At 34.0% G+C, this 121,896-nt stretch overlaps 13 protein-coding genes, 2 non-coding genes and 1 pseudogene across 33 annotated transcripts; 10 read left to right on the top strand and 6 right to left on the bottom strand.

Moving 5' to 3' along the window:
* The first annotated feature begins 225 nt into the window (after positions 1-225).
* LOC146959260 (Ribosomal L18p/L5e family protein) lies at positions 226-2,204 on the top strand. The gene is made up of 2 exons (XM_085740794.1): positions 226-358; positions 1,633-2,204. The coding sequence occupies exon 2, from the start codon at positions 1,635-1,637 to the stop codon at positions 1,977-1,979; it is 345 nt and encodes a 114-aa protein (XP_085596920.1). The 5' UTR covers positions 226-358; positions 1,633-1,634; the 3' UTR covers positions 1,980-2,204.
* Positions 2,205-3,993: 1,789 nt separating this feature from the next.
* LOC146959259 (putative pentatricopeptide repeat-containing protein At5g08310, mitochondrial) lies at positions 3,994-6,748 on the top strand. Its single transcript, XM_085740793.1, has one exon. It carries the CDS (start codon positions 4,135-4,137, stop codon positions 6,610-6,612), a length of 2,478 nt encoding a protein of 825 aa, XP_085596919.1. The 5' UTR covers positions 3,994-4,134; the 3' UTR covers positions 6,613-6,748.
* Positions 6,749-6,934: 186 nt separating this feature from the next.
* LOC146959257 (protein unc-13 homolog) lies at positions 6,935-9,774 on the top strand. The gene is made up of 5 exons (XM_085753346.1): positions 6,935-7,273; positions 7,552-7,811; positions 8,026-8,202; positions 8,295-9,015; positions 9,135-9,774. Exons 1-3 carry the CDS (start codon positions 6,935-6,937, stop codon positions 8,129-8,131), a joined length of 705 nt encoding a protein of 234 aa, XP_085609472.1. The 3' UTR covers positions 8,132-8,202; positions 8,295-9,015; positions 9,135-9,774.
* Positions 8,282-8,948, top strand: LOC146959258 (uncharacterized; annotated as a pseudogene).
* A 1,361-nt stretch (positions 9,775-11,135) lies between the features above and the next one.
* LOC146959256 (ABC transporter E family member 2) lies at positions 11,136-16,432 on the bottom strand. 6 transcript variants are annotated; one of them, XM_085740812.1, is made up of 13 exons: positions 16,334-16,432; positions 16,120-16,252; positions 15,950-16,035; positions 15,759-15,856; positions 15,552-15,669; positions 15,370-15,459; positions 14,447-14,751; positions 14,133-14,328; positions 13,317-13,502; positions 12,967-13,239; positions 12,051-12,296; positions 11,761-11,905; positions 11,136-11,673 (listed from the first exon to the last, which is right to left on the bottom strand). In XM_085740812.1, exons 2-12 carry the CDS (start codon positions 16,220-16,222, stop codon positions 11,786-11,788), a joined length of 1,821 nt encoding a protein of 606 aa, XP_085596938.1. In that variant the 5' UTR covers positions 16,223-16,252; positions 16,334-16,432; the 3' UTR covers positions 11,136-11,673; positions 11,761-11,785. The 6 variants fall into 6 exon arrangements, with proteins under 6 accessions (XP_085596938.1, XP_085596940.1, XP_085596943.1 ...); XM_085740814.1 differs by having other exon boundaries at positions 11,769-11,905; XM_085740817.1 differs by having other exon boundaries at positions 11,773-11,905.
* Positions 16,433-19,457: 3,025 nt separating this feature from the next.
* LOC146959255 (lysine-specific demethylase JMJ26-like) lies at positions 19,458-32,768 on the bottom strand. 4 transcript variants are annotated; one of them, XM_085740807.1, is made up of 13 exons: positions 31,699-32,768; positions 31,463-31,578; positions 31,173-31,272; positions 30,953-31,091; positions 30,598-30,661; positions 29,784-30,519; positions 28,492-28,821; positions 27,673-28,005; positions 22,127-22,199; positions 21,943-22,028; positions 20,893-21,012; positions 20,066-20,124; positions 19,458-19,878 (listed from the first exon to the last, which is right to left on the bottom strand). In XM_085740807.1, the coding sequence occupies exons 1-13, from the start codon at positions 32,656-32,658 to the stop codon at positions 19,851-19,853; spliced, it is 3,144 nt and encodes a 1,047-aa protein (XP_085596933.1). In that variant the 5' UTR covers positions 32,659-32,768; the 3' UTR covers positions 19,458-19,850. The 4 variants fall into 4 exon arrangements, 2 of the variants coding, with proteins under 2 accessions (XP_085596933.1, XP_085596934.1); XR_015024842.1 differs by lacking the exons at positions 19,458-19,878; positions 20,066-20,124; positions 20,893-21,012; positions 21,943-22,028; positions 22,127-22,199 and adding exons at positions 24,000-24,441; positions 24,789-25,940; XR_015024843.1 differs by lacking the exons at positions 19,458-19,878; positions 20,066-20,124; positions 20,893-21,012; positions 21,943-22,028; positions 22,127-22,199 and adding exons at positions 24,000-24,441; positions 24,789-25,929.
* Positions 32,769-45,575: 12,807 nt separating this feature from the next.
* Positions 45,576-55,017, bottom strand: LOC146959254 (lysine-specific demethylase JMJ26-like). Of its 4 annotated transcripts, none has more exons than XR_015024844.1 (13): positions 53,995-55,017; positions 53,752-53,867; positions 53,337-53,436; positions 53,117-53,255; positions 52,809-52,872; positions 51,982-52,717; positions 50,629-50,958; positions 49,874-50,209; positions 47,799-47,871; positions 47,596-47,681; positions 47,087-47,199; positions 46,121-46,179; positions 45,576-45,922 (listed from the first exon to the last, which is right to left on the bottom strand). XR_015024844.1 is itself a non-coding variant. In XM_085740810.1 (13 exons), exons 1-13 carry the CDS (start codon positions 54,931-54,933, stop codon positions 45,895-45,897), a joined length of 3,126 nt encoding a protein of 1,041 aa, XP_085596936.1. In that variant the 5' UTR covers positions 54,934-55,017; the 3' UTR covers positions 45,576-45,894. The 4 variants fall into 4 exon arrangements, 1 of the variants encoding a protein (XP_085596936.1); XM_085740810.1 differs by having other exon boundaries at positions 47,080-47,199; XR_015024845.1 differs by lacking the exon at positions 47,799-47,871 and having other exon boundaries at positions 47,080-47,199.
* A 3,633-nt stretch (positions 55,018-58,650) lies between these two features.
* Positions 58,651-60,397, bottom strand: LOC146959253 (uncharacterized). Its single transcript, XM_085740811.1, has 2 exons — positions 60,260-60,397; positions 58,651-59,262 (listed from the first exon to the last, which is right to left on the bottom strand). Exon 2 carries the CDS (start codon positions 59,218-59,220, stop codon positions 58,792-58,794), a length of 429 nt encoding a protein of 142 aa, XP_085596937.1. The 5' UTR covers positions 59,221-59,262; positions 60,260-60,397; the 3' UTR covers positions 58,651-58,791.
* A 2,504-nt stretch (positions 60,398-62,901) lies between these two features.
* Positions 62,902-72,506, bottom strand: LOC146959252 (lysine-specific demethylase JMJ25-like). Of its 6 annotated transcripts, none has more exons than XR_015024841.1 (13): positions 70,457-72,506; positions 70,244-70,359; positions 69,949-70,048; positions 69,724-69,862; positions 69,580-69,643; positions 68,758-69,496; positions 67,026-67,355; positions 66,241-66,540; positions 65,739-65,806; positions 65,549-65,634; positions 64,103-64,222; positions 63,448-63,506; positions 62,902-63,237 (listed from the first exon to the last, which is right to left on the bottom strand). XR_015024841.1 is itself a non-coding variant. In XM_085740798.1 (13 exons), exons 1-13 carry the CDS (start codon positions 71,099-71,101, stop codon positions 63,210-63,212), a joined length of 2,799 nt encoding a protein of 932 aa, XP_085596924.1. In that variant the 5' UTR covers positions 71,102-72,506; the 3' UTR covers positions 62,902-63,209. The 6 variants fall into 6 exon arrangements, 4 of the variants coding, with proteins under 4 accessions (XP_085596924.1, XP_085596926.1, XP_085596925.1 ...); XM_085740798.1 differs by having other exon boundaries at positions 65,734-65,806; XR_015024840.1 differs by lacking the exon at positions 65,739-65,806.
* Positions 72,507-72,646: 140 nt separating this feature from the next.
* On the bottom strand, positions 72,647-76,400 carry LOC146959251 (uncharacterized). 2 transcript variants are annotated; one of them, XM_085740805.1, is made up of 3 exons: positions 76,010-76,400; positions 74,083-74,677; positions 72,647-73,314 (listed from the first exon to the last, which is right to left on the bottom strand). In XM_085740805.1, exons 1-2 carry the CDS (start codon positions 76,327-76,329, stop codon positions 74,083-74,085), a joined length of 915 nt encoding a protein of 304 aa, XP_085596931.1. In that variant the 5' UTR covers positions 76,330-76,400; the 3' UTR covers positions 72,647-73,314. The 2 variants fall into 2 exon arrangements, with proteins under 2 accessions (XP_085596931.1, XP_085596932.1); XM_085740806.1 differs by having other exon boundaries at positions 72,647-73,212.
* Positions 76,401-78,911: 2,511 nt separating this feature from the next.
* LOC146959250 (F-box/RNI-like superfamily protein) lies at positions 78,912-81,958 on the top strand. The gene is made up of 4 exons (XM_085740802.1): positions 78,912-79,140; positions 79,236-79,441; positions 79,615-79,708; positions 80,325-81,958. The coding sequence occupies exons 1-4, from the start codon at positions 78,973-78,975 to the stop codon at positions 81,786-81,788; spliced, it is 1,932 nt and encodes a 643-aa protein (XP_085596928.1). The 5' UTR covers positions 78,912-78,972; the 3' UTR covers positions 81,789-81,958.
* Positions 81,959-84,967: 3,009 nt separating this feature from the next.
* Positions 84,968-88,098, top strand: LOC146959247 (rRNA 2'-O-methyltransferase fibrillarin 1-like). Its single transcript, XM_085740803.1, has 7 exons — positions 84,968-85,051; positions 85,228-85,559; positions 85,852-85,947; positions 86,029-86,106; positions 86,207-86,383; positions 87,361-87,429; positions 87,744-88,098. The coding sequence occupies exons 1-7, from the start codon at positions 85,033-85,035 to the stop codon at positions 87,918-87,920; spliced, it is 948 nt and encodes a 315-aa protein (XP_085596929.1). The 5' UTR covers positions 84,968-85,032; the 3' UTR covers positions 87,921-88,098.
* Positions 86,611-86,681, top strand: LOC146959249 (small nucleolar RNA snoR60). Its single transcript, XR_015025298.1, has one exon. It is a non-coding gene; the product is annotated as a small nucleolar RNA snoR60 (small nucleolar RNA).
* On the top strand, positions 86,823-86,893 carry LOC146959248 (small nucleolar RNA snoR60). Its single transcript, XR_015025297.1, has one exon. It is a non-coding gene; the product is annotated as a small nucleolar RNA snoR60 (small nucleolar RNA).
* A 13,020-nt stretch (positions 88,099-101,118) lies between the features above and the next one.
* Positions 101,119-108,889, top strand: LOC146959246 (serine/threonine-protein kinase STY46-like). Of its 2 annotated transcripts, none has more exons than XM_085740796.1 (16): positions 101,119-101,414; positions 101,798-101,912; positions 102,987-103,087; positions 103,266-103,385; positions 103,828-103,882; positions 104,213-104,323; positions 104,665-104,715; positions 104,808-104,983; positions 105,093-105,200; positions 105,575-105,648; positions 105,756-105,931; positions 106,153-106,248; positions 107,014-107,094; positions 107,183-107,236; positions 107,390-107,524; positions 108,572-108,889. In XM_085740796.1, the coding sequence occupies exons 1-16, from the start codon at positions 101,194-101,196 to the stop codon at positions 108,647-108,649; spliced, it is 1,752 nt and encodes a 583-aa protein (XP_085596922.1). In that variant the 5' UTR covers positions 101,119-101,193; the 3' UTR covers positions 108,650-108,889. The 2 variants fall into 2 exon arrangements, with proteins under 2 accessions (XP_085596922.1, XP_085596923.1); XM_085740797.1 differs by having other exon boundaries at positions 101,798-102,912.
* Positions 108,890-111,720: 2,831 nt separating this feature from the next.
* LOC146959245 (F-box/kelch-repeat protein At3g23880-like) lies at positions 111,721-113,274 on the top strand. Its single transcript, XM_085740791.1, has one exon. The coding sequence runs from the start codon at positions 111,849-111,851 to the stop codon at positions 112,950-112,952; it is 1,104 nt and encodes a 367-aa protein (XP_085596917.1). The 5' UTR covers positions 111,721-111,848; the 3' UTR covers positions 112,953-113,274.
* The last annotated feature ends 8,622 nt before the right edge of the window (positions 113,275-121,896 follow it).

Here is a 121,896-nt window from a genome sequence, read left to right as displayed (position 1 = left end):
AATAAAACCACATATCTAAATGCAAATTGATCAAATAGACAAAAATAATGCGAAAAAGATAAACGAATCTAAAAATAAGGTAAGACATGACAAATGTAATTTTCCCAATAACCATCAAAACCAAATTGAACCGATCTAAACCAGAGAAACATAGAACCGGTTCAGGTTTTGGAAAACCGTCCGGTCCAAAAAAATAAAATGTTTTTTTTTTTCATATGAGAAACCTTCTTTCTGCAAAACAGATTTCTCGGTAGCTCTTCCCTACTGCTCTTTCTCTCGTGCATTCTCCGCCGCCGTCACGTCCACTCCGGTCAGCCACTCCCTTCCCATCCCGTTCCTTTCTCGCCGTCACAAACAGGTTCGAACATTCCCTCTGCTCTGAGATTTGTATTTTTGTTAGAATTGTTATTTTAGCACTGTCACTGTTTTCGCTTCTGTGATTTACTTCTTTTCATTTTTCAATTACATCTTCTTCTTTATTATTTTTATTGCTGTGACTTGGTTTGAATTTCCCCCTTTTTTCAAAGATGCAGCAGGGTTTAACCAATACATAGCATCCCCTTTTTAAATCAATTCAATTAATTTTTTTCAATGCATTTCTTATGATTTATCATTCACCTCTCATATTTTACTGTGATATACAATGCCCACCCTTGCTGTATCCACTGATAGTTTCGGGGCATAGTTTCATACCGCCAACTGTTTGATCAAAGTAGTCAACGAAAAATTTATCTATATCAATTATTTTCTATTGAAAAAACCAGTTCAGTATATTTTTAACTGTTTTGGCTTCAAGTTCCTGGGGTGTTCCAAGTGTTATTAAATGTATATTTATGTTACGATATTCTGATACAGGCGAACCTGTGTACAATAATGAACAAGAAAAAACATGAATGTAGCAAATATGCCAATCTTTCTGCATATTAGAGATAGAAATTCCCTTGAACTAATCATGTTTAGAAAACCAGTGAGAAGCCAAAAATGAAAGTCAATCTCATGAAAATTTAGGGTCAAAGAAACATCTTTATAATTATTATCATTACGAGCATATGGCTCCAACCATAAAACTTATCTTTTGCTTCTAAATAATGTTGATAAGATTGTTCTGAGAAAGTAGACCCCTTAAAAAGAATAAAGAAGTGGTTCTATGTTTCTCTTATAGATCAGGACATAATGGACATACTGGTAGAAACGAGGTGTGAGGATGAGGTATGCAAATCTTGTAAGTATGCATTGCTAACAAAATGCTTGAGTTTAGAGGAAGCCTTGGATTACTAATATGTGATCTTACAATGGAAGAATATGCTTCAATTTGCTATGTGGTGATATAATATTCTGTGCAAGTTACAGTTTGTCCATTTTGGTATCACTATTTTATATATAGAATTTTGAAAGAGATGCCCTACATAGGCCATAATCTTAGGTGGTTTTGCATCATATTACCAGTCAAGGAATGTTGAAAGCGGAGAATGTATAATTGATCTTTTGAAATTTGCATATGACCTGTTGTTAAAACATTAAATGAACTTGTAATTTGTGGATACATTGCAATGCTTTGCGTCATATTTGATTTACAGAAAGTTGATAATTTTTTAAGATTGTTGTTCGTTTCTTGGTTATATTGCAAAACAGAAATGGTTATCCCACCTCCAGTCAGGCCTCCCAGACTTACACAATATCTGAAACCTTATGTTCTTAAGATGCATTTCACAAATAAGTATGTGAGTGCTCAAGTGATCCACACTCCAACTGCTACCGTTGCCTCTTCTGCAAGCTCACAGGAGAAAGCCTTGAGATCAAGCCTGGAAACTACTCGGGATGTTGCTGCAGCTGCAAAGATTGGGAAGCTACTAGCGGAACGCCTTTCGCTCAAGGACATTCCTGCTGTTTCTGTTCACTTGAAGAGAGAACAGAGGTACCATGGAAAGGTAAAAGCGGTTATTGATTCTCTCAGGGAAGCTGGTGTTAAGTTGCTTTGAATCATGATGTTTGTGTGTTCTGTTGTACATGAGAGATCATCCTTGTTGAACCTTGCCTCCTGCGAACGAGTGATCAAAGGTTTTGTATTATTTTTGTAAGAAATAAAAACACCAATTAAACCTGAGCTGCTCATGTAATTTTTTTTTTTTTTTTTTTATCATCAGACCATCAAGTTGCTCATCAAACATATTTCACTAAGATTCAATTTAATAACTTTAACTAGATATTAGATGATTGTTGTTTTGGTTTCATGGTGTCCCTCTACCTCTGATGCTAAAACATTGTTTCGTGGCAAGCGTAAGTGGTTTGCAGAGTTGCAAATTGGTAAGGTAATAATAGAGCTTGACTGCCACCGACTAGTGTATGGTGTTTTGGAGATAATGTTTATTTGAATGGATTTGGATCTATCATCCATAAGTGTGGATCTAATCTTACTGTTCAACAATAAATTTGGGTTAATTCAAAGTCAAGTATTTTTGTTTAGTTAGAGCATCACTTTTCCCCTGGTTATCATGTTTTTTATTTTAGGCTTAAATATGTTATTCGTCCCTGCAAATAGGGGTCGCTTAAAATTTCGTCCCTGCAATCGCTAATCCTTTTTTTTTGCCCCTGCAAAGTTTAATCAGTTAAAAATTCGTCCTTTGACCTAGTTAATCACTGCCACGTCAGCAATTTACCAAAAATGGCATGGGAATTGACGAAAATACCCCTGGCTTATTTTTTTTTTTTTTTTCCTTCAAAAATTTTTTTTTCCCAGATTTTTCCCGAATTTTTTTTTTACAATTTTTTCAGTTTTAATTTTAACATTTTTTTGTCCGAAATTTTTTATGATTTTTAATTATTTTTTCAGATTTTTTTTTAATTTAAAAAAAAAATTTTAATTTCAAAATTTTGAATTTTTTTTTAAGGAAAAAAATAAGCCAGGGGTATTTTCGTCAATTCCCATGACATTTTTGGTAAATTGCTGACGTGGCAGTGATTAACTGGGTCAAAGGACGAATTTTTAACTAATTAAACTTTGCAGGGGCAAAAAAAAAGGATTAGCGATCGCAGGGACGAAATTTTAAGCGACCCCTATTTGCAGGGACAAATCACATATTTAAGCCTTTATTTTATTGTATTCTACCTCGCATTGTGGAGATAATCATTAAGAAATTAGTGATGTGTTTTTGTATAAAAAAATCATTGGCAATACTCAACGTTAGTTTTTTTTTTTTTAACGAGAACAGAAGTAGTTGTTATCGATTGTGCCCAGTACCTTTCGCTTAATACAAACAAATTGCTTATAATAATTAAAATTTAGAACGTATCATGAAGATTACAAATTGTGATTAAAATTAGATACTACAAAGAGTTTATACGTGAAACATTTTTTTTAAGAAAATAATGTTTTAATTTGGCATTGGAGACGTTTTGTTGATTGAACATTTCTTTAAAAATTGTCTCTCTTTAATGTTGATTGAACATTTCTTTAAAAATTGTCTCTATTTAAAAGTGATAAGCTAAATGAATTTTTCTTTTTATTAAGTTTTAATATTTAAATATATCTTTGTATCAAAGTAGTTAATATAATGTTTTTTCTGTAGCAAAGAGTTTCTTATCCGCCATTAGACATAAATGGAGGAAAAATGTGAATGGATATCTATGTTATTCATAGTTTTATGAGTGGTAAATTTGAACATATCAACTTAATAGTTAACATTAAGGATAATACAATCACTTTTTATCTTAATTTGTTGAAAAGAGTACAATGGTACATAAATTTTATGATTTGATTGGTCAATTTGTTACATAAAAAAATGAAGTAATTTATTACAAACATCTAGCTTAAAATTCGACACATATTTGACCTTTTTATTATACATTCCCTACATTTACACATTCAAAATCAAGATTAAAATCATCTGAAAACACATTTTATTTTATTTTATAATTTAAAATGTTTTGATTGACTGTGTGTTTGCAAAGTTGTTTTGAACAAGCAATATACCATCAATGAGCAGGTTTGAAGAGCAGCTCTTCCATTACGTGTTTGTATAGAAAGTTTTCAATAACTATTACTATCAACTAAACAAAACTTTCATGTGATCGTTTTTCCTTCTTTTGTTCTCACTCCTCCTCTCTCCTCTGCTTGTTATACGAAAGGAGGAATCGATGAAATTCATTCCAAGGTCTCGTATCTCTTTCATGGTAGTCAAAATCAACGTATTCAAACTCCGTTCTTCTTCTTCTTCTTCTTCTTCTTCTCACACACTCACAGATACACTTGTCTCCATCTTCACTACCAAAGGACCCACCGCACCTGAACTCACCAACTTCGCACCTGAACTCACCCCTCATCTGGTCGAGTCCGTTCTCACGCGCCTCCGCAGTTGGCGCGTCGCTCAAACCTTCTTCTATTGGGCTTCCAATCAACACCATTATCACCACACTTCATTCACCTTCAACGCCATTGCTTCTATCTTCTCACGTTCCCACCAAACTCAATCTCTCATTCACCTCGCCAAACATCTCCCTAACTCCTCATGTTCATTCACACCTGGCGCTTTTTCCTTTTTCCTTAGATGCCTCGGTAATCTTCGCCTTGTTCATCAAGCAAACCAACTGTTTGATGAAATGTCGATGAAGGGACTTTTAGTTCCTGATCGTTATTGTTACAATGCTTTGTTGGAAGTTATTTCGAAACGGGGGTTGGTTGATTTGATGGAGATGAGGTTGAATGAGATGAAGGGTTTTGGTTGGGAGTTTGATAAGTATACGCTTACGCCAGTTGTTGTTACGTATTGCAATGCTAGGAGATTTGATCAGGCGTTGAGTGTTTATAACGAAATGGAGGAGAAAGGTTGGGTTGATGAACGTGTTTGTTCTATGATGGCATTATGTTTTTCTAAATCGGGTGAGGTTGATAAGGCTTTTGAGTTGGTGGAGAGGATGGGTGAATGTGGAATGAGACTTAGTGAGAAGACTTTTTGTGTTTTGATTCATGGGTTTGTCAAGGAATTGCGGGTTGATAAGGCACTTCAGCTGTTTGATAAAATGCGCCGGGAGGATAGTTTCACTCCTGATGTTTCTTTGTATGATGTTCTCATTGGAGGACTCTGCAAGAATAAGGATACTGACAGGGCTTTTAGCTTGTTTTCCGAGATGAAGGAATTTGGGGTTAGGCCGGATGTTGGAATCTTAACTAAATTGATATCATGTTTTTCAGATAGTAAAAGTATGGTTTCCAGGTTACTAGAAGAAATTCCTGAAGGGGAAGAGGATGAACAAACTCTTGTTTTGATTTACAATGCCCTTTTGACTTGTTATGTGAATGATGGGTTGATGGATGAAGCTTATCGCCTTATTCGAATGATGATTCAAAGCAAATCTAGTACTGATGATGGAGAAAACCGGATGGATGCTTTCTTCAAGGCCGTCAAGAGATTGGTTTTCCCAAATATCACTTCCTTTAGTATTGTGATCGATGGCTTACTAAAAAATGATCAGTTGGACCTTGCCTTGAGCCTCTTTAATGATATGCGCCGATTTGTTGATAAACCAACTATTTTGATTTACAACAATCTGATTGATAGTCTCTGCAAATCCAATAGATTGGAGGAGAGCTATGAGATTTTGAGAGAGATGAAAGAATTGGGAATTGAACCAACTCATTTCACTTACAACTCCATTTATGGATGTCTGTGTAAAAGAAAGGATGTCTCGGCAACGTACGTTATGTTAAAGGAGATGGGTGCATGTGGGCATGGACCATGGATAAAACATACCACCCTTCTTGTGAAAGAGCTATGTGATCACGGAAGGGTGATAGAAGCATGTGAGTTTCTCGATAACATGGTTCAGCAAGGCTTCCTTCCTGATATAGTTTCTTATTCCGCAGCAATAGGCGGCTTGGTTAACATTCAAGAAGTGGATCATGCAACGAAAATATTCAAAGACTTGTGGTCTCGTGGCCACTGTCCGGATGTGGTTTGTTTTAACGTGTTGATAAGAGGGCTATGCAAAGTCAACAGATTCACTGAGGCTGAAAATTTGTTTCATGAGCTTGTTGAGAGGGGTCTTTCTCCCTCAGTTGTTACCTACAATCTGTTTATTGATTGTTGGTGCAAAAATGGTAATGTCGATAAGGCTATGGCGCTTCTTTTCAGAATGACCGAAGAAGACAAGGTGCCTAATGTCGTTACATACACAACTTTGGTGGATGGGTTTTGCAAAGAAGAAAGGCCTGATGATGCTATCTTGCTCTTTAAGGAGATGGAGAAAAAAGGTTGCCCTCCGAATCGAATCACTTTCATGGCACTTATTTATGGTCTTTGCAAATGTTGTCGGCCAACCGAAGCCTTGTGTTATTTACGCGAGATGCAGCAGAAAGAAATGAAACCCGACTCCTTCATCTATGTTGCATTGCTAAGTGCATATCTGTCTGATCTGAATTTGACATCTGCATTTGAGATTTTCAGAGAAATGGTTGATTTAGGATTTTTTCCAAAACCCCTTGATAAAAATTACCCTACTGTAGTAGATGCAATACTCAAGTTCTGTAAGGATGACAGAACATCCTCAGGCATCGAAGTTCTAATTCAAGAGGGAAAGATTCCAATGCATTGTGAACTGTTGGAAGTAAAAGATTAATCAAAGGGAGTCAACAATTTTTTTGACATTGCTAGAGTAAGTTAATATTACAGATCAAATTGATGGGTTTGGCACAGGAAGAAATGTAGAGAAACAAATCTTTATTCCATTTTTGTTTTATTGCTTGTTTGTTGAATATTATTAAGTTGGATATATTTTATACACTCCATTCATTCTTTATGATTGGGATTAAAAAATGTGGACCAAAATCTAAAAATTTCAACCCGTTAATTCAACTCCTTACATACGCTTAGTCACTAATGATACCTTACTCGGTCTTCGTTCAAGAAAATTAAAATAGCTCAGAAGAAGCATGGAGTCGATGGTTCTTCCGTTAGAGCTTATACAACTGTTCAAGAATTCAGATTTTCCCAGTCAACAAGCGTATGATGCTAGGTTGAGAAGAAATTTGAAGGTTCTCGAAGCAGGACTCCTTTTGCATCAACACCTTCCATTAAATAAGGCAGACACTTCTGCACAGAAACTCTGGCGCATACTCTTTGAAGCCCTTGAGAAACATGTGGATTTGCAAACCCTCCGGAGTGTTGTTATGTCTCTTTCTTGCAGATCATTTGACGGGTCACTTCCTGAGACATGTCATTGGGTTGATGGGCTTCCAATGAACCTTTGGATCTATTTTAAGGCAGGAGTTGGAGAAAATGTAACCTAGCAAGCATCTATCTAGAAAACAGAATAAAGATTTTCCCATTCTGTGTCCTTGCACGAGACATTAGTCCCAAACTGAAGAGATGGCATCCTCTTTCAGCTGGTGTTGCGGTTGCTACCCTTCACGTGTGTGTGTTATGAAATGAGTTAAACAAATACTCCCTCCAGTCCTTTTTACAAGAGATAAATGGGTCAACTAAAGTTGATGTATTTGGTCTATATTTTGAATCAAATACATCAACTTTAGTTGACCCATTTGTCTCTTGTAAAAAGGACCGGAGGGAGTATGTTAAAGGCGTCAACAAGCTAACACCTGATGCTATAGAAGTGCTGATGGCTGCTGACATGTGGGAGAAAGAACTGGTGCAGATACCACTGGGAGATTCTGTTGACAGTGAAGACAATGGAAAATCCACTATAATGGAGATCCAACCTTATGAGGCTGAAGCTACAATTGCTAATTTTGGTAAGTCGTGGATAAATATCAGAGCGGTTAGACTGGCGGAATTGGTTGACAGAATTTTCAACAAGAGGTATGTCAAATCTTGCTGCTCATAATCTAATCAAGTTACTTTCTTTTTCAAACTAAACAAATCATTTCTCTCTTTTTTTTCTTTCTTTTTCCCTTTTCGATGATTTATGACATTGTCAAATACTACAATTACTTGATATTACTGCACAAGAACGTGGTTGTTGGCAATTTAAAAAGTTGCTTTATGTTTTTAACATTTGCATTGTTTCCTACAGACATGGAATCCACAGACAAATGAAGAAGGCTTTGCTCCTTTGGCAGTTCTGTTTTATGGATGACAGTGACACGTTGGAAGCTTTTTGCCCGTATCCATGCACGTAGTTTTACTTCCTTGATATCTGGTCTTGACAAATCTATCCAACAATACATTGTGAAAGCAAAATCTGGCTGCGGTATATATTCACTGCATTAGCATTTTTTATTTACCAGACTAGTTATTCATTCCACGTGTGACCAGGTTTTTCGCTTCATATGGTCTGTGCAGGGAACCGTAATACATTCATCCCGACTATGCCTCCATTGACTAGGCATTCAACAAAAGGAAAATTCCGTGGTGTATTTCAGAAAAAAGAAAAGCCAGAAATGACTTAGAGGCAGAAAGCCCTTGTTAGAACCACATACGGAGATTTTGCTCATTCAATGCACCCCATCTGATCTCCTCATTCAATGCACCCCATCTGTGTGCAGCGTATTGGCATGGATTTCGAGGTTTTGAAAAAGAGGATAATTGTCAATCTTAACAGTTCTAATTCCACCAACGAGGATGATATAGCAAATGGGGCGAGCTTCAAGTTTTCCACAGCGGCTGCAGTGGAAGGTATCCGTCAACTCCGCGAATGTATAGCGTACAAAGTTGTTTTCCAAGATCTGTCACGTTCTCTGGATGGCCTATATGTTGGAGAAGCTTCATTCGCCAGGATTGAGCCTTTCCTTCATGAGGTGGAGCAATACTTAAGAGATCATATCATCAACAAAGCACGATAAAGTTAGAACACGTAATTATCCTACCTGATATAAATGAAACGTATCTTTGACGGCAACAACACTGCAAAATTATGCAGCTATCACTCGAAACAAAAAGGAACCGAAGTCTCAGACCATCACAGTTATGCAAAATTATGTAGCTATCACTTGAAACCTACATATAATATGAGAAGCAGAACATGATCGAATAAGAGAAGCACCAGACCAAAACAAAATAATAGGTTAAAAGATACAACAGTTTGAATGCAAAATTATGTAGCTATCACTTGAAACCTACATATAATATGAGAAGCAGAACATGATCGAATAAGAGAAGCACCAGACCAAAACAAAATAATAGGTTAAAAGATACAACAGTTTGAATGGGTCTCACACACGTGCCTGCAGGTTCAATTGTTTAAATCTGATACCCGAACCGTACATGATTGGATTTGTACGGGTTGGTTTGTATTTGGACCGGATTAAGAAAGTTGTCCAGACCAAATATTACGGATTTGTTTGGATTGCGGGTTGGTTCGGTTTTGTCCAAACAACTAAACACTTTTAGTTAAGACAAATATGTGGGTTATGAGAATATTAGTTAAAATTGAGTTTGACAGTTTGACTCTAAGTGCACTTAACTTGGTTAGAGAAATTGGTTTCCTCCTTATCACCCATATTCTCCTCTGGTTAATTATATCCGACATCATTTGGGTTTGGACTGAAGTTTATTATTCTTTAATCACACCCTTGGAGAAGACAATACTTGTACAGGTTGACATGCTCATGACAGTGCCGCCTCCAACGACTCATTGAAGATTTTAAACAGGGAAATAGCACGACCCTTTAGAATAAATGTCTTAGTCAACTAGTATATTCTTACATTCTTTAGTAGTTTCCTTGGATTTGTTATGCTCTTAAATTTTTCTGCCTGATAAAATTGCTAATCTGCTAAACTAGTTACTAGAAAGTTCAAAATAAAAAGCATGTTGAGTTAAATATATTTTTGGTTCCTATAAATAATTTTATATTTTTGGTCTCTAAGTCCCTATAAATTTTCAATCACTACTTTTGGTCCCTATTTTTAATTTAATATTTGTATTTTTTAATGAAATTGTGCAAAAATGTGTAAAATATTCTAAAAACAATTTCAAAAAATATATTTTTTTTAACAAAAAAATTAAATTCGAATTTTTAACCTTAAAAAATATAAAAATTCATATTAAATTCATGTTTTGTTAAAAAATTCTCACTTTAACACTACCAAAAGAAAAATCTAATTTTTTTTGGGAAAGATTGTTATAATATTAAGCATTTTTCACCAAAATTTTATTCAAAAATATTAATTCTACGTATGAGTTTATTTTAAAAAATGGACCAAAACTGAAGATGAAATTTTTCTGAGGGACTAAAAGTTGAAAAAAATATTTAGTGGAACTAAAACAAAAAGTTAACATATTTATAGGGATCAAAAACATATTTATCCTTTTATTTTATTCAGTTTAGTTAATCAAACTTCTTATACTTTAGACAATAATTTTAGGGTTAATTATGTTTCTAGTCCCTATAAAATAGCGACCTTGTAAGTTTAGTCCTTACTTAATTTTAATAGTATTTTTAGTCCCTAATTTTGTTTTTTTGCCCTGAGTATTAGTCCCTACTCAATTCAAATTTGCTTAATTTATGCTTAAACTCTTAAATTTTTGAACAATTTTTTGCAGACATGTTTAGAACATTACTAAAAGTTCCTCCGCAAAAAATTATCGCAAAATTTGATTTCTACATCCAGATTTTATTACTTTTTCTTTAACTTTTGTCGTTTTAAAAAATTCATATTTAATTCATTTCATGTCTGAAAATTCTAAATTTTAGTAAACGAACCTTTTACAGTGTTCTAATCTTGTCTCAAAAAAATCGTTCAAAAATTTAAGAGTTTAAGGATAATTAATCAAACTTTGTTTTAGCAGGGACTAAAATTATAAGTAAATTTTTTTTATAGGGACTAAAAATGCTATTAAAATTAAGTAAGGACTAAACTTACAAGGTCGCTATTTTATAGGGACTAGAAACATAATTAACCCATAATTTTATATAGCCGCAAAACAAGAATATTTACATTACTCCAAAAATGATACTAATAACTGTGACATTCGCAGAAATCGTTTGAAGTAACCTATACGCGAACACTTAATAATTGTTATAAATTCATATGTCTAGTGCTGCTTGTTAAATCATTTACCCGAAAATAAACTTTTGATTCCTAGTAATAATCATTTAGCACCCATTTCGTAAAATACATTACAAGGCAATGAATATAATATAATAATGCTTCTAAATAGTCACATTAAACAGCCAGCTGCAATTTCAGCAAAAATATTTTATTATTTTATGATAACCATTAAAATATAAAACCTCTCAACAGGGCAATATTCCAAAAAGAAACCATCTATCAAAATCAACATGGGAGTGAAGGTATTACTTCGTTACATATCCAACTGATCGAATTATGAAGGCCATGATGATGACCATAAACTAAATCTGGTGTAATGAATCTCTCAAAGAACATCATGTGAAACCATGACCGATATAAATCCAAGTATTAATCAGATTCACCCATCAAAGCATAACAAAACTGGTCATCCCCTCAACAAAAAATAAAATAAAAATGGTCATGAGCAAAAGCATTAAATATTACAGAAACATGTATCAACCAACATATGTCCTGCCCTCTCTCAAAAAAAAAAACATATGTCCTGCATACATGCAGACTCTTCAATCCGTTGAAATATGCCTTCAACGGGAAAAAGACCAATTTTTATGGCAAGGCATCAAATCAATTAAAGCTGAGATTCGAGGAAAAGGCTCAATTTGATGCACTGTTGCATTGGCAAAAGAGCAGACTGCAACAAAATAAAACGGAGTCAGTTTTCAGTTGCAGTGAAAGGTAGGTTTTGTTCCAAGAGCAATAGCAAATGCAAAAAACGTACAAACAAACCTGCCTTGAGTATAAACTCAGTCATCTAGGTAATAATAAGAGCCAGCATTCTTTTGCTCTCTGTCCTTTGTTGATTCAAGTTTGTTGATCCTTGGGCGGAAATTAGTTGGGTCTCTTCTAAATGTGATATCAAGATGCTGCAACAGTGATTAGATTAGACATATCATACAAACAAGTACCACCAGAGAGCACAACATAATTTTTAAATTTTAACATTCGTGATACCCTAAATTTTTTAAACAGAAAGAATTAATGAAACCATTGAAAAACAATGACACTTACAGATAAGAAAAGGTTCATCCCAGTCAGCAATGATTGTGGACAATTTGCAGTACAGTCAATTGAAGGTTGACCCTCGTAAACAATAACTCTGTCAGCAAGATAAGTTGCCATGATGAAATCGTGCTCAACGATAAAGGCTGTTTTCTTTGCATGAAGAATAAACCTCTTGATGACTTTTGCAGCAACAATACGCTGTTCGGAATCAAGATATGCACTTGGCTCATCTATCAGATAGATGTCTGCAGGCTGTTGTAGGACAATAGCAACCAATTAGAAAACTATAAATGCTGTTTAGTTTGAAATGAATAGATATCTAAAGTAGCAAAAGCAAACACACAACAAAGCTAAGTGGCATAGTTCCAAAAAGCTTGCTTCAACGTCATCACAAATAGATGTCTGCAGGTTGCTATAGTAGAACAGTAATGGATCGTGAATTCAATTAACATTTTGTTTGAAATAAAATGTATACATTTAGGAGATAGAAATAGAACAATCACAACAAATCCAAGTTTCCAAGAAAATTGACACATGTTTAGCATTTAACTAGTTTATGTTGCATATTTTGAAAAAAATACAGCCGACATCACCAACACAGATTTGGCTTCTCTAGTGTGGGAAGTACAACATCTCAAGTCTCAACCATAGAGGAAATAAACAGCAGTTGAAGATCATATATAACAAATCATAGCAAATTATAGATTTCATAAGATATAAGATATACTCTATTGATTTTGTCACCAATCTAAAGTAAATCACTCTGAAAGAGCTAAATTACGCTGGTATATAAGAAACTACGAATGTATTCAAGAATGTAGACTGGAAAGAAAAGACAGGACAGACACAATAACTAAGGTGCACAAGTAATCTCAAGGACCCCCTCAAAAAAAAAAAATCTCAAGGATGAAACATAAAATACCTTTCCAAGACAAAGGCATAACGCAACTCTTTGCAACTCTCCACCAGAAAGATTCTGAACCTCTTGGTCCATCAACTGTTCAATAAGTAGTGGCTTCATCACATCTGATATAAACTGGGGGTGAGTGTATGCATCACGGATTCTTTGATGTAGCAAGTGTCTAACAGATAATTGGGACTTTGGGCTAATTTTCTGAGGTTTGTATGATACGTTGAACTCAGGCATCTCTACATCAGATCCACCTTCTATAGTGTCAGGTTTCAACAAACCGGCCTGAATAAAAGGAGAAGGTGAATAAATATATGAAGAACTATGCAGTTGGAAAAAGAAATAAAAGACTAGAAGAATACCAGCATACGAATGAAGGTCGTCTTTCCTGTCCCATTCTCACCCAGCATCACAATAATCTGTGAATCTGTAAATTCTCCTTCAACTACATGAAGCCTGAAATTGCCTTGAGTTTTGGTCATGGTTGGGTATTTGTATCGAGCATAAGTTTGAGCTTCCTCGGCAGTTTCCTGTGGAGTCTCTGCAACCTAGATACAACATCAGAGCAAGGTTAATCGATAAAATTCATTTGTTTTATTTAAAATAGAGTACTGAAATTTACAGTAGTGAAAATTAAGCACCGATATCTAATTTATTAGAATATTTTTTATTTCAAGGTGCAGAAAGAATGAACATAAAATGAAGGTCAAATACAAATGACATTGTATGTTCTTTCATTACGTTTTGAATAAGTGGCTTATATGTCCTTATTACCCTGTAGACCCGTCTTACATTCATGATTCATTAATGTTGTGAAAATATAATATCGCTCAATTAGTTCCTGAACATCATCTAAGCTTTTAGATATTAGATAATTAAATAAAAACTATAGTGATTATGGGCTTAAAGAGCTAATGAAAAAATTAACCAAAATATAAGGACTAAAAATATAATTTAATATTTATTTTAATGGCAATATAATTTAATCTAATATAAATGATGCAACACAAAAGGATGATGTGTTTGTTTAAATGCGGGAAACTTTACTGAATATATTCAGAAACCAAATATATTCACAAACACCATTCAATCAATCTCAGTGTTGCGCTATTCATTTTCCCCACTCAAATTGCCTTTATATTTCCGTAAATGAGACGTAGGAGATAGATTATATATACCTTGAAAGTAAGAGAAACCTCACGAAACCTAAGATTTTCTGTTGGAACAAAGCCGGACAAGAAGATATTAATTCCTTCTCTGACTGAGAAAGGAAGTGTTACAACACCATATGCACCAGGTTTGCCATATAAACAGCAAATAAAGTCTGATAAGTAGTCCAAAACACTAAGATCGTGCTCGACAACAATTACATAGCTGAAAAAATAAAGAGGAATTCAAATAAAATAAAGATTTATCCCGACAAAAATCAATGACATTTCACAGTGATATCAACAATATATAAAGCAGAAACTAAAGAGGAAATTAAACAAACCTATTAGGCCTGAGCAATGACCGAACAACTTGGGCAGCTTTCAGCCTCTGTTTCACATCCAGATAACTGGAAGGTTCATCAAACATGTATATCTCAGCATTTTGGATGGCAACAACCGCAATGGCAAACCTTTGGAGCTCACCCCCTGAAAGATCACCAACATTACGATCTATAACTTGATTAAGCTCAAGATCAGCACAAAGCCTTTCCTTCATGTCTCTCTCATTTTTTTGGTCTAGCACCTGCCCCACATTCCCTTGCACAGCTTTTGGAATGTGGTCAACATACTGAGGCTTGATGATAGCCTGTATTATAACGTATATTGAAATAAACATGATTAGAGGCCAGAAGGAAAAGGCAAAAAAAAAAAAAAATCAATGATACACTATTATCACAATACAAATTTCAAAAACAGGTCGATTTAAATTTAAATGAATGAACATTCAGAAAATTTTAAGCACAATTAATGTTAGACTGTTGGGCTATCATGTAACGTATATTATTGTAATGAATGCTACGTTTAATTCTAGTGAAGGATCAGTGCTGAAACATGAAATCATATATAACTAGTGATGGAATATAATGTCTTAAATTAAATCTTTGGGTTGAGCTTAACTCAACCTTTTACTTTTAAAGCGAAGGCTGCCCATGCTATATAAAAACTACACGTGGCATATCTCTAGGAAATGTGGGACTAAATCCACCCCTTTCACACCCAACACAATGAATGTGTTGGAGGCTGCAATGAAGGCAACCCAAATGCCGCAATTAGGCAGCTAAGGGCGAACCACAAAGAAGGCGGAAATTCCAACATAACGCTTTCAAACAATTCTTATATTCTATATTAGAAGGCTTTCAAAATTGTATTGTTGTAGTACTTTGATGATATTGCTAACGATATTGAATAAGGACATAAACATCACCTTCAAATCATCCTCTAGAATGCGAGTGAAGTAATTCTGCAATTCAGATCCTCGAAAATGGGTCAAAATTTCCTGCCAATCAGGGGGTTCCTGCAAATGGAAAGAAAAATAAAAAATGAATACAAAGAAACCTCAAATCATGTCTATCCGCAACTAAAAAAAAGGCTAATATTGGTTCTTACTGTGAAACGACCCAAGTTGGGCTTCAATTTTCCAGCCAAAACCTTAAGTGCAGTCGACTTCCCAATTCCATTTGTCCCAACCAAACCAAGCACTTGCCCGGGCCTGGGAACCGGCAACCTGCAATTATAATTACAATTACAATTCTTCTATTGATTAACAAGCAAAGCATAAATACATAAGTCGAAAACGCAACACCGCACACAAACCTGTGTAGCTTAAAAGTATTAGGACCGTATCTATGAGTGGTATCTTTGTCCAAATCCTTCGGCAAGTTGATAATTTGGATAGCTTCAAAAGGACATTTCTACAGCAATATCATCATCACATAAACCCATTATTAACACTCAAAGATATGAACAGACACAAAAGCGAGCATCATTAAAAAAGTGAATGATACCTTAACACAGATGCCGCATCCAATACACAATTCCTCAGATATGTAAGCAATCTTCGACGCAGAAGTAACCTCAACACATAATCTTCCTATAATTAAATTATATTAAATTGATTGATTAATTAACAGAATGAAAATGAAATCTGAAAAAAAAGGGCTGTGATGTTACTTACCGGTTCTGACGACAGGACAACTCTTCTTACATTCTTGACGACACTTTTTGGGTTTGCATCTGTCGTTGCTAACGATGGCAATACGTGTCAATCGATCCGACATGTTGACAACTGCGACGCAAAACAAAAAAACCTAAATCCCAAATTACAATCAGAAACTGAATGGAATGGAATCGAATTGAATTGAGGGAGAATGCGAAATTGAAGAGCTTACCGAATAGAGAATGGGTCGTTTGAGGAAATGGGAGAGTTGGGGGATTAGGGTTGTTCTTTTTAGAGGGATGGAAAGGAATTTAGGGTTTGATATTTAGACGGAGTGAAACGAACAAGATTCGAGCGTTTAATGTTTTTTATTTATTTTTTCACGGTATTATTTTTATTTATTTTTTGAGCAATTCACGGTATTATTATACAATGGAGAACAAGTCCTCGTGGAGCTTATCTCAATTGATATAGACAATGCATAATATATATAAGGTCCGAGGTTCAAATCCCGGCCACTACCAAAAAAAATACAAGGTCCGAGGTTCAAATCCCGGCCACTACCAAAAAAAATACAATGGAGTACAAGGTTTTTTTTCTTGGCTTAAATGTGTCATTAGTCCCTGCAGTTACACTATTTTTTGGGTTTGGTCCTTGCGCTTTTTTTTATTTGGTTTTAGTCCTTGCACTTTATAAAAAAATTGGTTTTAGTCCTTGCCGTTAGTTAGCCGTTAAAAAAAAGTTAAAATTAACTGAGTGCCACATGGCCCAATCATTACATGCCACGTGGCGCATAGCAAAAAGAAATATTTACAATTTGGGAAATGTTAACTTGTGCCCTCAAGGCACAAGTTAATGAATCAAATATGGAAATGGTTTATTGGAAGATGTGCATTATATTTAATTTTTAACTTTTTAATGAGTTGAATGCACGCAATTTCAAAGAATATTTCTTCTTTTGAGTTTCTTAACATGTGCCCTAAGGGCACAAGTTAACACTACCCTTACAATTTTAATTAAAAAAATAAAACAATAGGGGTCATATTTCACCAATGGTTCTAGCATTCACCAATGGTTAGCATTCATATTTAACTCAATAGGGGTTTTCTTTGGGCCATTGTGCGGCTTAGCTGTGGGATTGAATTTCAGAACCTATTTTGGATGAGTATTACTTTTCCCACCCTGTTGATTTCTCGCGCACCCTGTAAAATTTTCAAATATGCCCATTTGCAGTCCGGATTATGTAATTCGGATTGCATCAGCACCATGAAAAAATTAAGAGATAGAAACCGTTTTCACCATTTTAAGGATGGGTTTTGCTCATGTAATGATTACTAATTTGCATTCATATAATATGATTGACGGGTACATATGTAGTGCTCTCTCACTATGAAAATGCAATCCATTCTTTAATTATAAGTACATATGTGATGACTAGTACATAAAACTCAATTGATCAGTGTTGTGGCAACAAGAATGAGTCAGCTAACCTGTAAAAATTATGAGTGCTTGAGCAGTGGGATTCAGGTTTGCTCTTGCCCAAGGTAGCACCCTTACACTAGCCAGCTGCACATCAAACATATATAATTCCAGCTACATGTCAAAAGTATATTTCTTATAATGGATGGAAGTATGAAGCAAAGAAAATTAAATAGATGGAAGGAGTGGTTACAGTTGGAATGGCAGTGGCAATAGTAGCAACAACAGATGCCTTAGCTCCAGCCATCACACCCTCTGTTTACACAAGAATTGGTGATGGTGCTGTCTGGATTACGTAATCCGGATTGCATCAGTACCATGAAAATAAGGGTGTTTAGGGGGTTTTCGGATTATGTAATCCGAAAAAATCATGTAACGCGCCCTATTTTTTGAGATTTCCGGATTACAAAATCCAGAAAAATCCGTAACTCATTTTTTCACCCTTTAACAAAGGAAAACACCAATCAGGATTATGAAATCCGAAAACCTCAAGGACATTTTTGAAAAAAAACGCAGGGCGCGCGAGAATACTATAGGGTGGGAAAAAGTAATACTCATTTCGGATTTAAGAGTCATAGCTTACGCCATTTTGGAGTGGCCCGGTGCAGCTTGTTCTTTATTGGTTTTCCTCCGTTTTTCGGTTTTGGTTTTAGGTGGTTTGTGTTGGGTGATGTTACGCCAATATGCGGCATCTTTGTGCTTTATTTTCCTCCGCCTCTTCGTGTCTTGTAAGAGTGATGGTTTAATAAGATTTGCCGTTTCAAAAAAAATGACAAAAATAACCCATGCTTAACACGGATTATTAGACTAGTAAAATTGAAAATATAAACAAAAATTACTACGACCGATAATCAAATAGAAATTTATCTCTGAAGGTTTTGAATTTTTCAACCTGTGAATTAAAATCCCAAAGAGAACCAATGTCCTTATTTAATTTTTGGGTTAAATATGTTTTTAGTCTCTGTAAATATGTCAACTTTTCGTTTTAGTCCCTCTAAAATTTTCCTTCGACTTTTAGTCCATATAAAATATGTATTTTTTAATGAAATTGTGCAAATATGTGTAAAGTATTCTAAAAAAAATTAAATTTTTTTAACAAAACACAAATTAAATATGAATTTTTAACCGTAAAAAATATGAAAATTCATATTAAATTCACATTTTGTTAAAAAATTCTGATTATTTTTGAGTGATTCTTATAATATTTTGAATTTTTTTGGAAAATTTTATTAAATAATATGAATTCTACATGAGTTTACTTTAAATGAGGGACCAAAAGTGAAGATTGAAAATTTTATAGGGACTAAAAGTTGAAGGAAAATTTTAGAAGAACTAAAACGAAAAGTTGACATATTTACAGTGACCAAAAACATATTTAACCCGTAATTTTTCAACCTGTGAATTAAAATCCCAAAGAGAACCAATGTCCTTATTTTTTATACCTCTACAATACACTATTAATCAAGGCTACAGCTATCAAACAATTTATTTTCATTGCAACAGGATTAGAGAATTCGGATGAATAAATGCTGACCCCATTACATAATGTTTACATGGAATTCCGCTATATTCATTCGAACGACGGAAAGAGTTTAAACTAGTGTCTTTATATTCCATCTTCATACGAAGAAAAGATAAACAACTAATAATGACCTCAAACTGACATGTTTTCCTTTGCAAGACTCCACAACTACTTGGTGGTAACTCAAAAAATAATTTATATAAAACCTAAGTCACTGGCCCATTAAATGCTAACCTAAAAGTCACAAGCAACAATCTATACTTCCAAAGGCCATTGACAAGAAAGGTAATCGCGTATATAAAACTTGGCGCTAACAAAAAGAATAACAGGAATGGGAATGTGTATCATGAACAAATTAAAAGAAAATACCAACACCATGTTTCATTTTTAAATTGTAAAAAAAATCAAAGTACCCAAGTGTCTCAGGATCACAATATACGAAAGTTTTTCATTGAATATAAGTCCACATGAATATATTCAGACAAAAACAATGCTAAAGTTAGCTTCTGCAATGGTCCAGACAAACCCAATAATTAGTACAAGATGTATACAAGTGGCGATGCTTGTATAAACGCAATGATAAGTCATAATGTTTCAAAAATGCATCATCAAGGTGTGCCAGACATAACAAAATATGGATTCTTTCCTACAGCTGCAATACAAAAAACCCAAGATCACCACACCAAACTACACGCTTCAAAAAATTTACATCCCCAACTAGATTCATTCTCTGAAATCCATTTACAATTTACATTGGAACCTTGGTTTTTCCAGACCTGTAAGTTGAATGACAGTCATCAAGTTCATGATACAAACAGACAAATCGTGAGCATACAGAAAATAAAAAATATGCACAAAGACAAGGCATGATTTTAAATGCCTTTCACAGCAAAGTGAACAACATATATTCAAATAAGTATCATCAATCCATAACCAGAGGGCGTGAAGTTTGCAACCACTAACCTTGCTTCCTCCAACTTCTCCACCAGATCAAGCATAGCATATATAATCATTTTCTTCACCTTTAACCAAAGAAGCAAAAATAAGGAAGAAATAAAAAAGAAAAAAACACAAAATGCCAATAACAATCTATTGATATGACAGGACCAGAGTATGTAGGTTCTGAAATAGGTTGAAAAACAATACACAATACAAATAACAATCTATTGGTAAAAAATGTTTGAATCAAGCAAATGTGAATGTTTGAACCAGTTCAACCAAGTAAATGCAGCATAACAGTGCTATCACTAGGTGAAACTGAGGGTGCGTTAGTTTTGGCTTAAAAAAAAGATTTTGTTTTCAAAATAATCTAGAGATTTTTGAAAAAAGCAGAAGCTAATTTCTGTTTGTTTACTATTGTAAAAATCATTTTTTTTAATATATTTGAAGTTCTTACACTTGAGTTCCTTCTTTTTAGAAAAAAAATAGATTTTGCAAAAGCTACCGGGAATAGTTTTTCATTTTGAGGATAAAAAATATTTGTTTTAACAAAATAGTTTTTTTTTTTTTTTTTTTTAAATATGAAACAAATACTATTAATATAAGAAAAGTGATTTTTTGGTTATAAAAAAAATATTACATCAAAAAGATCCAAAATAAACGGGACCTGAAGATAGCAAAAAATCAGGCCAAATTGTTCTGCTATATCAAGCCCAAATTCTAAAACTGCAATTAGGCTATAGTTTAAACCTAGTTGAAAGAAGCTAATGACGAAATAGGACATCCAATATCTCAATATTGGACAAGTGTATAAACAGCAGAATCAAATCAACAAAAGTGGCATGGCATACCTCCAATTTGTCCTCTGTGGACCTGTGATTTACCGGAAGTTTACGGAATTCCTCTGTCAAACGAAAGCACTCGCCAACATTTTCAGGAGACACAAAATCAAGAGCAACCTTGGTGCATGACTGCAAAATGGTGATACATATCATTGACATTTATATACTTTTCAAACATTAGCTACAAAGAAAAAGCAACAGAGACATAAAAAGTGGTAAGAAATTATAGTGAAAATCAGCAACTGTCCTTTGCCATCCAACATTGATTTCACAGATCGGCAAAATTCAAGTAAGTTATTCCTTTTGGGATTGTCTATTTTAAACCATGTGAAGAGTACCCATGAAAATACTGATGGGAGTCACAGTCGTCGGTAGTTTTTAGGAAGTGTTTGTCAATCCTTTATAGCATGCCCAGAAATAAGGTAGCTATGGGAAATAAAAAAAAAAGAAAAATTCTATTCTTTATTCCCACCTGTTGTGAGCCTACATTACATATAATATGTCCTACACATGTTTATAAGTTGCAGTCTTGTAGACAATCATCACATAGTGAGTTTGAGTTCGGATCAACCCAAATACTAAGAATAAGATCATATCAATTTCTATCCTAACTCCATTCGATTGCCAAATCTCAATACAAATTTGGTGAATTTGAATTAGGCTCAATCCAAATTCGAAGACCACCTCTTGGAGAGTCCATTTTCCTGACCTTAAAATTGTTTTAATAAGAATATGGAATTTATATATAACCTCGAACCTTTTTTACCTCGGAATAATATTTTACGTAAAGTTAATTATCAAATTAGTATCAAATGACAATTATTTAACACAACATGATGAGAAATTTGAAAACAAGTATACAACAATTAGGACGGTCCAAACATTGTTCTCTCAAGATATTATCAACCATTATTAATCATAGTTAACTTATATTTATTCTTTCTCTTATCCATCTTTTATCTAAAACCCATAAACTCAACATATGCATTTCTTGGCAAGCAAGAAAACATTGCACTTCCATTAAAGATAAAACAAATTCACAATGTATGTATGTAATACCTTCAGATTTCGGACTTGGTGCGGACAACCAGCTGGAATGAAAACAGCATCTCCTAGCTTCTGGAAAAAAGTCCAAGGTTCAATTCCTACAAGTCAATGTGAAATTGTCAACAAAATGGCCCATGTCAATTGATCACCGCTGCTCAAACCCAAAACATTAAAAAACATTATAAACATAACTAACCATACTCCTCCTTAAGCCTCCTCTTATGCTCGATAGTCAAATAAAAGTGCTGATCATGGATGGGGTGAATAACCTACATGATCAAAAGACGTGTCATTCTAGTTCTAGAAAATACATACAAATATGTAAATGAACATCAGACATCCAAGTCATCTATAATGCAATTCCCTGCATATCATGTTTCAATATTGCTAATCACATCAACATAATTCCTTACCCATATTAAGAGGGTAATACCCAAAAGTATACCCAAAAGTACGTATACTCCTTGGAATTGAAATAAGAAAGTAATATCAAAAGTTTTGTAACTCATTGGAAATCGTAATACCCAAAAGTACGTATACTCGTGGGAATTGAAATAAGAAAGTAATATCAAAAGTTTTGTAACTCATTGGAAATCCTAAATTGTAAAAACAATTGCAACCAAATTTGTGGTATTGAAAAATTGAAGGAACCAAAAAATTATTAATATAATAGAGTATATATAATGAAAAATGTTGTTCCACATCAAAATTTGCTAAAAAAAACACATGAAAAATACTATTTTACCCCAACTGCAATTATCTACCGTTCGGGCAGCTAACTGCAATTAACTACCATTGTGCCAGGGAACTCTAAATGTGTAGTTATCACTAATTTTTAATGGTTCTTACATTTATGTTAAAAGCCTCATTTTTTTTTATCTTAAACATCAGAACATTGCTTAAAGAATCGAGCCACTCTCCGTTTAACTGTCAATAAGCCTTCAGTATGGCTAACATTTTCTTTATATGAGTTTACAATGTCATTCATGATGAATCGTTAGAGTCGAAAGTTAGATGGGTTTTCAAAGATTCAAGTAAGGATCTGCGGTGAATTTAATTTAAAGAACCAAATTGTTGTCGCTTTGTGGTGTTTATTTTATTTTTTTTCTGAATCAATTAAAACAGTTAGCACAACGGTAGTTAAATGTAGTTCGCTACCAGAACCATAGTTAGTTGCGGGGGTAAAATGGTATTTTCCATGTGATTTTTTAGCAAATAATGATGTGGAAACAACAATTTTCATATATAATTACACATATGTTCTGGTATGATAGGCCAAGTAGGCTTTCCTTTAAGTCTTAGCCTGATTCATTTAAATTAATGAGCTTTTTAATAAACAAGTTAGGCCAAGCTGGACTTTAAATAAGCCGGACCATAGGCCCCTGACAGACCTTCTGGTATATTTCCACCCGGATCTAGATTTGCTATTGTAGCAAATTCACACAGTTTGCCGCAGTAGCTGTTCTTCACCGTCTAATCTGAAGTGAACGGTCAAGATTTGACATTGTATGAAATTGTTGAAATCCGTGCTGTGAATTGGAACCGTCAGATCATGGATTGACGGTTGAGATTTGCTACTGCGGCAAACTGTGTGAATTTGCTACTGCAGCAAATCCAGATCCATTCCCACCCCTACTATACTTGTATCTATGAAACATAGGATCCTAAGCACATAAGTTGTGAGCAATTATATGCAAACAATGAGGATTTCATATACATGGATTATATAAAATTAAAAACAAAGCATACTCCCTCTCTCCAAAATTATGAACACCAATTTGTAAGAAAAATTGTTAAAAATAAACACTCTTTCAATTTTCAAATACAATCCTAATTAATGCTACTAATTTACTTTAAAATATGAAAAGTCTAAATTGGATACACTATTATCATAGGGCAATAAAGAAAAATTATCAATATTAAATAATATGAAAAGTCAAAATTTAATACATTCTTCATAGGGGAATATAGAAAAATTACCAATATACGGAACTTCGCAATAGATGATCATATTATATGTAGGACCGGAAGGAGTATTAATCAGTTACATGACTCATACATCAAAAAAATTATTTAAACAAGGCATGTGAATAAATAGCAAAATACCAAAAGTCATAACATAAAACCAAAAGTCCGAAAAAAAGTCACTAATACATACGCCAATCAGATCGATCATCCTCCATAAAATTAATAATTCATCCTCATCAACAACGTCATCTTCTCCACCTTGTTGACGATTACTTTCTTCAAATTCATCTTTCATGCGCAGCTATCACGAGTTGGGTCAACAACACAACTATCAACTTCATTATGAACCGATTTCAATTCAATTAGATAATCAAATACATTTCTAGATTTTCAGCAACTTCGTCCACATTTCAGTCATCTTGATCATCGATGTCAAACCCATTTGATTTCTTCTCCACTTCTCCCGAATCTTGAGTTGGCCATTACATACACAAAATCATTCATGGTATTTTGTTTCAAATAGTTCCTTTTCTTGGTGTAAACCTAAAAAATTTAAAAATAATGTAAATTGAAGTATTTAAAACAATGGGGAAACCACCATTTTGGTCATTAGAAGTCCTACTTGTGCCACAATGATCCCAAATTGTACCGAAATTACAAACATCACCACAAATGTTTGTTTTGTTGGTTGATTTAGTCATCGAATGTGTTTTTCTTCATAGGTCAATTTAGTTCAGAAAATTACTGACAAAGGCGCTAAAAGTTTATTTGCAATTTCCAAACATTTAGGGACTAAACTGGCAGCGCCTAACGCATTCACAGACCAAAATGGACGTTTTCCCTTAACAACACCAATGGAAGGTAATTTTAATCTGAACTTGAAACCATACCGACTCAAAAGCACTCCAATTCTTCTCACTTACAAAAGCATAAGTTAAGCTCAAGATACAAACAACAAATTGTTGCAACTCTGAAAATTCATCACCATATAACTCTCACCATTGAGCTTGAGTTTTGTTCTTGAGTTGACATTGATCTAATTAAATAACCATCATTGATCAAACAAAGAAATACGACTGGTTCTTTGCAATGGTATCTATATATGCGTTTGATCTGCTAAAAAATAAGGGACGGAACATGACAATTTTAGTTATACTATGATTGATTGTATTGTTCAAGGGACTAGACAAATTGGGGGCAAAGGATAGAACAAAAACTTATATTCTTGTCCCATACTAAACCACAACACAACTTTTTGCCTGAAGTACAAGATGTCTAACAATCCAAAATAACCTTGACCACCAACCATCGTATAATACAAAATTGTTCAGTACCATAAAAGTTTTTTTGATGTTGTCTTATAGTGTTGTTTTGTCCACTAATCTTTTAGCGAATCAAACACAGACGTAGTAGCTTCTAAAAATCTTCCAACATCATATCTATGCAATTTGCAACACAAGGTGTTCAACAAAGACTCCATTTGTCATTTATTTAACATATTTGTGGTTGCCTTGTAATTTGTTGATCATCGATACGAATTTGGATAACATTCTCTTCACCGACTTCCTCCACAATTGCATCCATCATTTGAAAAAACTTATATGAAATCTTTCGAGATGCAAAGCATCAACAAACCTCAAAGAATGTAACCTAAGGACCATATGCCAAAAACATAGATAGTCCTTCCGTAGGTCTTCTACCATAGATTTGCAGTTCGAGCTTCTTCCAAACATCCCTATAATCCTCCAAAACTCATTGTCATCACAACTACGATATTCAGTTACTTCGTTCTAATTTCATGTCAAGATGGTGGAGTAAATCCGATCCCATAATCCCCAGAGTAGTTCACACACATTCTGGAAGTCGTGTCCTTTGTTGCATTAAAGGAAATCACAATTTTGTAAAAGAATGTGGCAACTTGTAGGTTGGCATCCTCCGTAATATTCCACTTAAAAATGTTAACATTTGGAAGCATTTTCAACCTCTAGCTTTTTCCCCTCCTCGTCAACAAATTCAGCATTGGTTCATCTCCTATTATGTAGCTGTTTACCAAATTAGTTAAACGTATATATTTCTTCACAAGTTTGAGGCATATAAAATATTAAACATTTTTCTAGACCATTTCAAAGTATCTACACTTGACAGAACCGAGGAGCAAAGAAATAGAAGTGAAAACAAGAGAGGGAAAAGATATGGATGGCATGATTCACACGAGAGAGAGAGAGAGAGAGAGAGAGAGAGAGAGGGGGGGGGGGGAGGGAGGGAGAGTCAAAGGGTTGAAATTGGGATTTTCAAGGCGTGGAATGTGTGTTTAAACAATATGACCGCTAACCCGAATGTTTGAGCACACACGATTCCACAATTTATGTGATCTTCAGATTCCACAATTTATGTGATCTTCAACACACTCATCTAATCCAAGCAAAAAGATTTTGTGCACGCGATACATCGAAGTGAAAACAAAACTCTTTGATATAACTCAAAGTACAAATAGGAGTTTATAATTAGTTGGAGTCTGCTAGAAACAGTAGCAATGACGTCAGAGTGTGCTACAGCCTCTTTTTAAAAGAGTAAAGGTGTGTTACAACCTTCCAAGTAAGACAAGACATATGGATGGAATGTCAAACTAAACTATGAAGGCCAAAAAGAAGCTATTGCAATGTACAAAAGCAAAATAAGCATAACACCAAAGAAAAGTAACAAATAAAGTAAAAGCATAAGCCAGGACGTAGGTCAAATAGATAAAAAGCGAGATAGTATCAATTTTATCATGGTGAAAACCTCCTAATATTACATATACTAGAACCTAGGATTAGCTGTTCAAGCATAATTGATTTTACCTCCAAATTCTACTTGAACCTAGGATTTGTAGCTTACGATTCTAGAATTGATTTTTACACATAACTCACTTTTACATGAATTTATCTTAACACATCACTTTACATTCAACTCACTATTACACCATGTTTGGTTGTGAGAAAATGAGAGGAGAGAAAGAGATGAGAAATAGCAGATTTGAAGTATTGTTTGGTATGTGTGTGTGTGTGAGAGAGAGAGAGAGAGAGAGAAGGGAATGGGATACTATTATTCCATAAAAAGACAATAATGCCCTCAAGTTAAAACAACATGTAATTTATTAATTAAACTAATAATTAGTTTGATATAATTTAATTTTTTTAATTTCAATTTTAAAGAACACCCGTAAAAAATAGTATATTTAATCTATTATTTATTAAATATTATTAATCAATAATTTTAATTGATGATTTATTTTAATTAATTAGTTTGATGGTTCTCAATGAAAACGAGATTTGCATGTGTGGTCCTATACTTTGCTTTAGAGTTCAAAGGCTACTCCAAGTATCTAGTAAAATGAATTTGTAGAATCAAATGAAAAATGTGAAATCTAAAAAAATTGTGAGAAGCAAAATAAAATATAAATAAACTTTTGAAACACAAGTGTCAATATTGTCAATTCTCAATTCTTCTCACTTTCTCATCATAAGTGGAGAGAAATGTAAAAGCTGTGGGACCTACTGGTTTTTAGCCTCTCTTTACAAATTCTCTCCTAACCAAACAAGAGAAGTTATCAATCTCTCTTCAACTTCTCTCTCGCCTATTTCTCTTTATCCTACTTGTACTCTACCAAACATACCATTAGTCAAAATCGATTCACTCAATTTTTGTCACCACAGAACCAAACATACAATTAATGACCGAAGTTAAAAAGGGGCATCCTAGCGGATCATAGAAAATTATCTTAACTAATTTTACCTGCTTTAAAGGAGAGCAGTGGACATGCCTGAACTCTCTGAAATGCTTCTTTAAATATTCCTCCAACTTAGGAACATCCTCTCTCCGAAAAATATCCCAGAGAGCACCGTCTAAGGAATCACCCCCATTTTCCATGACTGGAACGCAATTTTTTTCGTCTGAAGCATTTATGGAAGAAGATGAATTATCAAGCATGATAGTGGTCTCTCCATCCTGATTATCGCCATGTAGCTCCCTCTTGTCTTGCTCACGGTGCTTTTGTGTCAGTTTCTTAATGGCAGTAATGCCCTCAGATTTCAATTTCACTTCAGCAATATGAGTCAGCACATTTACCTAAAAAGGCAATTACAAAAGGAACACATTTCACTTTCCTTGTAATATAGTATACATTCAGAAACACAAAGCAAAAATAATAAAATGAAGCACAGACAAAAAATTGACCAGGAAAGACGATGCATCTGATCGTAGTATACATTGATTACAACTTTCTAATCCAAAGGCAATAATCATATTTCAAGTCCAAGAAAATACTTTTATAATGATGCAACTAGTCATAAAAAGAATGATTTTTTGAGTTACTAGAAACCAAAACACAAAGGAAAGTAACCTGTTAAAGTAAATTGAATTGAATAATATAATCAAATGAGAGTGTTTTCGAAGAACAGTGCAACATCCAAAAAGTTCAGGCATATACATGAAACCATGCACCTTTCAATATGATACTCAATTATTATCAAAAATAACAGTATAAACACAAAAAAAAAATCATAAGACATTCCAGAAACACAAGTGCTAGAAAGACTAAGAATTGAAGCATACTGCATCAGACATATCACAATGAAGCTTAGTCACAGAATCACCCCGCCCAAGTTCCTGCTCAAATCCATAAGCAATATATGTTTTAGGGCCCATGTCTGGCTTTAGAACATCATCCGGCAACTTCACAGCAAGGTTAAGAACACCTTTGAAAGGATCTGTATATTCTTTATAGGGCAAGGAAGATATGAACTCAGCACAATGACGAGGCAAACTTTCTTCAAATAAGTTAGAAGGAGGCCAATCTTTCAATTTCAAAACCTGAGGCCAATTTAGCCAATCAGGGCGACCTTTTGTGTACCCAGTAAAGAATTGGTGCACATTAATATCTCCCTGCATTCAATCAACAACTCAGATAAAAATTGCAGTAATTACAGGCAACAGATAGACATGTCAGGTAAAAGGAAGAAAAAAATTAGAAAAACTAAGCACGTAGAATTTAATCTGGTCTGTTAAACTATTGAAAGGAAAATGAATACAAAAAAAAAGGAAAACATAAAAAAGGGGTACAACATCAGCTAGATGATTAGAGGATGCACAAGAAAAAGGAAAAAACAACAATAAAAAAACAGAAACCAGAAGATGCAAGGGTAACAAAAAAGTATCTGGGTAGATCAAGCAAAAAGAACAGGGACATTAGAGTGCAAGAAATTGAGATACTTCTGAAAGATAAGATAATGAGAAATTTAGTCAGACCTATGACTAAGAGAAAGATGAGAGAAGTTATAATTAACATTGTATATATTAAGCACACCATATCCAAATATGTTTATAACTTTGGGAGAACAGCATTTTACGCGCACCAAGGACCAAGACAAAATAACTTAGACAATTCAATTAGTAATTAAGTATATGTATATCAGCACACAGATAGGACTTCAACCGTGTACTGATATATCTTCATAACCCAGGCAGCAGACCATCTAGAAACTTTTTCTTAATGAGCAACTGTCAACCCAAAAATAGTTGGAAGAGTAACTTGGTAATCCAAATTCTTTTCAAGACACTCATGAAAGGTATGATGCATGGATTGAATAATAGCAAAATTAAAGACATTTAAGCTTCTATTAATACCAGAAAGATGGAAATACCAAATTCCAAAAACGTGTATAAAATTCAACTACACAAACAAATTGTAACAACTTCATTATTCGCTAAAAGAAGTAAAAAAAAAAATATGAGGATCGAGGATTATGAAAATGGTAGTAAATTTTGAATTTTAGAAAAGTTCAAAACAAGCTCAGGAATTAGAAATCAAACAAAATCCATGCTCAAGAGTGAGAAATTGCACAAACCTCGCACCAATCTAAGCAATCAATAGCTTTCACATCCAAAAGTGTTTTGTGCTTGGTATTGCTTATCTGACGGAATGCACGCCACATGACAAGCGGTTCCCAGCTTAAACCAGATGTACATTCAAGTACATTGCTAACAATTACAGGCTCCCCTTTGCTCCAGTGACGTTGAAAATGTCGCAAATCCTCATTATGTAGATTTACAGCCCTGGGACAGTATAAAATGTTATCACTGGAATCTTCACGAGAAGCTGCCTTCCTTGTGTTATTGTGTATATCCTCTTCATTCCTAACAGGCTTTAAACAAGAACACCAACTATCAAAAGTCTCTTTTGCATCTTGAAGCGCAATTGTTGCTTCAAGTTCTTTTGCTTTACATAGTAACTCAGAGATGCAATTTGGTGGAAGTGTGCTTCTCAGTTCAAGGACACCATGATCACCATCACCTTCAGCTTTTGGACAGGGAATGCTACCATCATCATTTGCATGCCACCCAGATCTTGACCATTCAGGAATCTCGGGCAGGGCAGCAGCACGAGGTTCTTTTTTTTTTACCCTCTCTTCTTTTCCACCATGAAGATAATCACGCCCTCGGAAGATAAACTCAAACTCAATTGGATCTGCACCACCTAGAAGCTTTCCGCCACGAAGCTCACAGCAACAAAGGAGACAAATGTCAAAAGAGCATTTTGCACAGCTTCTGTGGTAGTCGAATATTGACGTTTTGCAGATGTCACTACAGAAAGTGTTAAATCATTAACTGTATCGAATTAGAATATCTGAAAAAACAAACATGTACCAAATAAGCCCCTACCAGTACACACGCTCCTTTTTAGGGATATCTGCAACTTCTATTTTTAGCTCAGAAAGGGAGCGCCCTGTAATTTTCATCCCAATGACAAATTTAAAAAAAATTGGAAAATATATGAAACTAAGAAATACAAACTTAGCACATAATCAAAAAGCAAATGTATTAAAAATAGTTCGAAGCAGGATATCAATCATGTAAATAATCCAAAAGGAGCATATAATTAATTCTAAAATTAAGAGTCAAAACCATGAAGCATGGGAAAAGCAACTCACATCAATAAAAGGATAAAGAAATTAAGAATCAAAACCATGAAGAGATGGATTGATTGCAAGAAGTAAGACTCTTTGCGGAAAAATACCTTGTCTCTTTGCTTCTATCTCCTTCTCAGCCATTTGCTCTTCATCCAAACGTCTTAAATATGGAAGAAGTACTTTCAGCATATATTTGGAGAGCTCGACGTCATGGTCGTTGTTGGTTTCCGTCTTATTTTTAATTTCCTACAGGGAACAAGATTATCCATTTCAAATGTAGAATACAAAAAATCACAGGAATGGCTAATCTATGAGGGGGGAACTGACCTTGATAAGTACAGATGATCGCAAGCAAGCTTTGCAATTGCAATTACCACAGCACACTGGACATGCCTCAGCAATTTTCTCCTCTTTCAAGTGAGGATACCTTAATTAGACGCAATAAAAACATACACTGGTTTAGATTTAGTCATCCACAACCCAAACCAATTATACTTTTACAAAATAATAATAACTTTATTCAAATATCCCCTGAATAAGTCTTGTTCAATAACAAGACAACCAACAAACGATGAAGCAAGTTAAACAAAATAAAACAGAAGTAAATGAAGTTGTACCAATTGTTTAAACAGGGTATGCAATATCTTTTCCGTTTGCATTTTGTACATCTGACAACCCTGCCCTTGTCATTTCTCTGACATTGATGGCACATCAAGGATTCCTCTTCGATCCACTGTTGATTGAGAAACATTAACAGAATTACAATTACATACAACATACAACTCCAAACTCAAGCATGTAAACATATATCCGCAAATTGATATATAAATTAGCAGAGATATTTTGATGTCACCTTAGAATTTCTCTTGTTGAACTTTGCGACCGTTTGATGCTGTTCAATGCATTCAAGCTTGATTTTTTTAGCCGTTCTTAAAGAATAACCTTTAATATCATCGGATAAAACACTACTCTCCAAATTCTTTTCACTGGTCAGTTCATTCTCCTCAATCTTAACAGTTCTACCATTTTCCCCATCTTGTTCATCTTCATCATTTTCTTCAGAGCTATTATGACTTACCTTCTTTTTTCTACCAGGTTTTTTCTTTTCCTCTTTTTTGACATTTACTCCCTCTTTTTCAGCTTCATTTTCATCTCCAGAACTAGAAATTTCCTTCCTTTTCCTACCAGGTTTCTTCTTCTCTGTCTTCACATTTTCCCCTTTATGTTCAGCTTCATCACTTTCATCAGAAACACCGATTATGACCTTCTTCTTCCTACCACGTTTCCCCTTTTTCTTCACAGCCTCATCCAAATCCGACAAGTAATCTTCGTTCAATGATTTAATCTTCCTAGGCCTTTCACTCTTCCTCACGCCAACAGAAGAAAACCCTCCTACCACATCAGCACCTTCCCCTGTTTTATTTTCCTTTTCGGTTTTTGTATTTCTACCGCGTTTCTTTGCCGGAGTGGCATGAACGGAAATAGAGTTTCCGGCTGCCATGTCATCATCACCTTTACTCGTTTCTTCCTTTGTTCCGTTCTCAAACGCTTCCTCCGTCTTCTCCTTCTCGATTTCAGCCTTACTCTTTCTTCCTGGTTTCTTTTTCCTTCTACCGTATTTTCTTATCACTTTAACGGAAGAAGAATCTTCGGCTGCCACGTCATCACCTTCATCAGAAGCTAAATCGTCCTTCAACGACGCCGTTTCGGAGACAATAGCTTGTTTTTCACGATCAGGAACTGATTCTTGTGCCACGTCATCAACCTTTAACGGCACCGTTTCAGCACCAGTGTTGTTTTCTTCACCCGCCATGGGAAAAAGTTCAAATGGAGAGAAAGGTTTTATGTTTTAGAGTAGGAAGAAAATGCGGAATGAAGAGAGAGAGAGAGAGAGAGAAAGAGAGAGAATAAAACGGTGAAAGTGAACCCTAAACCTAACTATTGGGTTTCTTTTCTTCAGCTCAAAAACACGAGATTTGATTCGACACGTTAATAGTTTTTTCGGGAAAATAAATAAATAAACAATTAATTTTGAGGAAAAGAGAGGGAGAGTTTTCAAATCCACCGCCAAGATTGTACTTCAGGAATCAGTAGTGTGTGTTTGGTTCAGCTTTGAATATAATTGATTCTGACAGAATTGATTCTGATAGAATTGATTCTGACAGAATTGATTCTGAGAGAATTGATTTATGTTTGGATACAATTATGTAGAATTGATTAAACAAACTGATTTATGTTTGGATACAATTACGTAGAATTGCTTTTGAATGTATAATTACTAAAATAGACATAGCTAAAGGAGAATTGATAAAGAAAGAGAATTGATAAAGGGCAATAAAGGAAAATAATAGGTTGTAATAATAAAATATAATATTTACTGTTTACAATTGATTCTAGAAAAGCTAGAAGTTAGAATTTGTAGCTTCATGGAGAATTGCTTTTGGAGGATAAAAGCAATTCTGAAAAGCCAAACCAAACACGTTGTTTTTGGCTAGAATTGCTTTTGGCACTGTAGAGAATTGTTTTTGGCTGGGCAGAAGCTGAACCAAACAGGCCCTCAATCAATCAATGCCATCTCTAATTTTTTTTTTTTTTCAGGTAACACCTTATAAGATGAATAAATGGGGAGTCTGGGATTCGAACATCGGCCCCTGCATATAATAATGCATTGTCCTATCAACTGAGCTTTTAGCTATGAGTCCTTGCACAGCCTCTGACCTAGGGTTTCAGAGTGGCTTGCGTATAGTGTTCCCCTTCTCCGTTTCATCGTGGTTTTCTTTCGGTTTTGTCCAGCCTTTCCCATTCGGTTCCTTGCCTGTCCTCCATCGGTCTGCTGATATTGTTTTCATTCTCACTTGATTATGAATCGCTTTCCCTGCAAATTTCGTTACCTCACAATTGTACGGCTGTGTGAGTGGTTTGTGCCTTCGTTCCGGCACACCGTCAAATCATGTTCACCCCTAAATCATCTCTACCCACAAATCACCATCACTCCCAAATTGTCTTCACCTTCAAATTGCGTCAAACCTCTGTCATCTTCACCCCCAAATCGGCTTCACCGATGCTCGTTTTCCCATGATGTCCTTCGCGGCCACTGGTTGTGTGGCGGTCACTCTATGCTCCCCATACATTCTGATCCATTAGAGGACTCTTTTAAGATGATTGATGAAATGTTTCAGAGAGATGTGGTTGTTGTTCGTCCACCACCGCATACGCCACCTTTATATGTCGTTGTTGTGGGTGTCACCTTACTCGCTGGAATGCCAATTGAGCGCCCACCTCGTAAGCCTCCATGGCTACAACATGTACTGGCTACTCCATCACCAACGGTTTTGAATTTTAATGCCTTTATCCTTGTTATTGTAGTTTTAACGCTATGCTTATTTGTTTGTCTTTTATATTCCTTGTTTTGGTACATGTTTGCATACCATATGTTTGAAGAAGTGCTTGAGAATGAACAGTTGCATGGGTATTATAGTTCAACCAAAAGGCTTCCGGCGGCTTTCACTAATTTCAACATCCTCTTAACCACACAGATGTCTTGTCGAGATGTGGTACAATTGGTCATATCAGAGACCACGCATAGTCGATTTGAGCGAACACCTGCAAATATCTTTTTCCGAAGTTGGATGAATTTAAAGACTGTGAATCTCATCATATTGTTGACCTTTGATCATGTGTGGCAGATTTTCGTTTGGTTATTAGGTTTTGAATATTGGGTTGTCGCTGTCTTATTATCTTTTGGTAGTTCTATGTATCTAACTATCTTAATCACTTGTAATGATCTTAAAATATGGTTGGAAAATGTCCCAACTCATGGTAATTTTGATTGTAGCTTTGTTATTTTACCATTTGAATGAATGAAACTTATTTTACTGTAAAAAAAAAAAAAAAAAACTATGTTCAGCTATGCTCACGGGACTCTCTAATCTAAATTTAATTCACTATTTTTTCTAATTTTTTACCACCTCTGTTCCTAATTATAAGACTCTTTTGAGAATTTTTTTAGTTCCTTTTTAGAGGACTCTTTTGTTATTGTCAACTACATTAATTATTTTTTTACTTGCATACCCTTGTTTATTATACATTTTTTTCTTCAATCAACAATTAATATCATGTTGAAAACATAAACTAACTTTCTCTTAAAGGATAAAATTGTAAAAACAATAGTGATTACAAACAACTTTAATATAAATTTCAACTTTCTTAATTCCCATGATTTTGGCAAAAGGGTCTTATATGGTGTGGTGGCGTTTAGGATGGGAAAGCAAAGTTTTTTCCCATGATGGGAAAGTGTGCTTTTTACAGCCACGTGGCAGTTGGTTCCAGTTGAGAGTATATTATTTTAACATGTACATGATGCATTAGATATCTAACCCAGAAATCACAGAGGGGTAAAGCGGTTGTGTGGAGCTTCACCATCATTCCCTTCACCACCAATGATGTTATCACGTCACCTTAACCTTCCACTTGAAAACTGAATGTGAACGCGTTATCGACGGGTGTGGACTCCTCATCTTCTGTGTTGCTGCTTGAACTGTCCGGATTTGAGATTCCATGAAGTTTGGGGAAACTTATCCGAAATCATTGACAAGTCGTGGTTCTAGGTCAAAACGTTGGAGTTCGCATCATTAAGATTTAGATCTAACATGTTGATATATCTTCAATTAAACTGAACTTTTTAATTTCCTTTTTCCATTTTATAATTCCTGAAGTTGGTTAAATTTGTGTCAAAATAAGTTCAACTTAATTTCAATATGTTGATGATTCTAACCGTCATAGATGAATCACTTCACTTGTCTTGTTTTGTTTAGTTCAATTCCATGTTTAGCAGTAAATTTAATCTTCATCCTAAAGGTTACGAAAGCAACAAAAAAATCATAACTTCAAGAACCCAGAAGCTTAGTAATAACAAGCAAGAAAACATAAAAAACATAACTTTATGAATCGACAATATCAACCCAATGATAAGAAATTAAAATAATAAACCTATTGGAAATATCAAAGTTTGGTAGAAACTCATGTGCTACAAGTAAAAAAAAAAAAAAAACTCATCACTAAAAACTCAAATGGAAAAATGTCATCGTGAAACTGGCATAGAGAAAAAGGCAAAAGGAAGAAGATAAAGTTAAAAAATTTAGTGTAAAAGGTGCAATGTAATATGTTATAGACTTGTTATATTTAACAGTTCTGATTCAATTAAAATATAAGTGGTGCCCCTCTTTTTGTAATACAACAATTTAGTTGCAAGTAGCCCTTCTTTGATCTCAACCACGTAATAAAATAATCAATATATCAATGGCTGAAAAGCACACTTTCCCATCATGGGAAAAAACTTTGCTTTCCCATCCTAAACGCCACCGTCTTATATATATAGGGATTGACGTAGTATGTTACAATTTTTTAGTAATAACTGGATTTTATTGCTACTCTCGCCAAGCACATTCACACTCACAGGTCAAATACAGTGTCATCACTCACAGGTCAAGTACATTTTCACAACTCCAGTCTTTTTTCAAATGGATCACAGCTCACACTCATAGGTACTGTATGCTACTGCCTAGTCCTACAACACTTACACTTCCAGTGCATTACTTTTACTCGCTCCGTCCCAATTTATCTGACCCCTTAGCTCATTTCACACAGATTAAAAAAAATGTATAAATAAAGGGGAAAGTAGAATATATTGTATTGGGAATGATGCCTAGTCCTACAACACTTACACTTCCAGTGCATTACTTTTACTCGCTCCGTCCCAATTTATCTGACCCCTTAGCTCATTTCACACAGATTAAAAAAAATGTATAAATAAAGGGGAAAGTAGAATATATTGTATTGGGAATGATAAAAGTAGTATTTATACATGTAAAGTTGTATTGTATATTCTACTTAAATAGGAACAAAAAAATTCTTCAAAAGTGACACTTAAAAAGGAACGGAGGGAGTAGTTTTTTTTTTTTTAATTAGTTCAAAAACTTAAAGAATTAAATGCATTTTTGCACCATGTCATTTGAATGAATATCGATTTATCTTTGTAAATTGTTTTCTAAAAAGGATCATAAAATAGTTATGGGTTTTTCTATCCTGTGCAAGATTGCACAGCTTAAGGACTAATTAATGCACTATTTTTTGGGTTTCTCTAATTATTATTAATATCTCTTTTTATTGTAAATCGATTTTTTCCTTCTCTCTTTGATTAACCATTATACGCTTCAGACTACAAGGAGAAATTTCCATTTCTCTCTCTTCAATACCAATGACTCCCCTGTAAATAATCCAGAAAACCATGTCCTATTTCATCACCTCAATGTATTCAGGACCTTTTCTTCACAGATTCTCGTTCTTCTTTCTTCCTTCAATCCATTCATTAAGCTTTCTTCAAAATAACACCAAATCTACCTATAAGGTTTTCTGGTCAACATTTCCCGTAACTAAATCCGGAAAAATAACTGCCTCACGCTCTTGGATCTGAGCAGATCAAAATTCTATCATTCTCAAGTTCTTGCAAATTCAACCTTTTCAAATGCTGTAATTTTACACTCAATTGTTGTTTTTCTACGACTCAAACCTTCAAAATCGTTGATTTTCTCCGATTCAAACTTTCAGAGAGCTTCTTCATAATTTTTTGATCATGTTTTTGTTTATCATAGTTCTTTTTTTTCGTCGGCGGCAAGATTTTCCGGCGGATGACGTCGGGGACGAGAGAGAGAGAGAAAATAACAAGGATAATTAAAATTGTGCTATGTTTACGTGAGAAAGAAAATAGGAGAGAGAAACAGTTTTTAAGAAAATAAAGCTAATTAATTGACCCATTGATAAGCATTAGAGAAACCCAACATAATAGTGCATTTGTTAGCCCTCGGCAAGATTGCACAGGTTAGAAAAACCCAATAGTTATTACTAGTAGAAGTATTAAGGCTCCGTTTGGATTGAACTTATTTTGAGCTATAAAAAATAGTTTATGTAAATAAATAAGTTTTTATGTTAATTTATAAGTTCTTACTAACAAAAGTTATATCTTCATTAACTGTTTTGTATAAACCACCTTAACAAGCTTATAAATAATACATAAAAACTTACTTGTTTACACAAGCTGTTTTGCATAAGCTCTAAATTAAGCCAGTCTAAACGGACCCTAAAACGAGTTATCTGTAGACATGGCAACAGGGCGGATCGGGGGAGGGTTTGAGTATCCCCGTCCCCGCCCCACTTCCATGCACCCGCCCCCGTCCCCAAACCATATCGGGGGTAAAAATTGAACACCCAACCCCACCTCCAATGGGGACGGGTCTCCCGGCCCCGCCCCCACCCCCACCCGCGTAAACTTTATTTTTTATAAAATATTTAAAAAATGCATATTTTTTCATTTTTTCATAGCAACAGAAACACAATAATTATATTAATAATTATTTATCTAATAAAATTTTTTCAAAAGAGCAAAATAATTATAATAAATATGTTTCTAAAGAGTAATAATATAATAGGTTTGTGCTTATGGAAATAAGATTATAAAATTTAATAAAGAAAATTTTAAAAAGCGGGGGTGGGTGAGGGGCGGGTGTAAGCATCCCCCGCATCCGTACTAAAACTCCAAATTTCCCCCACACCCGCACCCGGTTAAATCGGCTTTTCCCCGTTAAATTCGGGGCGGGGGCGGGGTTTGTTGCCATGTCTAGTTATCCGATCCATTTAGGGTTGGTCGTAACAGTCTTCATGTTTTATAGGGTCGTGCCAAAAAGTTACGAGCTCAAATTTTACGATTCGAGTCCGGTTTTATACGAGATGTGGGTTAAATGGATCAACCTTTAATCGTTTATATTCTTTTAAAATATTATAAAAAATATCAAAAAGTTTCTTAGAAGCTCTTTTTTATTTATCCAAAAATATAATTGAAGGAAAAAAAACATACAAAAGAGAAAAATGAAATGAATGTTTTGGAGTGGTGCAATCTCATTTAAGTTTACCGACATCTTAAAGCTACAATATTTGTAAGCATTATTATTCATAAAAACTTGAATTATTCTTTTCAAAAAGAAAAAAATGATTTTTTTTCCCTTTTTTTTGGTATATAAGCATCGAACTTTGGAATTGATTTAATCAAATGAAATATTTGTGTCTGTAACTAAAAAAAATGAAATATTTGTGATGCAAATAGTAAACAAGATTACTAAGGTGTAAATGTGAACACATATTTATTCAACTAGTTTTTCGTTGTCTGATATAAAATCATTTGCCGTAAGATAGTTTGTCAGTTATATCATGTATGCTATTTTTTTTACCAAACAGAGCCTTAGAAGAACGAAAATTACGAAATATGTTTTATAGAAATTGAAAATAGTAAAACATAATGTATTTAGAGAGGTTAGAAGCATACGCCTAAAACTAGGGGTGTATAAAACTCGATCCGGTCTTGCAATATGTCATGTCCCAAACGTAATGAACCGGGTTTTACCCGATAAAAAGAAATATGCACAAGATAAGAGATGAGGCGAGGGCACAATTGAAATAGGGACCGAGTTCGGGGTACGCTTTGGGTTACCTGTTCCGTGTCAGTTTAGTTTGAGGCAAATGCATGATTTTAATTTCTTTCACACACAAACTCGCACTTTCTAATTCATGAAGGTAGATTTGTATTCTTCAGTTTCATGTCAGCAATTTGGTATTTTTATAGGTGTGTTGTGCTGTGATGATTTTTTATGTGGAACCATGCATAGTGAGGCACAAATACCAGATTTGCATGTTGAAAGTTAAAATCCGATTTTGCTATTGTTGATCCATTGATGCATGGTTACAGACTTTTTGTGCAAAGAGGTGTTAAAATCAGCAAATAAAATTACATTTTTAGTTCAAAGTTTTATCTTGGTGATTCCACGTACATGATATAACTGGAAATGTTTATTTTACTGGGTACAATTACCAAACATTGTATTAAATCTTTTTTTTTTTTAAGTTTATGTATTGATGATTTGTCTTTTTGTGCTTAGATAAAACCCGATATTATCTTGTTATTGTTTCGTTCTTATGAAACCTGAATCTCGTCAAATTTAAGGTTGAATTTGCGTATAAAAATTGACCGAAATTAATGTTAAGTCAAATTTTTTTTTTTAAAGGAAATGTTAGGTCAAAATTGTACACCCCAACATTAATTAAACAAATAAAAACATGCATTTTCTGTCTCGGTTCTGTTCACTCAACAGTGTCGCGTGCAAAACAAGTCTGTGTGCAGACACACCGTGGTTTTCAATCTATGGGATCGGTCATTCTCAAGTCCCAAATGGTTTTGGCTTTTGGAAGGTGAACCGGGTGATTAAAGTGTAAAATATCAGCAAAATTTTTTTACAATAAATTGTTTGCAAGAATATCCAACGGTCATTGATTTAATAAGTTGTAAAAACAATGATAATCAAATAATAAATGAAAGTTTTTTTTTAGAGGATAATAATAAATGAAAGATCCCTTCAAAAACAAATTAATAAATGAAAGACGTAATGTAACTAAAAATATTAGGTGTTTAGCGAAAAGACGGGCACTCACGTGCCCGTCTTTCCGCTTTTTTTATTGCGCCAACATTTGAAAATTATGAACGGTATTTTTTTATAAAATTTTGATTTTAATTAAAACTAAAAATATAAATGTTTGTTGCTTTCAAGTTATAACAGACCAAATTAACTGTGATTATCTATTTCAATGAAACCAACAATATAACAAAAAAAATATAATCTAGATTCCTTTTTTAATGACACCAACAAAAATCTTTATTATAGAAAAAGTTGTTTAAGGGTATAATTGAGATAATGAAAAGTAAGTATAAAGATACTCATCTAGTTTGTTACATTTTTAAAATGATAAAGGAAAAAAGATATAGACATGTATATATTTATATCGTGTTTGTTACATTTGTTTTGATATTTAAATTTATTCTTATTTATTTGTTACATGTATTATTTGTATTGAAAATTAAGGATATTTTTTGAAAGAAAAATCCAACCCATAAGTGCTAAAAGGGATAGTTTTCTTTATATATAGTTTAAATTATTGTTGTATTTTTTTTATGTTAATCAAGTTTCCTCGTCATACAAATGCAAAGATTAATCCCACAAGTTTCATAGAAATGCAAAAGAAGAAGAAGTGTTGAGTTTCAAGTGGAAATGAAAGTCTCGCTTCATCCCTAAACGAATGAAATGTTGGATTTATAAGAAACGTGAGTAAAATGCTTAATGTTCCGAGATTTTTTTATGGATACATAGTATCTCTCTTAGGGCTATGAGAACAACGTTGTTCACATTACACAACGTGTGTGTGTGTGTATATATATACCTTTAAAATATATATATATATATATATATATATATATATATATATATATATATATATATATATATATATATATATATATAGCCACATTGATGTCTTATAATTTTTTTAATTTTGGTCCCTATTTTTAAGTTGAATCATGTGCATCCTTTGTATTTTTCAATAAAACTGTACATGAATATGTAGAGTATTCTAAAAAAATCACTTAAAAAAAGAGAATTTTTTTTAAGAGAACAAGAATTAAATAGGAATTTTTAACCTAAAAAAAATTCATATTTAATTAATGTTTTGTTTAAAAGTTCTAATTTTTTGGAAGAGATTCTTATAAGGGTCCTTCTTATAATATTATAATTTTTTTTTTGCAAAATTTAATTGAAAAATATGAATTATACATATGAATTTACTTAAAACGAGGGACCAAAAGTGAAGATGGAAAACTTTTGGGAGACTAAAAGTAAAAGAAAATTTTAGAGGGACTAAAACGAAAAGTTGATAAATTTATAGGAACCAAAAATATATTTAACCCTATATTATTTGATGAACTAGAGGCTGAGAAAAAAGGTTGATTCAATTTAACGAGAAGAGGTTACTAATGTACTCCCTCCGTCCGTCCTAAATTATAAGCAAAATAAAATTCACTTTCTTTGTCCTAAATTATAGGCGAAAAAAGACAAACCTTTGTCAAATTTAATTGTTATTTCAAAAAATAATCTTTTCCCAAAATGAAATTAATTCAAAATTACATTTAATTTACTTTCCTTCTCATTTTCTCCCTAGCAAATAACCAATGAAAAATATTTGGCAAAATTACACAATTAGTCCCTTAACTTAATTTTCGGTAACACTTTCGTCCTTTATCTTTTTTTTGTCATGATTTAGTCCTTTATGTTATAAAATGACAATATCTTATCATTTTTATGAGATTTTTTCAATGAAATTTGATTTTCTATGTTTGTATGAAGAAAGATTTGCTTTTGTCTATGAGTTTGATGATTTTTTTTTTTGAGTTTTTGATTTTTTTTCCATAAAAAATGATAACTATGTTGTTATTTTATAACATAAAAGATTAAATCGTGACAAAAAAAAAAGATAAAGGACGAAAGTGTTACCTAAAATTAAGATAAGGGACTAATTGTCTAATTTTGCCAAAATATTTTTACACATTCTCATAAAACTAATTCCAAAGATAACACAACAAACTATACTCCAAATTAACATGTTTTAATTTCTTTTTTTTTTTAAGGAATGTTTTAATTTCCTTAACAAGTGAAATAATTTTTTTTCCTTATAATCTAGGACGGAAGGAGTACGAAACTAAAACATCTTATGGTCTGTCTCAGACGAACCAATGTTTTTTTTTTCTTCTTCTTTCTATTCAATCAAAGAGTTAGGGTTGTCTTGCTCCAAATAATCAATTATAACCATCTCGAACTTGATTTTTCCAACGAATTCTGCTCTTTACCCAAATGCCTTTGCTCACTCCCAAAGTAAAAGTCCATAATGCCCCTACGCATGTTAACTCACGTGGCGTGAGTTAACTTACGCTAGTTATAAGGTGAACGCGACTTAAGTCACGCTACGTGACTTAAGTCACGCTTGTTATAAGATGAACATGACTTAACTATCGCAATTTTTATTCTAATTTACTTTATTTGAATTTATTAATTCAATACGCAATCGTAAAATAAATGCGACAATGAACAAAAATAAAGAAACAAAAAAAATAAATATAAAATATCATTTTATTAATATAATTCTTATTACATTTACAATGGGGTAAAACTAAAACTGCGAAAAAATAAAAACCACCAGAAAACCTATCTTCTTGGGGTAAAACTAAAAATAAACCACAAGAAAACTAACCTTCCTGGGGTAAAACTAAATCTGCACATTTAGTTTTACCCAATGTGGTTTTTTGCCCAAGAAAGCTGCTCGCTGCTTATATTTTCCCCAGCACCACTACTTATCATTCTTTCTCTTTTTACACCAAAATAAAGAAGGAAAAAAAGAAGGAAAGGAAGAAGATTCATAGGAGGAGAGAGTGAGAATGAGAGATGGTGTGAGGAAATGGGAAAGTTTACGGGTGTATTTATAGGGGGAGATTGTAACATATGTTATATCTACCATAAATAGGGTCAAAAAACGTGTAAAAACTTATCAAAAACGTGTAAAATCAATTAAAATGCATCGAACAAAGTCAAAAAAACGTGTTCTTGTGCCCAGGATTAACACTAGCATGAGTTAACTCACGCCCAGGATTTACACTAGCGTGAGTTAACTCACGCACAGGTTAACACTAGCGTGAGTTAACTCACGCTAGTTAGGCCGGTGGTCACAACTCAATAACACGTTTGTTGAACTTTGGTCGGTTATTCAACACGGGTTTTATTGTGTTTTACACGTTTTTTTTACTATTTTTGACTGAATTTAGTGCATATAAAACCTATGCACTAAATAATTTTCAATTAGGCATTCATTTTTTTTTTGTTACATTTAAGGCCTATATTCTAAATTAATTTATTAACTTTATTCTAAATTATTTTGTTTACATTAATCTAAATTATTTTCTTAAATTTATACTAAATTATTTTATTAACATTATTCTGAAATATTTTCTTAACATTATTGTAAATTAGTTTGTTTACATTAATCTAAATTAATTTATTAACTTTATTCTAAATTATTTTGTTTACATCAATCTAAATTATTTTCTTAACTTTATACTAAATTATTTTATTAACATTATTCTGAAATATATTCTTAACATTATTGTAAATTAGTTTGTTTACATTAATCTAAATTAATTTATTAACTTTATTCTAAATTATTTTGTTTACATTAATCTAACTTATTTTCTTAACTTTATTCTAAATTATTTTATTAACATTATTCCGAAATTATTTTGTTAACATTATTCTACATTATTGATTCAATATTATTCTTTAAATAAATACAAATATAAATAAAAGCAAATGGACTAAATATAAATAAAAGTAAATATAACAATATCTCATTTCATTGATAATTCATACATTACAATTATTCATACAATAATTTTGAACTTATTCACTAAATCTACTTATTTTATCCTTCTTGGGGTAAAAAGTGAACAATCTTTGTGGGGTAAAATAGTGAGCAGCCTTCTTGGGGAAAATACATCATCAACCCTTGGGTTAAATTTAAATATGGTTTTTTTTTTACCACAAGAAGTTCTTTTTATCCACGGTAAAAAGTCTCTGCGGTTAAAAAAGCAGATTTAAAATTATCCGGTCGATCACTTCCCCAAGTCGGCTACTCACTATTTTACCCCGACGAATTTTGATCACTTTTTACCCTAAAGAGAATATTGAAAAAAAAACAAAGAAAGAAGAGAATTAGAGGGAGAGAGTGGGAGGAGATAATGTGAGGAATATGGGAAGTATGTGAGGGTTTATAGGTAGAAATGTGAACCTAGGTTGTATCTAACATAAATGTGGTAAAAAAAAACGTGTGAAAGTGGTAAAAAAACGTGTTTCTTTAATGTTGAAAAGCCGACCAAAGTTGGAAAAACGTTTGTTCTTCACCGGCCAACTAGCGTGAGTTAACTTGTGCTAGTGCTAAGTGATGCGTGACTTAAGTCACGTTCATATTACACTAACGCATGTTAAGTTACATAGGGGCATTATGGACTTTTACTTTGGGAATGAGCAGAACCGTTTGGGTAAAGAGCAGAATTCTTTCCAACTTGTTTTTCTAACCAAACACAATGATACACTCAGAATCAATTTTAAGTGCACCGGAAAGTAAGATTTTCAATTTTGGGTTGCAGAAGATTCAACAGCTAATCCCAACACAGGGAGAAGATGAAACATAATCCCAACACAAACTTTTGTCATATTTTGGGTAACAACTCCTCAAAGTTCTTTGCTCAATAGCTCTTAGTTTTAAAAACATAAGGAGACGATGAAACATAATTTTACAACCAAAAAATGTTGAACACCTTGTATGTTGGAATTCGTTGGAACTAGCACAGAACTTTATTGTTGTGTTTTATGACTGAAACAATAAAATATTGTCTTGCGAACAAAATAAAACAAACTATCTTTAGACCAAGCATGTATTGGTTTTTGGAAAGAAAAAATAAACACTTTACCCGAGTGTCTCATGATCTAAACAAAGGTTAGTATCAAGTTTCAGTCAACAAAGTTCACCACACTAATGACTCAACTATATTATATTTGTACATCTATGTATTCCAATATCATTACCCTTTTGTGTAGAATATAACATTGGGAAGTATCGAGTTTCAGTCAATATAGTTTCTTTCACTAAAGGCTCAACTGTACTTTATTAGTATTTATTATATCCTCTTTATGAAAGGGATGTGTTTTAGCAAAAACAATCACAGGACATGACATCAAAGAAGCAACTCCCACATTTTGCAAAACATTAAGGGCAACATAGAATCCCATAATCATGCATTCAGAAATTAATCGCATTTGCCGATAAACTTGAATCAAACCAAGAATTTGATGTGAGCATGAATTAGCATCCAGGTATACGAGTTAGTGACACTTAAATGCACAACAGTACAAAACAAGTCGGTAAATTATGTTTCAAATGCACCTAATCAAGTTGCGCCAGATAAAATACAATATGGAACCATTCCTACAGTTGCTAAAAAGAACATGAGATTACCGAACCTAATCAACTGACTTAAAAAATGTACATTCCCAGTTGGATTTCTCACATATATTTACACTGGATCCTTGGTTTCTCCAAACCTGTAAATTGAATACATCCATCAATTTCATGAAACACACAATAAATGCAAATTTTAAATCGCGAGCCTAGAGAATCTGACAAAAGAATGTGTACATGAGATATACTCTACCAATGCCTTTGAGAGCAAAGTAGTATATCAAGAAACACAAGTATATCAAATTCATAACCAAAGGGAGAGGAAGTTTGCAATCAGTAACCTTGTTTTCTCCAATTTGTTAACCACATCAAGCATAGCATATATAGTCATTTTCTTCACCTGTTACCAAAGAAACAGCAACAATCAGGAAAAGAATACATAAAATCCCAATAAGCAACTGCTGACACGGATTAGTTTACATATTACTTTGCTATTCTCACGATTTGTTTCTCTATTCTCTTAGGATTAAGAGTTCTGTATCCTTATAAATACCAGTCGCTGGTCTAGTGCTTAATTTTTTGTATCATCAATCATTATTATATAATGGTATTATTCTTTCTCTCCGTTCTTTATCTAAAACCCATAACTTTAACATAAGCAGTACCATCCTCCAAAACCTGACTCCAACACATGATTGCAATCTTAAATTAGAGTTGTTTACATATTTTGAACAATACTAGATAATACAATTAAGAAATAAAAATACCAAATCAACACGAAACCTTTATGTCTTTACTAGAGCTTTTAGTGATTTTCAAAGGAAAAAAGCAATTGAAAGTACAAATTGTCTACAACAACCAAACCTTATCCAACTAAGAAAGTACAGATTGTCTACGGACAATAAAAAAATGAAGCATTTTTTATTTTTCCAATCAATTTTTATATAATTAATATGTTAAATTACAATTTATAGGGTAAACTAATTATGACCTCGTAGTTTATAATCTACGGTCTCAACGGTAAGAAATGTCCAATTCAAAAAATTTAAACAATATATCAAGATCAGTTAGCAGATATCAGTGTTTCAATTCGGATAATTGTTATAATAGTGCCAAACATTTGGAGTGACCTAAAGCTCCCAATCAAGACGACTTGTTCTAGTAGGTTTAGGATAGAACAGCTATTAAGCTACAGTCTAAAACTAAATCCATTTGAAAGAAGCTAATGACAAAATAGGAAATGCAATATACCAACACATATAAACAGCAGGATAGAATCAAGATTAGTAGTATAACAGACCTCCAACCTGTCCTTGGTGGACCTGTGGTTTATCGGAAGCTTACGGAATTCCTCAGTCAAACGGAAGCACTCACCAACATTTTCAGGTGAGACAAAATCAAGTCCAACCTTGATGCATGACTACAAAAAGACGGTCCATATATTGACATTAACACAAACATTTCAAGCAACGATTAAGAGAAAAGAAATCCGGGCATAAAAAGTGAGTAAGTGATAAATGGCCTCAACAATTTGCAAGAAATAATATGTTCAACCCATCATGCTGATATTGTATAAAAAAAGTTATAGCATTTAATATTTCAAAAAAAACTGACATGGGCTCAACACATTAAATGATAACCATACTGATTCAAGCTTATATGGGTATGAGGATGAAATATATCAGCAGAGTTGACTAGAAAAACATACAAATATTGTACTAAAATTTAGGAATCACATTCCTAGAGAAAATTTGTAGTCTTAATAAACTTCTAGGAAAACAAGGAAATTCGTACCATACATGTATGAAGATTTTACCTTTAGATTTCTGACTTGGTGAGGACAACCGGCAGGAATGAAAACAGCATCTCCTAGCTTCTGAATAAAAGTCCAAGGCTCGATTCCTACAAGCAATGGTGACTGTCAAGTGTCAACAAAATGGTGACTGTTTATATGTGTTGGTAATTGATCAAACCAGCCCACTTCCCAAAAAACATACGAAAATAATAAACATTACTAACCATACTCCTCCTTAAGTTTCCTCTTATGCTCTCGAGTCAGATAAAAGGTCTGGTCGTGGATGGGATGAATAACCTACATTACCACAGGCTAATGTCCATCAAGATATACATACATAATGACTGAGCGAGCATCAGACTAGCCAGTCCTTTGTATACAGCAGCAATCGGCTGCCAAATAAAGTTCTAACTATTCTTACCAACCAATGACTTTTTGGACTGGTATCTATATCTATAATGAATTTCCTTTCTTTCTGGTCATTGAACTGAAGCATCTATTCTTATCATAATGTAAGGTCCATAAATTAATAAACCAGTCGAACAATATATAATATGTGTAAATACCGATAATCATATCTGTTGGATATTTTGTTTTATTTGAAAATGAAAAGTTTGAAGACTAAGTACCACAATGGTTAGTGGGGAATATAAACATTGTTACATTATTTATTTAAACCCCCACCCAACTTACATTTTGGATTAAGTGTGTTTCATTCTTTCATACAAACAAAGCTTCCTCTTTTTCGTCTTTTCATGAGTTAACAATGAAAGTTCTCTCATAGTTCTGTTGCCCTGGAGATTCCCAGAATTGTGTTTCTTTCTTTCCTACAAACAAAGCTTCCTCTTCTTCGTCTTTTCATGAGTTAACAATGAGAGTTCTCTCGTAGTTCTGTTGCCCTGGAGGTTCCCAGAAGGGGCTATTGAATCCTAAGGATTTTTGTCTTATGTGCGAACAAATCCTTGAGGATGTGTGTCTTCATTGCCTCATGCTTATTTATTCTTATAATTTGGTCTAGGACTAACTGGATTTTACAAAATCAGCTTGTAAGGTAATGATTGCCTAAGCTTTATAAGACTACATGGGCCAGATCTCTAGTCGATGTGGGACTCTTAACACTCTCCCTCACGCTCAGGGAAAAACACCTGAAGAGCGGATGATAAATATGGAATAACATGGATCTCGACACACTCCCTCACGAACATGAATGCACATCTAGAGCGTGGACAAATGGAAGTGGAATAACAAATAACTTAGCCCAATAAGAGATCTAAGACAAACTCTGATACCATACTAAAATTTGGGTTAGGCCTAACTCGACCCTACAAAACCGACTCATAAGGTAAAGATTGCATTACCAGATAAGCACTACATAAGACATACCACTAGTCGACGTGGGACTCTCAACCAACCCCATCATGCTGAGGACCAGGCATCTGAAGCATGGATAATGCAGGTGGTATAACATGGATCTCAACATCTATTTTCACAATTTTTGTGTTAACCCTCAGGTTCCTAGGGGAAGGGCCCCCTACTAATATGGAGTTTGGTTAGGAGGTAATTAAAGTGTTACCAACAATTACTCCACCCAGGAATCAAACTCAGGTTCTCTTGAACAATTCGTCCTTTGGTGGAGCTCATTAAACACTTGAGAAGTGTTTTTCCCGTATTTTCAGTTTGTGCATGTTGTGGGAGGGAGGGAGACTATTCCTTTCTTCAGAGGTTGAATTGTTTTCTGTATTGTTTCTTTTGTACTTCCTGTTCTAATTTTTGGCACCTCTTTAGCTGATTACTGGTTTAAAAAAAATGCTTAATAAAAAATAACTACTCACAACTATTATGTTTTACTAGCTTGATGCTTCACTCAGTCCTTTGTGACGTGTATATTTGATAAAAAAAATGTCTGAACTCAGAAGAAAATGAAAGATGGTATCAATTTTATCATGGTGCATTCCACTTAATAAATTTGTATTAAAATAAACGAGTGTTGTTCAAATGTAATGATATAGAGTTATCAGTGGGGTCCATTGAGTAATTTATTTCGAGGTGCTGGGTTGGAGGAAGAGATTGCTTGTGAATATAAAAAAATATATATATATAAATGAGCGATGTATAATAGAAGGACCCACTTAAGAACCCAAATGGGGAAACCACTATTGTGGATACCTATTTATAGGATAAATAGACTAGATCTTAATTAATTAGGGAAATGAAGAACAAATAATAATACAACAACGACAACCAAGCCTTATCCCACTAAGTGGGGTCGGCTACATGGAAAACAAAGGAATAGTTTTACCTGCTTTAAAGGAGAGCAATGGGCATGCCTAAACTCTCTGAAATGCTTCTTTAAATATTCCTCCAATTCAGGTACATCCTCTCTCCGAAAAATATCCCAGAGAGCACCATCTAAAGAATCACCCCTATTTTCCAAAACTCGAACACTATTTTGCTCGTCTGAAGCATTTATGGAAGAAGATGAATTATCAAACATGTCAACGTTGGTCTCTCCATCTCGATTATCACCATGTAGCTCCCTCTTGTCTTGCTCAAGGTGCTTTTGGGTCAGTTTCTTAATGGCAGCAATGCCCTCAGATTTCAATTTCACTTCAGCAATATGAGTCAACACATTTACCTAAAATTCCAAATTATAAAAGAAACACATTTCATTTTCGTCATAATAGAGTATGCAGTAAAAGAATAATTTTTAATCGTCATAATAAAGTATGCAGTAAAAGAATAATTTTTAAATTATTAGTAACAAACACACAAAGGTAAGTAACACATCAAAGTAAATTTCATTGAATATATAATCAAATGAAAGTGTTTTAGAAGAACAGTGCAACGAGAAAAAAATCAAGACATGTGCTTGAAACTACACGCCAAACAGCTCATAATGCATTGGCTTACAAAGGCATTGTATATATCCTAGAAACTCTGCACCTTCCAATATGATATCCAATTAAAAAATAACAGTATAAACATTTTAAAAAAAACAAATCACAAGACATTCTAGAAAAAACAGGCCAGGAAAGACAGAGAATTGAATCATACCGCATCAGACATATTACAGTGGAGCTTAGTCACAGAATCACCACGTCCAAGCTCCTGAGCAAATCCATAAGCAATATATGTTTTTGGGCCCATGTCTGGCTTTAGAACATTTTCAGGCAACTTCACAGCAAGGTTAAGAATGCCTTTGAAAGGATCTGTATATTCTTTATACGGCAAGGAAGATATGAACTCAGCACAATGACGAGGCAAACTTTCCCTAAATAAATTAGAAGGAGGCCAATCTTTCAATTTCAAAACCTGAGGCCAATTAAGCCAATCTGGGCGACCATTTGTGTACCCAGTAAAGAATTGGTGCACATTAATATTTTCCTGCATTCATTCAACAACGCAAATAAAAATTGCAGAAATTACAGGCAATAGATGGACGTGTCATTTAAAGGAAGAAAAATATTAGTAAAACTAAGCAAATAGAGTTTTCTCTGGTCTGTTCAACTATAGAAAGGAAAGAGTTTTAAATACAACTAGAGAACAATATAGTTTTCTCTGGTCTGTTCAACTATAGAAAGGAAAGAGTTTTAAATACAACTAGAGAACAATATTTTTAACAAACTAGAGAACAATATTTTCAACAAGAGAACATAAAAAAGCAGTAAATCTTACCCTAACTTCAACTAGATGATCTGAGTATGCACAAGAAAAAGGAAAAAACAACAATAGAAAAATAGAAACCAGAGGATGCAAGGGCAAGAAGAAAGTATCTGGGTAGATCAAGCGAAAAAACAGGAACACTAGAGTGCAAGAAATTGAGATACCTATGAAAGATAAGATGATGAGAAATTGAGTGAGACATGTGACTAAGAGAAAGACGAGCGAAGTTATAACTAAGGTTGTATAAATTAATGTTTTCAGAAAAGTGACTTGTAACTTACAATCCTGATTAGTAATTAGGTATATCTGCAGACAAATATGACGTTAGCCATGTTCTGGTATCTCTTATAACCCAGACAGCAGACCATCTAGAAATGTTTCTTACTGAGCAACTGTCCGCCAAAAAACAGTTGGAACAGTAATTTGGTACTCTCCAAAATCTTTTGAAGAGATTCAGGACAAGTATTACATATGAATTGAGTGATGGACAAAATCAAATACATTTAAGCTTTCTCCTAATCCCAAAAAGAAATAAGTACTCTCCAAATTCAGAAAACGTGATGAAATTCAACTATACAAAAAAATTGCAACGACTAAATTATTCCGTAAATGAATTAAAATAAAATAAGAACTAAGATTCATGAAAATGATATTGAATTTTAGCAATGAAAATGAAAATTAATACAAGCTCAAGATTTAGAAATTGAACAAAAGTCATGCTCAAAATTGAGAAATTGAACAAACCTCACACCAATCTAAGCAATCAATTGCCTCCACATCCAAAAGTGTTTTGTGCTTGGTATTTCTTATCTGACGGAATGCACGCCACATGACAAGCGGTTCCCAGCTTAAACCAGTTGTACATTCAAGTACATTGCTGATAATTACAGGCTCCCCTTTGCTCCAGTGCCATTGAAAATGTCTTAAATCCTCATGACGTAAATTTAAAGCTCTGGGGGAATACAAGAAGTTGTCACTGGAATCTTCACGGGAAGCTGCCTTCCTTGTGTTATTGTGTATATCAGTTGCATTCCTAACAGGCTTCAAACAAGAACACATACTATCAAATGTCTCCTCTGCATCTTGAAGCCTAATTGTTTCTTCGAGTTCTTTCGCTTTACATACTAACTCAGAGATGCAATTTGGTGGAAGTATGCTTCTCAGTTCGAGGAAACCATGACCACAATCATCATCGGCTTTTGGACAGGGAATGCTACCATCACTATCTGCATGCCACCCGAATCTTGACCACTCACAAATCTCAGGCTGGGCAGCAGAATGAGGTTTATTTTTTTTTACCCTCTCTTCTTTTCCACCATGAAGATAATCACGGCCTTGGAAGATAAACTCAAACTCAATTGGATCTGTACCACCTAGAAGCTTCCCACAACGAAGCTCACAACAACAAAGAAGACAAATGTTAAAAGAGCATTTTGTACAGCTTCTGTGGTAGTCAAATATTGACGTTTTGCAGTTGTCACTACAAAAAGTGTTAAATCATTAGCAATATAGATTATAGAATCAGAATAACTGAAAAAAAAACAAAAAAAATATACTCAGTAAGCCCCTACCAGTACACACGCTTATTTTTAGGGTAATCTGCGGCTTTTACTTTTAGCTTAGAATGTGAGAGCCCTGCAATGTTCGTCCCAAAAGCAAATTAAAAATTGGAAAATATATGAAACTAAGAAATACAAACGAAAAAACAAGTACTTTAAATGGAAAAAAAGAGATATCAATTATGTAAGTAATCCAAAAGAAAGAAGAAGAAAAAAAGAGCCATGAAGCATGGGCAAAGCAACACACATTAATAAAAGGATAGGGAAAAAAGCAAGAAGAAATGGACAACAAAAAGTGAGACTTTTGGACGAAAAAGTACCTTTTCTCTTTGCTTCTATCTCCTTCTCGACCATTTGTTCTTCATCCAATCGTCTTAAATATGGAAGAAGTTCTTTCAGCATATACTTGGAGAGCTCGAACTCATGGTTGTTGTTGGTTTCTGTCTTCATTTTAATTTCCTGTAGTGAACCAGATGATCACATTTCAAATGCAGAATACAACAAATCACATGAATAGTTAATCTAAGGGGGAGATCTGACTTTGATAAGTGCACATGATCGCAAGCATGCTTTGCAATTGCAATTACCACAGCACACTGGACATGCCTCAGCAACTTCCTCCTCTTTCAAGTGAGGATACCTTCATAAAATAAAGCAAAAACATACACCGGTCAAAATATCACCATCCACAATCCAAACCGATAATAATATTTTTTCGACATAATAATAACTTTATCCAAATATCCTCAACTATACAAAGTCTCATTTAATAACAAAATTAATTTAAGCAAAAACATACACCGGTCAAAATATCACCATCCACAATCCAAACCAATAATAATATTTTTTAAACATAATAATAACTTTATCCAAATATCCTCAACTATACAAAGTCTCATTATAACAAAGATAACCAACAAATGAGAAGGTAAAACAGAAGTGATGGAAGTTGTACCAATTGTTTAAACAAGGTATGCAAAATCTTTTCCGTTTGCATTTTGTGCATCTCACAACCCTGCCCTTGTCATTTCTCTGACATTGATGGCACATTAAGGACTCCTCTTCAATCCACTGTTAATTGAGAAACAGAACCACAATTATGCAAACACGTGTAAGGCCAAATTCAAACATATATACATGTGCACGCGCACACACACAGAATCGAAATATAATGAGCAAAGAGATCATGTTATGTCACCTTTGGATTCCGTTTGTTTATTTTTTGCTTCGGCTGTTCAATGCTTTTAACTTTCACTTTTCTATCAGTCCTTAAAGAATAACCTTTATTATCATCTGATAAAACATCACTCTCCAAATTCTTTTCACTGATCAATTCATTCTCAACAATCTTAAAATTTTTACCATTTTCCCCCTCTTGTTCATCTTCGTCATTTTCTTCAGAACCATAACCTACTTTCCTTTTTCTACCAGGTTTCTTCTGCTCTGTCTTCACATCCTCCTCCTCTTGTTCAGCTTCATCATTCTCATCAGAAACCTCAATTATGACCTTCTTCTTCCTACCACGTTTCCACTTTTTCTTCATATCCTCCTCCAAATCTGACACGTAATCTTCCTTCAACGATTTAATCTTCCTAGGCCTTTGCCTCTTTCTCACACAACCGGAAGAAAACCCTCCTTCTTCCACGTCAGCACCTTCCCAATTCTTTTCCTCACCCTCTTCCGAACTATAAACTGTCTTTTTTCTTTTTCTACCAGCTCTCTTCTTCTCTTTAATGACTTTTTTTTCCTCACACTCTTGTTCAGCATTGTTTTCATCAGAATCCTTAGCTGCCATGTCATCAGCTTCAACGGAACCTTCATCGTCCGTCGACAACAACACCACCGTTTTTGCGCCAACATCCATATCTTGTTTTTCTCGATCAGGAATAGATTCTTCAGCTGCTTCCACCACGTCATCACCTTCATCGTTGTTCAACAACGCCGTTTCAGCTCTAACACCGATAGCTTGTGCCACGTCATCACCCTTCAACGGTACCGTTTCCGCGCCAACATTGGCAGTAGGTTGTGTTTCTCGACGATCATGATCAGGAATGGATTCATCTGGGTCCGGAACGGTGAGTGTGACTTTGATTTTCACTGTATATGTGACTGTGTGGTTGTTCTCTTCCTCCGCCATTGAAATTTCAAATGCAGGTGAGCCCTAACTATCTATGCTACACTGCACACGCCGAGAGACTAGAGCAGAGCCGAGGGGACTTGTAATTTGGTTTCTCTAAGAGCATGACACTAATATTGGTAGCATAAATGGACCCCACTCAATATATTATATTATTTCACACTTCTCAATTATTTAAAGGTTTAAATGTGTAATTGGTCCCTGCACTTTTAACAGATTTTGGCATTGGTCCCTGCACTTTTTTTTGTTTGGCATTGGTCCCTGCACTTTGTAAAAATATTGACATTGGTCCCTGCACTTTTTTTTGTTTGGCATTGGTCCCTGCACTTTGTAAAAATATTGGTATTGGTCCCTGCACTTTGAAAAAATATTGGTATTGGTGCCACGTGGCATGAAATGATTGGGACCAATACCAATATTTTTCCAAAGTGCAGGGACCATTTCCAATATTTGTGCAGGGACCAATGCCAAACAAAAAAAAGTACAGGGACCAATGCCAATATTTTTACAAAGTGCAGGGACCAATGCCAAACAAAAAAAAGTGCAGGGACCAATGTCAAAATCCGTTGAAAGTGCAGGGACCAATTACACATTTAAACCTTATTTAAACCACTCAACTACAATTTCTAAATATCCATACCACTCATCCAAAACTCTAAAGTGAGTCCCACTAAATTCACAACAATCAATCACAATCCAACATGTATGTGTTATTTGTGATTTATATGTTTTTTTATTTCAACACAACTTATACCCGGTGGTACTGTATAGGAACGGAACGGTGGCAACAATTAAAGTCACTTTTCAAAGCCAAGTGCCATGTTTTTCTGACAACTTCAGTAAAGATCAGTAAAGACACTGTTGTTTTTCAACCGATATTTATGCTCTAAGTTTCATCCGTCTTTCCGTTTTCTTTTTTCAAATTTCACTATTTCAACAATTTTTGTTTCATTTTTTGCTTCAATGCTTTGTTTGGATTAGGGGAGTCATAGGTGAGAGAAAACAAAAGAAAAATACTGTTTGTTTTTGTTTGGTACGATGGAAATGAAAGATTAATTCTCGTGGATCCCACGTTAAAAATCTCATCCACCCAAAGTGAGAAAAGAAAAGGAGGGAGGAGGAGATAGTAAAACCAACTATCGTCCACCCAAAATTTTAAATTAACTTTGTTTGAATTGATTTAGTTTTGAGTTTATGCAAATAAATAAATTTTTATGTATTTTTTATAAGTTTGTCCATACAGTTTATGAAAAAATAGTTTATAAAGATACAATTTTTGTTACTAAGAACTTGCGAATTAACCTAAACACTTATTTATTTGAATAAGTTAAAAAATAAATCGATCCAAATGAGCTCTTAAAGTGTTTGCAATACACTTTAAATTTGAGTGCAAAATTTATCTAATCCAAAAGATAAAAATGTAGCCATAACGAATGTGCCAAAACTTTGGCAACAAACTTATATAAAGTCCCCATGAGCGAGATATGTCAAAATTGTCCTAGTTGGAGAGTCCACTTTTGGTATTGAGATAATGAAGTAAGACAAAAAAAAAAAAAAACTCTTACAAAAATTAGTGTGGAGAAAGAATTGCCCGAACATATAACCCTATCATGGTACTATACAACATATGCCATATTTTTCTTAACAACAGTTTGATTTATTTTTCTTACCCTATGAGTTTCTTGTGCTCCCTATTCAAATTCTAAAACCTGAAATGTTTTAACATCTTTTGGTAGTTTTTATGAGTGTTTACACCGTTCGGATTCTATAATCCGAACTGCATAGGGCACGTGAGAAATCAATAGGATGAGAAAAGAAGGAGACTAAGGGTGTGTTTGGGAAGAAGGTTTAGGAGGGGAAGGGAGGGGAGGGCTCACTTTTATTTTTTAAATTACGAACAATGTAAAATGTCTTTTTAAGATAAATTAAGTGTTTTTGAAGTATTATATGATCATTTATCATGTTGTTAATTCAATTTTTTTAAAATCATTTTATAATGTCTTTAAATTAAAAAAGGAATGTAAGCCCTCCCCTCCCTTCCCCTCCTAAACCCTCTTCCCAAACACACCCTAAGGGTCCGTTTGATGGTCAGGGTATGATAGAGATAGGATATGATATGATATGAAATTGGATAAAGACATGATAGGATATAGAGAGGATAAATACTTATCATATCATGTGTTTGATACACACATGATAATAAACATGATAACATTTTTATTATAATTAAATGACAAAAATACCATTATAATCAATTTCCCTTAAATACAATTAAACTGATATTAATTATATATAATTTCCTTTATTAATCATCTTCTTCCTTGGTCAGCTACAATACTTCGTCCATTACCAACCGTTTTTTTAAATTACAAGAGTAAATGGGAAAGCAACATTGCACACCTTATAACTACAACCAACAATTAATTAAAACTTCCACCTGCATATGTTAGACAATTGATAAAAAATAAACTCAAAATTTTCTTCTTAATCGAACACCTATTTACATCTTAAAAGAATTTGTTTCAATTTTTTTTTACGTTAACAAAAGAAAAATTATTTTCAATTTGACTTCAATGCAATATATATATATATATATATATATATATATATATATATATATATATATATATATATATATATATAACCAAAAAGGAGGGAAAATTGAGAATTAAGCATGTTGAGGAAAAAAGGATTGTACCGATGAATTGGGATTATATCCGTAACACATGGAAGAAATGGTGTTGAAGAGTTATGGAAGAAGAGGTAGAGAAACAGAGAGAAGAGACAATGGGGAGAGAGAGGGGAGTGGGGGTGAGGGCAAAATAAAGATTTTAGTTGTTACTTTTGATAGGATAATTCTAACTCAGCTTAAACTTAGGATATAAATTACAAAGAAGTGATAGGATAGGATAAATAAATGGAATAAATTATCATATCCTATCGGTGCATCAAACAAAAGATTACAACATGATATGATATACTTATCATATCCTGACTCTCTATCCTGACCATCAAACGCACCCTAAAGGTTTATACTCGCCTGGTCCAAGACTTTTGCTCTCATATGAGTTAGTCATTACTGCATTAACTCCAACCATCAAGAACGACACCATCAAAGTAGAGAAATCCTCCTTAGGGATACTCTAAATTAACATCATCCATTGTCGTCCGATCATGAAGCTTTTATGCGGAGTGCTGCAAAAAGAAGATAAAAACTTTTCACTTATGCTGCATCCTCCACCCACATAGGCCCCCATGCAAAGTTGTTTCTAATGATCAGTTAACCCAACGTAAATCATCCCGCTCATCATCGCATTGAATTGATTTGTGTTTGACATAAAAAAAATATCCAACTCAAGCCAATTAAATTTTATTGCATCAACTAGTATATTTGATTAAAACCGACCAAACTCAACCCATAAACACCGCCTTAACTTGTAACCAAAAAAAAAAACACACCTCCTTAACTAAAGTGTAGCATAAAAAATGCAATGTAATAAATTTTTTTTGCATATAACACACAACGAACATGTAAAAAAAATTGCACAGCCAAAGTGACTGTAATTGAAAAAAAAAAATCAACTTTGTAAACTAATTAAGGAATTGGAGCCGTGACCATGCATCCAACTTCTAGAGATTGCTGCACACATGCATGCTGCCGAGGATCCAAACACTTTTAGCTCATGATGAGCAAAGAAAAACTTAACAATAGGATTCAAATCTAACGGCATTACAACCAAAAATATAAGTAAAGATTATAAACCTAAGTGTACATCAAGAAAAATGAGCAACTTCAAATGACTAGATCCTGGTGATGCAATTCCTCTCGATAAATGGGGCTTGGACAGAGCGAGAACTCTAAAGTTCCCTTTTTCTTTTTCTACCAGCACTCTTCTTCTCTTTCATGACATTTTCCTCACCCTCTTTTGCAGCATTGTTTTCATCAGAATCCTTAGTTGTCATGTCATCAGCTTCAACGGAACCTTCATCGTCCGACGACAACAACACCACCGTTTTGGCGCCAACATACATATCTTGTTTTTCTCGATCACGAACAGATTCTTCAGCTGCTGCATCCACGTCATCACCTTCACCGTCGTTCAACAACGATGTTTCATCGCTAACATCGATAACTTCTGCCACGTCATCACCCTCTGATGGTACCGTCTGGGCGCCAACATTCAAAGTAGGTTGTGTTTCTCGATCATCCTCTGGGTATGGGACGGTGAGTGTGACTTTGATTTTCACGATATATGTGACTATGTCATGGTTCTCTTCTCCCGCCATTGAAATTTGAAATGCAGGTGAACCCTAACTATCTATGATGCACTGCACACACGGATATATTAGAACCCTATTCAGTAATCAAATTTTTCTAAAAACTGGTTATTTTTTCTTTAAAGGAATTTTTTAAAAACTTTTTCTATAATCTATATAAATTAGATTACCCTTTGTATAATTGTTTTTTTTCCTTACAATTTTATCCTTAGTTACCATCAAATTAAATTTCAAGTACTATAGTTAAATGTAAAATTTAGTCACAAACTAAATAATTTTTTCAAATACAAAGACATAATTTGTTCAAGCGATACAATATTGAAAAATGTGAAACACGTCAAAATATTATAGCATATTAATGTCGATAACATAAACATTCAAATAACCAGACAAAAACAACCATCCACAAAATAACTAATAAAACTCCAATGTTGCTTATAAGAAAATCTATAAAAAAACGTAATTCATAAAATTGTTTTCAATATAAGAAATTGTCATAGTCGAACATGGAATGCTCGCATTCATAAAATCCTATAACATAAGTTTTGCGATACTCTATGGCAGAATTTATGAAACCAACTTATGACAGTTTCCATGAGCTGTTTTCAACTTATATTCATAATTTCTTAGTTCTTCAATATAGCTTATAAAAACAACTCATATCAATTAGAAAAACAGTTTAACTTTATTTTCTCTTTTGCTATAAAAATAACTTATGCAAGCTTATACATAAGTGCTTATTATGATAAGCGCTTGTGCTATAAGTTGTAAATAAGTTTTTTTTTATCTAAGCAGTCACTTAATCCAGATCTACTTAACCAAAACAACAACATCAAAATCATAAACAACAATATCAAAATCATAACCAAAAGTCATAACAACACAACATCAAAATAATAAACAACAACATCAAAATCATAATCAAAAGTCATAACTACACATGACAAGGAAGAAATCCGTTGAAAAACGCAATAAATCTAAGTAGTAAAATCTAGATCGAAGAAGATTACAAACGAAATTCAAAACCAAATTTGATATGAGATGTAACCTGACAAGGAACGGCAAATAAGAGAGGAAAAAATTGTGGAATAGATGAAGAATCGATGAGCCGACGAAGAAGAAGAGCATCAAACCCTAGATCACCATTTTCGCCATTTTGGGAGCTGTAGTACACGTTCTATGCGTTTCTTCCAAAATGAGACAAAAAAATTAACTCTAGTTTTTTTAATATATGAGAATGCCCTCGAAGTTGTAACATATTTACTTAATAAAAGTTTGACTTACTTTTCTTACCCTATGAGTTTCTCGTGCACCCTATTCAAATTATAAAATCTGAAATGTTTTAACGTCTTTTTGTGGTTTTTATAGGGGATTTACGCCGTTGAGATTCTACATAGGGCGTTGATGTGTGGATTAGGCAAGTGTACCAAATCGTTTACCAAGTAATAAAGTGATAAGTAGAGTATCGTATCCATAGGGATTGTCGTTTCGTCTAAAAATTTTGCGTTGCTTATTTTTAGTTGACAATAAAATACAAGAGTTAAAAGGTTAGAGATTTGCAATTTTTATCTGTTTGCAACATAGAAAGTTGCATGTTTTGGTTACAGAAAAGTAAGTAGCGGTTAGGATTCTTCCCCCTATTTATTATGTTGGATATTCAATAACAGTAATGTCGCGTTTATTTATTTTAGGTATACTATACAAGTGATGGGGCCGTTGGGACGTTACTAACATAATTGGTCGCCAAGCTGCACCTGTTGATCACAGGATGATCCTTACATGTGGGGTTTATACTATCTCAGTTGACTAGGTATCTCCCTCCAATGTTCGGTTGCACCTGCTGGTCACACAGTAATCCTTACGTGTGAGGTCTTACCACCTCAAAGGTAATTGAAAACATGGACTTAAATTGACTTTCCAAGATATCCAAAGGTAATGAAGGCCAATGTTTCTGTAGGTCTACCCATCTATGAATCTTAGGACACTCATAACACACACTCTCTCTCTCTCTCTCTCTCTCTCTCTCTCTCTCAATAGTTCTACAAACCGGAAGGTTCTACTAGGTTTACTCCCCAGAGTCGCGTGTTTCCTTAATCACTAACTAGTTACATCTTAGGTTCAACAGATTTTACTCAGTATTAGTAATGTCACCTCCTAAGTACTTACTACTAGGGTCAACTCGCATTCGGTATCTTTCGTTAGTTACTAATTACTTTCTAGACAGATAGATATTAATATACGAGATATAAATATCAAGATATAAGCATCAAGATAGTAATATCAATATTAGACTCTGTCACAACCTAAGTATATAATCTAGAGTTACGATCCTTTGAAATAAATTATTCCTAATAAAACTTATTAGCGAACAAAAAATAAATAAAATATAAACGACATTAAATTAAATAAATATACAACAAAAATAAATAGACGTTCATCTTAGAACTCTAACCTAAAAAGATTTAGTTACATATGACAACAAAAAAAAAAACAAATTACTAAAGATAAAAACATATCCTAGAAAAACAAGGAGAATATAGAAACTTCTCCAAAGCTCCTAGAAATACCTTCCTCTTGAATTGCTTCAGTTTTGAACGAGAAATTAGGAATGCTGATATTTATAGTGAAAGTTTCTACCTAGGTTTGAGCTAAAAGAAGCGGGGTTTATAATAAAAAAAATTGCATATTATATAACACACAACGAATATGTAATAAAAAATTGCACAGCCAAAGTGAATGTAATTGGAAAAAAAAAATTACTTTGTAAACTAATTAAGGAATTGGAGCTGCGACCGTGTGCATCCAACTTCTATCTAGTATCATACATCTTTCAACAACAAAAAAAAAAAAAAAAACTTCTCTCTGCCAAACATGTCAATCTAACGGTTAAGCATTGGCGGTAGAGATTGCTGCACACATGCATGCTGCCGAGGATCCAAACACTTCTCATGATGAGCAAAGAAAAGCACAACAAGAGGATTCAAATCTAACGGCATTACAACCAAAAATATAAGTAAAGATTATAAACCTAAGTGTACATCAAGAAAAACGAGCAACTTCAAATGACTAGATAAATGGGGCTAGTGAGAACTCTAAATTCCTCTCGACAAATGCATAAAATGAGCATGAATTTGGTGGCAGCATTTCATATTCCCAGTTTTTGGGAGAAAAAACAAATTAGAGTATAAATTTTGATCTTTAACGAGAAGCAGCTGGATGTAGAAAACATCAGTCATGTTAACGGTGTCAATCCAGGTGAGTGCAATTTAGTCTAGTTAATTGTCGTGGTTTATATATTCTTCATAACAGAAACACACGTGTCTTGAGAACAAATTAAAACAACTACCTAAATCAAACATGATTTGTTTTTGGAAACATTTGAAGTGTCTTGTGATCTAAACATAGGGAAGTATATCAAGTTGTAGTGAACAAAGTTTATCTCGCTATAGGATCCTTTTTATTTTTATCCAATGTTTTCCTTCAAATGAAAGATATAACTATTGCTATTAGTTCGTGCATCTTCCTGATATTTTGTTCACTACATATAGCAACACTCGCTCCAATATAATTCACCAGAATATAGGATAGGGAAGTATAAAGAGTTGTATACTTAATACAACTCTTTGCCAGTAATGTATGTTTTAGTAGCAGGACATCAAATGAACATTTCCCACATTTTACAAAACATGCTGCAACAAGGACAATTTATAATCTTTTTCATATATACATTCAGAAGTATTATTAGTGCAACGTTCACATTAGCATCTGCCCATATACTTGAATCAACCTGATAGTTAGCACCATAGGTACATACAAGTTATGATACTTAAACGTACACCAATACAAGTCGGCGTATAATGTTTCAAGTGCACCGGTTAAAACAAAATATGGAACCTTTCTGTTTTGTTATAAAGAACCCAAAGATTACCAAACCTAATCAAGTGACTCAATAAATTACACTCCCAAATGGATTCAATCTCTCTCTCCCTCTGGTATATTTACGCACAAACCTTGGCTTTCCCAGACCTGTAAATTTAATGGCAATCATCAATTTTCATGATATACACAATACACAAATTTCAAATTGTGAGCCTAGAGAGACTAACAAAACTGCATGTACATAAGACATAAATTATAATCTATCAATGCCTTTGACAACAAAGTGAACAGTTTAATAAAGAAATGTAAGTAAACAATTCCATAACAAAAAAACGCCTGAAGTTTGCAATCACTAACCTTGCTTTCTCTAATTTTTCAACCACATCAAGCATAGCATGTACGGCAATTTTCTTCACCTGGTACCAAGAAGCAGTCATCAGTAAAAAACAGTACATAAAATCCCAATAAGAAATTGTTGACATGATGACAGAACACGGGAACATAGAACTGAAATAGGCTTGATGACCAAGATTTCATACATTCAACAAGGATTTTATCTGAATTAAAACAGTCAATATTAGAAGCAGACACCAGGAAAAAAACAGTACATAAAATCCCAATAAGAAATTGTTGACATGATGACATAACACGGGAACATAGAACTGAAATTGGTTTAATGATCAAGATTTCATACACTCAACAAGGCTTTTATCTGAATTAAAACAGTCAATATTAGAAGTTAGAACCTTGTCAGCAATACTGTTATGCAAGCACACTTGCCCTCCGGTGAGCGAGGATATATAAAAAGAATTTTATAATATTCTAATATTATGTTGGAATATTTTAGTTTATCTCATAGGATTAGTTTCTTGGTTGGAATTTCTCTTGAGATTACTTTCCATATTACTTAGTTATTTTCATGAATTTACTACCTATTCAATAGGGATTAAGAGTCTTGTATCCTTATATATAGGAAAAGTAAAATCAAATCAATGAAAGTAGTCTGGCAAACCTCAAACTTGTCCGCAGCGGATCTGTGATTTATCGGAAGCTTGCGGAATTCCTCTGTCAAACGGAAGCACTCACCAATATGTTCGGGAGAGACAAAATCAAGTGCAACCTTGATGCAGGACTGCAACAGAATTATGCATATATTACATAAAACAAACATTTCAAGCATTGTTTCAACAAAAAAGCAACAGTGACATAAAAAGTGAGTTTGTGATGTATGGCTTCAACAATTTGCATAGGTTGAAGCCATCACGCTGTACTAATTAGGAAATATCCAAATTCAATTTTAGCCTTGTAAAGTTACAAAATATATCAAAAAGTTGGCCATAAAAAATACTAAACAATCTACTAAACTTTAGAGAATACAAGCACCAAGGATAAGAGATAAAACACAGAATAAATCATATCTCAATTCAGATCTTAATCTAATTCAAGCTGTTATTCCTCGCTCCAAGCAAAATTTTATAGACGTTACACACTTCTTGGCAAACAAAGAAATTTGTACCATGTAAATAAATTTTGGACAAAACTTGCCTACAGTACCATAGGTACTGTTTTTGCTGTTCCCAATTAAAACAAGACACACGTACCATTTAATCACCACATTTTAACACCGTTTGATTTCCGTTTTTGGTTTTCTCTCTGTTTCTCGCTCCCTCTATCTGTGTCGATTCTCTTCCCTTTTCTCATAATGTTTGAGATTTACTACTAGTCTTACAATCATGGCTGATGATTTGACGTTAGCGCCATGGTCGTCGGTTCTGAAACTGTTGAAAATAAGTTCTTGTCGGAGGTTTATTGTGATGTCAGCGGCGAATAGGGTCCAGAGTGGTTCATGAATCACGACATGGCTGAGTGTTCCGGTGACGCAATTCGTCGGTTCATTGTCTGAGGAATTGGTTGGAAACCGTTTGTAATTCACCAATTTCTGATGGCTTACGTTCCAATTCAAGTAGCACCGCCACCAATAATCACAACCGGATTTCCCGTTAAATACGAGCAGTTCCTTCTGGGAAGTAACACAAAACCGGTGAATAACAAAGAATGCACTGACTAAAATTTGTATTACAATTGGAGTTAGTAAACCACAGCTTCAAGGTCGTATGCTATTGAGTATGGTGGGGTTGGAGATAGGTTTAGTAGCTTTGATTTGAGTGGTGATGAGAAAGAACACAAGAGTCACTTAAAAGAAAGATTGGAGCTCATAGGAAGAATTATACAATCAATGAGTGCTTTATGTGACATCCACGGTGAGAGCAAGCCTTGCAATGGCATCCCTTATTTCTGTCCAGAAAGGCGATACCATTATCCTGTGTGACTAAACTAACGAAAGCTGATGACGTTAAAATTGGGTGTTAAAATAGTACACGTGTCTTGTAATCTTGTTTTAATTGGGAACAGCAAAAACAGTATCTATGATACTGTAGGTTTTGTCGATAAATTTTACCTTCAGATTTCTGACTTGGTGAGGCAAACCAGCAGGAATGAAAACGGCATCTCCCAACTTCTGAATAAAAGTCCAAGGCTCAATTCCTACAAGTCAATGTTGAAATGTCAACAAAGTGGTGCCATTTAAATGATCAAACTAGTCCATCTACAAACAACAAAGGAACATTTATAAATATTACTAACCATACTCTTTCTTAAGTTTCATCTTATGCTCCATATTCAGATAAATGGTCTGATCATGAAGGGGGTCAATAACCTACATTACCAAAGGATATCTCATTCAAGAAAATAAACAGCAAGGACTGCCTTGTAAACTTCAAATTTGATACGGAACATATTAAACATGTTGATTCAACCAATGACCTTTTGGACTGGTATCTACATCAAAAATGCATTTCCTTTCTCTCTGGTCACTGAACAAAAGTATCTACTGTAATCATAGTAATGAAAGGACCGTAAATTAATAAACCAGTCAGACTTTATATTATGTTTCAACACAATCCTTTGTGGCATGTGTATTTGAATCTTAACTCGGAAGAAAGTAATAGTGTCAATTTTATCCTAGTGCAACCCTCCAAAAGTTACAAAAAACAGGGATATTTATATATCATGTTAGCAGCAGAGAAAGTAAATGGTCACGAGGGGCATCCATAGAGCTAGATAATGGAAAATTGTCTACGCCGATTCTACCTGCTTTAAAGGAATGCAATTGACATGTCTGAACTCTCTGAAATGCTTCTCTAGATATTCTTTCAATTTGGGTACATCTTCTCTCCGAAAAATATCCCAGAGAGCACCTTCTAAGGGATCCTCTCCAACCATCAGGTCACCATCATTAGTGTCAGAGAGTTGGTGAAACATATCAACCGCCTCCCCATCACCATGTAGCTCCCTCTTATCTTGCTCAAGGTGCTTACGTGTCAATTTCTTAATGACACTAATTTCCTCAGGTTTTAGTTCCACTTTAGCGATATGAGTCAACACATTTACCTTATAGCAAAATTACAAAAAAAATAATAATTTAATTTTCCTCATAATAAAATATTCACTTGGAGAAAAAAATCAATAGTTATAAAGTGCTAACAAAGAATTGATCAGGAAATGCATCATTCATTATTCAAGTCCTAAAAATACTTTGCAGTTTATGCCACTAGTCATAAAAAGAACACTTTTTTGAGTCATTATTACAAAAATACCAAGAGAAATAACAAATCAAATGAAGAAATTATCTATGGTAGTGCAATGAACAAAGAATTATGACATATACTTGAAGCTGCACAACAATCAGATCGTAAGAAAATAAACAGATAAATGAAATGGCTTACAAAACAAAAATGCACATGTCCTACAAATTATGCACTTCTTTATACTATACTCGATTCATATTAACAATAAAACCTTTCGTAAAAAAAACACAAATAATTAAGAGATTCTGAAAAAACATGCCAGAAATATAAAAAGGTTTTGAAGCATACTGCATCAGACACATCACAATGGAGCTTAGTCACAGAATCACCGCGTCCGAGATTTTGAGTAAATCCATAAGCAATATATGTTCTTGGCCCCATGTCAGGCTTTACACAATAATCCGGCAACTTCACAGCAAGGTTGAGAGAACCACTAAAAGGATTTGTGTATTCTTTATAAGGCAAGGAAGATATGAACTCAGCATGATGACGAGGTAAAAGTTCCTGAAATAAATCAGAAGGAGGCCAATCTTTCAATTTCAACACCTCAGGCCATTTAAGCCAATCGCTGCGACCATTTGTGTACCCAGTGAAGAATTGGTGGATATTAATATCTCCCTGCATTCAATGAACAACTCAAATAAAAATGCAGAAATTACCAGCAACAGAATATCAAGTAAAGGCAGTAACATAAAGCAGTTACAATTCACCCGAGACTGTTAGGCAGTACAACTGGACAAAGAAAATTCAACAAGGAAACATAAAAAACAATAAGTCCAACTTAACATCAACATGCAGTAAGTATACGTAACAGGGATGGCAATTGGAACCAGGCCCGATGGATACCCGCTAAAAATACCCACAATGGGTAGGGTAAAACCCTGCTTTCATGGCTTCGGGTTTGGGTCCGGGTATTACCTGCAAATTTAAATGGGTAAGGGTACTATACTACCCAGCCCCGCAACCAGCATATACATATTTATATAATATGATAAATAATTTATTTATTTTTGGTGTATAATTAATTAATTTATTTAGCTATTTAAGTCTAAGTCTAAACCTAAAAACTACCTAATACAATAACCAATCCCCTCTGTTGGTATACAATTTTTGAAGGATGTTTTGGATGTTTTTTATTTTGTTAAAAACTACGATTCGTACTATTTTATGAGTTGATTTGAAAAATTTTAAACCATAATTTTATTTCAATTGTGATATTTTTATTGTCTTTTCATAGTTAAAGTGCGGGTAATGGATGCGGGTATGAGCACTAAGGTACCTATAGGTTATGAGAAAGGGCACTAAAGTTGTTGCCCACGAGGATACGGGCTTGGGCACGAGTATTTTTTACAAACACGGGTATGGGGAAGGGCACTGTAGTACCCTACCCATAGGGTACCCATTGCCAACCCTAATACATAATAACAGTCCAAAATACCAATAGATAAATTGAATGAAGAGGATGCAATGACAACAATTAATCTGGATATGTGATGCAAAAACAAATTGGGACACCAGATAGCAAGAAATTTAGATAAATTTAAAAAGATTACAAGATATTGAATGAGAAGTAGGAAGCAGCGTTTGTTGAAAATGTTGGGAGAAACAACATATGAGAAGCACGAACGACTGCGACTTTATGACTAACACATGCCAATTGCACTCAAAAAATTGGCTTGAGGCTCACAAGTCATAACCCTAATGTTGTATTTCAACAGTACAATAACAAACTGCTACAGTTCAAGCACTACTAGATGTCACTTTCAAGCAAAGTCTTTCCAGTTAAAAAAATAAATATGTTTGATAAGAGTTCCACATTGGATGAGATATAGCCTCAAACTATGTTTATAAATGAGATATACATCTCCCCTCACAAGGCGGTTTTGTAGAGTTAAGTTAGGTGCAATCCAAATTTTAAGAATGTCGGTTAAATAAATTAGAAACAAGTTTCACACATGGATAATAAACATGAATTCCTGTAAGAACCCCTCCATCATAAGGATTGAGAAATCAAACAAACCTCACACCAATCTAAACAATTAACTGCCTTCACATCCAAAACTACATCGTATTTGGAGTTGGTTATTTGACGGAATGCACGCCACATGACTAGTGGTTCCCAGCTTAAACCAGATGTGCATTCAAGTACATTGCTGACAATTACAGGCTCCCCTTTGCTCCAGTGCCATTGAAAATGTTTTAAATCTCCATGGTGTAGATCTACAGCCCTTGGACAGTATAAAAATTTGTCACTTGAATCTTCATGAAAAGCTGCCTTCCTTGTGTTATTGTGTATATCATCGGTGTACCTAACAGGTTTCGAGCAAGAACACCTATTATCACGAGTCTCCTCTACATCTTGAAGCTTGATTGTTTCTGCAAGTTTGTTTGCTTTACAAACTAACTCAGAGATGCAATTTGGAGGAAGTATCCTTCTCAGTTCAAGGAAACCATGATCACATTCATTATCAGCTTTTGGACAAGGAATGCTACCATCGGCATTTGCATGCCACCCAGATCTTGACCACTCACGAATCGTAGACTCATCCTCTGCATGTGATACACTTTCTTTAACATGTTTTTCTTCATTTCCACCATGTAGATAATTGCGACCTCGAAAATCATACTCAAGCTTAATTGGATCTGCACCACCTAGAAGCTTCCCACCACGGAGCTCGCAGCAACAGAGGAGACAAAGGTCAAAAGAGCATTTTGTACAGCTTCTGTGGTAGTCAAATATTGATGTTTTACAGTTGTCACTACAAAAAGTGTGAGGTCAACAACTATATAGCATTAGAATAAGTAAAAAAAGCATTGATTAATATACCAAATCAGTCCTTACCAGAACACACGCTCATCTTTAGAATAATCCGCCGGTTTTATATTTAGCTTTGAGAGTGAGAGCCCTGTAATTCACATCCCAAAATCAAATTATAAAATGAAAAATATATGAAACTACAAATTTTCTCCGACTATATAGGAATACCTCGTCTCCTGGCTTCTCTTTCCTTCTCAATCATTTGTTCTTCATCCAACCGTCTTAAATGTGGAAGAAGTCCTTTCAGCAGATACTTAGAGAACTCAACCTCCTCCTCGTTGTTGGTTTCAGCCTTACGCTTCATTTCCTATAGTAAACCAAATGGATAGATTTCAAATATAGACTACGGAAAAATCAGAAGAATAGTTAATCGTGGAAGGGTGGATCACTGACATTGATGAGTTTAAAAGACCGCAAGCATGCTTTGCAATTGCAATTATCACAGCACACAGGGCATGCCTTGGCAATATCACTCTCTTTCAATTTAGGATACCTTAGCAAAAGGCAACAAAAAAGCATAGTTTGATCAATATTTCATCAACCAAAATCCAAACATGTAATATGTGCAATAACTTCGGTCTACATCCCAATTATCAAACAAGGCATATTCAAAAACAATAGAACAAACTGACACAACATAGGATGAAGCAAGTTAAACAAAGTAAAACAGAAGTTAAGGAAGTTGTACCAATTTTGTATACATGATGTGCAAAATCTTTTCCGTTTGCATTTTGTGCATCTAACAACGCTGGCCCTGTCATTTCTTTGACATTGATGGCACATTGAGGAAACCCCTTCAAAACACTGTTGATTAAGAAACGTTAACATAACCACAATTACAGCGTATAACACCAAACCCAAACATATATAAATGAGCAGAGTGATGATCGTGTAATGTTACCTTAGCATTACTCTCGCTGATTTTAAGTTTCTTGTGGACTTGTGGAACCTCATTTTTGGTGGTTTCTTTCTCCGCCTTTCTCTTTCTGCCGCGTCTCTTTCTCACCAGTTGAAATGATGAAGAGCCTCCAGCTACCACATCTTTACCAGTTTCTTCCTTTATTCTGTTCCCTAACAACGCTTCTGCATCCCTCTTCATCTTTTCAATTTCTGCAAAACTCTTTCTTCCACGTTTCTTTTTCTTTCTGCCGCATTTCATTATCGCCGCCGCAGCTTTAGCAGAGGATGAATCCCTAGCTGCAATGTTATCACCTTCAACCGAACCTTCATCGTCCTTCGACAGCGACACCACCGTTTTGGCGCCAACATGCATATCTTGTTTTTCTCGATCAGGAATAGATTCTTCAGCTGCTTCCACCACGTCATCACGTTCATCGTCCTTCAACGACGACGTTTCAGCTCCAACACCGATAGCTTGTGCCACGTCACCATCCTCCAACGGTACCGTTTCGGCGCCAACATTGGCCGTAGGTTGTGTTTCTCGATGATCATGATCAGGAATGGGTTCATCTGGATCAGGGAGGGTGAGTGTGACTTTGATTTTCACAATATATGTGACTATGTCGTTGTTCTCTTCCTCCGCCATTGAAATTTCAAATACAGAGAATGGAGTTTTTGTTTTTTAGGGATTTGATTAATTAGTTTAACATAGAATAGAGGATGAAAATGGCGAGGTGAAGGAACCCTAGCTATGGAACATGCATTGCATTTGGGTTTATGGAACTTGTACTGCTACAGTGCTATTGCTGAAAATGGCGAGGTTGACGAGCCTAGAAAATGAACGTTCAGTGTGTCTGTTACTTTGTTTAGGCATCAAAGCGTGGTATAGTGTAAGGAGTGGGGTCCACAAAACCGACTCTAAAATAGCAATAGCAATTGTAACTTGCTCATTAAGTTGTTGAGAGAGACTGCCAATATGACAAAATGTATTATGAAGTAAATAGTTGAATATGTTGTTAATAATCTCCAACAAAAACAGTTTTCTTGGAGATTAAAAGTTGATTTTCGGATTGAATGATTATCATAATATATTTATGCGGACAATTAGTAGGTTAAGATAAAAGTTCTTTTCTTTTTTGTCAAATAGTTTGGTGGTTAGAGTTCACACATTTAAATCTGAATAAGTGTGATGTCTCTGCTTCGAATTCCGACCCCTGCATATAATATGTAATACTCCTACTAATTAACCTAAATTCACCGGTATAAATAAAAAAAAACTCCTTTTAAAAATACTTTAGATGCAATGCATCTAAAGAAGCAGTACAAGTTCCATAAACCCAACATACAAGACAATAAATGACATTTGAGTTTCGATGTCTCACCCTATATAATTTTAGTTCTTTTCTATTTTTTTTTTCATTTTATATCCAACCAAACAAGTAAAATGATAAATATGTTTTTTGTGACCAACTACAACAAAAAAATAAATAAAAGAAGATTCCTCAACCCATAGGAACCCTTAAACCATATACTTTGGACTGTTGATTGTCAAAGGATTTTTATGGAGAATAGTTCTAAACTTGCGGTCTAACTTGTTTAAAATAGTTTATTGTGCTTACTACATTTGACATTTTATCAATGCTCATGTGGTTGCCTATGTTGGACACAATCCATACCTCATGAGTTTCAAGATTGGTTGCAGTCGTCTTGATGATTCTGCAAACTCTCTGATGGTGAAAGTGGGAAAATACTTGGGTGACATTAAGTCACCGTGACATTAAATCTTGACCACACAAAGGTGTTGTGTTGTGTGGCCCAGATGTGTTGTATGTGTTGTGTGGCCCAGATGTTGTGTGGCAATGTGTGTTGTGTGGCCCAGATTTAATGTCACGGTGACATAATGTCACCCAAGTGCTTCCCAAACATGAACTTTCTTTGTACAATTGATCCAATTTCAGTGGGAAACTTCTCTCCTATGAAGCACGGACACTCCTTGGATTAGACGTGTCCCGGTGTCAGACACGCGTCGGTGTCCGACATCGACACCGACACCGACACGACACCTATGATTACACTGAATTATATCATTTTTTCAAATTATTATCCGTGTCGGAGTGTCAGTGTCTGTGTCGTGTCCGTGTTTCATTGCTTCTCTCTGAGATCGGGACTCAATGTAAAGACCTAATGCTTGTTTGTTGTCATGTAGATTGGCTTGGTGATAATTAAATGGATCAAACGCTATTTACATGATTGATAATGAAATTATTTTGTTTGGGGATTTATTTGTTAATTTACAGTCACATAGCATACTGGTGCTGTTATTCTTAGTCTTATGGTTCATGTTGTTTATCTTCATAGTTCTGTTTGGGGTCGGTTCACGGTTGCAGAAGAAAGAGGGAGGGCAATTCACATATCTGATCTGGAGGAGTTACTCTCTGGTTAATCCCAGCTGGAATTGATCAGGAAATGTACACAAGCTCTGGAAAATTATTCAGGAGTTCTGGAAAAGCAAGCCAGGAAAGACAGGAATTGAAGCGTACTGCATCACACACATCACAATGGAGTTTAGTCACATAATCATCCATGTCCAAGCTCCCGAGCTAATCCATAAGAAAATATATGTTCTTGACCCATGTCTGGCTTTACACAATAATCCGGCAACTTCATAGCAAGGTTGAGAGCCCCTCCAAAAGGATCTGTACATTCTTTATAAGGCAAGGAAGATATGACTTCAGCCTGATGACGAGGTCAAAGTTCCTGACATAAATCAAAAGAAGACCAATCTTTCAATTTCAACACCCAAGGCCAATTAAGCCGATCAATTCCCAGTAAATAATTGGTGGATATTTTAATAGTTCCCTGCATTCAATCAACAACTCAAATAAAAATGCAGAAATTACCAGCAACAGAAACAATAGACTATCAAGTAAAAGCAGCAAAAAAATAATTAACGTGAAGCAAATACAATTTTACCCAAGAACGTTTGAAAGTACAACCAGACAAAAAAATATCAACAAGAAAACATAAAAAAGAATAAAGTCCAGCCTAACAGCTCCAACATGTGGTGAGTATGCGTAATAACATGCAAAAATACTAATAGGAAAACCAGCAGGGACACCATACAGTAATAAATTGAGATAAATTCAAAAGATAAGATGACAAGATATTGAATGAGAAGTGAGGAGTAGCATTTCTTGAAAAGGTTGGGAGAAACAGCGTATGACAAGCACCAAGGACAAAGACATTATGACTACCACATGCCAATCGCACTAAAAAAATCACTCAGAGCTCACAACCGTTAACACCGTGGTATTTCTTTTGAAATGTATGATTACAATCCTTGTACTCTAATCTGTTCATAACCCAAGAGGGAATAATATCCAGAAAAGATGGAGGTGCCAAATTCAGAAAACATATATGAAACTCAATGGTACAGGTACATTCAAAAGCAAATTGCAACAGTTAAATTATTGTAAAAAGTTACTTTCAAGCAGAGTCATTCCAGTAAGGACCCCACCCCACCCCCCAATCAATTGTTGATTGAGAAACAGAAACATAGAACCGCTAATTACAAGTCAATGTCAAAATGAGATATAAACAAGCAGACTGATGATTATGTGGTGTTACCTAAGGATCCCGCTGGTAGACTTGTGACCCCTTGTGTTCATTGTATTTAATTTTCCTGATTTTAGTATTCCTCAAGACATCACTCTTTGACTTGTTTTCACTGACCAATTTATTATCGGCGTTCACTCTTTTTCTACCAGGTTTGTTCTTCTCTTTATTGATGTAACCACCATTTTCCCCCTCTTGTACAACTTCAGAACTGGAAATTGCCTTTACCATTTTCCCCTCTTGCACGGTTTCATCACCTGGCAACCCTGCATTTTGATGTCGATGGTGATGAAGAGGTAATTGCATCGGTAGTTGTTGTTGTGGACGCTTCATTTTCTTCTTCTTCTTCTCATAATTAATACCTCTTGCTTTGGATTGAAGATCACGAAGCCCGCGAAGGTAAAGTGTAACAACTCTAGCACCAAATGGATTTCTATCTGGCTTCCCTCCATTTTCCTCAAAAGCTGCCCTTAAACGACCTATGAGTGCATCAACGCTTCCCCAAGCTTGTCTTAATGGACATGGACATGGTGCTGGAGGGTTTGGGTGTCCGTAGGATGGACAAATCGGTGTGTGCACTTTTGTCTTACCAAATTGGTCCAAGTACCTACATCAAAATATTAACAATTCAACAAAAAAAAAAAAACAATAAACAAGAGAGGTTGCATAAACAGACTTTTTTTTATAGGCAAATGTTACTCTATTAGTTTGTCAGGAGAAGGAGAAATTTTAATATCACGGATGAACCCTAGATCTCTTGTGTAGAACTCTTTCCATGTCTCAATTCATTCTAATGGGCTGCTCCTTAGAGTACAAAGCACAGGTTGCATGAATATGTACTATTTAAAACCTGAAGGATATATATGTTTAAAAAAAACAAAAAAACCAGCATAAACATCACAAATAAAGAAAGTTAAACCCAAGAGCGTTTGAGACTCTTCTAACTTAACCAAGGTCTCGTGTAGTCGTGTTCATACTGAAGATTGAGCATGCAAAAGAGTTAAAACTCTTGGCTTGGTTTGGGAGTTTGGAGGGGAGGGAAAGCGAGGGCTTTGGACTTTAGAGGGTTGGAAATATAGGGAAAACTGGTAAAATCTTTCATATTTTTTGAAAGAGTAATTTTTTAGAGAATGATATATTAATACTTATGATTAATATATTTTTAACTTTAAGAATATTATAACTATATGGATTAAATTTGAAGAATTCATGCAAACCCTCCAAAATCCCCCCAAAACCCTCCTCCAATAAATTTTTTGAGTTCTCCAAATGAGAAGGATTTTGTATTACGAAGAAAAATGAACTCCCAAGTCCCAAAGTCTTCTCCTCTCAATGTCATCTATTTCTTCCACTTGCTTCTTGCTTTTTTTTTCTTTCCAAATCCCTCCCATCCCTTCTCCTCCAAACTCGCAAACAAAGCCTTAGGGAGTGTTTGCACCATTTGGATCCCTCAAGGATTGAGGGATTAGTCTTCACATTTAGGTGGAGGAGACCAGTTTACACACAGTTCATATCATAATAATTAGTTGGCTAAATTATATGTTAGTCCCTTAAGTTAATTTTAAGTTTCACTTTTGGTCCCTTAAGTTACAAACTTTAGACTTTTTAGTGCTTCCCATCAGGACCAAAATGTTTTAATGTTTGTAATTTAAGATACCAAAATATACAACGTTAATAACTTTGACCAAGATGAAACGAAAAAAACTAAAGTACCAGATTGTGTAATGTTTGCTACTTAGAGACCAAAATGAAACAAAATAGACCAAAATCTAAAAATAACTTGAAGGACTAGAAGTATAATTAAGCCTAATTAGTTAGGAAAAAAAACCAAAACCTGACCTAATTTTCTTATCAAAGAAATAGAAACATCCACTGTTACTAACGAATTCTCACTCCACCAAACAAAATATCAAGATATAGGGAGGGATTTAATATTTACGAGAGAAATTCAAGAACATGTGCACCGGTACATAAGGAGAGGGAGAGAGGAGGACGGTGATTCTTGAGGTACTGGACAAAGGTGTTCCAGTCACGGCGTTTCTGGTTTTCATAGCGGCTGCTTTTGGTGGTAGAAGAACCATGATGACGTTTACTCGTTTCTTCTTTGTCTTTCTCCACTGACTCCTTTGCTCCGTCATCTTTCGTTTCTTCTGCCGCGTCATCGCTATTAGCTGAACCTTCGTCGTTTGTGTCCGGGACGGTGAGTGTGACTGTGATTTTCACTGTATATGCGACGTCGTTCTCTTCTTCCCCCGCCATCCGAAGGTTAAATCCCTAGCAGCCGAGCTATCTAGCTGTGTTGTCTGCAGTTTCTGGAATTTATTTCATTCATCTTTGCATTTACTGTTTGGTAATTGAATGCTTTGTTTGAGATAGAGGAAAGAATGACAATGAAGGGAAGTAGGAAAGAAAAGGGGTTATGTTTGTGTGTTTGATGGCAAAGAAAGAGGCAGATAAAATTAATTCTTGTTAAAAAAAACACGAATATAATTCTTTTTTAATAAGTCAAACTAACCCATTAAAATCGATAGCGGAGAAAATTGAATCTAACATTAACATAACAGAAACACATTTCAAGGTCATAAAGTAAATACCACCACGTCAACTCGATATGTTAATAATAATAAAATTTGATTATTTTATTATTAATTTATTAAAATTATATGTTAATGATATTGTGAATTAAAATTTATAAAAAAAATAATATACTAATCAAAATAAAAAAAGTGCATCACAGTTGTTAAAATGCCCTTACAATTTCCATTTTTTCGTCCTTTGTCTATTAGAATTTTGTGGTTAGACCACAAGAGAGTAATGAAATTGAAACCTAAAAAGGGAGATGAATGTAATTTAAAGAGTGGAGTTTTCTCTACTATATATGGAATCTTGTAAAAAAAAAAATATTTAAACAAGGCAAATTCTCTAGTACACTCAGATATTTGAGTGTACTGGTACACTAACTAATTAAATTAATAATTAAATGAGTTTTTTTTTTAAGATTTTTTTTCCTATCATTGACAATTATAAAAATTAAATCTTATTTACCAAAAGTATCGACGAAATAAAATTTAATATTTTTGAATTTTTATTACTCATAACGAAGAATATTGGTTATTTTTTATGAGAAAATGTTAAAAATTTAATATAATTCTTATAAACAATGAAATTATGTTTTTTTCCCGTACAAAATGATGTTTTCTAAAACATAAACACTGACAAATAGCTCTTTACTTCCCAAAATGATCATTATTTTATCAATTTATGAAGCAAAAGTATCGGTACATCCTAATTTATGAGGTGTACCGTATAAGTTCCCTTTAAACAATTATTTTTGACAAACTTTTCTCTCATACTCACATTATGTTTTTATTTCCCTGTATTGCATTGATTTTTGTGTCAATATCTCAATTACTTTATAAAATTTTTGTTGTATCAAAAGTTGTCATATACGGATGTCAAATAAATGTACATTTTGACATAGCATTAGGAGGTGTATGATTAAGGAACCCATCTAAATAGCAATTCCATACATTTGGTCCAACTTGTTTATTCCCTATTGTAAAAAAATGTCGTGAATCTGAGAACAAAATTGCTATTCTGACTTCAAAGATGTCCTATTAACATATGGAAATTTCCAAAATACCCCTAGCGGCAGTTAACTACTGTTGTGCTAACCGACAGTAGTTAACTACCGCTGAATACTTATCAGTCAAATGACTACAAAGTGCTTCCATCACAGTCCTACAAACAAAACTTTCCTTCTCCATCTCACAACCTGAGAATCCACCGCAACATGCTTCGCGGGAACAAAACTTTGTGTTTCTTCCTCTAATATCCTCTTGAAACAAATAGGCCTACCCATGATATCAATTGTCTCACCTTCTTCTTCACTGTCACCATCAACAACTTCATCTTGTTCCTCTTTTATGAGATTATCATGAACATTTTTGTTTGGTTTTTCATGAACTTCATCTTGAATTCAAATGAAAAAGAGTTATTAGTGAGTGACCCATTTGATGAATTTGCTTGTGCATCCATGGATACAAGATTTTTTTTTTTTTTTACAAAATTCAGATAACGGGTAGTTTCAGAAACAACAATAACAAATACCCAATTCAAAAAAATGGATTTTTTTTTTAAATTGAAGTTATGGGTATGTTCAAAATCAGCAACAACAAGAACAATGGGTGGAGTGAGAAGAGTTGTGTTATCTGAACATCCATATATGTGACAACATTTGTGACAACCAAAAATTTACAAAGGAAATGAGGTATTGGCACAAAAACCAAAACAATAGAGAGAGAAAGTAAAAAGGTAGAGCAATGTTATTTGAACAACCTTTTTATGTGACAACTTGTTGGACAACCACATTATACAAAGAAATTTAGGTAGTGACACAAAAATCAAAGCAATAGATAGATAAAGTAGAAGAACAATGCGTGTATGAGAGAGAAAATTGTCACAAAAGTTGTCAAAAAGTGATTGTTCAAATATCATTTCTAAAAAAGGTGATGTGTGTATGAGAGAGAAAGTTGTCACAAAAGTTGTCAAAAATGGTTGTTTGAATATCATTTCTCAATTGGTAAAAACGAGGAATGTGGAAAATGGTTAAGAAGAAGATGAAGAGTGAAGAATGAACCTGAATGAAATTAAGGGAATGAATTCGGTAGTTAACCACCTTTGAAGCCAGCGGTAGTTGACTGTTGTTGGTAGTTAACTACTATTAAGGGTAATTTTGTCATTTCCATGTGTTATTAGGAAACTTTTAATATCAAAAAAGCAATTGTCATCTGAGAATGATTGATAGTGTTTCAACTTTCAACTTTCAACTTTCAAGTCTCATTTCAACAGAAAACAAGATATTCATTTCAGAGACGAAACCGATCTGATCTAATCGAGAAAATGGCGAGTCCGGAGGAGGTTAGGTTGGATCAACTCCCTCACGCTCTGCTTGCCACCATCATGACCAAACTCGACGTCGCTTCCATCTGTTCATTAGCCACCACCGCCTCCACCTTCCGCTCCTGCGCTAAACACATCCTCTCCTTCCTCCCTAATTTCCATCTCATCGTAAGTATATATAGATCTCATCTCTTTATTTCGCTGATAACAGTTTAGGTTTTTGAAATTCCCCAATCTTATAACAATATTTGTTGTTTTTTCAGGACGTTGCGCCATCTGGAAACTTGCTCACACCTTTGCTGCCACCTAATCCGTATCTTAAGAGTCTCAAAGTTGATTGTGGCCATCTTGATGATTCTTCAATCTCTCTATTGGTCAAACCCTCACTTCATGAGCTCTCTTTGTATAATTGTTCTGATTTCAGTGGGAGACTTCTTTCTGAGATTGGTACTCAATGCAAAGACCTAAGGTTCGTTTGTTGTTCTCTATCCTGTCTTTGTGAGTATTTATGATGAATGGATTGGATCGGTGGCTATTTAAATGTTTGATTATGAAATTACGTGGTTTGGGGATTTGTGTTATTTCACAATTACATAGCATAGTGTTGTTGATCTTATCGATTCATGTTGTTTATTTCCATAGATCTCTTTACTTGGGTTCGGTTGCAGAAAAAAGAGGGAGGTCAATTCACATATCTGATCTGGAGGAATTACTCACTGGTTGCTCCCAGTTAGAAGTAAGACATACTAACAGTTAACAAAAATAACATGTTTGTAACATGTATTAAAGAAAGTTTTCTAGATAATGAATAACTATCACAGGTCACAACTGATATTTATCTGTCTTCTGCTTGGCGTTCTTCTTTAATATGGATATTTTGGCTGCATTTATTAAACTTCATTGATCTTAAGCTTAACTTTACTTTTATCAACCCCTAAGAGATGTCGATTTTTATTACATTCTACTTGCCATGGCAAAAGCCGCTGTCCAAGTAATTGGTTCTGTTTTGTCTAATTCATTATTTCGTTTCTTGTTTGGACATATATTTATTGAGCTTCAAAAGTTTGCTTGATCATTAACTTTCATGTAGAATAAAGGGAAATGCCAAGACTTGGGCAACTTTGTATCGTTTGTTTTCACTACCGATATATCTAGATGTATGATTGCAGATTGCTTTTATTGTAACACCTTAATAATTATAAAAGTTTGCTTGATCTTCAAAGTTTCATCATAATCTTTCTTGGAATTTTTATTTTTCCTATGTATTTTTTTCCTTGTGTAAAATATAATGACGATATGTTCAGTAGTTATTAATGCAACTAGATCTAATGTGCATATGGGTGATTTTGTAGGTTTTGATTTTGATGTTTGATGTCTCTCTCTTTCTACGTCATAACTTGGCTCGAGTTTGGGCTTCTGCATCTGAGAAGCTTGCTTCTCTTGAGATTGGATATATTTCTTCCGTTACAGTGATCGAACTGTTCAGTTCAAATTTGGGATCTCATCAGCCCCTTAATCCTATCCAACCATCCATACTTCCTGGAATTCAGAAATTGTGTCTTTCGGTGAACTATATAACAGATGCAATGGTTAACACAATATCCAAAGGTCTCGCCTTTTTGACCCATTTGGATCTTCGTGATGCACCATTTGTTGAACCAAGAATTACATTTGATCTAACCAACGCTGGTCTTCAGCAAATTAATCAACATGGAAGATTGAAACATCTTTCATTGATCCGAAGCCAAGAGTTCATAATTTGTTATTTTCGAAGAGTGAGTGATCTAGGATTACTTTTAATGGCTGATAAGTGTGCAAACATGGAGAGCATATGTCTTGGCGGCTTTTGTCGTGTCACAGACACAGGAATCAAAACTATCCTGCATTCTTGCTCTCGTCTATACAAACTTAAGGTCACTCATGGGACTCAATTAACTGATCTAGTTTTTCATGATATCTCTGCAACATCCCTTACTTTAACCCATGTGAGCTTAAGATGGTGCAAGCTCTTAACGAATCATTCAGTTTTTAGTTTGACATCGAACGAGGAACTTAAAGTTCTTGACTTGAGAGATTGCAGAAGCCTTGGGGATGAAGCTCTTCGAGCCATTGGCATACTTTCGAGGCTAAAAATTTTACTTATTGATGGCTCTGATATAACTGATGCTGGACTTTCATACTTACGGCCTACCGTTATTAATTCACTGTATGCATTGTCTCTTCGAGGGTGCAAGAGGCTCACTGATAAATGCATAACAGTTCTATTTGATGGTTGTGGCAAGTTGGAATTAAGGGACTTGGATCTATCTAACCTTCCTAACCTCTCAGATAATGGTGTTCTAGAGTTGGCAAAAAGCCGAATTCCTTTTTTGGATCTCCGAATGCGACAATGCCCTCTAATTGGCGATACCTCGATCATGGCATTAGCTTCAATGATGACTGATGATGCTGGATGGTATGAAAGCGGTCTGCGTTTGTTGGATATGTATAACTGTGGTGGCATTACACCACTTGCTTTTCGTTGGTTAAAGAAACCGTATTTTCCAAGGCTTAAATGGTTGGGAGTGACTGGAAGTGTTAATAGAGACATGGTAGATGCTTTAGCTAGAAGTAGACCTTTCTTGTATGTGGCATGCAATGGTGAGGAACTTGGGCCCGACCCTTGTGATATGTCAGATGGCTTATATACACATGATTATGATGAGGTGGATGAATTTGAACAATGGCTTCTCGAAGCTGATATTGATGAAGCTGATATTGAGAATGAAGATGAAGAAATGGTCGATGCTGAAAATGATGAAGAACCGATCATGTAGTTTGCTATCGAACACTTTGTAGATGTCTATTACGTCTGTTTGTCTATAACTTATTCTCTTGGGAGATGTTACTCGCCCATATGTTTTAGCATCCAAGACTTTTCTATGATCTGTTATGTATCTTGTTGTGGGTAAGTTGTGTAATAGTCTATTAGATTTGTTTTAACTAATAGTCTCTCTCTCTCTCTCTCTCTCTCTCTCTCTCTCTCTCTCTCTCTCTCTCTCTCTCTCCAACTTGTGGTGTGCCCACACCATTCAATGATTTACACCATTCAGTGATTTTTAAAGATCTTAAAAGTTTATGTGAGCCGAATCCACTTAGTGGGATAAGGTTTGGTTGTTGTGGGATTAGGTTTCCCTGCTGTAAAGTTTTCACACAGTTGCACGCTGTAACAAATAACATCCGTTGATTTAAGATTGTACGGCTCAGATTTCAACTCAGTTTCAATCATTAAAATAACCTCAGCCATTGATTTGATCGGATGGCTGCCATTTGTTACTGCAGGACGCAGTTACAACAGGCAACCCTATTCCGTTGTTGTGTTAAAAGTTTATATGACTGGGCATGTGAAATGAATATTGTTCATGCAATTCTATAGTTTTGGATTAGTCCTTGTGGATACTCTCTCATATGCATCATCTATGCTCAATTTTTTTCATTATAACTGCTCTATCCAAAAGTTTACTTTTGGGAAACATATATCTTTTTCTTGAAATCTGAAATATCTTTTTGAAGTTGACTTTCAAAAATAAAGATACATCTCCGTTTGGATTGAGCTGAAAAATAGCTTATGCAAATAAATAGACTTTTTATATTAATTCATGAGTTCTTGTTAACGAAAATTTTATCTTCATCAATTGTTTTTTCATAAACTATCTTAACAAGCATATGAATAATAAATAAAAGCTTATTTATTTGCATAAGCTTAAAATAAGCTCAATCCAAACGGGCCCTAACTCCATAAAGAATAGTCTATATGCTTTGGAAGAAGAATAGTCTATATGCTTTGGAAGATAACTTTTCGAAGGCTTTTGAATGTCTTCATCCTTTTAGAACCGTTTCTAGAAACACATGGTTTGTGCATTATGGAGTTAAAAACTTTGCAATGTTTTTTTTTTTTTGGCTTTCGCACCGGTTTCCGACCCACCAAAGGTGGACAACTAATCCGGCTCATGCGTACAGGCATGCACACTGGCCAAACGTTGTTTCCCCTGGGAATCGAACCCGATATTCCCCAAATACGTCCTTGGAAGGAGCTCCTTGCCACTGGAGTCCAAACAACTTGGTTACTTTGCAGTGTATCTTTGCTTCCACAAGTTAATCTTCAGTAACTGTCGTGAAAAAACCATCTTAATAATGGTATGAACGGATTTTTCCTCATCTCTGTTGTATACTTAAATATTCCTTGCATTTTGTTATTATGTTAGGTAGAGATTTCTGTTAGTTTTTAGTTTGCTAGAAGAGTAAAGCATAAATGTAAGACATTTAAACTGGGTTCAAATACTAGGTAGTTTTTAGTTTGCTAGAAGAGTAAAGCATAAATGTAAGACATTTAAACTGGGTTCAAATACTAGGTAAGTTTAATTACTCACTGATTGGGTGTTGGTCCTGGTTTTAGTTGCAGTCATACCAATTCTACAGTCGAACTATATACAACTTAAGTTTAGCTCATATATTTAACGAACTTAATTTTCAGCTTAAGTTCAACTCATTTGGTTCATGAACCAAGTTCAACGAGTTAATTGTTGAATCGAGCTCCAAACTATTGTTGAGTTGGTTCGGTTCATTGCGACATTTTTTTCTTGAAACACAAAATTGAAACCCCAACAAATATCACATGCTTCTACTTCGATCTATGATGCATCAATCGAGATTTTTTTTTTTATGGCACATGTAGATACATTCATGTGTATATATATCCCTAAAAAAAAATGTGTGTGTGTCTATATATATATATATATATATATATATATATATATATATATACACCTAGTGTCTCTCATACTTGTAATGATCAAGTGATACTAGATTTTTTACCCGTGCTCCGCTCGGGTTTATTGTAAAGAAATTGACATACGAATAATAAAATGCAATATATAATTGGTAACAGTGAAAAAAATAACACGTGATAATCTATAATAGACAAAATAAAACACTTCATAAAATGTATGAAATCTGAAAATATTATAAAAGAAAATTCGGTAATCCTATCAATAATTCGGTAAAAGAAATATGAAATTTTTAGTACACTGGCATGTAGTTTCATCACACATTGCGAAATACTTCCTCATATACGACATTAGACGTTACATTGGTATCTTCACCATCTTCATCAGTGATCAATATCTTTAGTCCTTCTCTGGATGTAACTCTTGAAACAGCAACATACAACAACTGTCCGTGAGAAAATACAGGTTAAGTTGCTGCAGACTTAAGAAAATTAATAAATAACGATTTGTTAGGTTAAATAATTGCAAACCTAAAAGTGTAGAAAATATTTGCTTAAAAAAAAAAGGCAAGAGGATAAGAATGAAATTGGTGCGATGCATTTTTTTAGATGGAATTTGTTAGGTTAAATAATTGCAAACCTAATTTGCAAATGAGCGGGAAAAAATTAGGCTAAGTTGCTGCAAACTTAACAAAATTAATAAATAAGGATATCTTGTGCAGCCGATGCTCCATTTCTATCATGAATGGGATTCAAGATATGGTACTTTCAACCGTGAGCAACTACATAACTTATTGTTTAAAGCTTGAAGAATTCTTATTAGTGAATTACGACATTTACAAATCGACATGCTCCAAAATTTTGTCCAGAACAATAATCTTTCCATGGAAGATTATATTATTTTTAAAAATCTACAAACACCACACCCAATTTTGAAAAAAACGTACTTGTTCTATCAGTATTTCAATTCTGGTTATTTGTGAAAATAATATTTTTATTAATTTAAAATAAAGGACATGTTGGGTAGTTCATGTGTTTTGCGTAGGAAGGAGTATGAATGGGGGTATAAAGTTAAACTTTCCCCACAATTCTAGTTCACGTGTTTGTTTAACGGAATAGTGGCCCGTGAATTAGAAATTGGGCTTTTCCTCTGATCCATGAAAATTCAAAACCCTAATCCTAAACCCTAACTCTTAACTATAAAATCCTTTCTTCTGCGTTGAAGTCTTTACATTTCGTTGCGTTGATAAACCCTTTGTAGCCGTTCTCATCAAACTCTTCGCAATCTCTCTACAATGGCTCCTCCTGTTCGAGGTAACAGAACACGTTAACCATCCTTGTTCGAATTAGAGTTTATTGATGATGCTTTTGTTTACCTTTATTTGTTAAAATCAAATGGGTTTACGCTAATTTGCTCAAAAGAATGATTTTGCTTGTTTTATGAACTATATAGTGATTTTTGTTGATATTGTTGCGTTGAATTTGTACAGGCCGTGGTGGTTCTGGTGGAGGGTTCAGAGGAGGAAGGGGTGGTGATAGAGGAGGTAGAGGAGGTGGGAGAGGTGGTTTTGGAGGACGAGGAGGAGATAGAGGTACCCCTTTCAAGGCTAGAGGTGGCGGTAGAGGCGGAGGAGGCAGAGGAGGACGTGGAGGAGGCCGTGGTGGCGGAAGAGGTGGTGGAATGAAGGGAGGAAGCAAGGTTATTGTTGAACCCCATAGACATGAGGGTATTTTCATTGCTAAGGGTAAAGAAGATGCTCTTGTCACTAAGAATCTTGTTCCTGGAGAAGCTGTTTACAATGAGAAGAGGGTTACCGTGCAGGTATTTCCTTTCTCATCCTTGGATGTTTGTGCTTTGAATTTATTTAGCTTTTTTTAAATTAGTAGCTGTCGATTGAGTTTAACTTACATGTTTATGTGTTGCAATCAATCATTTTGTTCCTATTTTACTAGACAATAACATCTCTTTTACTTGATTTTATCACATAAATGTGCTTACAAATCTTGCAAAATATTTTTCTGAATGTGATATTTTTTTTCAAGATTTCAGTGTGTATCAGTCATGTTATTCTATTTAATAGTGGCATGACAATTTTGTGACATATTTTCTGCAGAATGAGGATGGTACTAAGACAGAGTATAGAATTTGGAACCCTTTCCGTTCTAAGTTGGCAGCTGCTGTCCTTGGTGGTGTCGACAATATATGGATTGTAAGTTGCTTCATTTTTCTGTAACATTACACTGTCCTTTAAATACATTATATTGACATCTTAATTTTGGTTTTTATCTAGAAACCTGGCGCTAAAGTCCTTTACCTAGGAGCTGCTTCTGGAACAACTGTGTCTCATGTGTCTGATATTGTTGGTCCTGTAAGTATTAGTTCAACTTGGTTGATTTTTTTTTTCTTCTTCCAACATATGTATGTTTTGTGTTTGAGGCTGATTAGAATATCATGTTCTGTTTATGTAGACTGGAGTTGTGTATGCAGTAGAATTCTCCCATCGAAGTGGGCGTGACTTGGTCAATATGGCCAAGAAGCGTACTAATGTTATACCAATTATTGAAGATGCTAGACATCCCGCCAAGTACAGAATGTTGGTTGGCATGGTAGATGTGATATTTTCTGATGTTGCTCAGCCTGATCAGGTGTGGTTTAATTTTTCACTCTTTTTTATGTTAAGAGTACTAGCTATATATTTTTAACTCTCATGATAGTACCATTCACTTTTCTACTAATGCATAACATTAATCTCTACTATGTCATTGTAGTAATCTATTTACTGATTTAATGTGTCTTGATGGAATGCATAATTTGTTTATTATTGTTTATTTCAAAGTGTAAAATGTAAAATGTTTTGGTTACTACAACATCGGTGCATGTGACGAGTTACTCGGATTCCCCTTCAAGACTTCTTGGATGATGTAGACCCGAGATTCTGATGCACATATTTTGGTCTTTTTCTTTATATTGTTTTACTAAAAACTAATACTGTATTTTAAATCCTGTTTTGTTTATAAATTTTCGTTTCCAATTTTGTTTATAAATTTTCATTTCAAAGTGTAAAATGTTTTGATCACTACATCAGTGCATGTGATGAGTTACTCGGATTCCCCTTCAAGACTTCTTGGATGATGTAGACCCGAGATTCTGATGCACATCAATTTTTTTTTTCTCTCTATTTATCTATATTGTTTTATAATGTTAAGAACAGGATTGGGGGCAGTAATGACTTGTTTAGGCACATGGTTTTTGTTTCAGATTCCCTTTTTTTCCAGTTGAGCCTAATTTATTTTAATGATTTTCAGATTTTTAATTTGTTAACTTTTTGGTGTTTGTTTTCTATGAATGAATTTGATCGAAATGTGTTGTATATATGATGTTTATTAAATAGTGGTGGCTTGAAACACCTTGCAGTCTCAAAGTCATTTTTGGTTTGCGTTTCCGTATCTTGCATTATATCCTTGATTGTTGATTTGCAATCTGGATTTTTATTTGTTACTTTTGATGTCTGTTTGTTTTTAATAAATATAAGTGTAAGTGTTAATGTTAACCAAATAGCAGTGGGACGAATCTCCATGTATTCTACGTGTCAGTGTTGATTATACTATGTTGATATTTGCAGGCAAGAATTTTAGGTCTGAATGCTTCATATTATCTCAAAGCTGGAGGACACTTTGTTATTTCTATCAAGGTTTGTTCAGAAATCTATTGTATTAAACCAGTTTCTTGTTTTTTAAAGCTTACTTTCTATAGGAATCTTGGAAAACAATCCGTATTTTTTTGTTATGCATTACTTCAATAACAATAAACCATGGGAAAATGAGGTTAGTATTGGCGTGTGCTCATTTTGACCTTATAACTTCATTGGATAGATAAAATCCCTTCAAACCTTTGTAAAATGGTGAATGAATTTATGTCAATGTTGATGCTTGCTTGGCTTTGAATTAAGTTTAAATTTTAATTTTTTTTTTTGGTTTCTAAATCAATTTTATTTTGTATTTGTAGGCCAATTGTATTGATTCCACAGTTCCAGCTGAGGCAGTATTCAGCGCTGAGGTGAACAAGTTGAAAGCTGATCAATTTAAGCCAATGGAGCAAGTGACTCTTGAACCATTTGAGAGGGACCATGCTTGTGTTGTTGGTGGCTATAGAGTGCCCAAGAAGAAAAAAGATGCCGAGTAGCCTCTATATTTTGAGAAAACATGTACCATTGTGTCACCAACTTAGGAGTTTTTTTTATCACTTGTTATTTAGGATTTCATTTTTGTCAATTTTGTTTTAAAGAACACACACTTTATCTTGATAACTTATGTTATATTTGCTGATGGTAATATTATGATTTGCGCCAAAATTACTAAAATATAGTGATATGTTTTGGTTATTCTTGATTAAAATTGATTCCACGAGTCTAACCCCTATATGCATGTTGTATAACTGATTTTAAGCGCTATTAAAAAGATGTTATGAATCAAGGTTGGTGTCAAAAGTTGATTCTGTTAATCTGAAGGTAGTAATATCTAGTATCCTCTAAGTGCTCTTTATCGGCAAAGGCTATGGTGGGAGACCATTTTAGGTCTCCTACCGTAGGAGACTTAAATTTTTTTTTTGTTGGTTTGCAAAATAGATGTGAACCATCAGATATATTTAGAACTATTTTAATGGCTGAGATTTGATTCTAGGATTCTAATTTTTTTAACATATATACTGATTTAAAAAATACAATTGATTTTTAAATCACAATTAACAAAGGCTATTTTTGGGATTGTTGGAAAAATTATTTGTAATTCCCAGAAGGCTAGAACCAAGATCTCTTCTCCTCTGACATAGAAACACAAGCACCCTTTGGTTTCCAATACACGTTTTGGTCATACCTCCAGATTTCCTCCTTTCTTTGAATGTTCGATTGCTTCATACCTCCAGATCTCCTCCGATTTCATTACACGTTTTGGTTTCCAGAGCAATGGAACATTCAAAGAACAGGTACATAGCTTTCTGAAAAATAATACGTTACAAATGAAGGAACGTGAGATGTGAACGATTTATGGTATGAAGCAAGGATACATACGTGCAATCAACATTCATACGGTCGCCGGTAAAATACAGAATACGTTAACGTCGGCTCCGGCAAATACCTTAAAAACAATACTGTTACATGCTTGTGGATTTGCAAAATAAGTATGTGTTTTCTCCTTGACTTTCGAATCCGATCAAAACTACGTAAAAATCGTTGAATTTCATTATGTAACGTGCGAGATCCGATTGGATCGGATCATGGGTCAAACAAACCCGTTTCACAGAAGACGGGCGAAGAAGAAGACTAATGAACAAATTGCATTCTACAATACATGACGTAGATATTTATAGTTATTATCGTGAACTGTCAAAGAGGACAAGGATATTAAATTAATTCATATGAAATTCCGAAACTGTCCTTGTAATATTTGTACCAACAGATATGTAAGTCAATTATTAAAAGAATTACAACAACCTGCAAAATCCAACAAAAAAAAAAAAGTTGCCTCTCGTACCATACATGACCTATATTGCTTTCTCACGGTAGACGGCACCCTCTTTATCCCCTAATTAGCTTCTATTTTAAAAAACTGTGTTGTAGTCCCTTATTTTTTTCCTGGCGTAGCTGCATTTTAAAAAACTATATCGGACTAGACTAATCAAATGGAGGTTCTGATAATTTCATCAATGGAGAGTTGGACTGCACTCTCATCTTAACAAGAACATCCACACGCACACGTTTCCTTCAGCATGCTAGTTGGCAAAACTGTGGTGAACCAATACGGACACCTTATAACTGCTGGAAGGGAATCAGTGAAGCAAATAATCCTCCTATGCCCACCATCCCAACAAAAACTTAAACCATGACAAATTGCCATAGTTTCAGCATACAAAATATTAGGATTAAAGTGAAGAATCAACCAAATGCATACCAAACGCAGCATAACAAGAACTCACCAGGGAATAAACTTTAGTCACACTATTTTGGACAAATGTTCTGTGATTATTGAAAGTGAATTCATTCCTAGTACCACTCCACCAAAATGATGATAAACACAATGCTCCCAAGGTTCAAGTCAATCTTCTTACACAGAGAGAAGATCCAGCCCCTGGATAATGCATACACATTATCCAGACCACAAGCTTGACGCATAAGAACAGACAATGATGGTCAAAGTGGAGGTAATTTTGACAATAGTAAAACCTATTTTCATTTTGATTTTTTTTTTTTTATGCTAGTTTTAGTGGAAAACTGTATTAAATTTAAGTAAAAAATCAATTCAATCTCGTTTTACCCAAACATGTTTTGGTGTTGAAATGAGGTTTAAAAACCAAATGCTAAAAATCTTCGACCACCCGGAACAGTTCCTAAGAAAACCCCATATATTTTGGATGTAGGCATATATAGCTTACAATATTTTGAGGTGGTTTGTTGATCGAGTAAATCAATAAATTGGTCTATGTCTTTGTACCAAATTCTTAAATTGGTGTCTGACTCTATTAATAACTCAAAATGGTCTCTGTCTTTGTCAAAATTGGTTATGTCTTTGCAAAATGCATTATGCCGTTAACCACTAAATAATATACAAAAGACATTGAACCATTAACACTCAAAATACAAAACAACTAATAGAGTCAAGGACCAATCCGAGAAACGTTTGACAAAGACAAAGACCATTTTGAGTTATTAATAAATTTAGGGACCAATTTGAGAATTTGGAACATAGACAGTGACCAATTTGATGATTTACTCTTTGTTGATCCGCAATTGATTGTGCTCAACTGCTTCCAGCTCATTGAAGCTAACTCGTGAGCTACAAGCCTAATCTTGAGTTGGCTAATGGCTTCTAAATTTGGTTGACAAGGTGAACGAATTGGGACATTCAATCAATGCTTTTCTACATCCTTATGGCTCTCTCTTCTTTTTCTTTTTAAACTAGTTACAAACCCGTGCTTCGCACGGGGGTTCAGTAACGTATTTGACAAAATATTATATTGGAAGGATAGATTGTGAAATGACAAATAATTATAAACCATAATACAATATTTAGAGTACTTTTGCATTACGGATTACAAAATTAAATCTTTAAAATGGTTTGATCACAAGTAACAAATGAAAACATATTTTGTCAGCGGTAGAAACACTTTTCCAGTAATAATTGATATCTATCTATAAACCAATGAAAACCCTATTACCAAAGCTGCCTGATTTATATCATTTTGACTTTCAGCTTCAACATATATAAATCATTTCACATGATCTACAGCAAAGACAGATATTAACTGCAATTTAGTATCTAGTTCTTTCAGGCGAACAAACTTCTGCATCAGATAGATAGCTGAAAGTCTCTCTACCTAATTTATATCATTTTGTGTTTTAGCTTCAACGTATATAAATCTTTTAACATTATCTACAGCAAAGGCTAGGGATGTCAATGGATACCCATGGGTACGGATAATATGATACCCGTCTCCGCCCCGTTGGATAAGTATGATACCCGTGCCCGCCTCGTATCCTCGTGGGTACTCACTATACGGGTACCCGTGGGTATTGAGGTATCCATGGGTACCCATGGAGTTTTGAATTTATTTATTTTTTGGTACAAATAATAACTTTTTTTAATTACCAAAAAACTTCAACTTTTAAACATCCATACATAATCCACTCAAAATTTCATAAATCATACATAATTCATAGAAAATTCATGATTCTTATATAATCTATATGTTTTATGATGTGAATGAAGTGGAAACGGTGAACTTAATAAGATGAATTAAAAAAATTTAAAATAAAAATAGGTTATTATTGAGGATTTTTAGGTGGGGGGTAAAATTTTCTTCAATAAGGTACCAACTTTAAGTAATAAGATATGATATATAAAGATATATTAGTAATTTACTTAATTTATTATCGGGTATGGGTACCCGTAGGTATGGATACAATCCAATCCGTGTCTGTGTCCATATAATAATGGGTAGTCAAATACCCGTTTATTATACCCGTGGATACCAGTTTAGCTACCCGCTCCATACCTGTGACGGATTTTACCCACGGGTACCCGTGGACATGGGTATTTTTGCCACCCCTAGCAAAGGCAGATATTAACTGCAATTTAGTACCACGTATATAAATCCTTTCACATGATCTACAACAAAGGTAGATAGTAACTGCAATTTAGTATCCATTCCTTTCAGGTGAACAAACTTCTGAATCAGATAGATAGTTGAATGCCTCTCTACTTGATTTATATCATTTTGCCTTTCAGTTTCAACGTATATAAATCATTTCACATGATCTACAGCAAAGGCAGATATTAACTGCAATTTAGTATCGAGTCCTTTCATGTGAATTATACGCACTTTTAAAAACTTGTTTTAAAGGAGAGATGTTCAAATTACGGAATATTACCATTCTTCGTAAATTTGAGAATGAAGTTCGCATAATCCAAATATTTGTGATGCATGGTTTAAGGCATGGGGTTCAGTAACGTATTTTGTAAAAAAATTGTTCCGAAGGAAAAATGAACAAATTAATGAATATTGCACAAAAATTAAAAAACTTTATCAAAATATTTATGAAAGCTTTATCAAGAGCAGGAAAACATCATAAATTACATAATAGTTAAAATTATAAAAGTGAGCGTTACTGTCATAGAGTTATCAAAAAGGGGATTAACACCAATATTTACATGACACAAAATGAACGAAAGAAACACAATAAACTCTTTAGCGTCTTGTGTAGGAACTTGGTTATTAATATTTTGACCGTTAAAAAATAAAAAATCTCTTTGACGTCAAAAAAGTAATATCAACTGAGCAATATTCAGTCTCTTCACATATGCTTAGTAATATTCAGTCTGGAAGATTACATTGAAAGGATAGATGGTAAAATGACGGATAATTGTGAATCATTGTAATATGTCAAAATATAAACCTTAAAAACCATGAACCATCAACTTAGTTTTAAATAGTTAAAAATAAAAAATTGTAAAATAGTTAAAAGTTTTTAAAAATATAAAAATTGGAAAATAGTTAAAAAAAATTGGTGAAGTAGCACTCAACCAAGCAACACTAAAAAAATTATATGCATTAGCGTAACAAAAAAACAGACAGACGGACATAAAATATTACTCTAAATGTTAATGTGTGTATATATTCGCGAGGTTGAAGAAAGGAGATAAAAATATTTGGGATCATTAAATGACAGCGTGAATAAAAATATTTGTGAGATTGTGATGATTAAACGATATTGAAATTAAATATATAAGTGATAAAAAGATAATAAAATTCCTTTGAAAAAAAGGTAATAAAATTAAATGGAATCTCCTTAAAAAATTAATGGAACGGTTAAAAAAAAATAAAGTTAAATGGAAGAAAAAAACATATTGAAATATAATATTAAAAAATAAAGAAAAAGTTCCCGACGTGAGTTAAAAAGAGGTAGTTTTTTAAAGTAACATTCAACAGCTTCTGGTCAAAGCTCATTCCATTCAATTTTATGCGTTGAAAAAAAGTACTTTTTTTAGTAAGTACTTAATTGATATTGTATTCGGCCTAACTTCTCCTTAAAAATGTAGAGAAGTTTGAAAAAAGTCGGGTCAAACGATACCTTAATCTCCCACAACGGCAATGTAGAAGCAATTGAATTTGGGAGGAAAAATTGAAAAATAGTTAAAAATATAAAAATTGGAAAATAATTAAATGTTATTAAAAATATAAAAATAAGAAAATAATTAAAAAAATTGGTTAGGGGCAAAAATGGAAATTCATAGGCCAAACCTTAAAAAAAAAAAAAAACCACTTCCAATAATTGAATTACCAAAATGCCCCTCATAGGGGCAAATTGGTAATTTCAACGGACATTTCCTTTCTTATATATATAAGTAGAAGGCAAAAGGACCTGTTCTTCTTATGTCTCTTACTTGGTGATAATGTTGATCCTCCTTGACAGAGTCGTTCCTCCCCTCTAATCCAAAATTTATTTTGTTACATAGGAGATATTTAAAAATAAATAAAGGGTCTTGTTAACCAGTGCCCCCGGAGCACTGGTTAAGGAAGCAAATATAGTAATATTTGCCTTGAAAGTTGTGTAATCAATGCATTAAAAGATTAAGTGACTGTTTGGAATAGCGGTGGAATGGCATTTATCGCGGCCCGAGGCGTTTTGCACGTGAAAATACAGAAGCTACCTTTTGTAGCTTTTGTCCAAACGGCGTTTTTTTCCACTCCCACCGCTGTGGCAAACACACGCTAAAAAGTGTCTTTTTTGACTTTCACTTTCTTCTTTTAGCTTCCTTAACCAGTGCCTCGGGGGCACTCGTTAATATTTTCCATAAATAAATCATGCTATAAGTGGTTTTCGAGCAAATATAATAAAATGAATGAGAGCAATGTAGATATCTCCAAGCCGAAAGTTATTAATGGTCAACCCCAATCTTCTTATAAAAAGAGAATGCCCCTTGGTTCCTCCAAGGGTCATCTTGCCACCTCAGCGCCCTTCAATTGCTGCATGCCTTTCATATGTTATTAATGCTTCAATCTCAGTTTGATCAATTTATTTTTCAAGTATGATAAAATGAAAAGAAATAATTAATCAATATTCACATTTATTTTGTCAACTTTCTGGTTTCATTACAGCCATTTACGTGTCTGCTTCATTAAAAATGAATACATAAAGTTTTGCCAACATGGTTATGTTTAGTAAAATGGTCTATACTCTAAAAATGTTACCAACCAAAACTTGAATATAGATCGGAGAAGAGGTATCACATTTAGGGTATTACACACATCAATTATGATTATGAAAATTTACTTATGGAAAGACAAATATTACAAGTAAAAGAAATGATCAAACTTGTTTTTTTCAACTAAAAGTAGATAGCTTGGACATTTTCTCTCTTTTTTTAAAATTGAGTATCATCTAGACGCAAATGTAGAGAATAATCCTTTGAGCCGATGTAATTCAATGATATAAGAAAGAGAATAATCCTTTGAGCCGATGCAATTCAATGATATAAGAAACTTCTTTAAAAATTAACACTACTACATTTTAAAGACTGAATTAGAATCCCAAATTTTTAATCAAACCAAAAGAAACTTGAACATATCAACGCTCTTAAATATTTGACATGTTTTACAAACACCGATAAAGGATAATTGAAATGATTTATACATGTTTACTTATTAATTGCATAAACTGTTTAAAATATTTGATACACTAGCTAGGTCTTGAGCTTTTTTAACGTGTGTCATCTCACATGGCCACATAATTCTGGAAAATACTTGTGTGGACCAGGGACCAAACCCCATTGTGTGGTCACAACCAAAGAAATAGGAGAGAAGAGAGAGAAGAGAGAAGAGAGAGAAAATGGAAAAAGTAAAGAAAGAAAGAAAAAAACTATGTGTGTGACCAAACCCAATTGTGTGGTCCTGGTCCACACAAGTCTTTCTCCATAATTCTTTGTTTGAAAAAGTAAGATAATTAAAAAATATTATATGTCAAATTTGAAGAGCTTAACCTTTTCACCCTAAAATATTTGACCTAAAATTTTCAAGTTTGAATATGTATGAAAATAATGTTAACTCTCTAGTTATCCTATGACTGATACATCATATTTAGTTTTGAGGACACTAAAATCGGAGTTGGTGACTGGTGAGTAACATCCTAAGTATTGCTGTCCTAGTATGGACTACAAATATAAGCCATAGAAAAACTGAAATCTCACACATCAGTTATTCTTTCTCATTGTAAGCCGCTTTTAACTGAGCCAATTGGTTCCCCTTCACGTGCCTCTATTAGAACCCCATTAGAAAAAAATTAATGATAGGTTCCAACTCTTCATCTAAACATCAATGCAGCGACACTGAGCTCATACAATAAGTTGCAGTTGCTTGCTCAACCAACTTCACCAAGACTTTCCTACCAGCTATAGAAAGATGCTCCTCTAACCAACTTTAAATTTCCTTTGCAGTAGTTTTTATCATGCTTAATTTGATATCTTGTGAAGTGTTTGTGCTGTGATAAATTTTACATTTCGTCATGTTGATCACTACTCTAGACCCAATACACAAAACTAATGGTTATACTACGAACACTCATACCATATAGTATGTCCTAGAATCCAAAATACATCGATATAAATTGATTCAAGTGGTAGGAGTTTTTGACCTTTTAAATAAATAAAGAGAAATGTTAATTTGTGCCCTTAAGACACAAGTTAATGAATCAAATATAGAAATAGTTTATTGGAATGTGTGCATTACATTTAATCTTTAACTTTTTAATGAATTGAATGCACAAAATTTAAAAGAATATTTCTTCATTTGAATTTCTTAACTACCCATAAATAAATAGTCAAAGGTTTGATCTCTTAAAGCACCTTCAATAGTGAACTCTATCGATGATAATTTTATGTCTCATTATGCTACATTTTTTTAAAGTAACTTACTCATGAGAAATTCTTAGGTGGTCCAGGACCAAGAAATTTTCTTTGGTCACAACCAAAGAAAGAAGAGAGAGAAGAGAGAAGAGAGAGAAGAGAGAAGAGAGAGAAAATGGAAAGCATTTGTTTATTTGTGAAGAGAGAGAGAAGACAAAAACTCTATGTGTGACCAAACCAAATTTCTTGGTCCTAGTTCACACAAGAGTTTCTCCTTACTCATTATTTCCTTAATTGGTGAACTTTAAAAATCTTGTATTGGGTCCCACAAATTTACCTTACATATTCTCTAATATTTTATTAAAAAATAATCAATATTTTATTCAAGTAAAAAAACAAAATAATATAGTTACAATAATATATCCTTAAAAAAAAGTTACAATAATTTTTTTTTTAATCAAAGTAGCCAATAATATGCGTTACTTCGGCAAGTAACCATTATTCTTTGTTGACGGACCCCGATGGTCATACTTTCAAAATGACCCATATTTTCCAACTCCATGCTCGCAAACAAGTTTAAAATAACTCCGTTGGAGTTGGTTAGAATGAAAGAACTCGTTTTATGCCTCACAAATCTTTTGACAAAGTTTAATTATCGGTATTTACGGTTTTTCATGGATACCCAAGAATTCTCTTTCGCTTAATTAATTTACAATTTTACGTAGTAAGATACTAATATTATTTTCCATGCTTTTGTCAAAAAAATAATATTATTTTCATGCTGGCAGTTTATTCTTCACCCCATGTGATTCCCATGCATTGTTGTGGTAGTAACTGGTGCAGGTCAACCTTCTGTTTGCCGCGCGTATTTGCATAGTCGAATTTCCTCATCTCACATGATGTCTATTAGTATTTCCTTAATTAATTATTGGATGGATCTGTTAGCAGTCCCCTGACTAATACTATATAAATCGATGATTGTCAATGTGATAATATTGTTTAAATTGATTCGCATAATCCTCGTCAAGTTCTTCAAATAATTTCAGAAAATGAACAAATTGACTATCTTTTGTTCCATTTTATAATGGTAATCAAAGATTTAACTATAAGATAATGAATGTTGATTTTAGGTAAAATAAAATCGACAGTTGCACTTGTTACGGAACCATCAACAATCATATAAGTACATTCTATATAACAATAAATTTGATGCCGTATATCTCAAAGAATAAAGGTATATACTAGATTGCTTGAAGTGATAGGAAATTTAGATGTTCTTCCTCAAAAAATAAATTAGATGTTATTGAAAAACTATATTTTACATTCACATTTAGGGCTGGCAATGAACCGAACCAACTCGAAAATAGTTCGATACTCGATTCGATAATTGGTTCGTTGAACTTGGTTCATGAACCAAATGAGCCGAACTTGAGTTGAAAATTAAACTCGTTAAATAAATGAGTTGAACTTGAGTTGAGTATGGTTCGACTCGTTTGGTTCATGAACCATCTCGATATATATAAAATATTATTTTGGATGTTTTTATATAATATATGTAATTTATTACAAGCTTCTTCTAATAATTATGTACTTTTCTTATAGAAATTATTATTAATTTGATTAAAAATCAATGATAAATTGTAATAATAGAGGAAAAAAGTTAATACATTAGAAGACTTTTAAACAAACATGTGCACAAAAATAGTCCCACATCGGAAGTTTTGCAAATATTAGAGAGGAAGATTATATATATAAGAGAGGTGCATAATGATTATATTGTAAGGCATGATATGCACGACTGTAGTAAGTGTTAGTGTGTTACTACCTTTCTAACTTCATAGTTTTATTTTAGTTATATTTTGTTATTTTTTCCTTGAAAAAAAAAAGAAGCTTTGGAATTATACAATCTGAGTAGACGAGTTGAACCTAACGAGCCGAACCGAGTGGTTCGTGAATTTAAACGAGCCGAACTCGAGCTTAAAAAAAGGTTCGTTTCGAACTCGAGTCGAGTTTCGAGCCGAACCAATTCTTATCGAGTCGAGTCGAGCTCAGACAAGTTCGACTCGACTCGGCTCATTTCCAGCCCAATTCACATTATATGAAAATAAAATGTACATGTACTTTAATAAATTTAATTTATATGCTTCGACCATGTAATTTAGTTCTTTTTTAAGGAACCGACGGTGTAATTTTTAATATATCTGTGCAATTTTTTTGGTTAATTCCTTATATACCTCTACAAATATCTATTTGGTGCATAAAGATGTTATTTTTCTTTGAGAGAAACCACAAGGTACCATTTTTTTCCCCTGGGGTTAAAAGGATTATAACGATGATTCAGTGGCTAAAGTAGAGAGTTAGGATGTGTAGCATTGTAGCAATAAATAGTTGGATTCAATCACACTGTCACAATATAAACGACAGTACCAATATTTGCCGTTTAAAACAAAAACTAGTTTTTTTTGTTTTTTTTACAATCGAACGAAAACTAGGTTTTTTTTTTTTTGAAGCAACGAAAACTAGTTTAAGAGTTGTAAATTGGTACTTGTTTGGTTATCATTTTGAGATGATCTAAAACTAACTTATTTTAATCATAAATAACTAGAACCAATAATTAAAAAAAATCTCGAGATGACTATTTTTTTTTTGTTAAGACAATTAATTTTTCTTTAAAGAGTTAACAATAAATAACTTCATTTTTTTGAAAAATTTCGAAATATACAAATATTTATTATTGTACAACCTTCTATAAGTAAAGGTATGTCCATATCTCACCCTGCTTTTTTTGGTAACAGCCACCCTGCTTAAATAAAGAAATAAACTATATTAGGAATGAAATCCTTTTTCGTTGAGAAGGCCATAATGGACTTTGTAGAGTGAGCTTATCCGAATGTGTGGGTGCCAGGAATATGCCACATCATTCATGCTAACTTTGTAGTTTTCCAGCGAATAAAATGGATATGTTATTTTATTTTATAATCTTGCATTCCATTTTTGTAATTGTCTATTTGACTGGAATTGGTAGTATTGTGGGTGAGGTGGGATCGTGTAGCTTTTGACCGGGAAGGCGTGATGATAGCTCTCACTCCAATTATGTGGGATATTTATCATGTATTTTTTGTTTTTACCAATATTTTTCTAACATGGATTATATATATTTTTCTAAAAAAAAAAAGTTGTATCATTCAATATCTTGTGAGTGTGCTATGTGCATCTTTTTTTTTTCTAAATATATTTTTTATTCATAACTAAAGTGATTAATCTACTGAATTAGATATGACTAAAACAGATAACAAAATATTTTCATGAATTTTAACGCAATTATATTACAATATTGAGTTTAAATCCGAAATTAAATGAAGAGATACATAAATCATCTCATTTAAATGTTTTTTGGTATACAAGATTTTAGTGTTATTTTTATTATTTGAGAATTTTAATCATTTATTTTTTACAAGTTAATTCCTTTCCTATCAAAACAAATTAAAAATGCCTGTAAAATTACACAGTTACTTATCTAAAAACAAAAAAATAAAAATCTCTACACGTAGTTTAAAGAAAATAGCACTTCATTCAAAAAATTACTTATGATTAACATCAAATGGCAAAAGGAAATGCCATAATTTTTATCTGATATCGACTTTCGTTACCTCATGAGGAGCTATATAAACCAAATTGGCAAGAATTGTCATTTCGCGCCCTATACTACATGCATGCCGATTTGCCATATGATAATAACCATTATTTTCACAGTGTGATCAACAAACCAACTTAAAAAAATCAGAACATGTTACATATCAAATACTATAATATGATAAATAATATAAATAAAATAAAAAATTAGAACATGTTGCATGTCGAATATTCACAACTCATCACACTTGCACATGTTACATTTTTTTTGGGTTCAATCACACGTTACACACTTTATTTACTAAAGAAAAACAAACTATTATTTGAGAAGAAAAGTTTTTTTTTATTTTTTTTATAAGATTGAAAAATATATTCTTAAATAACCATCCACAGGGCACCCGGCTTAAGTTGCTTAAATGGAGTCATCATAATGTCATATTACTTTTTTTTTTTTGAGGGGAATGTCATATTACTTTTAAACAATTGCTCAATTTTTGTTTTATTATAATAAGAAGAAAAATAATAAAAAAACATAAAAAATACTGTAATTATATATCATTGTAACTTTTTGAATAATTTTACAAATATATCCTCATAGAAAATTGTGAAATTTTAGATGTACCCACTAATATTAAAAAGATAAATATTGAAGAAGGTTAGAAAAGTTTTTTTAATAACAAATACATCTTAAAAGTTGTGATATTTTCTTATAAATAAAACTAAAAAAATCTCTGAATTTTTTCTTATAACAACCACATGGTGGTAGTAATTTACAAGAATTCAAATTATCAATTCCTTACAATGGCAATAATTTTTTAAAGAGGACATTTTATCAATAAATGATACAAACGAATATTTTACAATCGTTTTCATGATATTCGAACTAAATTCTTGCCACTGAATTACTATCTGACTTCTAGGAGAAACTTTTCACAAATAATTTAATTAGAGATGCTCCTATATATGTTAGATTGAAAAATTAGAAAAATACTTCAATCATATATATAAACTTGGCACACACATTTGTTGCTAAAATAACTAAGTTCAACTACAATACTAAATGATAAAAATATTATTTTTATTGTAAAATATAATAATATTTCATCATCTAATTTATTTGATTATACACACTGATATTATAAAAAGACATCTAGATAAGATATACTTTTTTTAAGGGGATAAGATATATAATTATATATAGAATAGTCATTAAAGTTTTAAAAAAATATTTTTGGTAGAACATTTAAAGTTAAAATATAGCTCTTTTTTGACTGAAAAAAAATATATTAATTATAATTTATTGATATTACATATGAATAATTTGTATTTATAATGAACAGACCATTCTCTCCTTCATTCAGCATCACAATAAAAGCGTAATTTGGGTTGTTCATTTCACGTGAAACGCAACGCATTATATCTTTCGTTCGATGGTGACGGTGGCTATGGAAGACAACGAGAGCTGCGGCAGCGGAATACACCACCGCACGTCGTCCTCGTCATCAATTCCGGCGCAAAGTCGGCAACAGCGGCAAAAAGTGGAAGTGTACAATGAAATTCTCCGTCGGCTTAAAGATTCCGGCAACGAAGAAGCTATGCAACCTGGCTTCGATGATCAGCTTTGGACTCACTTCAACCGTCTTCCTTCTCGGTCATTTTCCTTTCGCATCTCTTCTCTACATTCGCGTATTTTTCACCATTTCTTTGTGAATGTTCTGTTATTTTTATTTTTTGTGATTATGTTTATCTGAAGTTTTTGCAGTGGATTTATTTGTTTTAATCGTGAATTTATCAAGTGGAATCAATTAAGATTTAACAGTGATTAGTTTTTTTTTTGTTATTACCGTTTTTATAATTCTGTTGAAACCGTGTGCATGCAAGACATTGAATCATGATAATTTGCTTTGATGAATTTGGTGATTCGGTTTAGTTGATGTAGAGTATGGTTGATCAGGTTTTTCGAGCTTTATGTAAAAGTATTTTTGGTTTAGAGTTTTGGAGAGAGGTTTGATTTGAAATTATTGTGTAATGCAGGTATGCATTAGATGTGAATGTGGAAAGAGCAGAAGATGTACTTATGCATAAGAGATTACTACATTTAGCACATGATCCTGATAATAGGCCTTCGATTGAAGTTCGCTTAGTTCAGGTGACTTCTTGATTCTTACTTACAGTGTCATGTTCTTCATGCTATTAATTCAAATCTTTGCAGTTTTTTACTTCTTAGTGATTTCGTGTGGTGTGACATTGTTGTTTTTATGTGTTTTGTTGTTGACCGATCGATTATCATCAGGGATTAATGGTGGAGGATCAACATTTAAAATGTATATGTTCTAATCAGGGATTGCCTGCTATCTCTATGTGCTTTAATAAACAGACTAAGATCAAGCCTTTGAAGTTTAATGGTGTTTTTTTGTTGCGAACCCTTTGGAGAAATTTATTTTGTGAATTTTTTGTAATTTATTTGAGTAGATTTTATTTCCCTGCCTAGACTCTCAAGTCTTGAATGAAATGTTTTCTTTCACATGCAGCCGATTTACAAATTCATACACAGTCATTAATGCAATAACATAGTTGGCACAGTTCACTATCTTTTACGTACTACGATCATACCATACTCCAATTGTGTTTCTGCTTTATATGTGATTTGAAGTTAAATTGGTTAGGCATACCAGTGAGAAGGTGTAAGCCGAGCTGAGAAACAAAAGTCACGATGGTTACTTATATTAGAAACAAAAGTCAAATTTTAAATGCTTGTTTGTAACTGAAATAACATGTGCTTTTAATTTCGACATACGGGTCTTGGTTTGTCGTCATGTGCACAATTAACAATTACGCTGTACGTGTTTGACCGAAGAAATATAGGAATTTTTGAATTTCAACGTGTTTTCATATAACACCGTGGATGATTCATTTGAGCCAATTTCTGTACACTAGCTTTGTAGTTGAGACAAATCTGAACAGGCCCCTTTTGTTGATGTGTCAGTGTCACCAATATGTCTGTAATTATTTTCGTTCACAAGATCAAATATCTTGTTAAGTAATCAGATATTTTGAAGATTATTTTTCATGCCTCTGAATTGTCTCTTGTTAAGTAATCAGATATTTTTCATGCTTCTGAATTGTAAAGATTATGGCTTTCCCCCATGGTATTCAAGTTCTTCTCAGTTTCAGTTTTCATATCTCGATTGGTATGATTCATATGATTTACTCATTTATGCAGCTTCATCCCTCATTTGATGGAAACTCAGCCGACTCTTTCCAACCATATGCTCCTGGGGTAGATTCTGGTCAAAGCTCTTCAAAGTACTCAAGCAAACAAGGGTATTATTTTCTCACTTAATATCCCGATTTCATAAAAAGTAAACTTACATGGGGGTCTTCTAATAAAGCTCAAGTAGTAGCTATGTGTAAAGCACCACCCATTATTCCAGTTAATTGGACTCAATGGCTGTAATATGCAATTCTGATTCTGTTTTCTATCTTCTTTTTTTGTCGGTAGTATACATCCACCTCCTGCATTTGGTTCTTCTCCTAATCTTGAAGCACTGGCTCTTGAAGAAAATGATTCTGAAGACTTGGAAGAGGAACGATCTGTACATGCCAGTGTGCAATATTCACGGTGAAATTTCTACTGCAAGCTTTTGTTTAGGCCTAGACCTGGAAAATATCTTTGAACAATGACCTAAAATCTACATTACTTATCCTTTCTTTCATGTGGGGGTGTATCTGAAGATTTAATTCCGCTCTTCTATAACACTAGCATTTTCCATATATCTGCTTTTCAATCATACTAGTATCTCTTTGGCAGGCTTGAGGTTGAGATGTTGATAACTATTATTTGTATTGAAATCTGGTCTTAATGAATACATATTATATTTGCCAATCATCTACATTACAAACCTAAGAACTTGCATACACAAAATATGTCTATTTAAGCTTGAATGATGGGTGTGGAGATATTATACCTCAAATGATTTGTGAAATTTTTGTTCTCGTGTTTTAATTAAATTTTGGATGCTTTGTAAAAAAATATCAAACATCTGTCGCTGAAAATGATGCAGGCCCATGCATGAAATCACCTTCTCAACAGATGACAAGCCAAAGCTTCTCAGCCAGGTATGGGACAGCTTTTCTTATCAAAATCTTATATATATATATATATATATATATATATATATATATATATATATATATATATATATATATATATATTAAAACTACCGATTCCTAAACAAGTAGCACAAATTTGGAGTCCGTCACTTTTGGTTTTATATATTATTGAAACACATGGTTGATGGCTGAGACAGCATTTGATTCTGCTGGAACAGGCATTCAAACCTAACCTGCACACAATCACCCTATTTATGCAGTATGTACACTTAATTATGACTAACCCTGAACCCCGTGATAAACAAGAGCATCTCAAAGGTGTGTTTGCTTCTGTAGTTAACTGCTTTGCTTGCTGAGGTTGGACTGAACATTCAAGAGGCACATGCTTTTTCCACAACTGATGGGTACTCATTAGATGTGTTTGTTGTTGAAGGATGGCCCTATGAGGTAAGTTGATAATCATTTGTTACTGTTACCAGTTTGTAGGGATATATGCATAACGGAATAAACGTGAGCAATTTCCTTGAAAATTTAATGTCATTGACCCTTATATTTAACTTGAAAATCATAATATTAGAATTCATATTCATCTAAATCATGTTACAGCTACCATATTTCAGTTCACAAACACCGGCTTATCATCCATACTGGCTCGAATCTGTTTTTTTTATTATTTTAAAATACTTTATATCACTATCTGCCATAGGTTTCGTTCTCTTAATATTGTCAAAGTATTTTGAAAAGGTTTAGCTAATCTTGCTCTGTTTGATTATTTGGTTTGAAAACAGGAAACAGAGAAGCTAAAAGAAACTTTGGAAAAAGAAGTCTTGAAGATTGAGGTAACTCCGGCTTTTTTGTCTGTTTCTAGATGACTGCTATATAGTCAATTTGACAAAAGTTCGGTAATTGAATTCTTATCGAACTTTTTCAGAGACGTGAGAGGTCCAGTCAGCAATCAGTATCATCTGTTGACGAGTGCGATCAATCAAGGATTAAAAATGAACTGGATCGTTTTACAATTCCAAATGATGGGACAGATGTTTGGGAAATAGATCCCAAACATTTGAAATATGGAACTCAAATTGCATCTGCGTCATACGGTGAACTGTAAGTACACAGATATCTTGCATTATGCATTTGTGTTAGTTCCACAGATGTTCTTTGAAGGCACATATATTACTTCAATTTTAATTAACCAGTTCTTTAATTAATTCAGATATAAAGGTATATATTGTAGCCAGGAAGTAGCCATCAAAGTTCTCAAGGCTGAGCATGTTAGTTCAGAAATGCAGAGGGAGTTTGCACAGGAAGTCTACATCATGAGGTTTGTTGTATTAAATTTGCTCATTTTTACCATTCGAATACTTGTTTATTGAGATAGTATTTTGCTTGTCAGAACGGTTAACAACGTCAAAAAGTATGCTTATTAAGATAGCAAAACTATCTATCTAAAAACAGATGGCACAACTCACTTCTAGTAGGGCCAAGGTGGATGAGCTACAAGAACATATAATATCTGCATTCTGATCTAGTTTCTTGGTTCTAATAATCATATGCTGAACTTTTAATATGGCTGGCTTATTCACTAATTTTTTTCCTTTTTAGGAGGGGAAAATTTGCAAAATTCAAATTGATTTTAGCTGTGTTTTCATTTTAATAAAAAGTATGCATTTACAAACTTGCTGATGGAACTTGCAGAAAGGTTCGACACAAGAATGTTGTACAATTCATGGGAGCATGTACCCAGCCCCCACGCTTATGCATAGTTACAGGTAAAATTCAGTGAATACATTATAAAGTATAATAATTGAATAGACGTGGTCTTAAATATTTAGCCATCGTCAACCCCATTAAAATGTTTCTTTTTTAAACATATCAGAGTTTATGTCCGGTGGAAGTGTGTATGACTACCTACATAAGCAGAAAGGGTTTTTTAAATTTCCTACCGTGCTCAAAGTTGCAATTGATGTTTCTAAAGGAATGAACTACCTGCACCAACATAACATAATCCACAGAGACTTGAAGGCTGCCAATCTTTTGATGGATGAAAATGGTGTATGTTTCCTCTAATTTTTATATATGGTCTCATCCAATACTTTGTTTGATCTCAACCCTCTCTCTATCTCTCTCTCTCTCTCTCTCTCTCTCTCTCACTCACACACACACACACACGTGTGCAGACACCCACAGATACAGCATACCATATGTATGGATAAACACAATGAATAACATAAATCAGGTATATAGAAGTGAAAGTTGTATGTGTTCCATCACAGGTTGTAAAGGTCGCCGATTTTGGTGTTGCTAGAGTGAGAGCTCAATCTGGAGTTATGACAGCAGAAACTGGGACATATCGTTGGATGGCTCCTGAGGTAAACTTCTCATAGTATTATTATTATTATTATTATTAGGCTGCTCTAATAGTTTACACAATCTTGCTTGGCGTTTTCTAGACCCATTTTCTTTTGAGGATTGATTGTTTTATTCTTAATAAATGTTAAGTGTTTATGTTTATTAATTTGACGATTTTTACAGAGTTTTGCTGTTCTATAAATTTATAACAAATGAAATTTTTGACATTATTCATTAGCCACTTAGGGTCCAGAGACATGTTGTCATATCGACTCTAGCAAAGTATGCTGCAAATCATCTTTTCCTAGTGTATAGGAAGCACTGTTCTGAAGTGTTCAGTTTTGACTTTCTTTGTTATCTGTTCCCAGTTCAACTCAATCGCACACCCCTAAGTTGACCTACCTATCAACATCGTGCGAGTTGTGTGATAAATTTGTATTTCCATATACGGTGTGGGGAAAAGGATATCTGCAGCATTATATTATAGAATAATGACTGTGTTTAAATTTTTTGGTAGAAAATGTGCAAAACTTATATATAGGGCAAAGTTGTAGCATTTACTCTTTTAATATCTAGAAGCTGTAGTTTGATAAGTTGAAATATTCATTGCTGCTTTCACTGGAAGACTAGAAGGTTTGACAAATCTGCTGCCCTGAATGTCAGGATTTGCCAGCTAAAATATGCTTTTTGTTGGCATTTCTTTTCTTTAAATATTGTGGTGAAGGTAGATGAGAAATGTCACTCATCTTGTCATATTTTCTTACCATGATTACTCTGCATTGAAGGTTATAGAACACAAGCCGTATGATCACAAGGCGGATGTATTTAGTTTTGGAGTTGTTTTATGGGAGTTGCTCACTGGAAAGGTATACCTTATTTGTCCTATTACTGTTACTACCTTATGGCTATTCCAATATTAACCTCTCATGTAAACTATTGTGTTTTTGTTGCCAGCTTCCGTATGAATTTTTGACCCCTCTACAGGCAGCTATAGGAGTGGTTCAGAAGGTAATTCTTTGAATTCTGTTGGTGGAATAATTTGAAAGATAATGTCTCTTATCTTCTGGAAAGTTTGGGGAACGGGATTTGCATGGTTAACTGGAAGGGAATATATTGTATAGATAATTGTTTATATGTTACCATAATTTAAATGGATTTCAGGGTTTACGGCCCACCATCCCCAAGAGCACTCATCCGAAGTTTGTTCAGCTTCTTGAGAAATCCTGGCAGCAAGATCCAACTTTAAGACCTGATTTCTCAGAAATCATCGAGAGCCTGCAGCAGTTAGCTAAGGAGGTATAATGAGGTCACTTTATGTTTTATCTTATATGCATATAGAGAGCTTGCCATGTGAGAGTAGCTCTCACATGAGTGGATCACCTATTCAACATAACTAGACATTTATATTAAAGTAAAATAATCTTATTTATCCATATATGATTGTGTAGTACTAGTATTAGTTAGACATGTCTTGCATATACTATAACATAGAATATTCTCGCACGTGCATGCGCATGCAGGCGCGAGCCATGATCATTGACATTAGATGTTAAATTCAGTATTCTCACACCTTTAACAACTCTTTGTAAAATATGAATTTTGCGAAATGAACATAAAATCATTTCATATTATCTTGACGATCATTTTATACAAAATTTTCTGACTATTTAGACATGTATAAGTAAATGATTTAAAAGTTTATGATTACTTACATTTTAAATTACACGTTAATCTTAAAATAAATTGATTTCGTGAAGTATCCAATAGCCTTTGAATTGTATGAAAGTTTGTAGACTTGATCTATTGATGACAACTTTCAATTCCGATTCAATGGTTGAATTTATATTCTACAGAAGATTATTGAATGCCTAGGTATTCTAAATTTGTCAATTCAACAGATCATGACATGAACATACATAAGTGTGTGTGCTCGTGCGAACCTTATAGCACTAAGGCTGCATTGCATTTAAGGGCCTTTGGATTAGGCTTATTTTGAGCTTATGCAAATAAATAAGTTTGTATGTATTATTCATAAGTTTGTAAATGTAGTTTATGAAGATACAATTTTCATTTGTGAGAACTTATAAATTAATATAAAAGTTTATTTATATGCATAAGCTGTTTAGCATAAGTTCAAAATAAGCCTAATCCAAACAGGCTCTTAATACGACACGTTATTATTCACATAAAAGCATATTGTTGGGGGAAGGGATCAAAGTTTAAGTCTGCATTTGAAGAAAAAGAAAACTTGAATCCAAGTGCCAGTATTGTTTGTTATGTGCTAGATATAATATTGCATATTTGACCACGACATGGGTAAAACTTTATATGTTTGTGGAACAGGTTGGAGATGAAGGAGAGGAGCGGCGCAGGGATAAATCTGGAGGATTTCTGTCTGTCCTCAGACGAGGTCATCACTAATTTTTTGAACCGACGACGTCCACAACTTTGTTATAGTTAGGATCAGTGGCCATTTCACTTTTTTTTTTTTTTTACATTGACAATGTACAGTTTTCTTCACATTTTCTGATTGTTTTTATATTAGATTTCTCACGATAAAGCATCTTGAATATGACCAATGACACATTCCTTAGTTTTACAATGACATTTTTTTGTCTGTAAAAAAGAGGTTATAATAATATATGCCTCTTTTCAGCTAAATGTTTCTAATGTGTACTAGTCTTTTTAGAATTTGTCAATTTTTTAGATAAGCTAACCGCATGGGTCAGGGCTGCTTGTAAATTGCTATGAAGCACATATATGGGCACAACACCGACAGGTCAACATCGGTAAAATTTGAAAAAATAAATAACCGAACGTAATCATATGTGTCAGTGAACATCGGTAAAAATTTGAAAAAATAAATAACCGAACGTAATCATATGTGTCAGTGTCGATGTTTCGAAAGACACTTGGATTTGATGCTTGAATTTGTTTGTACATTTAACTGACGTATTATTTAAGATACGATTGTTGAGGTCGATCCAAGATCTATACAAATATTATTGCACAAGTATCACAAGTACTTAGGGTGATGGCCAACAACATAAGGAAAAAAGCATCAATTTTCTCTTCAAAAGACTCTCAAACAATCTCTATATTTAAGAAAAGCTGAGTCCTCATTACATGAGGCGAAAAATTCTAGCAAAATGAGCACAAAGTTGGAGCAAAAACATGTGCCAACAACAAAAACACTCCCAAACGCTAGAACTCCCCTAACTAAACTCAAAGCAATCCTGCAAAAACAACTACAGCAGGAAGCAATACAGCCATACCCGCCTCCTCACAAACTAGAAAACAACGATCAGCCCCCAAACAAAAAGACCAACATAAAACCCCAACCTCTCCACACCCCACACCAAACCAGAACCAAAGACAGCAGCAGAAGTAGAAGCAGCAAACAACCAAGCAGCGGTGGAAACACATACTGCCTCCAAAACTTGGATAGCGGCAAACCAAAAGACAGACGGCCATAAAACTGAACCGGCGGTCCCTGCACGAAAACCACCCACACCAGTGCCAACAACAGTGCAGACAACTCTATCTAGTAAAACAATCTCCCAGATGCCAACATCACTCATACAACATACAGGACGACACATTCAACCTATTCAAACTTCATCTCTAAGATAACACCTTAATTTCTTCCACCACCTCTTCCAACATTTTGTCAATGCCTTGATATTTTTTCTCATCTCTCGTTTTCCAAAGCACTCAAATCGTCGTATGCCATATTTACCAAAAGCCTTTGCGCACTTTTCTATTCTTAGCTTCCTCACTCAAACACCTTTGTTCACACCTGTGAAACAAATCGCAATGAAGAAAAAGATGAAGCGATGTTTCCAGATGAATTTGCACACATATGACACACTCCGTAGAAGCATCCTTAGGAAGCACTTGACGAAACTCTAGATTTCTTCAAGTCGAAATTCTGTCAATAAGCACTTTTCAAGATAAAACAATAACTTTTGACGGAACCGGACTTTACATCCTCCTCTCTCAACACCACCACACCGACCAACTCCAAAAGTTGACCCACTAAAGCCTCTTCCCACACCAAAAATTCTGGCTCCTCGACATATCCCAAGGCCAGTGCTCACATATTCTCGTTCTAAGATCCCTCATCCTTACTTCTTTTTGCACCAAAATAGAGAACAAACGATGAAATTTATCACACAACGGAGCATCAGGATCTAGTTAGGAAATATTATGAACATGATCGCTCTGACACAAATACCTTTATTTGTTACATAAGTAAGGAAGACATCCTAGTTAGTCCCGAAATATAAGAAGAAGAAAAAAGAGAGCTGCTAAATATCCCGAATTGGTTTTTCTTGAAATTTCACGAGCGTATATTCCTTTGTTTTATATTTTTTGGCAGTGTTATATGACTTTGTTTTGAGAACCTGAAGTCATTTTATTAACATTTTAAATAATTAATAAAAAGAAAATAAGCAAACTCCTTTGTCAATATAATTCCTGAATTTGTGGAAATCAGCCGGTAGTGGTGCTAACAAGTTAATTACACTGGTTCGGGATAATTCGGGATGATTTCCATTCGCGATAAATAGCATTTTTCAAGAAAAAAACTCATTTTCTTTGTCCAAAATATAAGAAAAAAGACAAATTTTTCTCCTATTTAATCTTGTTTTAAAAAAAAAATCATCTTTTTGAAGAAAAACTTTTGTTTATTCTCGTAAAATTAAACGCAAATTACATTTAATTTTCTCTCTTTCATTTTCTCCGTAACCAATAACCAATGAAAATTGTTTTTCCATCTTCCTAAAAAACTTTTTTCAAAGAAAACACAAAAAACTATACTACAAATTCTTATCTTTTAGTTTTCTTAATAAGTGTGATTTTTTTTCTTATAATTTGGGACGGAGGAGTATCTTTGAATCATACAATATGACTTGGTGCTACGGAAAATTGCAGCTAGAAAGCTTTGAATTCAATTATTTCATAAAAAGGAAAGGTTACGAAAATTATGAATGAGTATAAAATACTCTCTCCGTTCCTTTTTAAGTGTCACTTTTGGAGAAATTTTTTGTTCCTATTTAACTGTCACTTTTAAAGTTCAATGCAACAATAAATGTTGTTTTACCAACACTACCCTTAGTTATTTATTGTGGAGAGAGAAATATATGAAATAAGATATTAAATGACTAAGGCTATTATAGTAAAAGTATAGATAATTGTATAAGAAAAAGTAACATTTATTGAGTGTCTTGGTTTGTGTAAAATGTTAAAAAGTGACACTTAAAAAGGAACGGAGGTAGTAAAAGTAACAGAAAACAAATAAAATAGTAAATTAAAGAAAGTAGTTACATAATCATAAATTAATAATATTTTTAAAAGAAGTGGAAAAAAAAGTCAATACTATTAAGAATATGTCTAGAAAATAGTTACACGCCGAGAATTAAAGAAACATTTATAAAAAAAAAATCATATAATAATATATACACAGATATAAATATTTCGATTTAGTTTATATTGGATCGGTTTATACATGCGAACCAAAACCAATCCAATTAAAATTGCGTTTTTTTGTTCTGTTCGATTTTGGATTTTTCGATGCAATTTGCATTGAATTTTTCACTCTGAATCTCAGCTTTTGGATATGACAGAAAGCCTAACACCCGCTCTTCCGTTCGATCTGGTGGCAGAAATCCTGTGCCTGCTCCCCGTGAAACACCTCCTTCAACTCCGTTGCGTCTGCAAGTCATGGAATTATCTTATCTCTCATGATTCCAATTTCGCCAAGAAGCAACTTCGTTTGTCAACCTCCAACCACGACCGTCGCCACCTCATCCTAACCCCTACAGGCTTCTCAAGTGAGTTCCTTCTGTGTGATTTCCCAATTTCCTCTGTTTTCAGCAACTCTTCTGTGTCCACCCAACTTCAACTTATTAGGTACCCTCTCACTATCAACTATGGACACAGTTTTGGGGGGGTTTCCACCTGTCACGGTATGCTCTGTTTTGGAATAGATGAATCTTTAGCTCTTTTATGTAACCCTTCCATTAGAAAATTTAAGATATTGCCTCCTTTACAAAATCAATATCCTGACCGAAGCTATGCACAAACTTTTTATACCTTAGTGTACCATCGTTTTACTGATAATTATAAGGTTATCTCTGTTTCTTTCTGTAAGAAAGTAAAAGTAGAAGTTAATACTCATACTTTGGGTACTGATTATTGGAAAAGGATTCAGGACATCCCATATCAATGCTTCATTCGAGGATTGGGAGTATTTGTCAGTGACACTGTTAATTGGTTGGCCTATGATATTTGTAGTTCTTTATGGCACATTGTTTCTCTTGATTTAAACAAGGAGTCCTATCGAAAGCTTTTCCAACCTCTTTATAATGAGCGATTAAACACTAGTATTACCTTGAAGGTGTTGAGGGATTGTTTGTGCATCCTTTCTCATGGTGACAAGTTTTCTGATATTTGGATTATGAAAGAATATGGAAATGAAGAGTCTTGGACTAAATTGTTCAGTATTCCTTACATGAAAGGTCCTGGTTTTCTTGGCTATTGCCAGGCAGTATATATTTCAGAAGATGATCAAGTTTTGATGCAGTTTCTAAAGATGGGGAAATTCAGTTTGCTTGTCTATGATTCCAGAAATGATACTTTGAAGATTCCTGAAATTCAAAATATTAATGGTCGGATGACACCAAAAACCTACGTTGAGAGTTTGATATCACCTTTTTTTTAGTATTTTTATTAGGATGTAGATGTTATGTTATGTGACCCGAGCTAGAGACTCAACCATAACCTATGTGTTATTTTCTAATCTTGTTATTTATATTTATGCTATGCTTGTTCTGGGTACCGGTGGCTTCACGGTTTATTGTTAGTTTATAGGCTATGGAATCTGCAGTTTGAGAAATTGCTATGTTATTTTCATTTATTTCTTAGTTAGAATTGTTGGTTCGGTCATTGTCATTTATGTTTTATATAGCTTACAATCATGTATCATTAGTATCTTTGCTTCAAATCTTGTACTATAAGTTATGAACTGAACATATCAAATTCTGTCATGGATGTGGTTCTTAATAAAGGTTAGGAGAGCTTTGAGAGACACCAAGGTGGTCAAAATGAATATTTAAAAATTACAAATTTAATTTTTGATACACAAAAGTTAAAAATCACTATGTCATCTATAAAATCAAAGGGGAAATGCAGTAGACTTGAAGACTAGAAGAGCATTTTCCCCTTTATTATTGTAAGTTAATCTTGTGCAACACTTGTCATTTGTAAACGGCAAAGACTTGAAGACTGAAATAAGGTGGTTGGCTTTTTTAGATATGTAACAAGGTGGAAGCACTTCTCAGATAAATATTGGCTTCTAGGGATATATACCCCACCCCCTGACCTTCTTTCTATACATCTCCCACATAATCGTAGGTGACATTCCTCCTATTCAATTCCCAAGCTGCGGCAGTGGAGGATGTTGCATTGAGGTGTTGATATTTTCAATAGTGTTGTTACGTGTTGTTTAAAATACCTTTATAGCTATGAACTCGTCTCAATTTTGTTTTTCTATATCATTGGTTGGATTCTGCATTTTGGCGCAGTGTTTGATTCACAATTAACAATTGCTATGAAACCATTGGCCTCAAACAAGCTTAAGTCAATATCAGATAGAGGTGAAATGTTTAGAGGTGGATGCTTCAAAAGATTAAGTCCTTGCAGTTAGTAATTTTAGGTTCTGAATTCTGAGATATCCTGTTCTGGTAGTTATCTATTAATAGTCTGTGCTCTGAGTTCTTATCTGTTTCACTCATTTACATGTGATGTGCTAAATGTAATATGCCCTCTATCATAATTTGAACTTTGAAGGACTACCATGCTTAGAAATTTGATTTAGGCATGTAACTTGAATTTTGAAGGACTACCTTGCCTAGAAATTTGATTTGCGCATGAAAGTTTCAATGGCTAAAACCAACAATCGTAAGGGAAGCTCAAGCCATTGGAAATCCAATTACGGTATTGCTTGTAAAGTGAAAAGATTTCCAGGTTTAGTGAGGAGCACAACTCGGAAAGTAGTTTGTTGTACCTAATGGCGTCACAATTCAAAGGGATTGGGAAAAATGCTATGTGGGCTGTCATGACTGTAGTTGTGGGGATTGATTAAGGACTGAATAGAGGATTTGAAACTTTGTTAGCAGGATTTGAAACTTTTTATTTGGTATCTTGCAGATGTCCCTGGTCAGATTTTTCGAGAAATTGTCGTTGGTGCTGCACTTTTTTCATTTAGGGAAACATTTATTACATCATGTAAGAAACTTGACTCTTGGTTTAATAATAATACATCTGTAGATGCTCGATTGCTATGTTAATCACAAGACTGTCATATAAGATAGATACAAACATATAGAATTTAGAATCACGTGTCTAAAAATCAAACCTGCTATTTTTCATTAGTAAGAATGGTTCTAACTATAACCCATAGGAAATAACCTATGCTTGTAGTTTTAGTTCTTCTAATATAATTCTAATAAAGTTTTCTGTCCTGTGAATGAGCCTTCCCAAATATTTTGCGGAGCCATTGCTTCATTGTGGGTTTGCAGGAGCTGCAGTGACACACGTTTGTGGTTCATTCCTTGTATCAAGAAGAATTGTGACAATAGTGTTATGATATTTCTCTTGACCTTTAATTTGATGCTTGTATCAAGTTACCGTGTGTTAGCCAATATATTTTACTAGCTGTAATAAATGTGGTCAAAGTATAGTTGACCTAGATTTAAAGAAGATTCGAACAGAGTGTTGTATTGAAAGCAAATTTAGGTTCGAAGATGGTAGAAGACTTCGACAGAGCAGTTTTCGAAGGTGGTTATCAACAGTTATTCTTTAAGTCAGTTTGTATTTTAAGTTTGTTTTCAAATAAGCAAAACTGTCGACTTGTGGCAGTTGTAGTTTGAATTTCAAAGAAGTGTAGTTATTTCTAGACTTAGTATAAATAGTAGTTTTTCATAGGAAAAACGGGTCACAATTCCATCATACAAACTTACACTCAAAGTATCCGTATGGAAGCGAGAAACGAGTCACAAGTTGCAATGTATGAATCTGTGTACCAACTTTTGTTTAATCAATACAATTTACCTTTTTTTCTTTAAGTGTTCTTGCACTTTACTTTATTAAGTTCGATTGAGTTCAAGTGGATTGAATTCGATTGTTTTTATCATATTTCTTATATTTTCGACACCAGAGACACAGAATTTCTAACAACAAGAACAAACACAATATGCCCTAAGATTTACTGGTTGATCTTGCAAGTTACCATTTGTAAACCAGCGGTTGTTTACGAAAATCCAACGTAAACAAATTTGTTAGCCAATATATTTTACTAGCTGTAATAAATGTGGTCAAAGTATAGTTGACCTAGATTTAAAGAAGATTCGAACAGAGTGTTGTATTGAAAGCAAATTTAGGTTCGAAGATGGTAGAAGACTTCGACAGAGCAGTTTTCGAAGGTGGTTATCAACAGTTATTCTTTAAGTCAGTTTGTATTTTAAGTTTGTTTTCAAATAAGCAAAACTGTCGACTTGTGGCAGTTGTAGTTTAAATTTCAAAGAAGTGTAGTTATTTCTAGACTTAGTATAAATAGTAGTTTTTCATAGGAAAAACGGGTCACAATTCCATCATACAAACTTACACTCAAAGTATCCGTATGGAAGCGAGAAACGAGTCACAAGTTGCAATGTATGAATCTGTGTACCAACTTTTGTTTAATCAATACAATTTACCTTTTTTTCTTTAAGTGTTCTTGCACTTTACTTTATTAAGTTCGATTGAGTTCAAGTGGATTGAATTCGATTGTTTTTATCATATTTCTTATATTTTCGACACCAGAGACACAGAATTTCTAACAACAAGAACAAACACAATATGTCCTAAGATTTACTGGTTGATCTTGCAAGTTACCATTTGTAAACCAGCGGTTGTTTACGAAAATCCAACGTAAACAAATTGGCACACCCGGTGGGACTGTTTGTGCTTTTTGTTTATAGTTTTTGTTAGAGTTTCTTTTAATTCTGGTTTGTTTTGTTGTGTATGCAATTAAGAAACAAGAAATTGCTTTTTAATATGACACGCGCTAACAACCAAAAGAAAACAAATCCAACATCTTCAAATGAAGATGTGGATCAAGTGACGGTTGAAGATGATGTTCCATCCCCAGAGAATGTTAGAACATCACAGGCTGTTCCAACTAGTAATACAGCCACTCAAATATCGTCTCAGGCCATGCCTTCGATGGCCACAGTAATTTCTCAAGCCATGCCTTCGATGGTTACCCAAACTTCCCATGATTATCCAAATAATACTTCTATTCAAGGAGTTTGGGATCATAGATCAATGCCATATGGTATGCCATCATCATTGATGCAAGGCTTACAAACTAGTGGTAATATGTTTTCAGAAAATTTAAATGTTTCATTACCACAACTTTTTGGTCCTGGGGTATCTACCACATATAGAAGTCCCCAACAAAATTTAACCAATGCTTCTATGGCTGCCATTAGGCAAACTATGGAAGAAACTAATCATGATATGGTTAATATGATGACCCAACAAATTGGTACTGTCATAAATCCTTTAATTCGAGACACCAGCACTAGTTATCAAAGGTTGTCTGATCAAATGGAAAGAATTGCTAATTTCTTTGGCGCTCCACCAATCCAAAATACCCAATTGCCTCAAAATCGAAATTTGAGGGCAATTGAAATAATTGCTGATGAACCAGTGGTTCGAAATCATGAAAATATTGTCCAACCACAAGTAGTACAACCACAAGTTCAGGCAGAACCTGAAAGACAACCCATTTTGGTTAATAGAAACCAAGATGCCGATCAAGTGGTTTTACAAGCCCGTCGAAACAATTTCGATGGTCAGAATAATATAGCGGGTATTGTCGAGGCTTTGTTAGCCCAAAATGGTTTTAATATGGGTTTATATAGACCAAATTTTGTGTCTCCTTTGTCTGAGTATGTTTTAGACGCTGAATTGCCTAGAAATTGGAAAATTCCAAAGTTTACCAAATTTGCTGGAGAAACTAATGAATCTACTGTCGAACACATTGCTAGGTTTCTCATGGAAGCAGGAAATATTGCAGAAAATGAAAATTTGAGAATGAAATATTTCCCAAGTTCTTTGACAAAAAATGCTTTTACTTGGTTTACAACTTTACCTCCTCATTCAATTTATAGTTGGAACCAATTAGAAAAAGCCTTTCATGAACAATTTTACATGGGTCAATCTAAGATTAGTTTGAAAGAATTGGCCAGTGTTCGACGTAAAAGTCATGAGTCAATCGATGATTATCTCAATAGGTTTCGTCTCCTTAAGGCTAGATGTTTTACTTCTGTTCCAGAATATGAATTGGTCGAAATGGCTGCTGGTGGCCTCGATTATTCTGTTCGAAAGAAATTAGATACCCAGTACTTAAGAGACATGGCCCAATTGGCAGACAGAGTTCGACAAGTTGAAAGACTTAAAGCTGAAAAAACTAGAACTCATAACAAATTTCCTAAAAAGGAAAAAATTGCCTATATAGAAACAGGAGATAGTGAACCCGAATTCGATTGGGGTTTAGATATCGTTGAAGACAATGATATAAACCTAGCAGAATTAAAAGATGGACCTCCATATGCTTGTAAAATGTTGAGGCCATCCAATGGAAAAAATCCTGAAGATCCCAAGAGTGACAAATATCCTTCTAAAACTTATACTTTTGATATTACTAAAAGTGAAGAAATTTTTGATCTTTTAGTTAATGATGGCATAATATTAGTGCCACCTAATATGAAGTTGCCTCCTTTGGAACAAAGGAAGAAAAGAGGATTTTGTAAATTCCATGGTTTTTTAGGTCATAACCTATCTCGATGTACTCGTTTCAGGGATTCTGTACAAAAAGCTCTTGATGAAGGGAGGCTGAAATTTGGAGAGAAATCAAAACAGCAAGTGGATGGAGATCCTATGAAAAAGGCAGAGTCCATGTTTGCTGATGTTTCTGCCAATGTGGCAGAATCCATGTTTGCTGGTATTTCTATCAATATGGTGGAAATTTCAGAGAATATTGATGCAGAAATGGTTACTGAGGACCATCAAATTGAAGAGCCAGTGGTTACTGAAGATCAATTGGCCAAGGAAATGGAGAAAGCATATCCAAAGGCTGAAGAAGATTTGGTTGATTTTTTAAACCGATGTAAAATATCTAACACCAATGCTATGCTTTGTCCTCGATGCAGTGCAGTGTTCGATAAAGAAGCTGCGAAATCAGTTGAAGGATATCAACCTCAAACAAAACGTAAAGGAGGGTGGTTCGAGAACCGTTCTAAATTTGGCTTTAACAAAAGAGGTGTTCCTTACAAGATGAAAACTTCAGAGAAGTATCAAGTGAAGAACCATAAGAAGACGTTCGTTCCTTCATCGAAGTCTCCTATTGATACTTGGGTTTTCTCTGGGGGCAAGAAAACTGGTCATTCTGCGCCTCCAGCACCACCAACAAAATGGGTAAAAAGAGCTGTCAAAGTTCCAGACCAACCAGAGAGTTCTAATCCTAACAAGTATGCTTACAAAAATAACTATAAAGGTAAGAATCCTATGACTAGAACTCAATGGCGCCGTTTTCAACGCCAGAAAAAGGAAGGAGTTTTGAAAGATGTCACTAATGATGACAAAAGTAAGGGAAAACAACCAATAGTTTTCGAAATGGTTAAAAAACCAGCTACTGAAAGAATTTTCCCTCCATTATCTTCTGCTTTAAACATCCCCAAAGGGGATGATGATATTCTAACTTCTACTTTTTCAGATTCTGAACCAAGTCTTGACATTATATGTGTGGTTTTTGTACTACCAATTGAATATGCATATGATGTATCTTCGAAGGCCAATCATGATGATGAATGTGATTTCACTGAGGAAATGGCTCGTCATAGGCCTCTGTGTTATTATGTTATGAACAATGGCTGCATCGAAGATCAACATGCAGTGTTCGAAAAACCTGATGATAGCATGAAGCTTCATTTAAAGCCTTTGTTTATTCAAGCTAAATTAAATGGTGTTGGAATTAACAAAGTGTTAGTAGATGGTGGTGCTACTGTTAATCTCCTACCACAATCTTTTCTAAGGAAACTTGGTATTTATGAATGTGATTTGAAACCACATAATGTAGTGCTCACTAATTATGAGGGATCTACTGGACAATCTCTTGGTGCTATCGAACTAGAATTGGTAGTAGGAAGCATAACCAGAGCAACTGTGTTTTTGGTAGTTCCTTCTAAAGCCAATTTCAATGCATTATTAGGGAGGGAATGGATCCATGCTGTAGGTGCAGTTCCTTCTACAATGCATCAAAGGATTGTGATTTGGAGGAAAGATGGTTTGGTAGAGAATATTGAGGCTGATCAGAGTTATTATTTCAAAGCTGAAGTTGATAATCAAGATATCAACAAAAAGAACTTTGACAAACAGCTTCAATATATTGCACCATTCATGGAAAATGATGCATCAAGTTCTATGACTAAAGAAGAAAAATTCTTTGTAAAACTTGCACCAGAATGGGGTTTTCGTTGGAAAATTGCATTCGACGATGACTTCGTAGTGGTGAACAATGAAGATTGCCATGAGAAGATACCTGTAAAGGAAACAGATTTGCTGAAGACAAGAAGTACTTCGTACAAGAGGGTTACTGATGACCAAGGATATTCAGCAAATGGAATCTCACCAACTGGGTGGGATATCAATAATTGATCAATGGTTGAGCCCAGCATATGGGAAAAGATTACGGCTTATGTAGCCGAGAAAAACTTCGATTTGGCTGAAACAGCCAAAGAAGAAGGGGTCTTCGATGCTTCAGTAGAAAATAATTCTGATGACCTCGTTGATGATCAAAAATTAGACTGTATTTACGATGATGAACCTTTGGGTTTTGAAGAAGATCCAATGGAATCTACAATAAAAATGAAGGCCCAAGATCCTCTTGAAGAAGTGGATATAGGAGATGGTTCTGTAAAAAGACCAACATACATAAGTTCAAAGATTCCTAAGAGCTTCAGAGATCGAATTGTGGCGCTTTTGAAAAATTACAAGGATTGCTTTGCTTGGGATTATCATGAAATGCCTGGTTTGAGTAGAAAGGTTGTAGAGTTGCAATTGCCAATCAGGACAGACAAGAAACCAGTGAAGCAAATTCCAAGAAGGTTTGCACCAGAGATTCTACCAAAAATAAAAGAAGAGATCGAAAGACTCCTCAAATGTGGCTTCATCAGACCTGCAAGGTATGTTGATTGGTTAGCTAATGTAGTTCCTGTTAAAAAGAAAAATGGAAGTATAAGAGTTTGTATTGATTTTAGAGATTTAAATCTCGCCACTCCTAAAGATGAATATCCTATGCCAGTAGCAGAAATGTTGGTAGATTCTGCAGCAGGTTTCGAATATTTGAGTATGCTTGATGGTTATTCAGGTTATAATCAAATATTTATTGCTGAAGAAGATGTTTCTAAAACAGCATTTCGATGCCCAGGGGCATTAGGATGTTATGAGTGGATAGTAATGCCATTTGGTCTTAAAAATGCTGGTGCTACATATCAAAGAGCAATGAATTCAATGTTTCATGATTTAATTGAAGATTTTATGCAAATTTACATTGATGATATTGTTGTGAAATCATCTTCTGAAAACAAACACTTAGAACATTTACGTTTATCATTCGAAAGGATGAGACAATATGGATTAAAAATGAATCCATTAAAATGTGCGTTTGGTGTTTGTGCAGGTGATTTTTTAGGATTTGTTGTCCATAAAAAGGGCATCGAAATCAATCAAAATAAGACTAAAGCTATAATGGAGGCTAAAGCACCCTCTACCAAAAAAGAGTTGCAGTCTTTATTAGGCAAAATAAATTTCCTCAGAAGATTTATATCTAATCTAAGTGGCAGAGCACAAGCATTCTCGTCATTACTTCGATTAAAGAAAGAGGAAATTTTTAGATGGGAGCCTGAACACCAAAAGGCATTTGAAGACATAAAGTCATATTTATCTAATCCTCCTATTCTTTCACCTTTGTTGAAAGACAAAAAGATGAAGTTATATATAGCATCATCTGAAAGAACTATAGGGAGTATGTTAGCACAAGAGGATGAAAATGGTGTAGAAAGAGCCATTTATTATCTTAGTAGAGTTTTAAGTGATGTTGAAACAAGATATCATCCTAGTGAAAAATTATGTCTTTGTTTGTATTTCTCATGTGTGAAACTTAAGCATTATATAAGACCTTTTGATGTTTATGTTTATTCCCATTTCGATATTATTAAGCACATGTTATCTAAACCTATTCTGCATAGTAGAGTTGGTAAATGGGCTTTGGCACTCACAGAATATTCTTTAACTTATCAATCTTTGAAAACTGTGAAAGGCCAAATAGTGGCTGATTTTATTGCTGATCATTCCATTGAAGAACCTGTGACTGGGGGCATCGAAACATTTCCATGGACATTGTATTTCGACGGGTCTAGTCATAAAAATGGTTCTGGAATAGGTATAGTTATTGTTTCACCAACAAATGAAGTAACCAAATATAAATTTCGAATTAGCCAATATTGTTCGAATAATGAGGCAGAATATGAAGCCTTAATAAATGGTTTAGAGATTTTGCT

This window comes from Medicago sativa, chromosome 1 (genome assembly GCF_051527215.1).
Source record: "Medicago sativa cultivar Bolivia chromosome 1, Bolivia_mono, whole genome shotgun sequence".
Classification (NCBI taxonomy): domain Eukaryota; kingdom Viridiplantae; phylum Streptophyta; class Magnoliopsida; order Fabales; family Fabaceae; genus Medicago; species Medicago sativa.
This window is presented reverse-complemented; position numbering and strand designations above follow the sequence as displayed.

Coding starts and splice junctions, on each gene's coding strand:
- LOC146959247 (XM_085740803.1), top strand. Junction 86,384..87,360: donor ATGTTGCTCAGCCTGATCAG/GTGTGGTTTAAT, acceptor TGATATTTGCAG/GCAAGAATTTTAGGTCTGAA. Junction 87,430..87,743: donor ACTTTGTTATTTCTATCAAG/GTTTGTTCAGAA, acceptor TTGTATTTGTAG/GCCAATTGTATTGATTCCAC.
- LOC146959259 (XM_085740793.1), top strand. CDS start 4,135: ATGAAATTCATTCCAAGGTCTCGTATCTCTTTCATGGTAGTCAAAATC.
- LOC146959251 (XM_085740805.1), bottom strand. CDS start 76,329: ATGGCGGGGGAAGAAGAGAACGACGTCGCATATACAGTGAAAATCACA. Junction 74,678..76,009: donor CATGTTCTTGAATTTCTCTC/GTAAATATTAAA, acceptor ATTTTGATGTAG/GTACTTGGACCAATTTGGTA.
- LOC146959253 (XM_085740811.1), bottom strand. CDS start 59,220: ATGGCGGGAGAAGAGAACCATGACATAGTCACATATATCGTGAAAATC.
- LOC146959256 (XM_085740812.1), bottom strand. CDS start 16,222: ATGTCGGATCGATTGACACGTATTGCCATCGTTAGCAACGACAGATGC. Junction 15,670..15,758: donor AATACTTTTAAGCTACACAG/GTTTGTGTGCGG, acceptor TTATAATTGCAG/GTTGCCGGTTCCCAGGCCCG. Junction 15,460..15,551: donor CCAACTTGGGTCGTTTCACA/GTAAGAACCAAT, acceptor TTCCATTTGCAG/GAACCCCCTGATTGGCAGGA.
- LOC146959246 (XM_085740796.1), top strand. CDS start 101,194: ATGGTGACGGTGGCTATGGAAGACAACGAGAGCTGCGGCAGCGGAATA. Junction 104,984..105,092: donor TCTGCGTCATACGGTGAACT/GTAAGTACACAG, acceptor TAATTAATTCAG/ATATAAAGGTATATATTGTA. Junction 107,525..108,571: donor TGCAGCAGTTAGCTAAGGAG/GTATAATGAGGT, acceptor TTTGTGGAACAG/GTTGGAGATGAAGGAGAGGA.
- LOC146959255 (XM_085740807.1), bottom strand. CDS start 32,658: ATGGCGGGTGAAGAAAACAACACTGGTGCTGAAACGGTGCCGTTAAAG. Junction 31,273..31,462: donor ATACCCTGTTTAAACAATTG/GTACAACTTCAT, acceptor CGTCTAATTAAG/GTATCCTCACTTGAAAGAGG. Junction 20,125..20,892: donor CCACAGAGGACAAATTGGAG/GTATGCCATGCC, acceptor CTTTGGTTAAAG/GTGAAGAAAATGATTATATA.
- LOC146959252 (XM_085740798.1), bottom strand. CDS start 71,101: ATGGCGGAGGAAGAGAACAACGACATAGTCACATATATTGTGAAAATC. Junction 69,497..69,579: donor AAAGATGAGCGTGTGTTCTG/GTAAGGACTGAT, acceptor CACTTTTTGTAG/TGACAACTGTAAAACATCAA. Junction 67,356..68,757: donor ATTGTTTAGATTGGTGTGAG/GTTTGTTTGATT, acceptor CATTGAATGCAG/GGAGATATTAATATCCACCA.
- LOC146959245 (XM_085740791.1), top strand. CDS start 111,849: ATGACAGAAAGCCTAACACCCGCTCTTCCGTTCGATCTGGTGGCAGAA.
- LOC146959250 (XM_085740802.1), top strand. CDS start 78,973: ATGGCGAGTCCGGAGGAGGTTAGGTTGGATCAACTCCCTCACGCTCTG. Junction 79,141..79,235: donor TCCCTAATTTCCATCTCATC/GTAAGTATATAT, acceptor TTGTTTTTTCAG/GACGTTGCGCCATCTGGAAA. Junction 79,709..80,324: donor CTGGTTGCTCCCAGTTAGAA/GTAAGACATACT, acceptor GTGATTTTGTAG/GTTTTGATTTTGATGTTTGA.
- LOC146959260 (XM_085740794.1), top strand. CDS start 1,635: ATGGTTATCCCACCTCCAGTCAGGCCTCCCAGACTTACACAATATCTG.
- LOC146959257 (XM_085753346.1), top strand. CDS start 6,935: ATGGTTCTTCCGTTAGAGCTTATACAACTGTTCAAGAATTCAGATTTT. Junction 7,274..7,551: donor AGGCAGGAGTTGGAGAAAAT/GTAACCTAGCAA, acceptor TCTTGTAAAAAG/GACCGGAGGGAGTATGTTAA. Junction 7,812..8,025: donor GACAGAATTTTCAACAAGAG/GTATGTCAAATC, acceptor TGTTTCCTACAG/ACATGGAATCCACAGACAAA.
- LOC146959254 (XM_085740810.1), bottom strand. CDS start 54,933: ATGGCGGAGGAAGAGAACAACCACACAGTCACATATACAGTGAAAATC. Junction 52,873..53,116: donor GATAGAAGCAAAGAGAAAAG/GTACTTTTTCGT, acceptor CGAACATTGCAG/GGCTCTCACATTCTAAGCTA. Junction 52,718..52,808: donor AAAAATAAGCGTGTGTACTG/GTAGGGGCTTAC, acceptor CACTTTTTGTAG/TGACAACTGCAAAACGTCAA.